Source organism: Zingiber officinale, chromosome 1B, assembly GCF_018446385.1.
Source record: "Zingiber officinale cultivar Zhangliang chromosome 1B, Zo_v1.1, whole genome shotgun sequence".
Taxonomy (NCBI): Eukaryota; Viridiplantae; Streptophyta; class Magnoliopsida; order Zingiberales; family Zingiberaceae; genus Zingiber; species Zingiber officinale.
In genome coordinates, this window is record NC_055986.1 from 36,949,033 (window position 1) to 37,093,211 (window position 144,179).

At 37.5% G+C, this 144,179-nt stretch overlaps 2 protein-coding genes, 1 non-coding gene and 1 pseudogene across 3 annotated transcripts; 2 read left to right on the top strand and 2 right to left on the bottom strand.

The window, feature by feature from the left end:
• Positions 1-24,978: 24,978 nt before the first annotated feature.
• Positions 24,979-31,450, top strand: LOC122055060 (vesicle-associated protein 1-3-like). Its single transcript, XM_042616461.1, has 8 exons — positions 24,979-25,041; positions 25,301-25,371; positions 26,752-26,833; positions 26,951-27,066; positions 27,168-27,329; positions 27,808-27,849; positions 29,398-29,475; positions 31,112-31,450. Exons 1-8 carry the CDS (start codon positions 24,990-24,992, stop codon positions 31,220-31,222), a joined length of 714 nt encoding a protein of 237 aa, XP_042472395.1. The 5' UTR covers positions 24,979-24,989; the 3' UTR covers positions 31,223-31,450.
• Positions 31,451-43,736: 12,286 nt separating this feature from the next.
• LOC122037880 lies at positions 43,737-55,002 on the bottom strand (annotated as a pseudogene).
• Positions 55,003-56,070: 1,068 nt separating this feature from the next.
• Positions 56,071-87,389, top strand: LOC122037889 (histone-lysine N-methyltransferase SUVR4-like). Its single transcript, XM_042597352.1, has 7 exons — positions 56,071-57,321; positions 57,496-57,761; positions 57,866-57,932; positions 58,030-58,080; positions 59,647-59,740; positions 86,765-86,818; positions 87,097-87,389. The coding sequence occupies exons 1-7, from the start codon at positions 56,125-56,127 to the stop codon at positions 87,387-87,389; spliced, it is 2,022 nt and encodes a 673-aa protein (XP_042453286.1). The 5' UTR covers positions 56,071-56,124.
• Positions 87,390-123,334: 35,945 nt separating this feature from the next.
• LOC121994210 lies at positions 123,335-123,440 on the bottom strand. Its single transcript, XR_006115639.1, has one exon. It is a non-coding gene; the product is annotated as a small nucleolar RNA R71 (small nucleolar RNA).
• Positions 123,441-144,179: the final 20,739 nt, after the last annotated feature.

Here is a 144,179-nt window from a genome sequence, read left to right on the forward strand (position 1 = left end):
AAGACCGGCCTTCCTCAGCCACAGCAGATTCAGTATGCAGGCCAGCCAGCTCAGTTATATCAGATGCAGGCCGCTCTAGAAGGTCCACTTATCAGCCAGGGCAGATTAGAAGCCCCTCCAGCTATGGCGAATGCGAGGATCTACTCACTCACCAGAGAGGACGTAGCCAATGTCTCGACAGTTGTCACAGGTCAGATTAGCATTTTACAGTATAGTGCTACTGTTCTATTTGATACTGGGGCAACCCATTCATATATAGCCAGGATGTTCTCCGAAAAATTAGAAAGACCCTCAGAGGTACTCAGTGGTCAGTTTTTGACGGCACTACCTTCAGGAGAGATCATGGCATCCACGCACTGGCTCAGAGCAGTGCCGGTCATTATAGCAGACAGAGAGCTCTTTTGTGATCTGATAGTGCTAGAGATGACCGACTATGACGTTATCTTTGGAATGGACTTTCTGATCAGATACGGTGCTACCATAGAGTGCCGTAAACAGAAAGTCATCTTCCAACCTGAAGTGGCAGTGCAGTTTGAATATAGCGGAGAATCAAAGAGATAGGCCAAGAAGTTTCTCTCAGCTATGAAAGCACAGAAGCTACTGGATTCAAGATGTACAGGATTCCTAGCACACATAGTCAACGCCAGCCAGGACAAGAACCAACAGCTAGCAGAGGTTCGAGTCGTATGTGACTACCCAGCAGTCTTCCCTGAAGAGTTACTAGGCTTAGCACCAGACAGGGAGATTGACTTTGAGATAGAGCTCATTCCCGGTACAAATCATATCTCCAAAGCGCCTTATCGCATGGCTCCAGCAGAACTGAAGGAACTTCAGGAGCAACTACAGGAGCTGCTTGACAAGGGTTTCATACGCCCGAGTCACTCACCATGGGGAGCGCCTGTATTGTTCGTGAAGAAAAAGGATGGAAGCATGCGACTATGCATAGACTACAGATCACTGAACCAAGTCACGATCAAGAACAGTCCTGGAATCGATGACCTATTCGACCAACTGAAGGGAGCAGCAGTGTTCTCTAAGATAGATCTCGATCAGGTTATCAGGTGAAGGTTAAAGAATGGGATATACCCAAGACGAGATTCAGAACCAGACACGGACACTACGAGTTCGTAGTCATGCCCTTTCGTGACCAATGCTCCAGCTACATTCATGGATCTCATGAATAGTATTCGGGAGTATTTAGATAAGTTTGTTATTGTGTTTATCGATGACATCCTTATCTACTTAGGAACTCAGGAAGAACACTCGAGCACCGAAACTAGTATTGCAGACCCTTCAGCAGAACCGACTATACGCCAAGTTCACGAAATGTGAATTTTGGCTAGATCAGTGTCCTTCCGGGTCACATCATCTCAAAGGATGGTATTATGGTAGATCCCAGCAAGATAGAAGCGTAAGTAATTGGAAGAGACCTAAGAACGCCAGCGAAGCTTTCTGGGATTAGCAGGATATTACGTAAAGTTTGTAGAGGACTTCTCCAGATAGCCTCCCAATCTTACCGTAAAGAACAGAAATTTCAGTGATGAGGATCGTGAGAACTTCAACGAGCTAAAAGGAGATTGACCAAGGTTCCCATTTTGGCTCTACCGCACAACCCCAGCAGTTTGACATCTATAGTGATGCTCTAAGTTGGGACTAGGAGCGAGATTGATGCAAAACGGCAAGGTGATCGCCATGCCTCCGGACAACTCAAGGATTATGAGAAGAATTACCCTACTCATGACCTTGAGCTTGCAGCAGTAGTGTTCACTCTCAAAATTTGGAGACATTACTTATATGGAGCTCAGTGCAGAGTGTATACAGACCATCGAGTCTCAAGTACTTCTCATAAGGATCTGAACATGCGACAAGCAGATGACTTGAGCTGGTCAAAGACTACGATATAGACATCCTCTACCATCCAGGGAAAGCCAATAAGGTAGCCGACGCACTTAGCAGAAAATCCAGTGCTACCTTATTATCTCTTACAGCCATATCACCGCCCCTACAGAAGGAGATCGTAGATTTCGGTCTCAAACTCATCGTTGGACAGCTCTCTACTATGACCTTAGAGTCTACCTTGCTTGGTGATATTCAGCCAGCTCAGGAGACCCTGAAATTCGGAAAATCAAGCAAGGGCTAGCAGAATCGAAAGTAGAGAATTGAGTGTCCAATAGCGGGTGTTGTATTTTGGTGACAGACTGTGTTCCAGATCGGGAGGAGCTACGGAGAAGATTTTAGATGAGGCTCACAAGACTCCCTATGCGATCCATGTTCCACCAAAATGTATCAAGACCAAGACCCATTTTGGTGGCCCGGGATGAAGCGAGACATCGCCAGATATGTTAGCATCTCCCCACCTGTCAGAGGGTCAAGGCTGAACATCAGTGACCGGGAGGAGTTCTGCAACCTATACAGATTCCAGAATGGAAGTGGGAGGATATCTCTATGGATTTCATAGTGGAACTGCCCGGAACCACGAATGGTTTTGACGCCATCCGGGTAATAGTAGACAAGTTGACTAAATCAGCCCACTTCTTAGCTATCAAGATATCCTACTCCATGGAGAAGCTAGCTCATTGTATTTCCGAGATCGTCGGACTACATGGAGTCCCACGAACCATCATTTCGCATGAGACAAGAGATTCACATCACACTGGGAGTGTGTACAATAAGGCACTAAGTTAAAGTTCAAGACAAGATTCCATTCTCGCATGGATGGTCGACTGAGCGAGTAAATCGTGCACTCAAGATATGCTCGGCGTGCCCTAGACTTCAAGGAAGTTGGTGCAAATATCCGAGCTTAGCAGAATTTGCATAACAGCTATCGTGCCACTATCGGCATGACACCTTACGAGGCTCTATATGGGCGGAGGTGTAGATCTCCAATCTGCGGTATAAGAGTGGTGAACAGAAAGAACTAGAACTTCAGACAAATCTAGTAGCAGATACCACAACAACTATACAGCAGATCCGCCAGAGGATAGAGACAACCTGAGCCGGAAAAGCTATCTTTGATACAGACCCTTAGAGTTTTCAACTGGGATACAGTGTTCCTTAGAGTAGCTCCCATGAAGGGAGTGATGCGTTTTGGGAAGAAGGCAAACTTAGTCCCAGATATGTGGGACCATACCTTATCGCAGAAGAGTGGGCAAGGTAGCATATGAGCTAGAGCTACCCAGAAATGTCACCGTCCACAACGTATTTCATGTCTCTATGTGAAGAAGCATACCCAGATGCCACCCAGTGATTGAGCCCACGGTACAAGTTCGCGAAGACCTCAGTTATGATAGTCGGCCTATTCGAGACCGAGCAGTTAAGAAATTACGGAACAAGGAAGTAACATTAGTCAAAGTTATTTGGCACAATCACACAGCAGAAGAGGCAACTTGGGAGACAGAAGCCAGCATGAGACAGAAGTACCCAGAATTATTCTAAGTTCGAGGACGAACTTTTTATAAGGTATGGGGGATTGTAACGCCCGAAAATTCTCAAAACTATTTTAGGAATATTCTATGATTTTTCTGGAATTATTAGATATTTTTCTGGAATTTTTGGAGTATCGGAAGTAGCAAAAATAAATAGAAAAATAAAATGGTTTAAGCGGGAATCGAACCCGGGACCTCTCGGGTCCGCTAAACCTTTAGTTAGCCTTAGTAACCGGTGAACCCAGCAGGGCCGTGATGAAAGAGAAGGGAAACATTTATATTTATATTTGAGTTGGGCCTAGTTACCTACTTAATATAAATTAAAAACTTAAGTTGGTTTGGGTTATTTTTAGTTTGGTTCGGCAACATCTCTTTCTCAAAAACCCTCACCGCCGAACACCCTCTCCTTCTCCTCTTCCTTCTCTCGGCGCCCAAACAAGCCAAAGCCAACCCTAGGGTTCCCTCCCTAGGGCCCTAAGAGCACCTTCCGGCAGCGATTCCAACACAAGAACGTTCCCCTCCGCGGGAAGAACGCGTTGGAGCGAGGAGATTATCGAAAGGATCGTCTCCACCGGAATTCTAGCGAATATAGTTGTAAGAAAATTAGCGTACGAGGTAAGAAACCCCGCACCTGCAGTATAAGTAGCTCTCGCGTGTTTTCTTTTGTGCATTAGATTAGTTTTATTGAATTTTGTCAGCATATAGTGTGTATTTTAACTCTTCTCACAGATTTAGGGATTAGTGAGCATCTCTAGATGGGCCGAGCACGTGTATCCTCTGTAGATAGGGGTTTAGACGCTGCTGGGTGCCTAGAGGTGGTCTCCCTGATCGAGAGGAGAGTTAGAGAGCGCCAAATGCTCGACAAAATGCCTAGCACAGCCTTATGATACAGTGGGCATTTAGTTAAATGCCATAGAACATGTTAATTAGCATGATCAGTTTTTATTTCAGCTTTTATGAGACTAGATGTCCAAATGGGTGGGCTCTCATAGGTTCGCCTAGTTCTAGGTTCAGATAACCTAGATTCAGCAAAATAGTATTAGCTATTTCAGTATTTTACTTTTCAGTGGCACTGTACTGGATTAGATATCCATTGGGTTGGGCTCCCATAGTCGTCCCTAGGTTTAGCTAACCTAGTAAACCCTACTAGATTCGGAACTTGCAATCCCGGGTCTAGTTAGGGATGCGCGCACAGCAAGTACAGTTGTCAGGGCCCATCAGCAGCATGTTTAGTATTTTTACTTACTATATGTATATAGTTTTCAACCTTTCACAAATTAGTTCGTGAATTCAGTACAGTCCTAGCAGTAGCTCAGTATTAGCTTAGCTCAGTTTTTAGTATCAGCTTAGTTCTTCATTGATACCATGTGATTGATATCATGTTCAGCTTTAGATATGCCATGATTGTATGCTTATATGCCATGCCATGTTTAGTTTATTCAGTATACTTAGCATATCCTTTCAAACAGCATGATTTAAAATCATATTTGCATCGTATGCATATTTTAGTGAGGTAGATGGTTTCTTACTAAGCTTTTTAGCTTACAGATATTATTTTCCTTATACTGCAGATACAGGTAAAAGGAAAATGGACTAGCAATGGAGGCTGGAGGTCAATGCAGATCAAGATGTGTGTGGAAGGAACTGGAATAAAGATCCTAGGGATCTAGTTTTATTTTATTATGCATTAGAACGTGTTTAGTATGCATTAGTACTTATAGCAAGCGTTACCTTATGTTTCTGTTAGTTAGCAAGAGAACAGTTTAAAACCTTGTTAGTTTTGGTTTCCATATGTTTACATGCCATGAATTAGTATTCTATGCCTTAATCATGTTTAGTATGTTAGCCATTACCTAGTAGAATGTTTCTCTTAGCTTTTATAGTGTTGTGTAATGACTTTGGCACGCATCAGTGCTGATATCAGGGGCCTGATACGAAATCAGAAACCCCTGATCGGTCAGCAGACCGATCAGGGAGTCTCTGATCGGTCGGTAGACCGACCAGGGACCAGCTGGATCGATCGGCAGACCGATCAGTAAGCCACTGATCGGTCAGCAGACCGATCAGTAAGCCACTGATCGGTCTCATTGACCGATCAGGGACCAGCTGGATCGGTCGGCAGACCGATCCAGCAGCGTACAGGATTGCAGTGTAGTTTATGGATCGGTCGGTTGAACGATCCGGAGTTTCCTACCGTGCCAGTATCAGTAGATCGGTCTGTGGATCGATCCGAAGTTTATTATCAGTTGTAGACACCTCCCCTAGCATGTGTACAACTCCTAGGTACACCCAGAACACTAAGTTAAACTTTACAGCATTTAGTTCAGTAAAATTTTAAATTAGCCAGTTTTCATTCCGCATTAATAGTCCAGCACAGCATAATGTAGCGATCGGCTTCGCAGCCTAGCTAGTAGGAGGCGGGTCGTTACACGCCATAGGCTCCGAACGAAGTAAAACACCTGCGTCTCTGTGTGTTTGATTTTACTTTCCGCTGCGTTTCTATTCTGTGTTTGAAATCGTTAAAAATAGCCACGAGCGCTATTCACCCCCCCCCCCCCTTCTAGCGCTTTCGATCCATCACCTTTAAGCTCAGTCGGGCTTTATCCAGTCGAGCACATATAAAACACATTGGTGCTTGCTCGGCCTTCGCTCGGCCAATAATATACTAAAGGCTCTATAAGGCTAAGTGCCTTTAAGCTCAGGCAACCTTTGTCCGGCCAAGTGCATATAAGCACATTGGTACTCGCTCGGCCTTCACTCGGCCGGTAATATACTATAAGCTCTATAAGGCTAAGTGCCTTTAAGCTTGGTCAGGCTTTGTCCGACCGAGCACATATAAGCATATTAGTGCTCACTCGGCCTTTGCTCGGTCGATAATATACTATAGACTCTATAAGGATAAGTGCCTTTAAGCTCGATCGGGCTTTGTCCGACCGGGCGCATATAAGCACATTGGTGCTCGTTCGACCTTCGTTTTGGCTAGTAATATACTATAAGCTCTATAAGGCTAAGTGCCTTTAAGCTCGATCGGACTTTGTCCGATCGAGCGCATATAAGCATATTAGTACTCGCTTGGCCTTCGCTCGACCTATAATATACTAAAGGCTTTATAAGACTAAGTGCCTTTAAGCTCGATCGGGCTTTACCCGACCGAACACCTATAAAAAATCTTTTATTTGGTCAATCATTATCCTATTAATCATACATTTACCTAGCTATGGGTTTCTTCTTTCTCTCTCGACCTTGACCTCCACGTCATATGACAAGTCGACATATCATAACCCATATTATTACTGATGATGATTCTGATGAAATTTTTTCCTTGAAGTCTGAGTTGACTTATTATTTTGCTATGAAAGACTTGGATATACTATACTACTTTCTGGGCATTGAGGTCACATATTCCCCAAAATGTTATCTTTTATCACAATCAAAGTATATATTTGATCTATTTGAGTGTGCACATCTTACTAATAATAGAGTCCTTTACACCCTTATTAAGACTAATGCTCGATATTCTCCATTTGATGACTCACCTTTGTCATATCCTAGTTTGTATCGAACTATTGTTAGAAGCTTGGTTTATCTCACCGTGCTCATCTAGATATTGTGTATGTTGTTCATGTTGTTAGTCAATTTGTCACTACATCAACTATAATTCATTAGGCTGTTGTTCTTTATATTCTTAGGTATCTTTGGGGCACTCAATTTTAAAGCCTTTTATTTCCTTATACTTCATCTCTGGAGCCGCGTAGATACTGTTAGTACCCCCAAAGTAGTTTTGATGTGATCAACCAACTTAGGTTAGGTTCTGTCGCTTTAATCCCTGTGTCTAAGTGTGCGGGAACTTAGGAGCACAGGAAGTCGAGCAAAAGACGTAGCTAACGAGAAGGATGGAATGGAAGAGAGCCGACAGGCTCAGTGTGTCTGAGATATGAGGTGTTGCGGAAGAGTATGCGGGCGGACGAGAAGGAGGCACACAACGTTTCTGAGAGACGAGAAGCTGGAGCAGAAGATTGCTCGAAGGCCAGAAATTGGGTTCAGTTAAGCTCTATTCCAGATGACTGAGATCACCCAAGCGAGCAGAGCCGGAGCAGAAGACCAAGGCCAAGGCGAGTGAAACCGAAGAGGAAGATCGAGATTGAAAGTCAACAGGATGTTGACTTTCTTGGTCCGGGCGCCCGGGCTCGCTGGACTCCGGGTGCTCGGACCAGGATTTTTATCCGGAATGCATCAAATGTGATCCGTTGTGACGGGGATAAAGTTTTATCCCCTTTCAGGCGCCTGGAACCCTTTCGGGCGTCCCGACCAGGGCTATAAATATAGCCCTGGTCCTAGAAGCTAAAGTCAACACTTGTAATCAATTACTTTTGAGTTTAGCTTTCTAGTTGTGAGATTTAATTGCTATAAGAGACTTTTCCACCCAGAAGAGATTTTCATTGAGCTTTTATCTTCCTTGGATTAACAATCTCCCCGGTTGTAACCAAGTAATTCTTTCTGAGCCTCTTCCTTTTTTTTAGTCTTTTAATACTTTTTATGCGAGTATTTATTTTGATAAAGTTATAAGTCGAGGAAGGTCTTTTCGTTTTATTATGCAGGTTATTCACCCTCCCTCTAACCGGTCGCCATGGGACCAACAAGTGGTATCAGAGCCCAACAGCTTCAGGAGGACTAATCGCTGAATGAAGCACTCGAGATGGCTGGATTGAGCATCTTCCCACCAAAGTTCGAGGGGGAATTCATGAGCTGGAAGAAAAGGATGGAGATATTCTTTAAGATAGATTTTGATTTACTCTTAATAATGGAATTTGGTTTTATAGCACTCGAAGGCAAAGAAAAATACAAATGGTCTAAGAAGGAGCAAGCCGACATTGTGGCAAACGGCAAAACAGAGTTCCATCTGGTAAACATTTTACCTAGGGGTGCAATCGAGCCGAGCCGAGCCAAACTCTTTGATGTTTGAGTTTGGCTCATTTATAATCGAGCCGAGCTCGAACTTTATTTAACGAATATATTCATGGCTCACGAGCTTATTCGAGCTTTTATCGAACCTAAACGAGCTTAATAAATATAAATTATAAATTTAAATATTCATTAAAAACTAAATTATATCTTTTAAAAAAATTATAATATTCTTGTTAAATTTTATAATTTTATTCTAATAAATAAATTTAATATATTTGTCTATGTTTTTCATAAGTAAAGTGTAAAATCTATAAATTCAATATCAAAACTATTATCTTTTTTATTTAAAAGTTGATTCATGAGCTTAACGAACATGTTCACGAGCTAACGAGCCGAATATTGTGAAGCTTGAGCTTGATTTGTTTATCTTAATGAGTTTCATTAAAGGAGCTCAAACGAACTTTTATCGAATCGAGCTTCGAATAGCTCACGAGCGGCTTGGCTCATTTACACTCCTATTTATCGCCATAAGAAGTCAACCAGATCGGAGCCTACAAGTCTACAAGGAGTTCTGGGAGAAATTCCTGGAACTACACTAAGGAACCTCGGAGGCGAAACTCGTGAGACAGGATCTGCTCAGAAACTATAGATAAGCAACAACAAGCTAGAAGAAGGTGAAATCATTGCACACATTCACTCAAGGATCAAGGAGCTCATCATTGGATTCACGAATCTCGGAGAAAAGGTAAGCAACCGAGATTCGCTAAGGTACGTGCTTAACGCATTTCCTAGAAATACTGAATGAACATCGTTAGTATATGCTTATTATATATCTAAGGAGTCCCCAGGGCGTAGCACAGATGGGGAGTGCATGGTTCTGTGGCTAAAAGGTCCAGGGGTCGATCCCCGGGGTGTCACTGCCTGGGGTTAACGTCTCCGCCATGCACTTTCCACCTGTGTACCTACATTTACCTCCCTCTATATCCGTGGGACCGGCTCTAGGGGGGCCGCTGATGTGGCGGTTCCACATTTTTTTTATTATATATCTAAGGATCTAGAATTACCTACTTTAGAAGAATTATTTTCAATATTTGAAGTCCATGAAACAAGATGTTCAAATCTGAAGAAGGAACCAAAACACAACATTGCCTTAAAGGCAAAGATGGATGAACGAGATTCGGAATCGTCTTTCGATGACGATGAAACAACGCTCATGGTAAGAAAATTTTAAAAATTATTTAAATCTAATAAATTTAATCAAGTGCAGGGTACAAAAAGAAAAAGGAAAGTAAGATGCTACCACTGCAATGAAGAAGGACATGTCAAAGATAACTATCCAAAGTTGAAGAGCAAGGACAAGGACAAGAAAAAGAACAAGAAGTCTGTCCGAACCAAGTATAATCTAAAAGCGACATGGGATGACACGTCATCCGAATCGGAGATAGAAGCCCTCGTCGGACTTGCGCTAGTAGCAAGTTACCAAGAAGACGATGACGAAGCAAGCTCGTCCGAAATGAGTATCGATGAAGGGGGAGTGATATCGAAAGAAAGTAATACTTCAGGGGAGCTTCAGATTACGAAATTGACAAGGTAACTTAGGTACGATCTCTACCTCCAAATAAAATGTTTACATTTATAAAACTATTATCAAAAAATTGTTATAAATTAGAGAAAGAAAATAAGGATTTAAAAACAACCTTAACTGGTTTTTGTCGATTAGAAGATTTCGACAAAGTAAACTTAGAAAATGAAAAATTGAAAAAGGAAATAGAAAATTTAAAAAGTCATACATGCTCAAAATTATTCCTTCTAATTTTAGAAATTATTCAGGACTTAACTGGTATCTCAAAAATCATAAGGACCAAATTAAAAAATTATCTAGAAAATATATTCCTAAAAAAATTTTAATTAACCAGTAGGAGGGAACCCATATTGGGTGCCAAAAATGTGTTTAAGTTGATTGTTTTTGGACTTAGGGCTTTTAGAGAGCAAATTAAATATCCAATTTTTTTAAAAGACTTTCTCTAGAAAGTTGTCGTTATTCCAATATCCAAGAAGGTCTAGTATCTCGTCACAATCTGGAAGTCAATTATTGAAATAAGTATTTAATTGACTAACTGTTAAGCATTTAGTAGTTATAAAAATGCTTTAAATTGTCTGTTAAAATTTCTGATCATTAAAAATTTATTAAATAAAAATCATATTTGTTAGAGTTACTTTAGAAAATTTATTTTTCTATGAAATCTTATCTAAAACATTTTTGTTCTTTTAAAATTTTTCCGTTAGAAAACATTTTCAAAATTCTTGAAATTTTACTAAAACTTCCAATTTTACTTAAGAGTTTTTGATTTCCCTTAGACTTTAAACTTAGATTTTCCAAAATAATTTTAAAAGTACCCTATTTAATGTGATCAAAGGGGGAGAAGGGAAGATTAAATCTAGGGGGAGGATAATTTAATTTTTTACAAATTCTTAAGTTGCAAATTTATTACCTTCTTATTTCTTTATTTGCCCTAACTTAACTTAGGTTTGATCACATCAAAAAGAAGGAGATTGTTAGTACCCCAAGGTAGTTTTGATGTGATCAACCAAGTCAGGTTAGGTCCTGTTGGTTTTTAACCCCTGTGTCTAAGTGTGCAGGAACTTAGGAGCAAAAAAAGTCGAGCAAAAGACGCAGCTAGCGAGAAAGATGACATGGAAGAGAGCAGACGGGCTCGGTGCGTCTGAGGAACAAGGTGCTACGAAAGAGTACGCGGGCGGATGAGAAGGAGGCGTACGACGTTTCCGAGTGACGAGAAGCCGGAGCTGAAGATTGCTCAAAGGCCGAAAGTTGGGCTCGGGTGAGACCTATTTTGGATGGACAAGATCACCCAAGTGAGCAGAGCCGGAGCGGAAGACCTGGGCCAAGGCGAGCGGAACCGGAGCGGAAGACCGAGACTGAAAGTCAATAGGATGTTGACTTTCTGGGTCCGGGCGCCCGGAGTCCCCGGATTTCGAGCACTCGAAACCCTTCCGAGTGTCCAGACTAGGATTTGTATCCAGACGCGTCAAACATGATCCGTTGAGACGAGGATAAAGTTTTATCCCCCTCCAGGCACTTAGAACCCTTCCAGGCGCCCCCGACCAGGCCTATAAATACAGCCCTGGTCCTAGGAGCTAAAGACAACACTTGTAATCAATTACTTTTGAGTTTAGCTTTCTAGTTGTGAGATTTAATTGCTGTAAGACGAGGCTTCTTCGTCTAGAGGAGATTTTCAATGAGCTTTTTATCTTCCTTGGATTTACAACCTCCCCGGTTATAACCAAGTAATTCTTTCTGAGGTTCTTCCTTTTTTTAGTCTTTTAATACTTTTTATGTGAGTCTTTATTTTGATAAAGCTATAAGTTGAGAAAGGTCTTTTCATTTTATTGTGCAAGCTATTCACCTTCCCTCTAGCCGATCGCTAAGGGACCAACAGATACTCTGATGTTGATTGGGTTGGTGATTTTACAGATCGCAAATCTACCATTGGTTTCTATATTTTTCTTGGTGATTCTCTGTAACGACCACCCTTCTTACTACTACTCTCTAAGGGTGACCGTTACTTATCTATTACTCTATTTACTAGTGTTACTTATGCTATTATTAGCAACACTTAAATTTATCACGGCCCCAAAGAAATCCCTACCGAAAAATTTCGGCAGAATCTCCCCTGTACCGGTGACAATAATCATCAATACATGCAAAATAAACCATCAGCCATATGCGACTGGTATATATATACTTCACAACCACGTAGTAATAAGACACAACAACTTAAAGAAAACTATTCTAGCAATAGTAAATGAATAAAGCTCCAACAATGGAAACAACCAAACTAACAATACGCAATAGACTCATTTAGCAACATCAGAAAAATAAGAAACAACTCTTTAACAAACTCAATTGACATAAAGCATAAAGTACGACTCAATTCCCCAGATCTCTCCATAATCTTGGCATCACACACATTCGTCACGCATCCTCCTTGTCGCCTTCCTCTTTACACTTTAACTTTTCCTTTATCTACAGTAGGAGGAAAATAAATCTATAAGCGAAACGCTTAGTAAATACTAAACTATCTCACAAAAACCCGAAAGTGCATAAGATGCAAAGGATGCTAAAACTGAAGTACTAAAAAGAAAAGCTAAACATGCTCATCTAATAGCAAAGCACTAAAATAATCTGCATACTCATGATATACAAGAATAAATTTGCATACTGGAAATAAAACTAATCATGCTCAATAAACTCATAAAGAAGCGAATGAAAATCAATACTGTATGCTTAGAATTATAAGAGCTAAACTTTGCTAGTTCTAAACATAGGTGATACTTGTTTCATTTACTTATAGCCTTATACTTGAAATTAATATTTAACTTTCTTCTTCTCTTTCTTGGGCCCAGGCTTAGTACCAAATGCGCGCTCTCTAATAGAGACTGAGGTAGCGAGCCTCCAGTCCTATGAGGGTAAAGACTTCGGTCTTACCAGGGCCAAGACCTCGGAATTGGTCACCTGGATTTGTTTAACGACAACCTCGGAAGTCGGGTACTAGCCTCTTACTTTAAATTACTTGTTATCTTTTCTAATTAGACCTTGGTCTTTTCTCTACTCATAACTTCTCATAATCCCCTAAGAGAGCTTACTAGAACACTGTAAGTATATCTAACAAGTAGGGAATTGCAACTAATTGAGCATGCTATAAAAATAAAGCAAAGGAAAGCAAATATGACTTCTTTAAGCATGCTACAATAAACATAAATTAAAGGAAAGCAAATCTGCACTCTCTAAGCATGCTACAATAAACATAAATCTAAGGAAAGCAAATATGAACTCTCTAAGCATGCTACAATAAACATAAATCAAAGGAAAGCAAATCTGAACTCTCTAAGCATACTACAATAAACATAAATCTAAGAGGACTGCTCATGCTCAGCTAAAGAAAAATGAACACAAACCATGCTCAGCTAAGGGTAAAATGTCAACAAAACAAAGGAATCGATGTTGCACAGCTAAAGGGCCAGCTGGTTATACCTATCAACTAGCAGGGAAATCAAAACAACCTAGGATGCATAGTAGGGAAATATCTAAATCTACAATACTTAGAAAGAATCTGTTCATGTTCAAGAAACCAATAAACTAACACTACATGCTTTAAATAAAGGTTGTTCTTGCCTTTTTGAGTAGCAAGGAAAATGCTAAACTCATTCTAACTAAATAAAGGGCTGTTCTTGGATAAGGAACTACTCATGCTTATTTAAGAAACTTTCCTGCTTAAAGCAAATCCGTGAAATTCTGAAACTGAATTGCATGTTGAAAAGCAAAGGAAACTAAGCAACTGAAATGCAAAGAAATCAAACACTGGAATGCTAGATAAGGTAGCAAAATAAGCTAACTTAGAATTGTTATAACAAGGTTGTTCATGCTAACCAAGGAAAACAAGGAACTCAGAACTGAAATACTGGAAATTAGGACTGATCGGGCTTATTGAGTTAGCACAGAAAGGTCCAAACAGTAAGCTCAAGGAGGGCTGTTGGTTCTGCTACAAATTATCTAATTTATGCTAGCACAATTTGGAGAGCATTAGCAACCAAAGATGAAGCATCAAATCCGAATTCTGCTGAAACCAACAAAACGCCTCAAAAGAAATGGGTTATCAACTTCCAAATCCGTTCATAATTCATTCTATAAGAAGCAAGCAAGCACAGCTCTAAAACTTCAACCGAACTCTTGGGAATTACTCTTAAACTTCCAGAAATCAATTCTTAACATAAGCTACTGCCACATTAAAAAAAAAAGTAAGCGAATCTCATATAAAATTCTATAAGCATGCTATAGAATGCTACGGCAGAGATAACAAGAAGAAAACAAAATCTCATAAGTTTCCCTAAATCCCTAAATTCTGCACACATAATCCAAACAAGAGAAACTATATCCCTAGCACCATAAATTCGGCATAGCAAACCTAACCTTAGCAATTCGGCTAGATAAATAGAGCATGGAAAGAAAAGCCCTAACATATAGTTCTACCCGGCACAGTAAAATCCGAAAGTAAGGAAAACGAAAACCGAAAGTTCGAAGCAACTCCTACCACAAGTGAGTAGTACTTACAACGGATTGCTTGGACTTACAACCGAAGAGGGAGAGATCTAGGGTTCGGGTGAAGCTTCAAATCTCGGCGGCTTCTTTGTGTTTCCGAGCTCCCCTCGTCGAGGTGGTCACGCACGGTGAAGACCAGCCGGAAAAATCCTTTCGCCGCCGCTGGAGAGGAACCCTAGCGCTGTCACCTCGTGCTGTGTTTTCCGCCCGCACAGCCGTCGCACGCGAAGGAGAGGAGAAACGGGATTAGGGTTCGGGAAAAAGAAAACCTAAACCTTTTCTTATAACTAGGGTTTTTATTAATTACTATACCTTAAATATTATTCCCTCTTTCCTTAATTAACACCGCCCGTTTGTTCACTTGGTCAGCCGGGTTTTGACCGAAGCCACAGATCGCAGGTTCGATTCCCTCATTCGCCCCTTTTTATTTCAATTTATTTCCTATTCCTTAACTACTGCTTAAATGTATTTCGTTCCATATTTATTCACAAAACGTTTGCGGAACAGTTGGCTAGTTGGATTCAGTTAAGGCTCGGTTCAGGTTCGAGGTCCATGGTTCGAATTTCGGCTTGGACATTTTTTTGTCAAAACTTCTTTCGTTTAGTAAAAATACCAAATGACCTCAAAAAATTGTATAAAAATACTCTAAAAATTTCTAAAAATCCCTAGAATATTTTGAAAGTATTTCCAAATATTTTTTAGGACATTTAGAACTCGAAATAGGGAAAATTGGGTCATTACAATCCCCCATACCTTATAAAAAGTTCGTCCTCGAACTTAGAATAGTTCTGGATATTTCTGTCTCATACTGTCCTCACGCTCCCAATTGACTTCCTCGTGCTTCTGGTTCTTCCAGATGATCTTCACTAGTGACACTTCTTTATTCCTTAGTCTCTTAACTTCTCTGTCCACTATCTGTGTAGGTCTGCTCTCATAGCTAAGATCCTCCTGAATCTGCACTGACTGAGGCTCGATCACTTGGCAAGGGTCATGGAGACACTTTTTTAGCATGGAGACATGAAATACATTATTTATTGCTGACATGTCTTGTGGTAAGTCCAGCTTGTAAGCTACTTTCCCAATCCTCTCTATGATCAGGTAAGGTCCTACGTAGTGAGGACTTAATTTGCCCTTCTTGCCAAATCTCATCACTCCCTTCATAGGAGCAACCTTGAGAAAGACTGAATCCCCTACTTGGAATTCAAGTGGCCTACGGCGTGTGTCGGCATAACTCTTCTGTCTACTCTGGGCAGTCTCAATCCTCTGTTTGATCATTTGGATAGCCTGAGTAGTCTCATCTATCAGCTCTGTCTGAATGCCCAGTTCTACTTCCATTTCTTTTCTTTCACCTGCTTCTTGCCAGTAAATGGGTGATCTGCACTTCCTGCCATACAACACCCCGTATGGTGCCATCTTGATGGTGGCCTAATAGCTGTTGTTGTAGGTAAATTCAGCTAAGCACAGATACTTGCACCAACTTCCCTTGAAATCTAGTGCACAAGCTCTGAGCATATCTTCTAAGATCTGATTTACTCGCTCTGTCTGTCCATCAGTCTGAGGATGAAAGGCTGTGCTGAACTTGAGTTTGGTGCCTAGTGCAGTCTGAACACACTCCCAAAAGTGAGAGGTGAAATGCCCATCTCTATTAGAAACAATAGATTTAGGAACTCCGTGAAGTCCGATCACCTCCTTAACATATAGCTGTGTCAACTGCTCTATAGAGTGAGACACCTTGATGGCTAGGAAATGAGCGGATTTGGTCAATCTGTCCACTATTACCCATATCGCATCATATCCATTTGTGGTTCTTGGAAGACCTGTTATGAAGTCCATGGATATGTCTTCCCACTTCCACTCTAGTATTGAGAGAGGCTGTAGAACTCCTCCTGGTCTCTGGTGTTCTGCTTTGACCCTCTGACATGTCAGGCAGGTACTGACATATTTAGCTACATATCTTTTGAGTCCAGACCACCAGAACTTCTGTTTCACGTCTTGGTACATCTTGGTAGAACCAGGATGCATGGAGTAGGGTGTACTATGAGCTTCCTCTAAAATTTTCTTTCTCAGCTCTTCATCATTAGGGACACAAAGGCGGCTCCCCTGATAAAGAATTCCACTGTCTGATACTCGAAACTCCGAATTTTCTTCTTTCTGTATCCCTTGCTTGATCTTCTGGATATCTAGATCTTCACTTTGCTTTCTTTGTATATCCTCAAGAAAGGTAGACTCTAAGGTCAATGCAGAGAGTTGCTCATAAATAATTTCCATTCCAAAGTCTGACAACTCCTTCTGTAGTGGTAGGGCTAATGATGACAAAGACATCAGGGATGCACTGGATTTTTTGCTTAGTACATTTGCCACTTTATTAGCTTTGCCTGGGTGGTAGAGGATTTCACAGTCATAGTCTTTGACCAACTCTAGCCACCTGCTCTGTCTCATGTTTAAGTCCTTCTGGGTGAAGAAGTACTTAAGACTCTGATGGTCTGTGAAGATTCTGCATTGAACGTCATACAAATAATGTCGCTAGAGTTTTAGTGCAAAGACCACAGCTGCCAGCTCAAGATCATGAGTGGGGTAGTTCTTCTCGTAGTTTTTGAGTTGCCTGGAAGCATAAGCTATAACTTTTCCTTCTTGCATGAGTACAGCTCCTAGGCCCATCTTGGAAGCATCATTGTAGATGCCAAAACTCTTGTCACTAGCTGGAACAGTCAGAATGGGAGCACTGGTTAGTCTCTTCTTTAGCTCTTGGAAACTCTGCTCACATTTGTCTGACCATTCAAACTTCTTGTTCTTCCTGATAGGGTCGTTAGTGGAGAAGCTATCCTGGAAAAATCCTCCATGAATTTCTTGTAGTACCCGGCCAACCCAAGGAAGGTTCTGATCTCCCTGGCATTCTTGGGTCTACTCCAGTTGTTGACTGCTTTTATTTTGGCAGGGTCCACTTGAATACCTTCTTTAGAAATGATGTGGCCTAGAAATGACACCTGATTTAACCAGAACTCGCACTTTGAGAATTTAGCATAAAGCTGCTTTTGCTGAAGGGTCTGCAGTACTATCCTCAAGTGCGTGTCATGCTCCTCTGGGGTTCTGGAATAGACTAGAATGTCGTCGATGAATACGATGACAAATTTGTCGAGGTATTCTCTGAACACTCTGTTCATTAAGTCCATGAAGACCGCTGGTGCATTAGTCACACCAAACGGCATGACTACAAACTCGTAGTGTCCGTATCTGGTCCTGAATGTCGTACTGGGTATATCACTTTCTTTCACTTTCAGCTGATGGTACCTAGAGTGCAGGTCTATCTTTGAAAACACTGTTGCCCCTCTCAATTGATCAAATAAGTCGTCGATCCTGGGAATGGGGTACTTGTTCTTGATTGTCACTTGATTTAGAGCTCTATAATCTATGCACATCCGCATAGATCCGTCCTTCTTCTTGACAAACAACACAGGAGCTCCCCAAGGTGAGTGACTAGGGCGGATGAAGCCTTTGTCAAGTAGCTCCTGAAGTTGCTCTTGCAACTCTTTCATCTCTGCTGGAGACATACGATACAGAGCTTTTGAAATTGGACCGGTACCAGGAACCAATTCAATCTCAAACTCCACTTCTCTGTTGGGAAACAGTTCAGGCAGCTCTTCTGGAAATACTTCTGGATACTCGCATACTACCTGAACATCCTCCTGCTTGGGTCCTTTCTGTTCTTCTGCATTTACTATGTATGCAAGAAAACCAGCACACCCTTTAGCTAACATCTGGTGAGCTGTGAGGGAAGAGAGGAATTTCCGGGTCTTCCTCTTTGGTACTCCCATGAACTCAAAGGATGGTTCACCTTCTGAATTCTATAAACTCTTCATAATGTTTATTGGTGATCCGTTGGCGGAAGAATTCTTCGTGAAACTCTGTCTCGGAGTCAGTCCAGCTCATCTGATTGACTACTCTCTTGCTCTTAACTCTCTCTCCTACCACATTCGAGCATTTCCTGATAGGCAGAAAGAGGCACACTTGACCTTCTCGACGACTTCTGGCCAGTCAAGAAGCTCCATGGTGCTCTCCAGTCTCTTGAACCAAGCCTGAGCATTCTAAGGCTCAGTCGTGCCTGAGAAACTTTCTGGCTTCAGCTTCAGCCACTGTATCAGGTATGCTTCTTGTCTTCTAGGTGCTGTGGCGACTTCCAGGGCGGCTGGTGGAACCTCAGTCACCACTGGAGTCTCCACATTGATTGTTGGAGGAGTGGGAGGGACTGGCTGCTGATTCGCCATCAAATTGACGATCACTTGTTGCTGCTCTACTACTTGTCTCTGGAGTTGAGCAACAACTTCAGAAAGATTGGGCTCAGTTGATCTAAGCTCTTCGTTCTCCTGATCTTGGTTCTCAGTACGAATGGTACGGGGATGTTCTCTTCTTGACATCTAATTATGCAAAGAAAAAGACTTGGTATCTTCTCTATCCTTTCTAAACATACTTATGTATATGAATAAAAGAAAAAACAAAACTTCTATCTTACTAAAGCGCATATAAGCAATTATTTCATACTGCAAATAATAAAGAAAGCATAAAAGGAAAAACTTAAATACTTTCTTACTTGAAGACAGCAAGGTTGATGCTGATGTGTGTGTGATGCTGGAGAATGAGAACTGTTCTAATACCAACTGTAATGACTGTTGGTGCAATCGACCTAGGTTTTGATCGGTACAATCATAGTTTTGATGTGTGTGTCAAAGAGTTTAAGTTAGGTTCATCCTTGTATTTGATATGTGTATTTGAGTTGTGCAGGTTCGTAAGATACACATGCGACTCAGGTTGATGGCTTCGGGTCCGGTGAAGGATGATGCATCCGAGGGACCGTGGACAAGGCAGCGAGGACAAAGGCCGAGGGAAGCAATTTCGAGGCATACGCGAAGGATGGCATTGGGGACGAGCCGCAGGCTTGAATGCATCCGAGGGACGAGAGCCAAAGAAAGTATGCTTGAAGGTTCTGTTAAAGCTGCAAAGGAAGCGTCAAAAGAGTCGTAAGGGTGAGGGTATGAGTGCACGAGAGATTGTACTCGGAGTAAAAACATAAGTTTCAGGGTTTACTGTAGCAGTACTGTAGCGTTACTGTAGCAATACTGTAGCAGTCGACTGCATGTTTTGGCAGTCGACTGGTGCTGTCGACTGCGCAGTCGACTGGGCGCGAACAGAATGGTTCTGTTCGTTCGATCGGTGTAGATCAGTCGACTGCAAGTTTTAGCAGTCGACTGCACCAGTCGACTGCTAGTTTTAGCAGTCGACTGGTAAATGACCGTTGGTGCTGGAAAGTAGCCATTGGCTACCTCCAACGGTAACACCAGTCGACTGTATGTTTTAGCAGTCGACTGGTGTCGAGATGAGTTGATATGATGATCAACTCTCTCCTCTTATTTATAGAGAAGCTTTGGGGCTTGAAGGAGGTTACTAATGCTTATTGAATAACTCCTTGTCATTGCCCAAAAGCTTCCAAGCCTACTCTCTTCCTCCTAAACCTAAGTTCATCATTGTAAAGAGGAAGAGATCCTTTGTGAGAGGTTTGCTCCACCGAGAAGGAGAAAGCTCTAGCCGGAGATTGCCGGGGACTGATCCACCGAAGGATCAAGGGCTCGTCCACCTCAAGGACACGCCGTGGAGTAGGAGCAAGCAATCTCCGAACCACGTAAAAGAATCGTGTTAGCGTTTGTGTTCTTACTCATTGCTTTCTTGTTTTAGTTTCATTTCCGCTTGCGCAAACTAACCGTGTAGAGAAGAAATCGAACTTGGGGGTGACCTAGCTATCCAACCCCCCTTCTAGCCGGCCACCGATCACCTACAATGACCACCCTTCTTACTATACTATACTACTCTCTAGGATGACTGTTACTTAACTATTAACTCTACTTAACCGGTATGATCGAAACCACGAGGAGTCCTTACCGAAAAATTTCAACAGAGTCTCCCCTGTACCGGTGACAATAATCATCAATACATGCAAAATAAATCATCAGCCACATGCGGCTGATATATATATACTTCACAACCACGCAGTAATAAGACACAACGACTTAAAGAAAACTATTCTAGCAATAGTAAATAAATAAAGCTCCAACAATGGAAACAACCAAACTAACAATACGGAATAAACTCATTTAGCAACATCAGAAAAATAAGAAACAACTCTTTAACAAACTCAATTGACATAAAGCATAAAGTACGACTCAATTCCCCAGATCTCTCCATAGTCCTGGCATCACACACATCCGTCACGCATCCTCCTTGTCGCCTTCCTCTTTACACTTTAACTTTTCCTTTATCTGCAGTAGGAGGAAAATAAATCTATAAGCGAAACGCTTAGTAAGTACTAAACTATCTCACAAAAACTCGAAAGTGCATAAGATGCAAAGGATGCTAAAACTGAAGTACTAAAAAGAAAAGCTAAACATGTTCATCTAATAGCAAAGCACTAAAATAATCTGCATACTCATGATATACAAGAATAAATCTGCATACTGGAAATAAAGCTAATCATGCTCAATAAACTCATAAAGAAACGAATGAAAATCAATACTGTATGCTTAGAATTATAAGAGCTAAACTTTGCTAGTTCTAAACATAGGTGATACTTGTTTCATTTACTTATAGCCTTATACTTGAAATTAATATTTAACTTTCTTCTTCTCTTTCTTGGGCCCAGGCTTAGTACCAAATGCGCGCTCTCTAATAGAGACTGAGGTAGCGAGCATCCAGTCCTATGAGGTAAAGACCTCGGTCTTACCAGGGTCAAGACCTCGGAATTGATCACCTAGATTTGTTTAACGACAATCTCGGAAGTCGGGTACTAGCCTCTTACTTTAAATTACTTGTTATCTTTTCTAATTAGACCTTGGTCTTTTCTCTACTCATAACTTCTCATAATCTCCTAAGAGAGCTTACTAGAACACTGTAAGTATATCTAACAAGTAGGGAATTGCAACTAATTGAGTATGCTATAAAAATAAAGCAAAGGAAAGCAAATCTGTCTTCTTTAAGCATGCTACAATAAACATAAATTAAAAGAAAGTAAATCTGCACTCTCTAAGCATGCTACAATAAACATAAATCAAAGGAAAGCAAATCAGAACTCTCTAAGCATGCTACAATAAACATAAATCAAAGGAAAGCAAATCTGAACTCTCTAAGCATGCTACAATAAACATAAATCTAAGAGGACTGTTCATACTCAGCTAAAGAAAAATGAACACAAACCATGCTCAGCTAAGGGTAAAATGTCAACAAAACAAAGGAATCGATGTTGCACAGCTAAAGGGTCGGCTGGTTATACCTATCAACTAGCAGGGCAATCAAAACAACCTAGGATGCATAGTAGGGAAATATCTAAATCTACAATACTTAGAAAGAATCTGTTCATGTTCAAGAAACCAAGAAACTAACACTACATGCTTTAAATAAAGGTTGTTCTTGCCTTTTTGAGTAGCAAGGAAAATGCTAAACCCATTCTAACTAAATAAAGGGTTATTCTTGGATAAGGAACTACTCATGCTTATTTAAGAAACTTTCCTGCTTAAAGCAAAGCCGTGAAATTCTGAAACTGAATTGCATGTTGAAAAGCAAAGGAAACTAAGCAACTGAAATGCAAAGAAACTAAACACTGGAATGCTAGATAAGGTAGCAAAATAAGCTAACTCCGAATTGTTATAACAAGGTTGTTCATGCTAATCAAGGAAAACAAGGAACTCAGAACTGAAATGCTGGAAATTAGGACTGATCGGGCTTATTGAGTTAGCACAGAAAGGTCCAAACAGTAAGCTCAAGGAGGGCTGTTGGTTCTGCTACAAATTATCTAATTTATGCTAGCACAATTTGGAGAGCATTAGCAACCAAAGATAAAGCATCAAATCCGAATTCTGCTGAAACCAACAAGACGCCTCAAAAGAAATGGGTTACCAACTTCCAAATCCGTTCATAATTCATTCTACAAGAAGCAAGCAAGCACAGCTCTAAAACTTCAACCGAACTCTTGGGAATTACTCTTAAACTTCCAGAAATCAATTCTTAACATAAGCTACTGCCACATTAAAAAAAAAAGTAAGCAAATCTCATATAAAATTCTCTAAGCATGCTATAGAATGCTACGACAGAGATAACAGGAAGAAAACAAAATCTCAGAAGTTTCCCTAAATCCCTAAATTCTGCACACATAATCCAAACAAGAGAAACTATATCCCTAGCACCATAAATTCGGCATAGCAAACCTAACCTTAGCAATTCGGCTAGATAAACAGAGCATGGAAAGAAAAGCCCTAGCATATAGTTCTACCCGACACAGTAAAATCCGAAAGCAAGGAAAACGAAAACCGAAAGTTCGAAGCAACTCCTATCACAGGTGAGTAGTACTTACAATGGATTGCTTGGACTTACAACCGAAGAGGGAGAGATCTAGGGTTCGGGTGAATCTTCAAATCACAGCGGCTTCTTTGTGTTTCCGAGCTCCCCTCGTCGAGGTGGTCATGCACGGTGAAGACCAGCCGGAAAAATCCTTTTGCCGGCGGCGGAGAGGAACCCTAGCGCAGTCGCCTCGTGCTGTGTTTTCTGCTCGCACAGTCGTCGCACGCGAAGGAGAGGAGAAACGGGATTAGGGTTCTGGAAAAAGAAAACCTAAACCTTTTCTTATAACTAGGGTTTTTATTAACTAATATACCTTAAATATTATTCCCTCTTTCCTTAATTAACACCTTTCGTTTGCACACTTGGTCAACCGGGTTTTGACCGAAGCCACAGATCGCAGGTTCGATTCCCTCATCCACCTCTTTTTATTTCAATTTATTTCCTATTCCTTAACTACTGCTTAAATATATTTCGTTCCATATTCATTCACAAAACGTTTGTGGAACAGTTGGCTAGCTGGATTTGGATAAGTCTCGGTCTGAGGTCTATTGTTCGAATTTCAGCTTGGACGTTTTTTGTCAAAACTTCTTTCGTTTAGTAAAAATATCAAACGACCTCCAAAAATAACATAAAAATACTTAAAAATCCCTAGAATATTTTAAAAGTATTTTCAAATATTTTTGAGGACATTTAGAACTCGAAATAGGAAAAATTGGGTCGTTAGAGCATCTACATCAGATACCCTATTCAAAGATTTTACCTTAAATTTTAGATAGGGTAGCTAAAAAATCTCTGCATCAGTTACCCTATCCATTCCCTAAATTATGCATTTATGAATAGTACTTCTCTAAATTTAGGGAATGGATTCCATTCCCTAAACATTATAGAGGAGAGAGAAGAAATAGGGAAGCTGATATATGATGTTTTGAAAAGTGGATATCCAAATTTAATAAAGTAACTTTTTTACCCTAAATTATGCATTTTGGATAGGGAAGCTGGTGTGGATACTCTTACATTCTCTCATTTCTTGGAAGAGTAAGAAATAATATATTATTTCTAGATCTTTCACAGAAGCTGAGTACCATGTCATGACCTCAACTACTTTATGAGATAGTTTGGTTGTGGATATGAGTATATCTCTTTATCAACCTACTTCGTTATATTGTGATAATCAAAGTTCTATTCAAATTATGCGTAATTCAAATTTCATGAGCGGATGAAGCATATTGAAATTGATTGTCACATTATTCGTCATCGTTATCAGATTGACATCATCACATTGTCTTTTGTTCCTTCAAATCTACAGAATGCTAATATGTTTATTAAGACATATTCCACTTCATGTTTTCGTTTCTTGTTTGACAAACTCTCAATATTTCTAGTGGTAACATTGTAAATTTGAGAGGATTGTTATATATATATATATATATATATATATATTATTCCTTCTCTATTTAGGGTTTAAGGTTTTTTAACTGTTATACTCTGTATTTCTAATATGATTGTTAGATTTAATAATATAATTAATTTTTTTTCTTTTCTTAATTTCTATACTAAACTATTAAACTGTTGTTTTAAACCATCAAACTATCAATTTGGAACCAGGATAACATACCTTAGGATGAATAAAAATAAAATTTAAAAATAACTTAGCACAATCCTGTATCATATAACAATATATTTAAAAATATAATAAATTAAATATTATTTTATTAGATAATTTTTAAAATGTCATCAAACTTTAAAAGTTTCTAAAGAGAAGAGATTATTTTCTAAGTGAAATATAAATATTATGTGATATTTAATTGTAATAAAACTTTAAGAATTTTTTTTATAAAAAAAGTTGACAAAGTTTAGATCATTTTTAAAATTACCTATTATATATATATATAATTAAAGTAGGGTTTGATTATATTTAAATTTATTTATTTCTCTTATTAAATTTGTTCAAATTTTAGGTATTAAATTTTTTTATTGAGCTCATATATATTTTTTAAAACGACTATTATTAGGACAACTAGGCGACAGAGGAGGAGAGAAAGACGGGGAGAGAGATCTGCGCTCCTCTAGAATCGTTCCTTTCCTCTCTGAGATCCCATCCGAGTTCCTATCCCACATCCAATCTGGGAGGAGGCAACTGAAATCGCAAACAGACGCGAGGCGAAATGAACGAGGGAGGGTTCCTCGACATCGATCCCAAGGAGCTCAAGTTCGTTTGTAAGTCCTTCGTATCCCTTTTTTTCCTCCTCGGTTCTGATCCATGATTTCTGTGTGTTTTCCGCCGTGTGAGGTTGTGTTGCCTGCGATCTCAAACTTGATTAATGGTTTGCTTTATTTTTTGATCCTCGAAAGTTCATTTTTTTGGTGATTCTGCCCAATGTTTGTGGGTTGTTTGGTTTTGCTTCTTGTTTGGCTTCTTTGATCGCAAATGCAGTTATTTTGCTAATAAATTTTCGGCTGGTTATGGATCGAGCAGTTGAGTTGAAGAAGCAGAGCTCATCTTCCCTGCAACTAATTAACAAAACAGATCAGTATGTCGCGTTTAAGGTATTTCCTTTCTCCCTTTTTATTTCATTATTATATCTGGGATATTTTAACATGCATGATAAGAAAAGAGCATTTTAACTGAATTATTGTCTCTGCCTCACTTTTTCCTGCATGGCTGGGAAAAGAGCATTTTAACTGAATTATTATCTCTGCCTCACTTTTTCCTGCATGGTTTAGAAAAGAGCATTTTAACACGTCCTGGTATTCACTTTTGAATAAAAATGCTTCCCTATTGATTTTTCACCATATCATGCTCCAACCTATTTTCTTCCTCCAAATATTGATCTTGTTACTCAAACCAGTTTGCGGCACGATCTATGGATTAAAGTAGGTTTTTTCTTATCATCTTTCAACATAAGATGGTTACATTGGGATCTCTCGTATCTTATTGCGTACGCTTTAGTGTTGACCCTGAAAGCTGATTTGCACAACAACTTGGATTGTTAAACTCTGCAGGAAAGAGTTCACACGCAAATCACCTTGTGGTATACTTGAGTCCCTTCCAACCTAAGGCAATCAAATAATCCTGAAAGAGTTTCTAATGGCTTAATTATGTATAGTTTTGGATTTTGAGCTTGCAGGATGATTTGCAAATCAACTCGCTGGTGAAAAATGACACAAAATGGCATGCCATCTGATTTGTGAATAGCTTGTGACATGATTACGGAGAAGAATAGATTTTTAAGTACCTTTCCATTTAATACTATCAATTTTTGTTTCTCATACCTTAATTCTACATCATTTAGGATTTTGACCCTGCAAGATGATTTCTATATTAACTTGCATTGGGAAAACTAGCAACCTATAACATGTTTTTTTGAGTTTAATTAACCATAAAAAATTAGGTGGCTGAAATACAGACCACCCGATCATTGGTTATCATCTAAATAAACATCACGACGAAAAATTATTCATATTGAAGTCATCGCATACCTTGTGTGTTGCATCCATATATGTGGGTTCATTATTCATTTCTTGATCACATGTAATCTATAAACTTGTGGGGTGTTTTGTGCCATTTTTCAACTTGTAAGCTGATTTGCAGATCAATTGTTATGTTAAATCATCAAATTTAAGTTAAATTATGACGTGAGAGATCCCAATTTGGGTTGGTACTTGGTAGGTGCTCAACAAAATCTATTTTTTCTCCCTTAATTATGATGCTAGCTGATTTGCTAGTCACATGCAGTTTAATTTAGGGGAGAGAAGTTGATAACCAATATTAATCTTGAAAAAAAAAGTTGGGGCATGATATAATAAAAAAAACAACACAAGGACATGTTGCTCAATAATGGGTACTATCAGTGCAGTTTAGTAAAGTGCCCTCCAAATTGGATTGGATGATAGATATTGCTTGTTGTTTTACCTTCTGCATTTCAGGTCAAAACAACCAACCCAAAGAAATATTGTGTTCGCCCCAACACAGGGATCGTCTTACCGAGTGCCACCTGTGATGTCACTGGTACACTTCTAATGAATAAAAAACAAGTTCTTTTTTATTTGATTGGGAAATTTAGATAACTGATTTTGCATTCATCATTCAATCTTAATGCTTGCTTCTTTCATGGTGACACTTTAGTCACAATGCAAGCACAAAAGGAAGCCCCACCTGACATGCAATGCAAAGACAAGTTCCTACTTCAGAGTGTTATCGTGGAGCATGGTGCAATGACCAAAGATATAACCTCTGAAATGGTTTCTATCTACTGGCTTTTCGTTACCATATAAATAGTTTTCTGCTTATTTTATTTTACTTTACAACAGTAACTTGAACTGATTATAAGTTAAATCATCAGTTCAATAAAGAATCTGGAAAGGTTGTTGATGAGTTCAAGTTGCGGGTTGTTTATGTTCCTTTTAGTCCACCCTCCCCTGTACCGGAGGAAGCGGAGGAAGGATCCTCTCCAAGGTCATCAATATTTGAAAATGGGGCTCAAAGTTTACAAACACATGATTCTGTAAGTGCAATTATTCCAATCCCTCATTGAGCTGCATCACACAATGTTTCTTTCTTTAGGGCCTCTTTATCTGGTGGGGGAGGAGGGGAGCAGAGCGGAGTCACTATTCACTGTTTACTGGCATGGTTTGAATAGTGGAGGACCAGAGTACAAACACACAATGCATTTTTTGGGTGCCAACCTTAATTTCTGAGTGGCAAAGAGGAGAGAGAGGATGAGGAAAATACAGCGACGTGATCATTTATCGTTTTTCAACTTTGCCTAATAATATTATGTAGTTATGGATATTTTAATCTGTTCCACCTAACTCTCCTCTCTGCACTCCGCTCGAGTAAACAAGATTGGAAATCAAATTCTCTGCTCTGCTTTCCTCTCTCTTTCTAGGATGTAAATACTAAATAGGTCTTTAATAATGCATACTCGAGGTGTTATTTTTTTATTCTTTGCTTAGCTCATTGGGTTCCTACACAAATTTCAGGTAACTAGATCACATGAACTACAAAAGGAGAAGTCACCAGAGGTAACTTCTGACTCCCTTTACTTTATTTGTTCTTAGCATCAAAATGATAGAAAATAGGCAAAGATTTGTGTTATTACAATACAGATGCCTCTTTGTATAAAGGTTTGCAAATACTTTCTTATAAAAAAAATTGAAAAATAGGGGACCTGATGTATTATTGAAATTAAAATAGGAATCTTGAACTTTTCCTTTGGATGGATTGCCTCATCCCGTATTATCTGTTTGGTCTTTTTTTATTTGTGTTATTACAATACAGATGCCTTTTTGTATAAAGGTTTGCAAATACTTTCTTATAAAAAAATTGAAAAAATAAGCGGCCTGATGTACTCTAGTGAAATTAAAATAGGAATCTTGAACTTTTCCTTTGGATGGATTGCCTCATCCAGTATTATCTGTTTGGTCTTTTTTGATTTGTGTTATTACAATACAGATGCCTTTTTGTATAAAGGTTTGCAAATACTTTCTTATAAAAAAATTGAAAAAATAGGGGACCAGATGTACTCTATTGAAATTAAAATAGGAATCTTGAACTTTTCCTTTGGATGGATTGCCTCATCCAGTATTATCTGTTTGGTCTTTTTTGATTTGTGTTATTACAATACAGATGCCTTTTGTATAAAGGTTTGCAAATACTTTCTTATAAAAAAATTGAAAAAATAGGGGACCTGATGTACTCTATTTATTGAAATTAAAATAGGAATCTTGAACTTTTCCTTTGGATGGATTGCCTCATCCAGTATTATCTGTTTGGTCTTTTTTGATCCTTTAACACAAGGTGTCCCAAAACTGGCTTCCCTGTAATGCGTCACAATATAAAGAATGAACAAGTTTGACTTGTAAAAAGGCAGTAGCCCAAATCTTCCTTGGGCTTGAATTTGCATTTTTTTAGTGTTTTTTGAACTGAAATGTTGAAGAGTATTAGGACTATCAGAAACAATCCTAATTATTTTACAGATCCTATGTACTCTAAATCACTTAGTTGTTTGATCCACGACATCAGGTATATTTCGCTTGATGATGGCATGGTTGCATCTTGATGTTCATCTACTTCTTTGAGTTAGTTTTTACCATGTCAGCTTTCTTATATGTAGACAAATTAGTGCGCCATTTTGTAGATTTAAGTGGAACTCGACTTCCAAGATTTGGACTATGTTTTAGTTTTTCATAGACTTAGCGTCAAACACATGTTTCTCAGTTCTGTCTTCTTTTTGCTCGACTGCGCTTTCTAAATATTGCTTGCATTTGTCATTCTTTTATACGTCTGTTTCAAAACTTAAATGGTTAGCTTGTGATGGCTTGGCTCTCAACAATCTGGGAGCTATTCTGTTTTGTTAGGTACTTATATAGAGTATGATAAAGGCAAAAATTGTAAGCTTGTCCACCAAGTGTAAGCACCTTGGTTTATGAAATGGAAGTTTTTACTGCAACTGACATTGTTATTCAGTGTGTTATTATTAGTATAAATCTTAAACATGATTTTTGATTTGGTTTTATCATCTACTAGCCTTGTAGCGGCAATAGATTTTTTTTTTTGTTTACCACATGCAGACATTGGCTATGATCTCAAAGTTGACTGAAGAGAAAAATACTGCCATTCAGTTTAACCAGAAGCTCAGACAGGAACTGGTATGTATTTTTGTTACATGCACATGTGTTTTACTGTTTGCTGTTAATTTGTGCAGATTAACATGTAAGTTCAATAACAATAGGATACTATTCTGGTGACTGCAAACGTTTGATTGTTCTGTTTCTGTTGTGGGTTTTCGATATATGTTTCCATTTCAATGTTCATTGGATACCTAATTCCTTTCATCAGAAAGGCGAAAGGGGAAAGGGGGCATGTATTATTGTCAATTTCTAATGACGCCTTTGGTTTGCAGGAAGGACTATTTTATTCCCTATGAATTCTTATAGAATAAACTTGGATGAACATTTCCATGGAATTGTAATTTTCTAATTATAAAGAATGGCTTTTCCTTACTCTATTTGAGGAACAAATATTCTTCATCTATATAATCCCTCCAAAATATATATTGTTACTTTATTCAACCTTCAAAGCATATATATACATATGCATATACACATATAGACGGAGCTGGTCAGGGTGGGCCTATGGCAAATTAGTTTAATCCTGCACAGTATGTTGTGTGGAAGTAAAGAAATTTTATAAGTTTAGTAAGTTAGTATTGATTTGGCTTAAGCATTTTGAACTAGCAAATGGATCTAGACTCTGACAAGTTAATGGGTTTTTTTTTTTTTATTTAGCGAATCATGACAATTAGTATTAGGCTGAACCTAATCTTAGGCCTGGAGTGGTTGTGAATAAGGATGCTGTTGTGATAGGCCTCATATGTCACGGATTAGGTAATGATTAAAGTTATTAGTTGGAGTTTAAATCTTGATGGGGGCATCAAATTGTAAGTAGGAGGGATTATGACAGCTGAGGTTAGTGTCACATCGTAAACTGAATGGGTAAGTTCTCATCTAAGAAATGTAGGTTAGCTGAGGTCTCAATCAACGCCAACTGAAAAGGAACCAAGATAGGAAAATTTTCTTTTTGTTACTCATTCTTTGATTGTGTGTGTTGGTCATTGGGAGGAAATGAAAGGCCACAATGAAAAGAGGGAAAGGTAAAAGGGAAAACACCAAATGGAGCATTAATGTTTGTAAAGAACATGAATGATGACATCAGAGTTAGAAAAATTGAGATGTATCCAACTCTTGTACTAGTGCCTATATTCTGGTTTTGGTAGTCGAGATATATGTATGAATAAACATGCGGAGAAACCAATTCGAATACCAAATGTCATAATAGTATATTAATCTGGGTATTGAAAATTATGAGGTTAGTTTATGCTTATTATCCAATGTAAGAAACATATTTCCATTAATAAAGCATAATAACTAATAGTTGAGATGCTTATTATATTTTCTGGACTTGTTATAGTAAAATTTGATTCAATTGACTTTATTTATATTTGAAAAAACCAAGATAATTGGCAACAAATTATACGATTGCCACCATTTTAGTTTATCACAGCATACTTGTTAAGTGTAGTAACTTTTGTGCTGAGTGTCAGCTAGGTTCAGTTTCAAATCCCACCGTTCTGGCGGGAGAGATCGAAATGCCAGCACGGAATGATACTTTTCTTGATCCAACTCAAATGCTTTTACTACATCTTGCCGTTTCTTACTTCCCTTTGATCATTGCAGACATTTCTTAACATTTATAGCATTGTCTTGATGCTCTTTATAATAACAGGATCTACTAAGGAAAGAAAGCAGCATGCACCAAGGTGGCTTCAGCATTACATTTGTGGTGCTGGTGGGATTACTTGGTGCTCTTATTGGCTACATAATCAAGAAGTCATAAGACACTTCTTCGACTTTCACCAACTGAACGGTATATTTTCTTTTTTCTTTTTTGTTCTTCTGATCAGACCATGGACTACTATCTCAGTCATAAATTACCTAGTAACCTTATGTTGTAGTCATTTATTTGGATTTATGTTTCTCATTGTCTTCCAGACTGAAAATGTCTCTAATGGGAGGTAAAGACCTCAAAATATATAGTTTCTGGGACTTGTTTAGGTTTATTTTACGGAGGCACGCCTGCTCTGTGTTCTTCCCCTTTTGTGTGAAAACGAATGAGTTAAATAAAACTCCTAGTAGCAAATTTGCTTCTATTGGGTTTTAAAATGTTTTTATGTTTTCTAGAGTTCCAACATGACGGTACACAAAATCACTCTCATAGATTTACTTCTAACTTTGAAACCTATTGTTGTTCTTCTTTAAATATGTTCATACTACAGTTTACTTTTTAAATTTTTTAGAATTTATATATTTCTAGATTAACTTAGTTTTTTTAATTGCATAAGAATTTTGAATATGAAGTAGCTAAATAAGTAATACATTTATCAACAAATATTTTAAATATAATAAATTTATTTTGCGTATAATTATCTTTTGATTGCAGAATTTGATTGTATTTTGAAATTAATGTCATTAGTTTAAAAATATACAAACATTTTAAGTGAAGTTCTAAATTTAAAGTGATCAAGAAATAGTGCTACTTGCATTTACTATTTTCATTATTTTTTCAGATTTACTGTAATTTTATATTATTTTGTTATCTATTTTTTTTAATTATTTTCAGGAAAATCATAAATACCTTTAAAATTTTAATCGCTTTAAAGGTTAGCCTCGGAGATTTTATTAAAATTAAAAGATGTTCAAGGATTTTAAATCTTTTATTGTCAAAATGGATATTTTAATTTCATATTTTGATAAAAATAAATTTGAAAATGACATTTTTTAAAAAAAAATTTAAACTTAAGATTAGATTAATCATTATTACAAGTGAAATTGACATTGTTATCATAATTATATTTTTAGCCAATTTTCTCAATATTTTCTTTTCTTTTACGTTTTTTAATAAAAAAAAAAAGGAAGAAAGTTAGATCATTTTGCCATTTTATTTTCCATGGAGATGAAGAAAAAAAAAGAAAGAAGAAAAGAAGCTCGTTTGGGTTTAAGATCGAGATTGGCATTGTATGTGAAATCATCTTGGCGAATGCGTCCATTAGTAGCGATAACATATTGTCATTCACTCCAACTGCTAGGTTGGCCGGGATCCATTGGAATTTTTTCAAATTTATCCTGATAATTGATAGAAAATTTTTATAGTATCAAACTGTCGGTAGAAAAGTTGAATGCTTATATTAACAAAAGAAAAATATAGTCATTCATATTGAACAAGCCACTGAAATGGAATGACAAAACATAAACTAATTTACATGTTTCCATTAGATTTTTCAGCAAAACCAATCTAATACAAGTTATTCAACAAGGACAGATCAAGTGAGATCCAACAATCGAGCTGCAGACTCACCGATAGGTAGTTTTATGTTAGGGAATGAACAGAACATGTTGGATCAATACTCATTATGATCCTAAGCAACAGGGTTCAAAGAAAAAGAATAAAAAGGACTGGATGAACAAACTTTAGGTTGACTACTGCAGTTATAATTCTGGCAATTCTTGTTCAAGCAACTTGACCAAGGCCATCTCGCGATGTCCTTGCAGAATTCATAATCTTCCTTCAATATCGACTCCGTTCGCTCCCTTCCTGTAACCTCATCTTTCACTAAAATATCTACCATTGCATCGATACTCATGGAATCATGTGGCACGCACTTCTGGCCCGACGACTTGCTTCTCAGAATTGCCCGTATCTCTTCAGATACTGATACATTGGTCACAAAGCAGCTCTGAGGCCCATGGCAAGTAGCAATTGCAGACTGGTTGACCGTTCGCTTGGTTTCCTCATCATCCATGTGCAATGAGCAGCTTGTGAATAGCATGTTCCAAGCATCATGTTAACACCTGGACTGAAACATATTGTTCATCATCTTTGTCTGCGTCGGAGAAACCTCTCACGGAAGGTTTTAAAGGTTCTAATGACGCTGTGTTCAAATAGGAGCTGCTTCTTGATGAGGATCGCTCAATTGGCTCTATTGGTGGAGATCTGGACAGTGCAGCATGTGCCAGGGGGGTTTCATTAGAAGATTGTAATAAATCATCACTTCGTTTACTACTAATGTTGGAACTTTGGGATCGTACTCTCTATCTTCATCCTTTGTGGGAGGTCGGATGGAGTTTTCTCTTCTTGGTTTCTCTCTTTCAGAGAAGAAAAAACTAGAAAAAATATCCTTAAATGATGGCATGCCACTATTCGACGTAGGAATCCCAACCTGAACGATGGGGTTGCCAATCAGGGGACCAGAGTTTTCTACACCCAATCCATCAACTTGACAAGCTGATGAAGAAAGTGAAACCGGCTTTGATTTTGACAAACTGCCATGTGAATATTCCCCAGGAAACTCATCCTCAGATCTAGATGAAAATATGCTAGGTGATTAGCTAAACAAAAATGGACTAGTAGGAACTCCAAAGATATATCAGCAAACAATTAGGAAGTAAGGATGGCTTGTAAAGGATAAATGTGAAACACATACATTAATGCTGGTTGCAAGGCGCTTAAACAAGATGGGAGATGAAGAAACAGCAAATCTCGTGTGCTCAGACAAGTTAGAGAAGACCTCATACTTCAATGTGATCAGAGAAGTACCATCTATATGAGGTCTCTGGGTGAGCATATTTGTCCTGGTCATGCCTGTACTAAGGTCAAAAAAGTTAATCAATCTCCCCATGCATCCTGGAAAAGAATCCTGCAAGTCCATCTCCCTTGCTACGCTAGAAACCGGTCATGAAACTTGCCTGAGAAGGAAGAAGAAGGAGCTCCATGCATGGTATAATAATCACTTACCAATGTTAAGAACAAGACATTTATCGAATCGTAGGTATGAACCAGAAAGCCCCTTCAAAAAAATAATAATCCCAGTCAGTCTTTTTGACTATTTCTTAGAGTGACTGGTTCGGTTTCACAAAAATTTTTCATCGGTCATCAGGATAAATCTAAAAGTACGCGCAGCGGGCAATCCAAGTGCCCAACATATGTTGATTGCGACTCTTATTTGGAAGAAATTTTTTACAAATACGTTATAACTAGGGATAAACTATAGATATCTGAATAATAATCTAAATTCTTTATCACGACATCATAATGAGGATGACAAGAACAAGCATTTAAAGCAATGCAACGGATGGATCATGGAAGCTAAGATTTTTGATAGAGGAGACCGCATGAGAAACACGTCATTTATGAAAAGAAGGACAATTATTAAGTTGAAAGGCAATCCCCACGACTTCGGCAACAGATCACCAGAATTCATCTTCAATGGGGGAATAAACAAAATCCATCGAACACAAATGGTAAAAGTAAGCATCATAAAATGCTAAAAATTGAAAAGCAATCAGGAAATAGAGCATCATATGAACCAAGAGTTACGCTTTCATAAAAAAAAAGAATAGAAAGACAGACAAATGTTATGAACTGATGAAAATGAGGAAAATGATTCATAGAGCTTTCTTTTGGTTTAAGCATAAGAACATGCAATATAATTGCAGGAGCAGTTGTCTAGTCCTGAAATGACCAATTCGAATCAATAAAATTTTGTTATCGGTGGTAAATAATATTCAGGGTGGACGGTCAACAAGTCCAACATCCTTTTGTTGCACACTCCATTTAAAAAAAAATTATACAAATTTATCATAATTGGGGATTGAACCGCAGTGCTTAGGTGATAACTTAGATACCCTATTGTTGCACCATAACTCGGGGGTAGGAGTAGAAGAATTTTGTGTGGCGAAAGATGATTCGTTCGTTCTTAACGCCCCCGTCGATCCGTTTCTAGGTCAATACGGAGAAGTAAATTACGAATGACTAATAGTCATTAATATAAGTAGTCAAGACACATAGCAACAAGTAAAAAAATCTTGCTTTTAGATGATGTCGAGCGGTACATTATTATGACGAACCATGGCAAGCAATCAAGTTGAAATGAATGCATTTTGCATCATTAAGATGGACAATTTGCAATCTTTTCAAGTGAGCGCAACAACTAAACAAGCAATAGCCCACATTTGAGGCAAAGAACCAAAACCCGCCACGCAGGGGCTGCATCCCGAACTCCCGAAAGGAACAGGAGGATTAAGAAGTGATCGGTTTGATTCTACGAAAATTTTTCACCGATTCTCAGGATAAATTAAAAAATACTTACGATGGACGATTTAGAAGTCCAGCATCCCTTAATTATAAGTTTGGAAATATATACCATTCTTGTAATACTTCATTTCACTCCTTTAAAATTTACTTATCTGTAAACTTTTCCTTTTATGCCCCGTTTAAATGTATTTTTTATTTTTTTAATTGCCAAAATTTTATTTTAAAAAAAATCAGAAAAATATTTTTAGATTGAAATGCATTTGTTTCTAGAATTAAAATGTCTCTAATGCAATTTTATGATAGGTAAATGAACATGTTTATTTACCAATCCAACCTCTCTCTCTACACCAAACTTCACCCCTCAAACAAGCAATTATTCCTAGCCACCCACAACCCACACATGATGAATCAGGGATGAAATTGCAAGATGTTGAGCCTTTACTAAGCTATGACTTCCTTTATAATGTCCCTCCTAGACTTTGAGCATCCTCCCATAATTGGAATGCATGTAAAGTCATTGATTCTCCTCCATAGTTGTAGCACAACTTTGCATTTGAAAAATATGTGCTCCTACATCTACCCCCTTGTTGGCGTATGAAACATGTATCGTCGCCAAAATAAGGATGGTCTCTCGTAGGTAATCTCCGATGCGTTGATATCTATAGTGTAAATGTATGGATCGGTTGTAGATAACTCTTCTACACTGTACTAACCCATAACTTTTTGGGACTCGATCTTTTGAAAAGGTCATACATCTTTAGTTCGGATTCTCTGTCCCAAACATCTCGTGTCCCCGTGTCTCCTTCTCGATCAGGCGGTCATAGCATCCTCGAGATGTGGGTGATATCCTCATGATGTGCATTGCATTCTTGAGATATGATTTTACCCGTCCGATCGACAAAGGGACACGGAGATAACATATTTGAGGTAGAGGATCCGAACTCATACGCCTTAGCCACTTGACTATCCCTTTGACTAAACCAACTTGCTTACGACTGTTGTGCACCCTCTGTAGTCCTAGTAGCTAAGAGAATATCCTCTTGTATTTGCAAGAGCTTTTTGATTAGAGGAGAGTCCACATGCTTAGCACGTTGGGTTCAAAGGTCAAAATTTGCTTAGGTAGGCATGATGAATACACTTAATCTAAAGTGCGTCGTGTTTATCCTGTATCCACCACAAGACTTTAGCTAGCAAAGCTAAATTTCATGCCTTAAAATATCTAAATCTCAAATCTCGTTCATCCTTCGACCTGCACATCTCAATCCATGACATCAGAGGGCGCTTTGACGTTCACATAAAGGCTCGACATATGCTATAAATATAGTCAATAACACCATGTCGTATTGACAAGATGGAAAGTCAGAAACACTCCATAACCTGAAGTACTGAGGTGATAAGCTATGTCTTCCCAACATAGGGCAGTGCCTTTCGTGATCATGATTTAATCATCCTGATTAGAGAGTCCAATAGTGGGCTGTAATTATAGATCCGAAGCTTCTCTTAACTCAAAGGAATTCCAAGATAACTGAAGACATAGTACCCTCTTGGTAACCTGTGAAGGTAGTAGTTCCTACCGGGCTCGCTCATCAATTCTAGCCATATACAAATTGGATTTCAGTTGATTCACTTGAAGGTCGGTCATATCTCCAAATTCCTACAAGCACATAGTCAACGTCATCACTGATGATACTTCTCCTTTGGCAAATAAGAGTAAGTCATTTGCATAGGCCAAATGTGTGAGCCTTTGATGACCGCATTTATAATGAAACTTGAAATTTGAGCAAGATGTGTGAGTGTAACTCTCAGCTAAGAACCTCAACCCATATGCCGAATAAGGTGATAAAAGATCTTTTTGCTGTAATCTCGAGCTCTATTGAAATATCCATACATGTCTCCATGACTCCATTAATTTCCAAGGAGATGATATAATGGTAATGCATTCCATAATCCAAGAGATTAATTCGATATGGAACTGAAGTCCTGTGAGCACCTCTCTCAAGAAATCTTAATTTATAGAGTCAACAGTCTTTTGTAGATCTACTTTCAGGATACATCCAGGTGATAGCTACTTTCTATTATAGTTTCTCATGAGCTCTTGAGTAAGATGAATATTGTTTGCAATGAGTCGATCTTTCACAAATACCGCATGTGTCAGATTCAAGATGTGACCAAAAACTTTTGCTAGTCGGCTAGCTAACTAATTAGAGATCACATTGTAGAAAATTGTACAGTGAGAGATGGATCTATAATCTATTACGTTACTGACATGAGTGGACCTAGACACAAGCTATCAAGGAATGATTCAATTGCCTAAGAAGTTTGTCCATTTGAAAAAAATCTTTAATAGCATCAATGAAATCTGTTTTTAGTACTGTTCATGCTTGTTTGAAGATCTCTAATCCTAGCACACTCTTTTTTTTAATAAATATCTAGATCTTCCGACCCAATTAATGTTCAATATAAAACAAGCTGCTTTGATAAGTTAGAAGAAAAAATATTTTAATTTAGAGGTGTTTATTTGAAATTTCCTTCTTTACTATGGAACATAGTTTGTAGAATTATGATTCTAGATCTTAGGATTGTGCCATCTTAGATCATAGGACCGTGCGATCCAATCCAGAAGTAGAAATTCATCATGAATCGTGTAGAATAGATTTTTGCAGTAGTATCGATAGGATTGATAGGATCGAAATATGATCAGTATAGAATCGAAACAAGATTGGTAGAGTTTTGAGAGATCATAACTTTTATCTTGAATTAAATCACGAGATCTATAATATATTAAATTGAAGTTCATTTAAAGATCTAGAGTTATAAGGTTAATCTTTAACTATCCGATTTAAGATAAAAAAAAAAAATCTTTTAAAGTACTTTGGAGGCTCGAAAGATTATCTTATTATTATTATTATTATTATTATTATTATTTATCTTTTACGGCATTAGGGTTATGATTTTAAACTTATTTAAATTTTTTTTTTATTATTTTTAGTTAATTTTTAATCAATAATATCTTACTATTTTCTTGTCCTCAAATGATGTTTTTTAAAGCCTATTGTTTGGTGTTTTACGGAATACTTTATATGAGATTATTTTCTACATTTATATTTAAAACAAATGATTTAATAACTTCTACTATGCCAACCATAGTTTGCAAAATCGCGATCCGGATCGTAGGATCGTACGATTCTACGATCCGGAAACCTAAAATCGATCTAGGATCGTGCAAAATCGAGTTTTGCAGTAGGATCGCAGCAGGATCGGTAGGATCGGAACAGAATCGGTAGGATCGGAGCAGAATCGGAGCAGGATCGGTGGAAGCTTTAAGAGGTCATAACTTTTGACTCGGATTGAACCATGGGGCCTATAATGTATCAAATTAAAGTTCGTTCAGAGATCTTTAATAAATTTCAAGGTTTATCCTTAACCACCTTATTTCAAATCCAAAAAATATCATTTAAATCCTTTTCAGATGTCTAGAAGATTTTATCTTTTTTTTTATTATCTTTTTTTCATCTTATTAGGGTTTTAAATTATTTAAATATATGTTTAATTATTTTTGAGTTAGTTTTTTATCAATAATATTCTGTCATTTTTTTTCCCAAAATAATGAGTTTTTGGATACCTATTATCTAGTATTGTGTGAAATCAACCAGTCTTTAGAAGATTATTTCCGATATTCATATTTGAATAAAGGATTCAATAGCTTCTTAGGTGCTTTGTTGCCTGTAAATTGAATTATCTTATAAGCCAAGGAAATATTTATTACATTGAATGTGTTATTATTATTGTATTAATAGAACTTTTATATTTTTTATTTTATGATATGAAAATATAAATATTATTACTATAAGAGAATGATAGTTGAATTACAAATTAATTTAAATTTGTACATGTAGTAATGTAATTTGAGGTATTGAGTGTAAATGATTGCATATATATACAAAATTAGTTATTTATTTATATGTAAATTAGTTTTTTAGGTATTTTTTCTAATTATTAATCATGTATGATAAGATTTTAAGGGTTTTTGGTAGGATCGTACGATTCTACGATCCGATCATGATCGATCCGATCCTGACCCTAAATCGATCCTGCGTAGAATCGCGATTCTACAAACTATGATGCCAACTACATCTTATAAATCAAGAGACATTCTTAAGATTAAATAACATTATTATTATAATTATTAATAGAAATTTTTTACTCTTTTATTTTATAATATAAAAATATCAATATTATTAGGAGTTGAATAAATAATATTTTTAGATGTTTTTTATGATAATTATCTAGAAAATTCATCTAGAAAATTCTTAAGGATAGACACATAAAGATGGGACCCATCATTTCACTTTTTGTGGGTCCCATTATTTATGTGTTTATTTTTAAGAATTTTCTAGATGAATATCATTTTCCTTATTATTATAACTTTTTTTTAGAATTTTTAATAGGATCGTACGATTATAAAAACTAAAGCCTCTAACCGACGTTTGGGTGAAGTGTATGCGGAGGAAGAAGAAGCGATGAAGCAGCCCCCGGCGTCATCGTATCTGTACCACTGGCAGGAACAGCAGGACGAGGAGATCGAGCAGGCGGCGGGCATCACCATCGGCATGGAGGTCGACGACTCCGAACCCATCGACATCCTCGCTGGCTTCGATCGCCAGCAGCAACCCGTCGACGCCGACTTCTTCAACTCCTTCGAGGACGACTTCGACGATCAGGACCTCGCCTGACCACACCTCGCTCTTCCTCCTCTGGTACCGCCTTCCTGTTTCTCGATTTCGTAACCTGTTTGTCTGCTTGGTAGGGTTTATGGAGCTAATAATTATGCTATGGGATTTGATGCGCTGCGTGAATTTTTTTTTTTTTTTTCTGTTTTTATTATTCTCAGTGAATCTTAATTCATGATTGCGAGCATTTAATTACTTCATAGGGAACTTTTGTTTGGGTGTCTGGGTGTTTGGGTTAGCAAAAGCAATCATTCATATGAGACTGAATAGTAAAATTTGGATTCCTTGTGTACTTCTCAAAATGAGGATCATTGCTCATATTTGTTTGGTTTTTTAGGCTTTGTGGGTGTTAGAAATCATATCCACCTATCTTTTAGTGGGGAAATTCTAGTTCCTTTTGGAATTGCATAATTTCTTACATGTAATTGCTGCACGGAAGATCTGATCGCCTAGCTGTTTATGTTTTTGTGGAAGTTAGTAAGCATGTTGTGAAACGAACATAGTAGTGATGAAATTTTGGCTTGTTTTCGATTTAATGTTGAGAAGATGTTCTCTTCCTATCTCATGACCAATGAACATATACTTGCTTCATGGATATCTGTTGATATTGTTGTCATTGTGCATGGAAATGAAATTTGTATTGGGAGTTTATTTTGCTATGAAATTTGAATTTCTTTCATTTGGAGTAGTAGCTGATGCGATCTTGTTGCATGATTGCAAACGTACAATTGTGCCACAGGAATTTGTTTGCTAGATTATTTATGGTTTTCCCCTAATAATTAGGAAAGTTTGTAGTTTTTGTCTATCTAGTGATGATGATGCACTCTCATTGCATGATTCAGAAAACATCTTTATTGTATAGGTTTGGTAGGATTGAATTTTTTGCCACTTATATGAAGACTGGGTATTCAGCTTATGAAAAGCTAGCTGCCTTGGTTTACTGACTCGGGAGATACAAATGACAATAAAAAAAATCTTTTACCCATGTTAGAGATTCATTTCTTCTTTATAAGGTGCCCTTGCTGCACTTGGTCCTTGTCCTATTGCCCATCCGAGTGGGACTTCATTACTAATCTCTTGTTTGGGAGCACTAATTTCATATTTAGACACTGGATCCTGTAAAGCTGATGCCCCTCAGTTGATTTTGCTCTTCCAGGAGAAAGAGTTAAAGGAGTAGCGTAAGGACTTCATTTGCTTAAACCAGTCTTGGGCTCGTTCTGCACACGTATATTAAATAACTTTTTCTGCATTCAATACATTTATACGAAAATCAGACATTTGCTAAATTTGAAAAAGAGAAAGGATCTTTTGAGACTAATGACCTTCCTATTAATATTGTTCTGCTATGACTATTGGATTGATACAACTAGTTTTCTTTGGATTCCTATGTCTAGGACTGAGCAAACCACACACTCAACACAACTGGGAGAGAAAATTATATAAACCTTTGGGGAGAGAGAGAGAGAGAGATAATTTCCTATTTTATCCTGTTTGCCCAAGATACTTGGGATATGGTAATAACGGTTTATGCACCTTGTATTTCCTTGCATATAGTTTATTTTTTTGATCGAAGAAAGAAGGGGAGAAACATATTCATGCCTGCCCAAGCTCCCCTTACGTCTGAGGCATCTATTGTGAGGCACAATACTAGGAGATCCTATAAGTTTGATAATCGATACTATTAGGTTTACGTCTATGCAATGTAATTATATACCTGTAAGGTATATTCGAGTTGGGTCTTGTAGAAGTATATATTGATATTGTAAAATGTAACATTTCAAAAAACACATATGCCAACCTACTGCAATGCACATATGCAGTATTTGAGAGCATATATGCTCGATATCAAAATATTAAAAAATGATATCGAAATTGTATTGATACCACTTGCAAAATAACTATTTGAGGTAACACTCAGCCAACAATGAACCAAGTAAGAATTTTAACTACATACGTACATTTATGAGATATGTGGCTGTTATACAGTCCCCTTCAAAATTTTGCCTAGGCGTCTGTTTCTGAGGCTCCAGTGGGTTTTTTTTAGAACCATGATAAGAGTTATTTTTCCCTGTCTTTTCTTTTTCGTAATAGAAGTAGATCGTTCGAATGCTTTTGTCTTTACTTTCTTGAATTTTGCTGTGTGCACAATCTTTGCAATTGTTGATGATGGTACAAATTGCAATCTGTATTTCTTTATATCAAAATTGTTTTAACCATAAATGAATATGGATCATAGAGAGATAATGCGTAGATTGTGCTTTATTTTCAGTTGGCATTTTATGATCAGGATCTGATTCTTCTGCTCTTGATTATTGCTGTCGATATGATTGTGGTGCCTCAGCTCTTTGTGACCCTGCTGCAAGCATCGTAGAGAAGCCATGGAATCCTTCAGCAGTTTGTTTCTTGTGGGGTTTTCCTCTTGTGGGGTTTTCCTTTAATTACGAGTCTATTCAGTTGTCATATTCAGTGTATTGAACTCACTGTGAATCGTATGGAGAATGCGGAATGGAATCCTGTGACCATCATGAATAATTTTTAAAGTTAATTAATTTTTTTTTAGTATTTCGTTCAAGGCTTGATTCGCGTTTAAAAGTTAATTCCGAACTTAATTTTCATTTTATAAATCAAGTATTCATGGGTAATCAGCGTTACGAAACATTAATTTACGTTTTTTTAAAAATCTTATATTCTTATCCTGTTAAAAAAAAACTGCGGGTCTTGGATCATCCGATTTATTAAGAAATATGTATTTTCATTGACATTTATTTATCTGTATTAATTTAAAAATTGACTTTTTAATTTATTTTTTACAGTTTTAGATGTGGTACTATGATAGGAGAATATTCATGCTTTAACTGAACTAAGACAATTTTAATTCATTTGTAAAACTTTAAAACTAACCCAAAACATAATATTAGTTTTAATATCTACCGAGTCAATTCACATATATTTTATAAAAAAGTTTAACTAAAATTGACAAAAATAATGAGTTTTTTTAAAACAATTAAAATGCAAAACAGTAGAATAGATAAGTCTGTATCGATTCAGTGATTGCCTCATGTGTGACTGTTGTCGAGTAAAATACCTCATAATTTAGTTTTTCTTTTAAAAAGTATAAAACCACCAAATATAACCCGGTTAAAGGTAGATTTTCTTTTAAAAAATATTAAAAAAAAAAAAGAGAAAAAAGCTTCAAAAATTGAACACAACTTAAGAGCATAAGTGTTATAATGATCAAAATTGTACTCCTTTTTACATAAATTTGCCATGCTCTAATTTACCTAATAGATGAACCTCAAGAAAAAATCATCTACCTCCAAAATCTAATCAAGCAACACTAACCGAATTACATAAAAAATTGTATACTCCTTTAATCATTTTGCAAAAAGAAAAAAAAAAAAAAGACGTCATTTTCGTTTATGCAACACTCAACTTCCTAGATTTTTCCAAATAGAATACAAGCTTCTTTTATCTTCTTACCTATTTAATACAGTGGACCATCAGGGTTCAACGTTACATAAAACATTTACTCATACAATCGGGAACGGAAAATCTTCCATAAACCTCACATATGATAAAACATTACATAAAACTTCGATATCTCTACCAGTATAATGGCCTAAACTGTTGTCCAAGAACACGAACGTCTTCCCTATACCTGTTTTCTCCTTCCACAGCCAGCTCAATATATAACGCCCAGAGTCGTAGAGGTCCCTATTATTCTACAGTAAGAATTATAACTGATCATCCACAAAGGGAGCTGTAGGGCTCGGCAATCACACAGAAAAGCTGGATTATCCAAGGATGGAGTTTCTTTAGCTGAAAAGAACAAGAGCACAGAATGATTTCATTTCTTCTTTTGATCTTTGATGGGCATCTGTTCCTTGGTGAGCATCCTCGGTGCAATGGCCATGGCCATCAGTTCTTGGAATACAAGCTTGCATGTGTATGGTATGTGTACCTATATGTTAACAGAAGATCAAAATGTACATCACCCTTAATTTTACCAAAAGATGTTTATTGTTTACAAAAACAGCATGAGATATGATCTTTCATGTTAAGGGAAATGATTCAGAAACTACTCGTAGTCCAATAATGCTGAAGAAACAGAGGAAAAAATGATATAATAAAAAGAGAAATTTTCGTTTGCCTCTAAAATTTACCTCCTTTTCAAAATGGACCAAAATATGCCACACGTATACACACCATGTTATCATAAAGTAACAATGTAAATGATTAGAGGTGAAATGATAACAGTGAAAACGATTAGAGGTGAAATTTTTAACTATTTTGAAACTCCGAAGAGGTCAGCTTTGAGGAGCACAAAGAAATCTTGCCTAATAAAAAAACAATGATTCTGCTCCTACCTCGCCCTAGATGTTTTTTTTCAAGCTACCCTATAATTTCACTATTGTCATTTTATTTCATATTTTCATAGATCATCTCTACCGTTAACAGTAACGGAAGGTGAATTCATTGTGACATTTCTACCAAAGGCACAGGGGAAGAACCGACAATACCTATGAAAGTTAGAATAAAAGAGCAATGGTAAAGTTGAAAAGGGATTTCAAAGAAATAATAAAAGTCCAAGGGTAAATAGAATTTTTCTAGATACTATAACAAAAACCTAAAAGGCCAGTATATAATAAGAGGAACAACTAGAAAATCTGAAGTACTAACATAGTGTTTTTCCTGTTTGGCGGTCCGAAATCCTCCTTAATCAGAGTTCCTATTTTTTTTTCCTCATCCCTGTTACAGTGAAATAATCATCAACACAATTCATACTGTTGTACATAATAAACAATTCAAGTTCAACCCATAAAGATTAAATATAACAGATCTGTAGGAACGGAAGAATAAAGATATGAAGAACCCACGATCAATTGAAGATTGGTTCATGATAACAGAATCTTCTTGGTTATACCCAGAATAACAAGCAATAGCGACAATTGCATTCTAAATAAAGATGGCAAACATGAAATCAACACTCAAAATAATAAGCAGCATGCCTCTTTCAGAAAAAATCATTAATTCTTACTAATCTTGCAGAAAGAACGGGGCCCCCTTTGAGGGAAGTCAATGATACGTAGAGGTCAAAAGTTCAAGGGCAAGATGAGGTTCGGCCGGTCGGGTAAGGGTCGGATCAACCGACCGGACCGGTCAGAACAGAATCAAAGATAACCTGGCGGAGAGTCGGGTTTCCGACGCTCATGAGGAACAAGGTCGCCGGGCCAAGCGGATGGCCCGCTCGGCCGAGACACAAGGCAGCGATGCCGTGAACAGTCTTAGCCTAGCACATGACCGGGAATCTCCCGAGCGGATCCGTACATATGTCCGGTCGGACGCGAGGGGACTGCCGAGCGGCCGGACGCTCGGCGCGGGAACAGAAGAGACAAGAAGACAAGGGAAACATCTTCTGACAGCAGACATGTTCTATAACCAAACCATACGCAAAATCTTATGACAGAAGGTTCCGCCGTCCCATCAGAGAGGTGCTCAGACTGTAGCGGTATGGTGTCAGGCAAGCTCATCTGACAAGCCCATACTGAGGTATGGTTAGAGGACACGTATTCGCCTCGGTATGTGTGCATGAGCCTCTCCACAGCTCTATATAAGGGTCTTCATACTTCGCCGTAGGTACGCATTCTCTCATATCCGAAGCCACTTCTGCATTTCCTCTTGCCTGACTTGAGCGTCGGAGGGTCATCGTCGGGAACCCCCTCCCGGCCCGACTTCCTTGTAGGTTCGTCGGAGGTCCATACGACCGGTCGGAGATCTACGTCAACAATTCGGAGAGCGCCACGTGCCCAGCGTTCATTGATTCAGCGTTCGGACAGGATCACTTCAATGCCAGCTGGGAGTTGCCTAAAATGCAAATGCTCCATAGCACGAGTTGTAACAAGTGGCTTCTGAGGGTAGTACAGAACATAAGCTAATGTATCCTGCATGCAAACCCCAACAAATTATGATATGCACCTAGACAATTCTGCAATCTAGAGACAAGTACAATAATGGAAATATACAAACCATTCTTAATTGATAATTCGTGACATAAATTCTCATCGCTTGCTTACCCATAGCTGATTGATATGTATTACGGGGAGACTGAAACAATTACAACAGCATTATAAATAAGATATGTTATATTACCAAGCAATACAGATAACTGACCTAGTTGTGGTCGGAAAAAGGAATGATAGATGCATAAACACCCAATATCAAAGATGGATGCATCTCACAATGTGTATAAGTATCACAATAAGCCTCCTCAGGATTCTGCCTTGCATTCACAAGATCTTGAAGTAACAACAATACCAGTTCATAATTGAAACACCCACAAGCATGTACAACTTTAGAAGCACTTTAGCAGGTTGAGAAATTAAATGCAAATTTTTATCGAGATATTTATATAACTATCATCAGTATGTTTAAACAGAACAATTAAGAATCATCTAGAGAGTAGAAAAATTACAACTTAAAAGGAAACCAGTTTCTTAAAGAGTTTGTGCATGAGAAAAGGTGGTGCACTGTTACCAATTACTATAAGCTAAGATTAACTCTTCAACAACAACAACAACAAATATATCATCAAAAGACATGTTTAACAAATAATCTAGGTACTTACATTAATTGTCATTGAAATCATGGTAGTTTCTTCTTCCTCAGTATCTATCTATTCATTGAATCCTTTAGCAACAAGATGATGCCAACCTTCCTCAGGAGTTTCCTATAAAGTGACACAGTTGCATACAAAAGTTAACGGAATGAATCCAAACTAAAAAGGTTTACCTGATATTCTTTTACTCTAAAAATAATATTACCCTCTATTGCAGTGCTTGAATGTCCTTTTTCTTGATCAAAAGCCTTTGCTTTTCAACAATAAAAAGTGGACGACTGAAGCGACCATAATCAGTGTAAAGATGTAATTCTTTGAGAGGAATATCCCGTATAACCCACACCTCATTGTTAACATCAGCCTGTGAGAATGAGCCCTATTAAAGGGATTCAGCTTTATAAAAAGAACGCCTATACATAGGATGGAATAAAAGATGAAACTTAAAGTAACTTGCATGTAATCATTATGTTTGACTACAATAATTGGAAGATTCCAACAAAAAGGGATAGAGACTTTATGTGTGTCTACTTGAGGGGAAATTAAGAAGCCAGAGTAGAGGAAAGAAGAGGGAAGAGAAACAGATACCCTTGTCTACTTGGATAGATGAAGAAAAAACAGAAGGGAACCAATTTGGAACTATTTTATCGACATATAGTTGCATTTACAAGTATACAAAAGATTAGAAATACAGGGGGAAATTGGAAAAAATGACTGTTTAATCCTGCATGTCTGGGGAATGACAAAATCAAAGAGCAAGATTTTCTTTTTTCTTCTCATTTTCCATTAATTTCTCTTTTTTTTCAGATAGATCAAAAGAAGGAAACCCCTCCCCTCTGCCTTCCTTCACCTCCTCCCTCACTATTATTCCTTATATTCCCTCCTTCGCTAAATCCACTCAAGTAAAAATGCCATTAGACTAATAATATAGTGAAAACACTACAAACAACAACAACGGGAAAAAAAATTTGTTAAAAGAACCACAGCTGACCAACATCAACTATAGAATTTTTATATGCATAAACAAGTTATCTATGACATAGCTGGAAAAAGACAAAGCTATTGAACCTGTCCTCTCAATTGTCTCAAGGACTTAACCAACATCTCTGGGTTTTCGTGAATCCAACCAAAGAGTTGTTGACATTTTTTTTTTTTTGAAGATTGTGGAAGAACGGTTGGGGAAAAATGGTAAAAAAACTGATTTAACCCTGCATGTCTGGGGAATGACAAAATCACCCCCAGCCTCCCTCGCAAAATCCACTTCAGTAGAAATGTCCTTAGATTAATGATATAGTGAAAACAATACAAACATCACACACACACACATTGTTAAAAGAACCACAGCTAACCAACATCAACAGCTATAGAATTAAGTTTTATATGCATAAGTTAATGATCTATGAAATGGCTGGAAAAAGACAAAGCTATCAAACCTGTATTTTCAATTGTCTTAAGGTCTTAACCAACATGCTGCTTGCTGGCCTATTTTGATTCTCAGCCATAGACCTAACTTCAGCTACATAAGCATACTTGTTTGGCTGCCTTTTCTTAAATACATATACATGATTGGTGCTCATCTTTTCATGCGCAATTAACACCTTTTTACTTCCATTGATGATAAAATATCCTGCTTGATCATAAGGGCACTCCCCAAGTTCTGTGAGATCCTTCTCTGAGATCTGATACAAAGTACAATAACTTAACCGGAGCATTATAGGCACCTGCAAGATAAATAAAATATCTGCTTAATAAATTAATCACTACAAGATAATCAAAATGACTGGTCAAAGAACAGTTTGTACCTTTCCAATAAATACTTTTGCAAACTCTTGAGTCTCTGTTACTTCTTCACAATCATGCCCCTTCTTAATAATTCTTTTAGTGATGTCAACATATAATGGAGCTGCATAAGTCAAATTCCTCAATCTTGCAGCTTTTGGGAATAGTGTCGCAGTTTCGCCATCAGACTCTGTCATCATAGGCCTGCTCAAGTATATCTGCTCAAAGCTTATCTTATATATAGTCTACAAAATGGCATAGGAATATAGGTCAGCAAAGCAAAGAATCTGCCTTAAAAATTTCAGTAATTTACAGAGAAAGCTTAATTATCCCAGACCAGATACCACAGATAACAATCTAGAAGGGAAAAAAATCCAATTGCAACTTGTTTAAAGAAATTTAGTTGCCTATGATTTTAAACTGAGATACTAATCCCAAGCATATTCAAGATAAACATCTGTTGTATGTTATTGGCTCATGATATTCAGCTATTTGATGAAGGTGTAAATAGATTAAATTTGAAGCTTGAATTGTAAGAAAAGCTTTAAAAACTAAAGGTTTTATATTAAATAAACTAAACCTGAATATATATGCAATATTGCAATGTATTTCCAATGATAAGAAAAGAATATTTAAAATGGATATGGATTTTGTCTGAAACTGCAGAGATGATGTGCTGGGCACAGTGGTTCGAGGGTTGACTGATAGAAGACCTTTTACTCCACGGAAAAGCCTCCTCTCGATCCTGCGCACACGGACATGAGCCAACAAAATGTCAGCGCCAAGAAACCAGGGGGCATCCTTGGCAAAGACCCTCTGACGCCCAAGTCAATACAAGTTCAGATAGGTAAATGAAGAACAATAGAGAACGTACACGCGAGAGTAAGTTGCAGATGTTCAGAGAATGTCCACCATGGAGAAGACTCCCCCTTTATATACCACCTCACATAACCTCCACAATCCTGAGGTGGAGAAGTGTGTCAAGTTTGTTAGGTAAAAGGATGTGTACAACCTAGGCAACCTAGGTGATATGCAATAATTATTCGAGGAATCTTCCTTTTATTGGAACCGAATTCAAAATTCGGATATCGTGTTTCTACACTCCTATGTGCAACGGAAATTTAAAATTTTATTTATGATTTAACAATTAAATCAAAGGCATGTTCGTATGAATTTTTTTAAACAGACATAAGCATGATCTTTATCTAAGCATGCATTACAATCTAACTATTTAAGTAAGATCCTATAAGCATAACAAAGATAAACTATCATGTGATTGATTAATATAATACTAATTTAATTATTTTATTTAAACATGTTAAACTATCTAAAATAAATATGTTAGATCATTTAAGCATAACCTAGATAAAACTATTAGCATATGCATTAATATACATATAAATCATAGTACAAGTGTAACATACCTTCCAAACAACTTGTGTTTGGGGATGGCTGTAACTATTCTGGTTGTAGCGAAATAATTCTTCGTTGATTATTATCACGAGCTTGTATTTCCTTCGTCTAATCCGATCCACGATCAGAGTCCTTTCCAACACCTGATCACACTAGAGATCAAGTGTCATTTTTCCTTGAGACGGTTGAAATGTTTTCCTCAAAGATGAGAAAAGGGCTGCCCAATTACCCCTTCACAGGGAGATGTCTAATAACCCTCAACAAGGGGCTACGCCTTCCAAAATTATACAAGAAGGTGGGCGGCAACAATGCTTCTCGAAAAGGAGAAGCAACAAGAAGGAGATAGGACTTTTCGATGGAAGAGAGGGAGAAGATCTCTATCTTCCAAATTATCCAAAAAAAAACAAAAAAGTGTTGGTAGCACAACTCTCTTCAAAATGGATGAAGTGGTGGCAGTGGGGTTAATGGCTTTCATCACCTCCAAAAGGAAAAAACGTGGTGGGAAGGTGGAGGATAAGGGGAAAAGAAAAAAAAAAATCAAAATTAATTGTTTTTTTCTTTTCTTTTCTTGATCTTGTCGCGTTGAAAATGAAATTCCCTTTTTCCTTTTTTTTATTGTTATTTTTTCATGTCACAAAATTTAATGTGATTGTATTTCCTCTTGGGCTTTAACTTTCAAGGCTCATTGTCTCTTCCATTTTGGTCTATTGGGTTTTTAGAATTTTTCTAGAACCCAATAATACGAGTCCATTGTAATCATATCAACGATCTAATATCGTTGACGCGGCAAACATACTTGCTCACTATTACAATAATATAAATATAATTTATAGACTTTGTGTGGAACTCTTCCACTCTCCTTGTTTCCATTGACTGAAAATTACTCTAACATTTGATCATATCAAACTTTATTCGCCAAATTCAACTACTTGAATTTGATTTTCTCAACGAGAAATAGGGAAAACAATACTTATATGTCCTCAATGATTCAAGGATACAGCTAGTCGTGGGTTCATAACTCTTTGTGATTCAGGACTATACTTGTCCTTTATTCGGGTATACCCTTAATAGCTCCATCCTATGATTAACTCTTTAATTATAGGGCGTCAGAACTAATTATGATTAACACTCAACGAATCATGGTAAGAGCGTCTAGCAGCACCGCCCCATGATTCCCTAGGTGTCACTGAATAGTGCCTGTAAGAATCAGTCAATTATGATTAATGTACAATCCCTTCATCTTATATATCCCGATCGAATCTACAACCATTGGTACATTGAGGATTGTATATTGATTCGACAACCATGTGATATATCTTATAGTGATATCACATGTGTAACTAGGAAACTCCTTTCCTAAAGTACATCTTACAACTCTGATTAAAGACTTCATACATTATAAAACAATATATTACATAGGATATCCACACGGCCTGTGGTGAATCCCCGACTACAATGCACTAACTCCTATATGTTTTGTTACTACACCTAATCTCACCACCTAATGACCGTAATAGAGTTGATAAATGAGTCAAAGTGCAACCCCAACATATAGAGTCTCAATGTTGTCATGAGTTATAAGGACTACTAATGTACAACCACAACCAAAGACTTATCCACTCGATAAATGATAACCACTTGGAAAGTCTATGTGAGGGATGCACTATATGTTTGAACATCTTTATGTCCTTACCAACGAAACATGGTACACTACATCATAGATGTTAATCTCTAGCTCAAGCAGCCTTTTATCCTTGTTTATTAAGCGAACCAATTGACTAGGAACAAATTTAAAATATAAAGTGAATATTGATGTATTTCATGATGACCATCATATGTACCACCACGTCTCACTATAGTATATTCAATAACTTTATCTATACATCTTGCATGGGTATAAAGATGAAGTAAATGTCAACTGAATTGAATTATATTAAAATAAAGGTTGCTTATTTACAAGAGTCAATAAAACCCTAGCTAACGGTTGACTTTGTGGGGTACCTACTTAACACCCTTTACCCACATGGATATCTCTTTTGTCGTTTATAGCTTCTGTTATTTGTGAGCTTGTTGAAGAAATATGCTGTTATAAATGGTCTGCTGATGGGAGACACGATGGTCCCTGAAGAAATTTTCGTAAGAATATTCCCTAACATATAATTCTTATTTTGACAAGTTGTTAGGATTCTTCGCTTATGTTGTCGGCTGAGTATATACCGGTCGGTCTATAAGGCCGACCGTCTTTATGCATGCCCTCACATTAAGATGCTTTGCTATGTATTGAAGGCTATGTAAAAATCCGTTCAGGATATAATATGGTACCCCGAATGTACTGGAAATCCATCTGGGAAGCAATATGATAACCTATGCGTTCTGGAAATCCATCTAATAACCCGTGCGTGTTATAGATCCGTCCGAGCATCAATACGAAGATAAGCGTCTTAGGCCCAGTCGGTCTTTTGTTTGGTCGGGCGTGTAATGGGCTTTTGGAGAAATAAAATTATGCTCTGAGAGGTCTGGTCGGTATTTTAAGCCAAAGTGCCTTAGCCCCGATCGACCCCTTATCCGACCGGTGTATAAGAACTTGTAGGTAAAGCACACTTAGAGTTCTGACCGGATCTATAAAACTATCTTACACTCATGCATATGAGAGACAGGTATAGAGCCATATAAACTCGTTCGGCTCTATTATTGAACGGATACTCATAGGGTTGACCGGTGATTAGGTCATTCGGGCATATGTAAAGAGGCTCATACATAGTAAGGAGTTTAATCCTCTCTTCGATCAGGTCTATGGCTGGTCGAATGTGAGCTGGGTTGATCATTCCAGCCGCCCTATAAAGGCAGCCATCCTTAAACTCGATCGGGAATTGGGTGACCGACACACTGTCTTTTTAGTTCAAGGGTAAAACACTGAACCCTTTATGTTCGACCAGCTTAAGGGTCGGTCGACTTTTTTCCGCACGGCTTGGAATCCAACCAGGCCGATTAGGTGAGACTTAGCGCTGGCAGCCAATCAGAGCCAGATGGGGAGATGTTCTCCTTTATTGACTTTGATCGCCATGTTACCTTAATTTTAACTGCCATGTCATTTCCTAGGTCCGTTCATTATAACCCATATCAGATATGATGAATGAACATGAAATTCTTAGAAGTGCAAGATATCTTACACCCATTTTTGATAAGATATGTCAATGAAGATCTCATTAGAGGATAAAAACTAGATTGTATAAACTGTTGAGTCGTGTGATTGGCATGCCGTGCAACTTATTCTAAAATGAAAATTTACAAAATTGTAATATGTCGTGTCATACTTTATGGAACGGAGTGTTGATCTAGGAAGCAACATGTTAAATCTGATTAAGCTCCTAAAAAACTAGCTTTTTAATCCAACCCACTTCTCCCGTTAAATGGGCTTCTCGAAAGAGCTAAGAAGAAATCAGATAGCCAAAATAATAGGGCAGACCTTGAAAAAGTCGGATTGGCGGCCCGGATTATGCTGAGACTCATGGAGGATCTCGATGTCCGCTGACTCATCGACGATCTCCTGCATAGTGTTCTGGATGAACTCGTCAAAGGAGTCCAGCTGCTGGCGCACAAGGCCCTTATCCTCAAAGTAGGCGCTGATGACTGCCCAAGCGTCCTCCTCGTGATATCCTCGTCCTCGTCGTTGTCCATCGTTGCATAGTCGTCCACCATCGCCTCGCCGTCGTAGGCGGAGAAGTTTGCAACCCTAGTAAAGGTTGAAGGAAATGGTTCTAGGATCGAAGAAGCAACTCGAAGACGTATTGTCAGTCTGTCTTATATATAAAGCGTTATCCGGACCCGTTTGGCCAGGCGATCGGATAAACATTCCGTGGCCCCGGTCAGCTTGATCGACTCATATTGAAGATTTTAAAAAAAATTAAAAAATATTTATAAAGTAAAAAAAACACAATTCGACAAACCACACTTAAAATTAAGACACACTTTCAGATTTAGCATATTTATTTATATTTTATCCCTCTCATTAATTACTATTGCTGTATTCAAAAAATAATATCAAATTCAAAAGAAAAATACTATAGTGATATTAATTTTATTTTTAAAAATAATATTATTTTGGTGTTGTATACATTTTAAAATGAATATTAATATTACGATGATGTTAATTTTTGAAATTTAAAATTTTTGACATTCCGAATATGAGAATAAAATCACAATATTATTCTTCCGTGCCCAGAAACGTTTGAACTAGTGAGACAGCTGAGCTGTCGTATCGGGAATAGCTGTGCTTTTGAATTTATAGATGAGCGAACTAAGGAGTAGGCCGTCATTAACCGGGCTGAAGGTGTCGATTCCTCTGATTTTTTTGTTTCTTTCTTAAAATAACAAGGATGAATTTGCTGAGTTCACTCATATTTTTATTATGCGGACATTTCCTTTTTAATATTTACGACTTCGAAAAAAAATGGCTTGGTGACGTTGGAGTGGTACCATCCAACGTACGTGGACGAACCATCGAGCGCGAATCTCAAAGCATAGCCTTCCTGATTCGGGTCGGTTTCAGGAGCGAGAATTCTGTGAAGCAGTAGGCCATTGAATTACTCATCGAGGACTATTCATAACCGTAGATTCTTAAGTACCAAAATCTCTTCCGTTAATTGTTTCTCTTTATTAAACGTTATCTGGCTGAATTGAACGGTGTTAAAGATGCCTCCGCTGAAATTCTTTTAAGGGATGTTCTATAGGATCCGTCCAACTGTTCTCGCATGCGAACTCACCTCTCTCGTTCCGCTTGCTACTACTTCAAAGCGTACGCAAGGAAGCAGGCGTTCTCGTCATATATTGCCCGTTGCATAGCTAAAAATGGCGACTCCTTTCGCCTCTCCAAAACCCTAACCGTGCCGTCATGACCTAACCTCCCTCTCCGCTTCCATGCTCCCCCAAACTTCGACGTGTTCCTTTTCCGTCCAAGGTTTTCTCCAAAGTTCGCCGGGGGTTCGCCGCATCGCCTCCTCTCATTAACCCCAGGTGATCCTCGATGATCTCAAAGTGCTGTTTTCTTGTTATTACTGTAGTTTTCTTCGCTGCCTACTCGGTGCTTAAATCTAGGGCTTTGAACATTTCGTTTTCGATATGGGTTTTGTTCTGATGATTAGAAGGTTAAGGTGATATGGGTTCGGGAACGACGAAGCAAAAGGCCACAGCCGCACTGAACGCGATGAGAACCATCGGCATATCCATGAACACTACCAAGCCCGTGCTGAAGAACCTTCTCAAAATATACGATAATAACTGGGAGTACATTGAAGCAGAGAACTATCGGGTTCTCGCCGATGCTATATTTGATATGCAAGAGCCGAAGGCGAGTTCGCCATTTTTCTTATATAGGCTTGTCATTGGTCGTTCATGATTTTATTTTTCTTTGATGATAACTGTTTTTTCAAAATTTTCTTATTGTTTCAGGACGGTGGGAAGAAGATAGGGGACGACGATGTACGTTAACCTCTCGTAGTTTTGTTTGATAGTTATTCTTTCCTCGTTTTTTTTCTTCTTTGAATCTGTTGATTATTTTTAAGTAACGAATAATTGTATAGGAAAACGGCGAAGGGAAGGATGCAGCTTCTAGTGATGGACTTGAGTCTTGTAGGGAAAGTGACATCCGTGTTACACCATCAAAATTAAGCTCTGATTGGGCTCGTGAAAGGATAACTAAAAGGGCAAGACTTGAAGAGGACAAATCATCATCTGGTCATAAAAGAGGCGAGGCAACTTCATCTTCTAGGAGCCGCAATACCAAAGTAGTCGAGCCAATATTGCCTCATCAATCTTCCTCTAGGGAAGTAGAAATTCGGAACTGCTCACCGCAGTCACTCTCTGAAAATAGGACAACAGGCTTTGTTTCACCTCAGGTTGGTTATAATTCTGAAAGAGTTGTACAGAGTTCAATTCCTGTAAATTACAAAGGAACAACAATCTTGAACGAAGCAAATGTATTTGCTTCTCTAGCACCAGTTCAGGGGTGTCCACCGATTGCATGTAAAACAGATAAAAATGCACTTCAAGGGAAAATGGGGAATCCTGTCCTTGTTGGAAGGCCAAACGTTAAGGTTGGCACTGAGTACTTTGGAATGCGTAACACTAACTTTTCTTCTAATCCAATCAGGGAAATGGACCGGCCATTTGATAGCGATTCACCAGTTTTTGAAACTCCCATTGCAATGATCCCTCCCTCAAATCCAATACTTTCTTCTGAAGGTATGACACTGGATGGGAGAAAGAGTTGGAAAGAAAAATCCTCTCTCGAGGCACACCAGAGAAATCCAGAATCTTTATCAATTGATGATCGTTCTTCTTGTACGGTTGACATAGCTTCTTCAGAGCTTGGAGAGGTGAAACTTTCATTTAGTTGTAGCTCCATGCAACCAGATTTCCGCATGCCTAGCTTGGAGTCTGTCTTGAAATGTGTTGAGGATAGATGCTTGAATTCATATAGGATCCTACACCCGGACTTTTCTCTCATGAATCTCATGAAAGAAATGTGCTCATGTTTTATGGAGTTAGGCACTAAAACCACTGATGATAAGCATGAAAATCCTATCCAGACAGTTCCAGCTGTGGATTCCTCAAAGAATAATTCCGCTTCAGCAGTACCAAGTGATTCAAGTGTGATTCTAATGTCTGATCCTTCTAGTACAAAAAGTGGAGGCAGCAGTCAAGTTAGAAGAGTTCAGAAGTTGAAGGAACCTCAACTTCCAGTATGCGCACGTGACACATCACTTAGCTTGATGATGGTTCAGTCGCAGAATTCTTTTAGTGTAGCAACAGTTCGATATAATGCAGCTGACATTTCTAAAGGAGAAGAAAAAGTCAGAATATCGGTTATAAATGAAATCAGTGATGAGATCTACCCGCCACATTTTAACTACCTACCAAGAAACATTGTCTACCAAAATGCATACGTCAATGTTTCTCTTGCTCGTATTGGGGATGAAGATTGTTGTCCGGATTGTTATGATGATTGCTTGGCTGCACCACTACCTTGTGCCTGCGCGCGGGAGACTGGAGGAGAGTTTGCATATACATCAGATGGGCTGATCAGAAGAGAAATTCTTGATGAATACATCTCTATGCTTAATGAACCAAACAAACACCATCATTATTACTGTAAAGAATGCCCTATTGAAAGAATAAAGAATGCAATTTCACCTGAGCCATGTAAAGGACACTTAATGAGGAAGTTTGTCAAGGAATGCTGGAGCAAGTGTGGATGCAGCATGCATTGTGGAAATCGTTTGGTACAAAGAGGCATAACGTGCAATCTGCAGGTTAGTTGCAATTCCCAAGCAATATTTGCCGTTCATTCTTGAATTAACTTGCTATTTAAAAATTTCTTTTATACAATCAGGCCTTTTGTTTACCTTATTTAAACACTCAAGTTATCTGTTTTCTCAATTAAATGAACTTCCTTTTCTAATAGATCCATAATGTGTCTGCTTCAGGTATTTCTTACTTCTAAAGAGAAAGGGTGGGGAGTAAGAACTCTTGACAAGTTGCCAAGAGGTGCTTTTGTATGCGAATATGTTGGAGAAATATTGACAAACATGGAGCTGTATGATAGGACAATCATGACAACTGGCAATGCAAGACATACTTATCCAGTGCTATTGGATGCTGATTGGGGGTCAGAAGGTGTACTGAAAGATGAAGAAGCCCTTTGTCTGGATGCAACTTTTTATGGTAACGTGGCCAGGTTCATTAACCATAGGTATGAATGTTCTTGTTCACAGTTTAAGAACTCTCTCTCTCCTCTCTATTTTTGATAGTTTAAAGCAGAGTGCATTGAATTCACCTTTAATCTTGCGGTTATAGATGCTTCGATGCAAATCTGATTGGAATTCCTGTTGAAATTGAGACACCAGATCATCATTACTATCATGTACGTACGAATTCCCATAATCAATGTTTTAGCTTTTGAATTGTCATAATCTACCAGTCTATTACATTTTGGCCTCATATTTGTCTATTGTCTGCAGCTTGCTTTTTTCACAAGAAGAAAAATAGAAGCTTATGAAGAACTAACATGGGTAAGAAGTTGACCACCCCATTCTTGTGAAAAATGCATATTGCAATCAATGTTCTTATGGTTATAATTTGCTAGAGCATACACCAAGGCTGGGTTTAGGGTTTAGGGTTTAGGCTACTTTTAGTTTCTCTAAGTTCAACTATATGCAGCGTTAAGGCCTCTGGGGAAATAGCAGGTAAAATAATCGAAGGCTTTTATAAAGGTTTTGGAATGAAAAAAAGTAAGTGGTAGCCAAATAATGGACAAAAAACTAAAGGGCTTGAAAGTAGGAACATGAATAAAAATGAAATAAAGTAACAATGGAAAAATACTCAACATACTCTTTAAGGTGCATTATGTAGAAAATAGAAGCATTGTTTTGACTGAACTAATAAATAAAAAAAAGTTTAGTGCTCACCAAAAAAAAGCGAGAGCTTGTTTATTTTAATAAGATAAAAGTTTCTTGATATCATTTCCCTTTTTACCTCTTTTATTGGAGCAAGAGATGAAGCCGTCACCTTAGGGGCCCCTTTAGGATGACCCTACACTCTTTGGAAGGGGGTAAATCATGATGGGCATTTGTCCTAGTGCAATGACCCTTCGTATGAAGGAGGTCAAGTACTTAGCGAGACAGTTTGCACCTATTGGGAATTGACCCCAAGACCTATTGGAGCAATCACCCATGTAGGTACCAACCGCGTCAACCCGTGGGGGCCTTTTTGCCTCTTTCATGCTTACATGCTGTAGTTATTTAGAAGGTAGTCGAGGTGCTGTATGAGTGTTTGATTACAGGAATTAATCTAATCTCCATGGTGAGTTAGTATAAAAAATCAAGGTTGATAATAACACTTTATTACATGATATAGGGAGGCATGGCATTCTAGTTTGGTATGTCATAATTGTTAGCTTTGGTTCTTGCTGCCATTTCGATTAGTAACCCATGTTACAAAGACAATATTGGAATCATTCTCTCGTACACAGACTGGTTTATTTTTAAATCACGCTTAAGACCACATCCTAGCTTTTCACTCAACTCCATTGCTTTATAATTGACAATCATGCAAAACTTATTCACCATCTGAGCGCCTTATTCCTTCTCAAGGATAAGATTTGTTCTTTTATCAATATAGTTAACAAGAGACAGATCGAAATATCATATATTTTGGTTTTCACCATTGCAAATTCTGTAACAGTTACTTATATCCATTGACACATTTAAAATTTTTTTGGGTAGATTTGTAGAAAATCTCTTGTATTCACATTGTTTCCGTTAAGGTCTTAATTCATTTTGATTGAAAATGTTTCTTTCTTGTTTTAACAAGTTTAACCTTTTATGGCTGCAATTTGCTACTTCTTCTACTCTGTATTTTTTGACAAACAAACATATATATATTTTTTAGTTTTTGAAATGTTCAATAGACAAAAAGTCTGTCTGATTATATTAAATATTTATTGGGAATTTACAATGTCGCTAATGCTGCTCCTGTTTAGATACTGAAATGTATACAGTCTGCCCCAATAAATAAAAGAATTAAGTACTAGTTTACCCTTTGATAAATGGATATTTCGCAAACATGTTCAATTGCAGGATTATTGCATTGATTTTGATGATGATAGCCATCCAGTCAAGGCATTCAGATGTAGGTGTGGCAGCAGATTCTGCCGAGACACCAGGAGCCACAGTATGTCTACTCTTGAAAAGCCATATAAAAATAACCTTTTATTACTTATTCTACTTTGTCCTGTCTCTCTATTGAAAATCAAGAAGTTGTTGGTTAATCCTTGCTTTTCTAGGACTGAATAGGAATGCTCAATAACTTGAAAATTACTGCAATTTTTTTTTTTGCCTCGTCTCTAATTCTATAGTGTAGAAAATTTGTTAGTTAATTTTCTACCTTTTCTTTCTCCACAAAACTTTTCAAATCAAGAACCTTTTGTTGGGTAATCCATGCTTTTCTAGGACTGAATAGGAATGTTCAATGCCGGTTAGAAATTACAGCAAATTATTTTTGCCTCATTATCTCTAATTCTATACCTTAGAAAAAATTAATCGTTAATTTCCCACTTTTTCTTTATCCATGACACTTTTCAAATCTTACACAAGACTCAGTAAGTTCACTTTCCATTCATCTTAGATTTCCCAATACTACAACAACAACAATCAAGTTTTTATCCCACTAAATGGGATTGACTAATAAATCCTTTTATACTGTTAGACTCGATCCCCTATCTTTTGTATCCTAATATTGTTTGAAAACAAGTATATAATGTGAACCGCAATGGTTCGCCTATAAAATTGGCAAGAACTAGAATAGTTATTTTATCATCATCATCATCATACCGCTACCAAGTTGTCGTTGTCTCAATTATTTTTGGTGAATTTTCCATTGAACTATATATGACAATATTTTCAGTAATATTTTAACTTATAATTATTTGTTTAGTCCACTGACAAATTGGCAAATGTGTTTTTTTTTTGCCTGTGTACTTGTTACACATTTTTCACTCTCATATTCTTGTCTTCTAACAATAGAATTTATTCTCATCTCTGAACATGTCCATTCCCTCATGATAAATTTTATGGAATGGAATTGACAAATAATAATATTAATTCCTGAGTTTACTTTATAGAAATACTTGATTTGGATTTCTATAATTGTATATGAATGTTACAAGTAATTATTAAATTTACATATCTTGCTGGTCTAGTTTGTGAGATTGCCTTCGCTCTTCCGCCCTGTCTAGCCTACTTGGAAATAACCACTCCTGATTAGGTAATTATAATTCCATGGCAATTGGTATTTAAATTCAATTTTGTAATCAATCACAAATGTTTATTTCATGAAAATTCATAAGGGATATAATAATTATTCCTACAAAACAAACACACCATTAGAGAATAAAATAAACAGAAATTTAGATTGGTTAGCATAACAATTCCAACATTCTAGAAAAAGTATTCTTGGGGTTGAGGATTTGCATTCTAGCGCAGGAATAACTAATGCGTCCAAAATTATCAAGAACGCAACAGTTATTCCTGCAAAACTTTCCTTATCCCTGCCCACGCTTTCATATCCTAAACAGCCCTTTATTCACAGGGACGAAACAAAAAGGACCAGCTTACTGAATCTACAGGATGTTGCCAGGATTTTGAAGGAGGCATTTGATTCAAAGGTTTTTCTTGGAGCTATATGTTCGTCTGGAGAACACGGTATACAGGACTACTAGAAAACAACTTAGTCTTATGTTTTGAATCAGTGAATGATAGTAAAGACCGTTAACAACTGTTAACCCGGAAAACACGTTTTTTTGGATGCGTAATGGTGGTGGAACCTATATAACTTGGGCAGGAAAATTTTATGCGCTCTGACGTGACTTGGCTTTCACTCCTCGCTTCAAAGTAAACATGGTGGTAAACTTAATCTATTTATTCACTATTATCTGCTTAATCTATTTTACATATAAGAAATTTTTGTTGTGTTACCTATACATTTTCTATTGTTTTAAAGATACCCTTAATTTTTTTTTTGGATCCCTAATTTTGTTATTAACAATTAGTGCTGTAAATAAAAAAATATTCGTTCATAAACAAGTTCAGTTTTTTATTCGATAAGAATTTTAATATTTATATATAACACTTGTGAATAATTTGTAAATAAATTTATTTACCATCTAAATATTTATTATTTCTTTATTTTATATTTTAAAAAATATTTTAAATATAGTAATTTATATATTTTTTATTTTATATCTTAAAAATAAAAAAGAATACAAGGTCTATGTATTGGAGCAATATATATTAAGATGCCCTTATCCAGTATGGTGCTTGACTGCTTGCTGACAGATAGGCCTAGTATGTCTCCCTCGCCCTTGTCACCGTGGTAATGCTCAAACTCGCCTCCTATCTATGCTATTTCTACCCTTACAATAGAAATCATTTTCACTGCTAAAAATAATATTTTACTAAATCATATGCTTCACTTTCTTTAATTTCAAACTATATTTTTATATTTATTAATTAACCCATCCACTTCTTTTTAGAAATATCACTTTATTTGTATATGCATTTGTCTGATCTACTCGAGTCATTTAAATTCATAACGAGTTAAATTGAAAGTATGGTTACATTAAAAAACGTTTTAAGAATATATTAATCCTAATTTGGACTGAATCTGACCATTTCTAAATTCATTATAAGCAAATAGTCCCCTCTCTCATTCTGAACAACAATTTCTTGAAATTTTAATGCGTCCATTGATATCACTATCCTTTTGCTCCAGAATCATCCTCGGTTTATAGCACCTGTTTAAAAAAGAAAAATCTATAAATATAATCTAGAGCCGTCTCAACTATTCTTGAGACCCTAAGCTAAAAAAAAAAAAATTAAAATCTTAATATTTAAAAAAATATATTAAAAATATTATTAGAGACATTTAATTTTATTAGTAAACTTTAAAAAAGTAGTTTTATACATTGCTATTATTTATGCAATTGGAAGGAGTGATCAACTAGGTGACATAGTAATAACTTTATCTTATGTCAAACCTCATTTTTTTATTAGTAAAATTTATAAAAAAATAAAAAATATTTCATGTCAACTAATTTTACAATGATTAATAAATTATTATAATATTATTAATATACATTTTAATTATTATTATTTTTTTAAAAAATTATCAATTAATTTTAATTTCGATGGAGGTAAGTGATGATGCAACGGTAAAAATTATTATTGTGTGACCTACATGCAATATATTCGAGTAATTGTCTAGTAGATATAGACACTACGTACAATAGACTTTTTCTTAGAATCCCATCTTGATCGGATCTTCGTGAACCAAGCTATCTTTTATCAATTTTAACTTAGATAAATCATCAATTAAATTTATTTAGTCAAAAATACCGATGACAAATTATTAACAGAGAAAGAAAAATAAAATTTAGAGAGAAATAATAGTAAACATTAAATATGCTTTTGAAAGACTTTAAAGTATTTCTATAAAAAAATAATAATTAAGTATAACCAATAAATATTTATAATTTATTAACGAGATTTAATTTTAATTATTAAATTAAATTTTTAACAGTGAAAAAATTAAAAATTATGAGTCAAATTTTAATAAAAAAACAAATTACCAACCAAATATAACTTTAATATTAAAAAATTAAAATTATCAATCAAATCTAATACAAGTAAAAAATAAAAACGATCAAATTTAACTTTAATCTATAAAAAATAAAAAATTATTGGTTAAATGTAAAAATTAAAAATTATTGACCAAATATAATTTAACTAGTAAAAAATTAAAATTATCAATGACAATAAATCTTGACTAAAATTTATTTTAACTATAATTTTAAATATTTAATATTTAAATTAATATATATATATATATATATATATATATATATATATATATATATATATATATAATTTGATGAACCCCAATATAATAGTGGCCCTCGGTATAGGTCTTAATGGCCTATGTCTTGAGGCGGTCCTGATATAATCTCAATAAAAAAACACTAACCTAAATTCTAGAAATATCAAAAAACAGGTAAAAAAAAAAAACTTGGTTCAGAAGTTCAATTTGCTCATCATAGCTGAGATTACTGTTCGAATCTATAAAAGAGGAGCTAGTGATTTCTTGTAAAAATAAACTTGCTTATTTACTAGGTGTAGACATAAGAATTCCCTCAACCCTCGGAAGCACACTGATAATTAAAATAGAATTCAAAATCAATCTAGATGGAAGTACTAATTTCAATAAAATATCTTCTCTTATATTGTTTTGAGATAGATTGTCGTCTTTGGTATCATGATAGGATATTTAAGTTATCATAAAAATATCTGCAGTTTAAATATCAATTATGACATATTTATAAGAATCATTTCGTGGGACCAAACCGATATAATTTTGTATTTTTGTTGAGTGAAATGATCAGCAGCATTAGCAGTAACCGCCATGTTTGTTTCATAAATCAGCAGCTGTTGTGAAAGAGGCAGACTTTTCTTCTTTAATTATTATTTCTAAAAAAAAGAGTGCAGTTGAAGTAAAAGAAGACTTTTGGAAAGACGTCAGTTTAAGAAATAACAGACAAATGTGAAATTTATTCTATCTTAGACAAGATTAAAAAAAACATGATTGACACATGGAACTAAAATTTCTATCAAATAACAAGAAATATATCATATGGAACTAAAATTTCTATCAAATAACAAGAAATATATCATATGCAGATATCTCAATACAATAAATGCATTAAATCAATTAAATATATCAATAAAAGAAATAAATGAATATCAATCATAGATAATTAACAACATCTTATTACATGTTGTTAGAACCTACAATAATAAATACAATTATTAACTTCATTTTCTCAATGAACCATTATAAATTAATCTATTAAAATTTTAATAATACCAGCTATAGATGTCAAATCTAGTTCATACGTGTCGTCAATAATGTTATAATTATTATCTTCAGTTGATCTGATAATTGACACATTGTCATAATAACAAAATGTAATGAAATAAATTATGTTTACAAGTAAAATTATAATAAAAATGCATAATTAATCGATACATACTCCCCTTGCTGTAAATTTGGACAATTGCGCTTGTCATGTGACACACCTCGATATCTACATCCATGGCATAGCCTGAAATTTGAGGTTGATTTCTCCTTTGATGATTTCAATCTCTTCCCACATCCCTTTGTTCTTATTGAAGAAAGATTAATAATACCAAGGCCCTCATTCATAGATTTTTTCTTTTGACTTCTATCATTGCATGCTCTACTAATATTCATCTCTTGAATTTTACTGTAGATACAATCAAATTGTTCATTCAAAAAGGTTGTCCCTTCATTAGTCAAAGATGCATCATCAATTAATATTGAAGCTTTATAGGATAACCTCGAGTGTCTCGACATCAAACACCTTTCTGGATCTGGATTATCGATGAAATTTTACTTCCCCAAAGCATATATTGCTCTAACTTTTGCATCTCGTGTTCATCGTTTGAGTATATATGTATCAGGCAAATGAAAGACTTGGTTGATACGAAAAAAAGTTAACATATGTCTGCATGGAATGCCCTTAAACTCAAATTTCGTGCAGCTACATAATATGTAGTTTCTTTGTTTGTCATGCGTGACTACCCTTAGTTTGGAGGAAGAAGAACTTTGAAATTTTATCACATGGTAAATCACTGAGTCAACTCCTGTAAATGCTTATTACACATAATAACCATGACTCTTGCTCATTTCACTTTGAAAATCCAGTCATTTCTTTTTTGTGTACAATTTAACCATTTGAGTTTTCATTGGTCAGTTTGTCTTAAATTTGGAATGCTCATTCATATCAATATGGTATATAACTAACTTATTGTGTCTTTGGTATCTCAGTGCGCTATTAAAATGGGTGATAAAATCCATCAATAAATTCTTATTTGAGACATATCTCTTGAAAAATGCATGTCAACCTTCAGATCTTTGACTACTTGACATTCCAACACAAAATAAATGGCTAAAATATACTAGCACCCATCTGTGTCACAATTCATACATCAACGATAGCCAATCATTATTCTCTAAGTTAGCACATTTGATAGCCTCTTCCCATGACTTTTCAAAATCATCAGGTGTTGTAGAATTTGCAATGACATTTTTTAAGCTTTGATAGTGGTTTTGAAAAGTCAAAGGGTTTCATTTTTCTGGGAATTTGTTCAGTACGTGCCACAAATAATATCGATGCACTGTTTGAGGGAAAACTTGTGCAATTACTTTTGTCATAGCAGGATCCTAATCAGTGATGATAACATTTGGTGGACCTTTAGGCATGACTTCTATGAACTTCTTAAGCAACCAAACAAAAGATTCAATTTTCTCATCACTTAGAAACCCACAACCAAAAATAATTGTTTGATGATAATGATTAACTCCTACAAAAGGTGCCAAAATCAAGACATATTTGTTGGTGTTATATGTCGTATCAAATACAATTGCATCACCAAATACACTATATGCCCGCCTAGATATATGATCAACCCAAAAATATCTACTAAATCTATTATCTGAACCAGTCTCATAATCAAAGAAAAAAGCTAAATTCTTCTTTTGCTCAAATGTAAAAAACTCGATTAGTGTTTCAGCATCAATACTCTTTTGTTCATCTCTTAGATTTCTCTCAAAATTTCTAATATCTTTTTCTGTACAACCTACCCTCTTAGGCCCTCCATACTCTCTCCAATATTCACATTTGTTGATTAGTTGGTACATTGACCTCTAAAAACTATTTTGTCAATGTTTTCTTTGCTGCTGAAACATTACGATGTGAGCATAGCAAATACTCCTTTGATGGAGTCGAGAGTGGATGATTATGAGTTTCTATAAAGTTACTAACAACCCAATTAGGTCCATTTTATTTTATTGACAAATGTAATATTTGATTTACAGCCCGTTCTAACTGCGCCATGTGCTCTTTCTTTTGTCAATTAATCAGCTTTTGTATGATTATTCTACTGCATTAGATCTGTATGCCCTTCTTTAAAGCATACAATTTGTTTCCACGTTACTTCATTTGTCATCTTATTTTTCTTGCTCGTGTGCATCCTTGAACTAAACCCAGCTTCTCGTGCATATTGGTTATAGAATGAATATGTCTCATTTAGTGGTGAGAATTCCATTCCAATTTTTGACTTTCGATCATCTACAACTTGGGGAATATATTCTTTATCATCAACTCTATTTTCTTCTATTTCTAGACACCCTCACATTATAATTGACAATAGATAATTAGATAAATAAATAAAACATACAACTTATTGTAGATAATGTAAAACAGAAACAATATTGTAACAATAAAACTATTGTAACAATATTATGAAAATTGCAACAGAACTAGAAATAAATCTGATTGTAAACACTATTGTAAATAATATGATGAAATTTGCAATAAAAACAAAAATAAATTTGATCGTAAACACTATTGTAAACAATATGATGAAATTTGCAACAGAAATAGAAACAAATTTGATTGTAAGTTAATTTTTAAAACTGAGTAATAATTACACAAAACTAGCTCCAGCAGTCAATTCGGTTGGCTTTTGATCAAACAATTGGGATTAGTGTAGATAATGCGAAAAAAAGAGGTCTGGATTCAAATCATGGGAATAATTAATAGGCATTCAACAAAATCTTGCAATTTATCAAGAAATGAGAGAGGGAATTTTAGCATCCTTTGATATCTAAAGAAATCTATCAATCAACAATAAAGAAATTTTGTACTGAGATCTATCCCATTCATCACTACACAGGTCCAAATAGAAGGCGGAAAAATACATTTCTTGATAAATTGAAAACAAATATTCAGACTTTATTCTGCTGGTATAACACAGATGCTAAATCAATTTATAAAAATAATCTTTTATCGGCAATGAAGGGACGAGGGCGATTGTGGAAAACCTAGCTTCGCACGAAGAGGAGTCCAACGAGCTAGTGAAGACGGCTATGGAGAGGAGGACCGCGAGTTAGGGCTTTAGATCGGAGAGATTCTGTAGGGGTTCCACTCCTTGTCGTGCCTGTGAGAGCTTGTCTCGGTGAGGGGGCGATGAGTTTCGCGAGTGAGGACGACTGTAACGAGGAGAATCGCGAGTGAGGCGAGGGATAGGGCTTCAGATCAAAGAGCTTCTATAGGGGGTTCCACTCTTCGCCACGCCTGTGTGAGATTGCTCGGCGAGGGGGTCTCTGCGGAGAAGGAGTCGAACGAGTGAGGACGGCTACAGTGAGGGAGGATCGCGAGATAACAAAGGCACCTCTGTTATCCTGTCGCCGTTAGTCTGGGCAGCGTCAGGAGGACCACGATCGAGGGAGTGCGCAACGAGGAGAATCATGAGTGCGTTGCTGTGGTGAAGAGAGCTAGGGCACAGGGAGGGTGGGAGGAGGAGAATCGTAGGGATCGCTAGGGCATAGGGAGGAGTGTTAGTTAGAGCCCTAGAGTCAATCATTTGATGATTGTATTATGGACTTGTTGTATCATATTCTTATATAAATAAAGACATTTGTTTTTGGTTATTATACTTACTTGTATTAGTGCCAAATAAACTAAGTATAATAGCGTCCTTGAGTAGAAGGTTCTCACCTATATCAATCAGTTAGTTGAACCGATAGTGAGATGATATATGGAACACTACTCTTAATAATTCCTAGTCGAGTATTAACATTCAGGGACAATGTTAATACAATAAGACTAGCATGTAGGTCAACTCGATGACTTGATCTCACAAGTCATGGATATAGAGATATCAAGTTGACACATGGGTATGCATTGGAGAATGTATACTGAATGACCCGTCATGAGAAAGTATCATGGATCGTTATATGAGTGTCATATACTTTCTCATGTGGCTATTAGTATGACTACTAGTCCTTAGACCTGAAGTCACCATGGATCCCTACATAAGGAGTTATGTACTTTGGTTTCGTCAAACGTCACCCGTAACTGGGTGGACTATAAAGGTGATTACTGGGTATGTAACGAATTATACAGAGGGATGTGAGTGATGTAGATGAGATCTATCTCTCCTATATGACGGGAGCGACATCGATATTCTTGATAGAGTGGGACCACGAAGTGCATGGCCATGCCCAAATGAGTCAATATGAGATATTGAGCTCATTCGATTTAGTGAGTCTACTTGGAGTTCAAGATTTAGATTGGTCAGAGGATGACACGGTCTATGCCTCACATTGATCAATCTAGATGTCTAGGATAGAAGGACACTTGTCATATTTTGTGAGGAGTCACAATTAGTAGTCACAAGGTGATGTTGGATCTCAACATTCTTGTAACTTGGGTAGTAATGATGTGTTGCTAGATACCGCTCATTACTTATGCTCCTAAATGGGTTTAGGGGCATTGCCAACGTTACAAGAACCTATAGGGTCACACACAAAGGACAATTAGATGGAGATTAGGTTCATATGATGAACCAAGAGGATTAGATTCATGTGATGAATCAAATTAGATTAAGAGTAATCCTAATTGGGGTAATTGAGTTAGACTCAAGTTGATTCATGTGTTCAATGAGTCTAATTTAGATTATGACTCATTGAATCAATTTAATTAAATGAATTAGATTCATTATATTAAATTAGCTTGAATTAAATGGTTGGATTAGATCAACCATGAGAGAGATTAAGTCAAGTTTGACTTGACTTGAGAGGAAGAGGAAGAGTCAAGTTTGACTTGACTTTATGCCACATCATTTGTGACTTGGCATTAAGTGGCCAATGATGATGTGCCACATCATCATGTTTAGCATATGTGTGTGCCACCTAATGGGGGTTACAAATTCCCTTTCAATTTAATGTGGCTCTCCACATTTAATGAAAAAAAAGGAGTTACACTCCATGAAGGTGGCCGACCACTTTTGATTGTGAATGAAATTCATTTTTCATTCAAGAGGCATTCACTTCATCTTCTTCCTCCTAGAGCTCTCTCTTCTTGCTCTTCCTCCTCTCTTGGCCGAACACCCTAGGTGCTAGCACACCTTTGTTTGGTTCCCTCCACCTAGTTTTGTTCGTGTGGATACTTCTAGAGGGTTGTCTACTTTGACAATCTTGAGATCCGGCAAACCGTTGGACTAGCGGGATAGCGAAGGGCATCGCATCGAGGGTAACACTCTTATCTAGTGTAGATCTAGACTTTAGAAACTCGTACTCGTATTTTGTTTTATTTTTCTTCGCACGGATCCGGTGGCGGGGGTTTCGGGGTTTCCGCGACGCGAAAAAACGGTTTTCGCGACCCGAAAAACCCAACAAGGAGGAGAATCACGGGGATCTCGCTAGGGCACAAGGAAGGAGGAGGAGGAGAATCACGGGGATCTCGCTAGGGCACAAGGAAGGAGGAGGAGAGTTTTGGTCATTCGTGGCGAGAAGTAAATCAAAAAAAGGTGTGACGTGGATTGCCACAAAGGTGGTCCGTAGTAGTCCCGTAGCTTTTCTGTATATCATAGCAAACTAAAGAGTGTGAAATCAAAATTGGAGGACATGATTATTTCAAACTAAGACCAATGCATTCATAGAAGTTCTCTAATAAGCATGCCTTCCAATTCTGAGTTTCACACTCTATTTAGTTTGTTGTGATTTACAAAAAAAAAAAATCCAATTTTATATAATGTTATCAAAATGTCACTAATAGAGATAAATTTATCATATTCATTTAACAATGTAAGACTTTTGTGAGTTTGACCATATTTAAAATATCTAGATTTAGATAATGCACGTAGAGTGAATTTTGATTAAAATTTATTGATGAATCTAGGATTATTAGATTCTGTTGGTGCGGGAAGCATCCGACGATCGAACTCAAGTTTTGATAATGGCAAAGGGATTCAAAGTTAAGTTTAATTGTTATCTAATGTGGATGATTGAGTGTTTCAGGAAAGTCCTAACTGAGGTTAGGCAAAGAGAAAATCCTAGGGGGAGGTAACCCTAGGTCATAGGGGGTGGTAACCCTATGCGGAAAGTCTTGGCGGGTCGGAGCTTCGAGCAAAAATCCTAGGGGGTGGTAACCCTAGGTTGAAATCCTAGTGTCGCGAACCGGGTGGAAGACTGGACGGGTCAAGGACCGGACGTCCAACATGAAGACCGGAAGCATCTGACCAGACGCTGAGCAAAGGTAAACTCTCCTGAGTGGAGTAGGTGAGGACGCTTTCCCCGGAAGAGGGAACAGTAGGCGTCGGTTCGACCTACGGTTTTCGGTTGGAAATCCGAAATCAGAACCGGACAGTCTAGAGACTGTCAAATTTATTTCTAGATATTATCGTTTGTGTTCTAACTCTGTTTTGCAGGAAACTAATATTTTCATGCAGGGTTAGGACTGACCGGGATCGGTCGACCGAACAATGGGATCGGTCGAGTGAACCCCTAAGCCAGCAGATCAAATCTTCAGAGGTTGGACCAGGCTCGACCAGGGGGTCGGTAGACCGAACCTGGGTTGGGTGTCGACTGGATCAGGCTGACTGGGCTGAGTCAGAACAGCTTATCGGTCGACCGAACCTTTTTATCGGTCGACCGAACCTCGGATAGAGTTTGACTGGATCGAAGTGGAGTGAGAAGATTGGGCGGATCAGATAGGAGGGATCGCCTGATCGGTCGACCGAACCTTGGGATCTGTCGACCGATCCGCCTCGGGTCAAACTTGATCCAGAAGCTTAGGGATCTTGATTAGACTTTGCAGAGCTATAAAAGGAGGCCTCGAGGTGTAGCTTGAACATATATCTCGAACAGAATAACCTGCGCTCTTCCGTATGCTGCTCCAAACACTTTTGCGACACTCTGCTACTCCGACAGTCAGCGACTACGTCTACATCTCTTGTACTGTCGGTATATTTTCATTAGTGCACTTATTGTAATAATCAATTGTAAACTTTGTGATATTATAGTTGTTGCCCATCGAAAGTGATCAACGATCGCGGACCTTGGAGTAGGAGTCGCCCTAAACTCCGAACCAAGTAAATCTTGGCTCTTCTCTGTTTGTGTTATTTCTTTTCTTTTCCGCTGCATTTACTCGAACGATTTCCGAATACGAGAATTGTGAAAGCCACGAGCGCTATTCACCCCCCCTCTAGCGCTTTCGATCCAACAATTGGTATCAGAGCGGAGTCGCTTCGATTTGGTGCAACCACCAGTCAAGCAAATTTTTCGTGGTGTTTTCAAATTTTTCGGAGTCGATCGGAATTAGTATAATTACTATATTTCGATCTAGTTTTTCGTTCGAAATGATTTTTGCTCGAAGTCGGTGCAACACCACTCGAGCTCGCTTTCCTTTTTAATTCCATACCGCACTGCTAATCCAGGATCAAGTCCTGGGATAGTCTGTTTTCGTATTCTCTGTGTGCAAGGTTTAAAATGGCCCTCCAAGAAGGCTTTAGCACAGTCTGCCCGCCACTCTTCTCCGACGAGGATTTTGCTTATTGGAAGAATCGGATGGAATATCACCTCAAGACGCAAGTCGAGATGTGGATTATCATCCAGACCGGTCTCGAACTTCCACGTGACGGCGCGGGAGAACTAGTCTCATGCATCAACTAGGACGCTAGTATAAAGAAGAAGGTTGAAGTCGATGCTAAAGCAACCTGCATGCTACAATGCGGGCTGACAAAGGAGGAAATCAACAGAGTAGGACCCTTCTCAAGCGCCAAAGAGCTATGGGAGAAGCTAATCGAACTACACGAGAGCACCTCCGACGCTAAGGTAAGTAAGAGGGACTTAATTTTCAATAAATTATATAATATTAAAATGCAGGAAGGTGAGTCGGCCAACCAGCTTCATGCCCGGATACAAGACCTACTCAACGGTCTACATGCAATCGGACAAAAAGTTGAGAACCGGGACATCGTGAGGTATGCTTTAAACGCCTTCCCTAGGAATACCTTGTGGGCATCCATGGTAGATGCGTACAAGGTATCCAAGGACTTATCTTCAATTAAGTTAGATGAATTATTTGCAGAGTTTGAGTTACACGAACAGGTTAACTCACGTCCGGCCGAGAAAGGTGTTGCGTTGGTTGCAGGTACCAGCAGAACGCACGAACCGACGTCCAGGCACAAAACCAAACTCAAGTCCAAAGATGAATCAGACGCAGAAGACGACGACGAGGTTATTTCCGAACTAGTAAAGCTTGTGCGGAAGATATGCAAATTGAAAAAGGCGACTCAAATAACCAAGGAGGACAAGATTGGAGTCACCTGCAACGGCTGTAACCAGAAGGGGAACTACAAGCCAGATTGTCCAAACAAGAAGAAAAGAAGAAAGGTATTGAAGGCAACTTGGTCCGAGCCATCAGATGAATCCGAGAGTGACGAAGAAGAACCGATGAGCTTCCTGACGTTACCAGTGCAAGCGAACATTGTCGACACAGGTTCTGAGTTCGAATCCGAAATGGAGAGCGAGTCAGAAACTGAGTCCGAGCGAAGCCACGAATCCGTATTCGTTTCTGATGGACCAAACCCCACTATAAGTGCCTTACTTGCCGAAACTCATTTAGATGATTTGCAAAAGTTAATTCCTTACTTGCTTAAGAAATTAGCAAAATCCAATGTTCGGGTTAAGTCACTCCAAAAGGAGATAACAACCCTTAAGGAAGTGACGGACTTGAGTTCTTTAACTGAGCCTATTCAAAGTGGAAGTTCAACTCAAGTCCAACAACTTGAGGAAGAAAATTCCAATTTGAAAACTCAAATTAAAGAACTCAAGGACATGTTGGAACGGTTCACCATGGGTTCCAAAAATCTGGATCTGATTCTTGGAAAACAGCGAGCCGTTTACAACAAGTCCGGACTTGGATTCAAAACCAAGAGTAAGTATAAATCATATCTATCTCTAGTAAATAGAAATAAAAGAAGCATAATTCAAGCATGAGTCCCCAAGTCAAACCTGGTTAATCAGGTTGGACCTGGTCACTATTGGGTTCCCAAGGATCAGATCCATTACCTTGATAGACCATATCGAGGCTATGATCCAGGGGGAGCCAATAGAAAGATCATCTTTACCAATAGATAGAACTGATTGATGCTTGTTTATTTATTTTCCTTACAATATACATGCTTAGACTAGGATAGCTTAAGGATCTAGGCGTAATTTACACTTGCTAGTTAAATTTAGAAGTTTCAAAAAGAAAATTAAATATATATTTCTTTAAGCGATTCTGTCTAGGAAGGGGTGGATGATCCCATACCCAAGAAGGCCTAGAGCCTCGCCCTGACCTGGGAATCAATCATAGAAAGACATATTTAATTGATTAATTGGAAAACCTAAGTTTAACTCAAATATAAATTAATCCTTAGAAATAACCTAAATTAAAGATAACCATCTCACAAAATTACTTAAGATTACCTGATTGATAATTTAGAATCGGGTGAGATGGATCTAGGTTCAAATAAGTTCAAATTGTTCAAAATTTAATCGAAATCAACTAAACCCAATCAACCAAAATTCTTTAAAAATCTTTTAAAAATTATTTTAAAAATCCTTTGAAAAATTTATGTAAAAATCCTTTGAAAATTATTTAATTTTTTTTTGAAAATTATTTTAAAAATATTTTGAAAATTATTTAAAAATCCTTTGAAAATTATTTAAAAATCTTTTGAAAATTATTTAAAAATCTTTTGAAAATTATTTTAAAATTATTTTGAAAATTATTTAAAAATCTTTTGAAAATTATTTAAAAATCCTTTGAAAATTATTTTAAAAATATTTTGAAAATTATTTAAAAATCTTTTGAAAATTATTTAAAAATCCTTTGAAAAATTATTTCAAAAACTTATTTAAAAATTACATTTAAATCTTTTAAAATGCCTTGAAAAATCATTTGAAAAATCTTTTAAAATGCATACTTTGGAAATTATTTGAAAATTTTAAAAATTACTTCTCAAACTTAAATTTTAAATTCCTTGAAAAAATTATGGTTCCAAACTTATGGCAAATTTTCTAACTTAGCTAAACACTTACAAGAAAACTAATTTTAAAAGAGCTAAGTGTTTATGTCTATACTCATTTTACTCTCTTATTTATTTTGATATATGGCAAAGGGGAAGAGTATAAGGAAATTCAAAAGAAATTAAATAGTATAAGGAAATTCAAAAGAAATTAAAGAAAATTTAAAATAAAAAGATATTATTTTAAGGGGGAGCTTTAATATGCTTATATTTTATTTATGCTTGTACTAATTTATGTTGATCTTTATTGCATCTTTTTCCTTAACTTTGAATTTCGGTTGCCATAATCAAAAAGGGGGAGATTGTTGGTGCGGGAAGCATCCGACGATCGAACTCAAGTTTTGATAATGACAAAGGGATTCAAAGTTAAGTTTAATTGTTATCTAGTGGATGATTGAGTGTTTCAGGAAAGTCCTAGCTGAGGTTGGGCAAAGGGAAAATCCTAGGGGGTGGTAACCCTAGGTCATAGGGGGTGGTAACCCTATGCAGAAAGTCTTGATGGGTCGGAGCTTCGGGCAAAAATCCTAGGGGGCGGTAACCCTAGGTTAAAATCCTAGTGTCGCGAACCGGGTGGAAGACTGGACGGGTCAAGGACCGGACGTCCAGCATGAAGACCGGAAGCATCTGACCGGACATTGAGCAAAGATAAACTCTCCTGAGTGGAGTAGGTGAGGACGCGTTCCCCGGAAGAGGGAACAGTAGGCGTTGGTTCGACCTAGGGTTTCCGGTTGGAAATCCGAAGTCAGAACCGGACAGTCTGGAGACTGTCAAATTTATTTCTAGATATTATCGTTTGTATTCTAACTCTGTTTTGCAGGAAACAAATATTTTCATGCAGGGTTAAGACTGACCGAGATCGGTCGACCGAACAATGGGATCGGTCGATCGAACCCCCAAGCCAGCAGATCAGATCTTCAGAGGTTAGACCAGGCTCGACCAGGGGATCGGTCGACCGAACCTGGGTTGGGTGTCGACTGGATCAGGCTGACTGGGCTAAGTCAGAACAGCTTATCGGTCGACCGAACCTCGGATAGAGTTTGACTGGATCGAAGTGGAGTGAGAAGATGGGGCGGATCAGATAGGAGGGATCGCCTGATCGGTCGACCGAACCTTAGGATCGGTCGACCGATCCGCTTCGGGTCAAACTTGATCCCGAAGCTTGGGGATCTGGATCAGACTTTGCAGAGCTATAAAAGGAGGCCTCGAGGTGCATCTTGAACATATATTTCGAACAGAATAACCTGCGCTCTTCCGTGTGCCGCTCCAAACACTTCTGCGACGCTCTGCTACTCCGACAGTCAGCGACTACGTCTACATCTCTTGTACTGTCGGTATATTTTCATTAGTGCACTTATTGTAATAATCAATTGTAAACTTTGCGATATTATAGTTGTTGTCCACCGAAAACGATCAACGATCGCGGGCCTTGGAGTAGGAGTCGCCCTAGGCTCCGAACTAAGTAAATCTTGGCTCTTCTCTATTTGTGTTATTTTTTTTCTTTTCTGTTGCATTTACTCGAACGATTTCCGAATACGAGAATTGTGAAAATCATAAGTACTATTCACCCCCCCTCTAGCGCTTTCGATCCAACAGATTCAATACCAATGTAACCATATCATTTAATTTTAATTCACACCCTATTTATCTTGCTGTGAATTTTTAAAAACATTTTAACTTTTTTTTTCCAAGAAGAAAAATAGTAGTTTCAAAATCATATAAAAAACAGGGTCTATTTTTTAAGATTTTAAATGTGCTCTCATCGTCGGGTGAGTTAGACAAGTATATGTAGGGACTAAGGGGTACTTTAAAATAGAGGTGCATTTGACAAATATAAAAGTGTCATATATGATTGAGATATTAGTGAGTGTATGGTGTAATAGAACAAACCTTCTAGCAGGATCATTCTGTCGTAATAAATATGAAAAAACTAGATAAATTATACAACCAGATGCAGAAAATTTTATATTAGAATTAAATCATACCTAAGTTTAGAGATATTTTCTTTATGCTATCCCCAAAAAAAGTCGAAGTTGAAGCACGATCTTCCATAGTGGTTAGGACTTCGACGCCATATATCCTCATCTAATGGAAAGCAAGGAATAATCTCTCGATCGATCCCTAATCGTGTTAGGATTACATCCTATATATAGTTTGATATCTACTATCCATTATCAACCCATTAATGATAACGGATGCTGAATTTAAAGTAAATGAGTCTACACATATAATATCCACATTCAAAAGCAAACCCAATAACACATCAATTAGATCACTTTAATAGGTTTGAACTTAAGTGACAAAATAGTAGGTTATGAATTCACTGTAAGCCCGCTAATGAGTTATTAGATGTATATAAAATATTCAACAATCTTCCATTTGAGCTACATGTGAAGATAATATAATACACAATATATTCCTTAGTACATGTAATAATGTCAATCTTTATGGATAAAAATATTCTCTTAAACAATCCGATCCATTAATTTTATCAGCAAGGATTAAAGAAATCATATCTACTACAACTGTAACAAGTCTCACAGTAATTATAATACCAATTCATTAATGATATAGATCAAAGGTAGATGTGTAACATGAAAATTGCATGAAAAATAATATGCACATATACATTCTCAATTGATCCTCTTAATGACCCAAAGGGTCCAAGTCATGTTTACAAATTACCTTATACTAAACTGTATGTGTAAATCATGACCTATTTTTTATGATTCAAACTAGAGTTCATATCATATTTACTATACTAAATGCTAAAGTATATTAGCAAATTATGATATCTTTATTTCAGAGTGATAATTAAAATCCTTACTATTGCAACAAAACAAGAAACTGTATAAAATAACAAAAGTGTTTATTATATAGAATGACAAAATGATAAATATAAATATAGACTCCCACTAAATAGGTACTTCACCCAATAGAAGCACATACATATGTGCAATATGAACATGAAATACTTTGGGTTGCAAACCCTTTGTGAGTGGATTTGTAATCATAAAGTTTGTATTAATGTGCTCTATTCACACCTGACCATTCTGAACTTTTTCTTTGACCACTAGAAACTTGTTATCGATGTGTTTAAACTTCGACGAGCTACAATTGTTCTTTGAATATAGTTCTGTGACTTTATTATCACAGTTAATTCTCAAGTGTCTATCAATACTGCTAATAATATGTAATTTTGTGATAAGATTCTATACCCATATCATGTGGTTGGAAACTTCATAACAAGGTTATAAAGTCTATGTTCATAGTGGAAGTGACTATTAACGTCTATTTAATATTTTTCCATGATATAGCCCCCCTTAGCATGAAAATATAACTTGAGGTGGACCTCTTGCTATCTAACTGATATTGAGTATTTTGATGCATTATTTTGACTTCTATACATAGTATTTTTACCTTCTCGTATGCTTAATTTCGCGTTTATATTATGTTTTGTGAGCAGGAATTTATTTTAGACTTAATTATTATAATTTTTCTACAATTATGATATAATTTCTTATATTTTAAATTTGATTTGTAGAAAATTCAAAGAGCCATGAATCTGAGTCGAGTCAAGTTCGGCTTGATTTGAAGGGAAAAAGGAAGAGATCAAATTTGGAGAATTTAGATCATTGATCGAGATCAAGGCAACTAAGAGTTCATTTAAGAAGTGGAGCTCCAATTCAATTTGAATACAAGGAAAAGAGGAGCCCAATCCTAAAACCAATTTTATATGGATCCAGATATAAACCTCTTACTCCTCTCATAAACCCAAAATCTTAAACCCGTTAAGAAACTCTTCCATTCCCCTCACCTCTTCCTCATGCACGGGATGCTGCCCTATGCCATCTGAAGACCTCCCTTCTCCCTCTTCATCCTCAAGAGCTTCGACCATCCTCTCCATCATCGTCGGCTGAAGTTCACTCCTCCATCTCCTCCCATTAGGCTGACCATCCTCTCATCCTCTTCTCACTCGGACACACTCCCAATGCTAAGCACCCAATGTCCGACCTCCTTCCTCTTCCACCATCTGTCGAGGGCACCATCTCCACTGTCACCACCGCTAGCCGGACTCCATATCTATCATCATCTTCACCTCTTCGGGTTAGAAGAGGAGAAGCCCCTTCATCTCCTTATCACAACAGTCATCTCCTTCATCTTCTCCTTCTTCCACCCATCGCCAACACCACCGAAGCTCCTCATCTCCTCTTCGAGTTAGAAGAGGAGTAGAGCTTCTTCCTTCCTCTTCATTCATCTAGCCACTATCTACACCTCCGTCAATCCCTCCCTCACCATCAGACCACCTCCTCTTTGTAAATACTTAGGTTGGTTTTGAGGTGATTAACTGAGTTAAATTAGGTCTTATGTCTTTGGATGCCTTGTGTTTAAGTGTACAGGAACTTAGAAATACAAGAAGTCGAGAGAAAGATGCGATGAGAGAGAATAATTGCACAAGAAATGAGTCAAAGGGCTTGGTGCATTTGACGGATGAAAAATTATAGAAGAGTACACAAGTGGACTGTTGGTGCAATTCCCCTAGGTCAAGGTTGACCAGGTTGACTAACCTTGAATTGGCTCAAGCTTGAGTTTTAATATGTGAGTTTCGATATTTGACAATATATAAAAATTATTTTGACAATGTTTGGAGATTGCAGGAGCAATTGTCTGTTTGAGAGATTGATCAAGGTTGACCAGGTTGACAAGAAGAAGAGTCAAGTATGTCAAGGTTGACCGGATACTTGATCGGGAAAGTCCTAATTGGAGGTTAGACAAGGATAAGTCTAACAGGAAGGTTGGTAGAAGAGAAAAATCCAAGTGGGTCATTGTTGACTTGACACTTGGTGTTAAAAGTTCTGGTGAGTGAAGCTAGGCAGAAGGAAAATTCTAGTGAGTGAAGCTAGGTAAAAACCTTGGTGAGTGAAGCCAGGCAGAAGGAAAGTCCTGGTGAGTGAAGCTAGGTAGTGAGAAAATCCCGGTGAGTGAAGCCAGGTGAAAGACCTAGTGAGTGAAGCTAGGCAGATGGAAATCTTGGTGAGTAAAGACAGATGAAAGCCCTAGTGAGTAAAGCTAGGCATTAAGAATATCTTGGTGAGTGAAGCCAAGCAATGGAAATCCAGGTGGGTCAAGGATGACCGAACATCTAGTGATTGGAAGTCCAAGTAGGTCAAAGGATCGACTGGATACTTGACACAAGGAGAAAAGTCCAAGTGGATTAAGGGATTGACCGAACACTTGGTGAAGAAGTCTCAGCAGGTCAAGGTTAAACGAATGTTAGGTAATGAGGAATCCCAACAGGTTAAAGTTGACTGGATGTTGGGTTTGGGAACCCTAGACTTGAGTTAGGCAAGTTAGGGTTGGTCAATCGATCAAGTGATCGATTGAACCAGAGCTCAATTGATCAGCCGATCGATTAGGAGTGTGTTGCGAGTGAAAGTAGCACCAAGCTAGTTTTAGGTGAGCTCAATTTTGGACGATCGAAGCATCACCCAAAGAAGCGCGAGGAGTTAACCATTTAGAGGTTAATTGGACGGCTGAAGGCAGCTCCAAGCTGGTTGGAGGTAACCTCGTGCCTTTTGATGGAGGCGCCTTGATGGAGGTTGGAGGGGCCCTCGTGCCTCTTGATGGAGGCGCCCTGATGAAGGCTGAAGGCACCCTCGTGCCTCTCTTGGAGGTGTCCTGGAGCTTCCATAGAGACACCTCCAATCAATAGTAGTTGTTAGGATACCATTGAGAAGAGGATAATCTCTATCCTCTTAGAGGCGCCTTGGATCCCTTTGGAGGTGCCTCCAATCGACGTGAACCAATGATAACTTTTTCTCATGAGGCTATAAAAAATCCCCTGAAGTTAAGAATTAAATAACAATCAATGTACTACTTTCTTATTCATTCCTAAGCTTTCCAAAGTTTGTAAGAGGCTACTTTACCTTCAACAAATGAGTCTTTTCTATTGGAGTTTTTTTTATTGTTTTGAATTAATAACCATCCCGATTGTAACTAAATAAATCCTTTTATCCTTTTACTTATTTTATGTTATTATTTTTAATATTAATTAATGAATTATGCTTAATTAATATTGTGTCCTTGCCAAGTTCAAAGCAAGAGATTAACTGCCTACCTGGACCTACAATTGGTATCAAAGTCAGATAGCTTTAGAAGGACTAACTGCCGACTAAAGTAAAAATGACGATGGTCGGATCAAGCATTCATCGTCAAAGTTCAAGGGGGAGTTCGTACTTTGGAAGCGCTATATGGAGGTATTCTTCAAGATTGACTTTGAAATTCTTCTTACTATCAAATATGATTTTATAGCTTCTAGATATCATCACAGAGAGGAAAAAGAAGAACATCTTTGGAGCAAAAAAGTGCAGAATGACATCACGGCGAATGACAAAGTAGAGTTTCATCTACTGAGCATTCTTCCACCCCAAGAGGTTAATCAGATCAAAAACTACAACTCAGCTAAAGAACTTTGGGAAAAGTTCCAAGAGTTGCATGAAGGGGCCTCGAAGGCTAAACTCGTAAGATGGGACATGGTGCGGAACCAACTTAGCAACCTCCGGATGGAAAAGGAAGAGACAGTAGCTCATCTACATGCAAGATCAAGGAATTGATCACCAGACTCACGAATCTTGAAGAAATGATAATAAATCGAGATTTGCAAGGTATGCGTTAAATGATTTTCTAAAAACTTCCGAGTAGACATCTATAGTGGACTCATTTTACATATTCAAAGATCTCGAGGTAAGTACTTAGAAAATCTATTTTCCACTTTTGAATTACATGAGTCAAGATGTGAAGGTTTAAGAAATAAAGAAGAAAAGTCAACTCAGAACCTGACACTCAAAGCCAAGAAGATCGAGCCGGAGTCAGAATTATCGCTGGACGAAAATGAAGAAGCCTACATGGTAAGAAAGTTTAGTAAGTTTTTTTAAAACTAATAATTTTGATAAGAAGTAGGCAACAAAGCTACTATGAAGCAAAAGGAAGGTTTGTTGCTACAACTGTCAAGAAGAAGGACACATCAAGAATAACTACCCGAAGCTGAAGAAAAGGGAGAAAGAAAAAAAATATAGGGCCAAAATGGACGAAGCACAAGAATCTAAAAGCCATATGAGATGAGTTGTCGTCAGAGTCCGAGATCTAGACCTATGTCGGACTTGCACTTATGATAAGTCATTAAGAAGATAAAGACAAAAAAAACTTATCTGACATGAGTATTGTGAGTAACGATGAATGGAGAGCGTCGAACTATGAGTTCGACATGGTAAGTGAGATACATCTCTTATCTCCTGAACAATTATACAATGATATTAAAATGCTATCTAGATCTCTTTGCAAAAATAGGAATAAATATTTAAAATAAAAAAAGACTATGCATGTTTGTTAAAATTTTTTAACAAAATTAAAATTAAAAATACAAAATTAAAAGAAGAAATGGAAACATTGAAAGTAAAGAATTATGTATGCCTCTAATATTTTTCGAACCTCAAATTTTAGAGATTATAAAGGACTTAATTGATATTTAGAAAATTATAAGGGCTAAATTGCAAAATTTACTAGAAATAATATTTCTAAAAAATACTTGATAAATTAAGTAGGTAAGAACTTAGTTTGGATATCAAAATCGGTACTAGATTATTAAATTAATTTATTGTGTATGCTAGAAATTTAAATTGTTTTAATTTATTAACACTTTTAGAAAAATGAAATTCGTAGATCTTCTATTCATATTTTCTATCTATTTTTTTATTAAAAATAAAAATATTATTTACTAATAGAAAATTTTTAAATTTTTTTTAAAGCTACATTATTTTTTATTAATTTTTTTAACCAAAATCAGATTTTTAAGATTAAAATTATTTCTAAAATTAATATTTGAAAATTTTAATTTTTATGTGATAAAACATTATGTTTTATATTATTATAAAATATTTCTAAAATTTTCAACTATTATATTAATTATTATGATTTTTTTACAAAAAATCATATTTTTATAATTAAAAATTCTCATAAATTTATTTTTCAAAAATTAAATAAAAATTATATTTTATATGCTCAAAAAAATTAGTAAGATTTTTCAAAGCCAACAACTATTCTTAATTATTAAGTTTCAAAAATGCATATCTCAGTCCTAAAATATTTATTCCGGCAATGAAAAAAAATAATATTTTTTTGAAATTTTTTATTCTGATCCAAACAGTTTTATGAAATGTTGATAAAAATTTTAGACTTTTTCAAAATTGGAAAATAAATTTTAAAATAATTTTTATCAAAAATAATTTTAAAAATAATTTTTATCAAAAATAGTTTTTAAAATAATTTTTATCAAAAAAAATTTTAAAATTATTTTTATAAAAAATAAGCAATATTTCTTAAAAATTATTTTCTATGATAAAATATTTTGATAAAAATACAAGAGTTTAGATATTTTACAACCAGACCCTTAAAATTTTCTTGTATTTTTCTACTACTATTTTCTATTTTTTTTTTTTTCAAATTTTGTATATGATGAAAGGAGGAGAATAATTAGATATTAAGTTTAGGAGAAGGTTCTATTTTAAATTTCCATATTTATTTGAAATTAGAATAAATATGTTTAATTGTCATATTTAAGTTATAATTGGTTTTTACTTGTTTGTTTAACTCTAATCTTAACTTGGATTGATGCACATTAAAAAGGGGGAGATTATACCTATCCCAGGTTGATTTTGAGGTGATCAACTGAGTTAAGTTAGGTCTTGTGTCTTTTGATGTCTTGTGTCTAAGTGTGAAAGAACTTAGGAACACAAAAAGTCGAGCGGAAGATGCGGCGAGCGAGAAGGATGGAAGGGGAAATGAGTTGACTGGCTCGGTGCATCTGAGGGACGAAAAGCTGTGGAAGAGTACACCAGTGGACGAGAAAAATGTGTACGAAGCGTTCAAGGGACGAGAAGACGGGGAGGAAGCCTGCTCAAGGAGAATATCGGAGTTAGGTTCGAGTGAGCTCAATTTCGAACGGTTGGAGCATCACCCAAAGAAGCGCGGGAAAAGTTAACCATTGAGATTAACTGGACGGCTGAAGGCAACTCCAAAATGGTTGAACGCACCTCTAAGATAGTTGGAGGCGCCCTCACACCTCTTGATAGAGGTGCCCTGATGGAGGTTGGAGGCGACCTCGTGCCTCTTGATGGAAGTGCCTTGATGAAGGTTGGAGGCATCTTCACACCCTTCTTAAAGGCACCCTAAAGCTTCCATAGAGGCGCCTCCAATAAACAGTAGCCATTAGATTAATGTTGAGAAGAAGGTAATCTCTATCCTCTTAGAGACACCTTGGATCCCTTCGGAGGTGCCTCCAACCGACGTGAACCAGCGGTAACTTTTTCTCAGGAGGATATAAAAAAACCCTAAAGGTAGGAATTAAATAAGAATCAATGTACTACTTTCTTATCCATTCCTGAGCTTTTCAAAGTCTATAATAGGTTACTCTACCTTTAACGAAGGAGTCTTTTCTAGTGGAGTTTTTTCATTACCATAAATTAATAACCATCCTGGTTGTAACCAAGTAAATCTTTTTGTTATCTTACTTATTTTATATTATTGTTTTTAATGTTAATTAATTATACTTAATTAATATTGTGTCCTTGCTAAGTCTAAGCAAGAGATTTTTATATTTTTTTTTCAGGGCTATTTACCCACCTTTAGTTGGCCTACTTGGACTACACTCTTTAGGTTAGAAGAGGAGGAGCCGAATCCCTTCTCCCCTTTGGGTTATAAGAGAGGAAGCCTTCGTCATCATCCCCAACAATCCTTCTTCATCTTCCGACATCCCTCTTCTCTTCGGGTTAGAAGAGAAGAGGTCCACTTCATTCGTGCTTCGATCAGTTCGCTTCCGAAGCTCTATCTGTAGCCATCGTCATCCATTCAGATCAAGGGAGAAGATTTGTCTGCAAGCTTGGGTTTAAGTCTTTAATGTGTTGGGTTGTTTCTTACTTTATATTATTGATTGTGGATTGAATGTTTGTACCAAATTGAACTCCCATGTTTAAATTGCTCACACTTTGCTTAATTTAATCCATGCTCACCAAGTGTTCGTTGAAATGCCCCAAACAATTGCTTTACTTTAATCCATCTTCGACATAAGCTACATCCACCTCACTGTTCAACTTCAACTCCTGTGTACGCGGTTGCAAAACAGAAGTATATCCAATGAATTCAGTGTGTGCTCAATTCTAGCAGCAAGCTCAACCTCCGTTCATCAATTCCGGTAGAGATTGAACAAGTTTGTTGTTTTCATTGTGCTAGAATCCTGAGTTGGTGCCCTTGATGTTATAATTCTGTATTGGTTTTTACTGTTCATCTAAGTTGTTCTATTTAGTGGGGTTCGTGCTGTTGGGAGCAGTCTATCAGAGGTCAATTGTGTGTGTTGGTGTCCACCAGGGTTGGTGGTTCCAAATTCAGGTCCTTTGTGTGACAGCGGAGGGTAGTCAACTTAGAGTTGATCGTGGGAGAGAGGTTTGGTTAATTTAGTTTCTTTTCTTGTTTGATTTATGTGTTATGTTCTTATCCATGTTAGATTGTTTAATCTTGCACTTTGTTAGGTTTTGTTAACTTTGTTTGGTTTTATTTATGCATGATTGCTAAACTTGTAACATAGGGTGACAATGTGGTGTAGGTTTACTAATTATGCATAGTTATATTTTGTTTAATCGATGTTAAGTTTGTTTAGTTCAACTGCATTTGTTTTACTATTATTTTTCCCTTATACATATTTGTGCTATTTGTTATATTTTTATGTTATGCTTTGATAGATGTTCTTATGTCATAGGGTGACAATGTCGTGCAAGTTTGTCTTCGATAGTTAGATAGAATTTTAGTTTCATTTATGCATGTTTATTCTATAGAAGGTGATGCATGTAGCGTAGAGTAACACTGTGCTATAAGTTTATCGTTGTTGGTTAGATAGTTGAAAACAAATTATTAATTTGGGAGCTACACTTGTGACAATCTTAAGAGCTCCTCAAATTTTCTCGACGTTATCGGGGAACTTAGTGGTGTTCATTTGTTTTTAGACGATAGATTAGTTTTATCTTTATCTTATTCTTATTTTTCTGCTTTGTTATTTTATTTTTCTTTTGATGTAATTGTTAGTTTCTCCTTTTGCTATTGAACTTTGCAGGTTAAAGGAAAGGGGTGAGAGGAGTAATACTCACAGTTATACAATGAATACAGATTTATTTTGGCCAAGTTTGATCATTTAGACCACCTTTTCAATTTTTTAATATTTTCCATTTCATTTTTTTTAATTTTATTCTCTCTTATTTCTATTTATTTGATGGTCACAAAATTTTTAAATATTGTTAGGACTTAATTATTTCATCTCATGTATGCATGTATTTTATCATGTATATTTTTTTTGTCTTTTGATTTTATTTACATAAGTGTTTCAGGTGAGACTAGGAAATTTCTGTGTGTCATTAGCAGTTCCAGTGTTTCAGTGTGATCATGACCTCATATTTGATAAGCATCATAGAGGACAATACTGAAAAGACTCTTGGAGAGCTTTGGGAACCAGACTTGTTAGATGAGTCATTCTACATCCGTTATTTTGATTTGGATACAAACTTCGAGTTATGACAAATTATTCATTTATTACCGAAGTTTCATGGAGTTTCTGGTGAAGATCCCAATAGACATTTATAAGAATTTCATATGGTATGATCTACATTGAAATCACATTGTATAATCAAAAGATGATGTTAGCCTTCGAGTATTTCTATTCTCACTGGCGGGTTCAATAAAAGATTGGTTGTACTGTCGTCCACCTAATTCTATCACTAGCTAGTTCAATATAATGAAGAAATTATATTTGGTTAGGTTCTTCCTTGCTTTTAGGACCACATTTATTCAGAGGTATATTTATGGAGTTCAACAATTCACAGGAGAACTATTACAAGAATATTGGAAGAGATTTAAATGACTTGTTGCTAATTGCCCTCAACACTAGATTAGTGATCACCTATTTGATTCAGTACTTCTATAAGGGATTACTTCCCATAGACAGGAGTATGGTTGATGTAGCTAGTGGAGGGGCTATAGTTAACAAGACATCTGTTCAGACTAGAGAACTTATTGAGATTATGATTACAAATTATCAGCGGTTTGAGACTAGACTGATGATTGCTAAAGATGTTTATTCCTTTGTTAATGTATTTCTAAGCAGGATCTAGTATCATCAGTCTGATTCTCAGTATTATCAGCTATATCAGTAATACAGGTATAATTCATTGTCAAGATTCCGGTATAGGAACACACAACAAGGGATTTCTAAGTGGCCCCAATATTATCAGTCTTATTTTCAGTACTATCAGCCTGAGCAGAATCTTGAGGAGTAGTTGCAACAATTCTGGCAACATCAAGAAACACAATTCTAGGAAAGGACACATCCATCAACACAGTTATAGTTGCTATCAGATTAACATACCACATCAATTTTTAAGGAGATGGATTATAGAGTTTGTGATAATCCTGACCTTAATTCTACTACTCTACCAGGCTCTTCTAGTTTTTTATATCATGATGTTGTAGTTTATCCTGATAATGTTGTTGATGATGATAATATTATTGTTCCAAATCTTCTTGATGTTGTAGGTGCTATTGATAATGATGGAAGTGTAAGGATTTGTGTTGTAGAGACAAAATCTCAAGAATCACTTCCTTTGATTACACTACCTTCTGAGCCAATTAAGCATGTGGTTGCACTTAGTGATGATGGAAGTGTAGGGATGACTCAAGAATCACTTCCTTTGATTGTACGACTACTAGAGCTAGATCCTTTACTGGTTTAAGAGAATGCCACATTCACTATTCTAGATCCTCCAGATACCTTTCAGTATGGTCAGATTAATATTTCTTCTGAATTTTTAGGAAATTTCATGAAGGTAATTAGGTTTGATTTTAGTGGATGTGACACATCTCTTAATTCATACTCTGTTAACATTGATATTATTTTTAATCCATCTCACACAGCATGTGTGCAGGAATTGCATCCTCTTTTTATGTACAAGATTTCTACACGTCTTTCATTTGCAGTCAATGATGTAAGGATGCATTTTACCAATTGAAGAAAGTCCTAACTTTCTATATAATAATTAAGCTTTTGGAGTGAATACTCTAATTGAACCATCTTCGACCATCAGAGAAAATTAAAGGAGGCGATGGTGATGGGAGCGGTCCTCACTTCACATACAATCATTCCACGGTTAGATTGACTTTTGAAACTGAATCATTTGCTTTTATTTGGTAGTTCGTTTTTATTTTGTTCTGTCAGTTTTCATAATAAATTCCCTATACATTCTTTTTATCATTTTAGAAATTATGAAAGGTAGTTAAATTTGATTGTCGAGTTTGAAGATTTATTATCATGATTGGATTCTTAGATTGCATATGGTTATAACTTGGTGATGGATTATATGTTAGTAGATTAAGATGATAATTTTTGTATACCTAGTGAGGATTTTTAAGCCTATTATTCTCATTTAGTGTAATGTACTTATGGTTAATGTTATTCTAGAACTTACCTTAATTCTTTTGATACCACATTATTATAGGGTTGCATGATTTTTATGAAGGCTATCTCACTTGCTTTTATTCATTCCTTTTGTTATCACATGTTTCTTGAATACATTTCATATCATCCGTCAAATCATTTTTTTCTCTCTTCCATTTATTCCACTTTATTCTTTCTTGGGATGTGGATATTTTTGGATGTTACATGATGAGTGTTTTATTCAGGACGGACAAAAGTTTAAGTGTGTGAGAGAGAAATTGCTTACTAGAATTTAAGGGAAACATAGGTAAGTCATGCTTGATTATCGTAGGTGAGTCATGCTATTTCTCTTTTTATTTGAGTTATTGATGATCATGCATAGAAAAGATGCACAACATGTTTAACATGTTGAAAAACACATGAAACAAGAAAAAAAAGTGAACAGAAGAAAAAAATAGAAAAAGGGAAAAGAAAAAAATATTTTGACATGTCGTGCATTCTATATTCAATTGTGGTAGAATTTTTTTTGGGTGACAATCTTTATTGTAACAACATTAAGATGTGATTGTATATTATGAGTAGATTTTTTATTGAAAATGTATAATAGAGGTTATTGACATGTTCATTGAGTTGTGAAACGATAGCTTGGAAGTTTGGATGTACTATTTTTGGGGCATTATTGTTAGGATGTATACTAAAAGCCTAGCTTTTGGTATAAACATTTATCTAGAAATAAAGAATCACATTGGTCAAATGTCTACATTTATGATAAATATAGTTATTCAATTAATTTAAATTGTAGATAACATGGTGTGTGGTGTCACACACAGAGGATCATGTTATCAGTACCTTATAAATAATAAACAGTAGCTCACAACCAAGATGGAAAGGAACAAACCATTGGAAGGTCGTAGTATAATTATGTATTAGTTTATCTTAACTATATAATTACACTAGTACACTTAGAGTGTATTGAGTAGGACCATTAGAGGTCGTTTCTTTTATACTGCCTTTATAAAGGAACAAAGACCTCAGTTATTATGGAAGTGTGTGCTCTTAATCCTAATATAATAACAAGTACATATATTTGATATTTATTTCTTTAATTTATCATTGGGTGAGATTTAGTTCGATAAATCAATAAGCCTGATAAGTTGGGAAATGATATCACTTATAGTGTGTGTTGTTGATTATAAAAGGAAACTGTGTCTTAGTGATCTAGGTTGAAAATGTCCCCAAGAGGAGCTCATAAGGATTATCATGTTAAACCCTGCAGGTGGACTTAGTCCGACATGATGAGAAGGTTGAGTGGTACTACTCTTGGACTAAGATATTAATTAAATGAGTTGTCAGTAACTCACTTAATTAGTGGACATTCGACATCTTAAACACAGGGAGATTAACACACTCATAATAAGAAGGAGCCCAAAATGTAATTTGGGATTGGTGCGGTAGTTCAATAATAGTTCTTTAGTGGAATGAATTATTATTGATGAAATTAAGTTGTGTGTTCGGGGCGAACACGGGAAGCTTAATTTCATCGGGAGACCAAAACCAATTTCTCCTCTCGGTCCCTATCGTAGCATCTTGTATATAGAGATTTATACCCACCACATACCTACCTTCTTACCCATCAAATAGGGTCGACCAAGCTAGCTTGAAACCCAAGCTAGGGCCGGCCAAGACCAAATGGATGAGCCAAGTGTTGGTTGCTACTCGGAAAACCTAATGGTTCCACTGTACAAAAATTTTGTACAAAGGTCCGAACCTTTTTCCTAGCTACCATGTGTTCTTTTAAATTAAACTTGGATTGCCTGCGGAACTTAACACGTTTGATCCAAATTTAATCTATTTGTTCTTTTAGGTTTTGACTTGGATCTCCTGCGGAACTTAACACGTTCGATCCAAATCACCTAAGTTACTAATTCCATTAAATATTAATTTCCATAATTGGTTCCTAGTACTGACGTGGCGAGGCACATGACCTTCTTGGATATAGGAGCAACCACCACCGACTAGACAAAACCTTTTAAGGAAAGCTAATATTTAATTTCCTAAAATAACTTTAGGTCAACCAAAAAGAACAATCAAATCACAAGGAAAAGAACAAACAAAAGAACACTACATCGAAAGCAAATTCGAAATACTAAAATAGTATGCCTCTTGTATTTGGTATTATTTCCTAAAATAACTAGTATGATGTGGAAAGGAAAAATACTAGTTATACCTTTTAGAAAAACCTCTTGATCTTCTACCGTATTCCTCTTCTAACCTCGGACGTTGTGTGGGCAACGATCTTCCGAGATGAGAAACCACCAAAACACCTTCTTCTCCTCCTTGTAAGATTCGGCCAACTCAAGTGCACCTCCAAGGATGAAGAAAAAACACCACCAATGCTCCAAGGGATATAAGCTTTCTCTCCTTCTTCTCCAAGCTTGTATCCGGCCACAACTTGATCTCCAAAAGGAAGAAGAGGTTCGGCCACAACAAGGAGAAGAGAAAGCTTGAAGGGGCCGGCCACACCAAGGAAGAAAAGAGGGAGAAGAATAATAGAAGTTGTGTCTTGTGAAGGCACCCCAACCCCCTCTTTTATATTCCTTAGCTTTGGCAAATAAGGAAATTTAATTATAATAAAATTTCCTTAACTTTCCTTGACATGAATTAATTGGGAAGAATTAAATAAAACTTCCTCTTTATCCATACAATGGCCGGCCACAATCAAAAGGACAAATTAGGAGAGTTTCAATCAACAAAATAAAACTTCCTAATTTGTTTCCGGAAATTTAAAAAAATAAAATTTCTCTTCAAAAATCCCTTCATGGTTAATAAAAAGAATTTTCTATAATTTTAATTTTTCAACATGTGAATAATTTTCAGAGAAAAAATAAAATATCTTTCCTATCTACAAATAAGGAAAGAGATCTAATCTCTTTTTTTAATCTTTTATAGAAGAGATATTTTAATTTTAATTCTCTCCAATAAATTATATCTTCCACATAAGAAAAATAAAAATAAAAATAAAAATTCTTTTTTAATTTCATTAGGGCCGGCCCCCTTTAGCTTGGGTTCAAGCTAGGGTCGGCCACCCATAAACCATGCTTAGGCCGGCCCTAGCTTGATCCCCAAGCTAGTTTGGCCGGCCCCCTTTAGGTGGGTATAGAAGGTGGGTATAGTACTCTATAATTAAGAGGTTACGATAGAGACCGAGAGGAGGAATTGGTTTTAGTCTCCCGATAAAATTAAGCATTCCATGTTCGCCCCGAACACACAACTTAATTTTATCAATAATAATTCATTCCACTAGAGAACTATTATTGAACTACCGCACCAATCCCAAATTACATTTTTGGGCTCCTTCTTATTATGAGTGTGTTAGTCTCCCTGTGTTTAAGATGTCGAATGTCCACTAATTAAGTGAGTTACTGACAACTCATTTAATTAATATCTTAATCTAAGAATTGTACCACTCAACCTTATCGTCATGTCGGACTAAGTCCACCTGCAGGGTTTAACATGACAATCTTTATGAGCTCATCTTGGGGACATTATCAACCTAGATTACTAGGACACAGTTTCCTTCTATAATCAACAATACACACTATAAGTAATATTATTTCCTAACTTATCGAGCTTATTGATTTATCGAACTAAATCTCACCCATTGATAAATTAAAGAAATAAATATCAAATATATGTGCTTGTTATTATATTAGGATTAAGAGTACACACTTCCATAATAACTAAGGTCTTTGTTCCTTTATAAAGTCAGTATAAAACAAATGACCTCTAATGGTCCTACTCAATACACTCTAAGTGTACTAGTGTAATTATATAGTCAAGATAAACTTATACCTAATTACACTACGACCTTCTAATGGTTTGTTCCTTTCCATTTTGGTCGTGAGCTACTGTTTATAATTTATAAGGTACTGATAACATCCTCTTCTGTATGTGACACCACATACTATGTTATCTACAATATAAACTAATTGAACAACTACAACTAAATGTAGACAATTTAACCAAATGTGATTCTTTATTCAAAATAAATGTTTACAAAAGCTTAGGCTTTCAGTATACATTCCAACAATCACCCACTTATACTAATGACTAAGCTGTCATATCTTCTGCCATACATCTGATTCCCATTCCCTCCACATGCCGATCGAAAGCTTTCGCCGGAAGGGCCTTAGTGAAAAGATCTGCCAGGTTATCTGCTGATGCAATTTTGGCGATGACAACTTCTCCTCGCTTCACGATATCTCGTATCAGGTGGTACTTGCGCTCTATATGTTTACTTGCCTTATGGGCTCGTGGTTCCTTCGAGTTTGCAACTGCACCGCTATTATCACAATAAATTGTGATGATTTTGGGCAAACCAGGAATCACATCTAAGTCCATTAGAAAGTTCCTGAGTCATACTGCTTCTTTAGCCGCCTCAGAGGCTGCTACATACTCAGCTTCCATGGTTGAGTCTGAAACGCATTTCTGCTTAACACTCCTCCATGCAATGGCTCCACCTCCCAAAGTAAACACATAGCCTGATGTAGACTTACTGTTGTCCCTATCTGATTGGAAATCTGAATCCGTGTAACCCACAGGGAGCAAATCATCTGCTTGGTAAACTAGCATATAATCTCTAGTCCTTCTCAGGTACTTTAATATATGCTTTACTGCAGTCCAATGTCCTTGTCCAGGGTTACTCTGATATCTGCTAACTATGCCCACGGCAAAACAGATATCAGGTCTCATATATAACATTGCATACATTAGGCTTCCTACAGCCGAAGCATAAGGAACTGCTTTCATGTCCTCTATCTCCTTTGATGTCTTCGAAGACATCTCTTTAGATAGAGCTACTCCATGCTTAAAAGGTAAGAAACCTTTCTTGGAATCTTGCATGCTAAAACGAGCAAGGATTGTATCTATGTATGAAGCTTGGGACAGACACAACATTCTTTTCTTGCGATCCCTTATAACTTTGATCCCAAGAATGTGTGCACAATCTCCTAAGTCCTTCATATCAAATTGTTTTGACAACCATACCCTTACGTCCGATAATACCTTGACATTGTTGCCAATTAACAAAATATCATCTACGTATAGTACAAGAAATACCATCACGTTTCCGTTACACTTCTTGTATACACAAGACTCATCCGGACACTGAATAAATCCATATGACTGGATTACTTCATTAAACCGGATGTTCCAAGACCTTGAAGCTTGCTTTAGTCCATAAATGGACCGATTGAGATTGCACACTAGATGCTCTTTGCCTTTTTCAATAAACCCTTCTAGTTGCTTCATATGGATGTTCTCTTCAAGACTTCCATTAAGGAAAGCTGTCTTGACATTCATTTGCCAAATCTCATAATCCATATGAGCAGCAATGGATAAAAGTATCCGGATATACTTAAGCATGGCTACCGGTGAAAAGGTTTCCTCATAGTCGATTCCCTCTTTCTGAGTGTACCCTTTCGCAACAAGCCTAGCTTTGAAGGTTTCTACCTTCCCGTCTGTCCCTCTTTTCCTTTTGTAGATCCACTTGCATCCAACGGCTTTTACACCATCAGGTGGTTCTACAAGCTCCCAGACCTTATTAGAGTACATAGACTCTATTTCAGAATTCATTGCCTTTTGCCAAGATGCTGCATCTATATCTTGGAGTGCTTCGTCATATGTTCGGGGATCAGGTTCATGTTTACCCGGGATCAAGTCCGAAGACTCTCCCAAAAACATGAATCTTTCAGGCTGCCTTACAACCCTTCCACTACGACGAGGCACTGTCTGTGGTTGTGTATCATGTGTGACACGTGTTGCAGTCTCTTGTGGTACTTCATCTTGTACTGTTGGTACTGAAGTAGACGTATCCTCTCTAAGTTCTTCTAAAATAACTTTGCTACTGGGCTTGTGATCCATTATATAGTCTTCTTCTAAAAACTGGGCATTGGTGCTAACAATGACCTTTTGGTCTTTAGGACTATAAAATAAACCACCTTTCGTTCCTTTGGGATACCCCACAAACACGCGAACTTCTGTATGAGATTCTAACTTATCAGCATCTGGTTTCAGCACATGTGCTGGACTACCCCAAATCCGAATATGTCTTAGACTGGGCTTTCGCCCATTCCATAATTCTGTGGGAGTAGAAGAAACTGATTTAGAAGGTACTAAGTTCAGAATGTACACTGCTGTTTCCAGAGTGTATCCCCAAAACGAATTTGGTAATTCTGAATAACTCATCATCGATCTAACCATCTCCATAAGAGTCCAATTCCTTCGTTCTGCCACACCATTCTGTTGGGGTGTACCAGGTGCAGACAGTTGGGATTGAATCTCGACCTCTGATAAGTAATTCCTAAACTCTCCTAAGAGGTATTCGCCACCACGATCAGACCGTAGTGTCTTGATACTTTTACCTAGTCGTTTCTCCACATCAGCCTTGTATTCTTTGAACTTATCAAAGCACTCGGACTTGCGGAGCATTAGGTAAATGTATCCGTATCTTGAATAATCATCTATGAAAGAGACAAAATATTCAAAACCACCTCTTGTCTGGACAGACATAGGACCACACAAATCAGAATGAACCAATTCTAACACTTCTTTGGCTCTATACCCCTTGCCCTTGAAAGGCCTTTTGGTCATTTTACCTTCCAAGCAAGATTCACAAGTTGGGAAATTTTCCAACTCTAATGAACTCAAAAGTTCATCGGCTATAAGCCTCTGAATCCTACTTAAGTTAATATGACCAAGCCTTAGATGCCAAAGATATGCTTGGTTCATTTCCGAAGGTTCTTTTCTCTTATTAGAGTTAGAAGATGAGTTATAAATTTCCATGTTTTGCTTTGTGGGAGAAATTGGATTTAAAGTATACAAATTGCCAACTAATGCACCAGAACAGATAATCACTTTATTTCTCTTAATAACTACATTGTTACTAAAGGACACTGAATATCCATCTAGAAACAGTTTAGAAACTGAAATTAAATTTTTTCTAAAACTGGGTACATAAAGACAATTTCTTAAAACAAAATTTCTATATCTATTAAAAGATAAGTAGACGTCTCCCACTGCAACAGCCGCCACCTTAGTAACATTGCCCATGTAGACGGTAATCTCTCCTTCAGATAGTCGTCGGGTTTCTTGGAACCCCTACAAGGAATTGCAGACATGATCAGTGGCTCCCGTATCTACACACCAGGTGCTGGTAGATAACACCGCTAAACATGTTTCAACAACTAGAGCATGAGATATACCTTTGTTGTTCTGATTCCTACGAGGACAATCCGCCTTCCAATGCCCTGACTGCTTGCAAATGAAGCACTTGCCCTTCGGCTTCTTCATTCCAGCTTTAGGTCCTGTACTCTGAGATTTATTCACTTTCTTTACTGAACCAACTTGTTTCTTCTTCTTCTTTCCTTTCGATTTAGAAGTAGAACCATTTTCAGCATAGTGAATATGAGAATTGTGACGAAACAAACCTTCTGCTGCCTGAAGTTCTGTCAGTAGTTCTGCCAATGAATATACCCTTTTGTTCATATTGTAATTCAGGCAGAATTGCTCAAAACTTCTAGGTAGTGTTTGGAGGATCATATCGATCTGGGTTTTCCCATCAATTTCTCCTCCAAGGATGCCATCATCTTTAGGATATGATCCCTCACAGGAGTACCCTCTTGCATGGTGGCTGTCATTATCTTTCTCATGGCTTCTTGTCTAGAAGCCCGATCCTGATGACCAAAGAGTTCCTTGAGATTGTTCATAATATCATAAGCTGTTGGTAAATCTTGATGCTGATGTTGTAATACATTTGACATTGAAGCCAAAATGTAACACCGCGCCATCTCATCTGCCTTTACCCATTTCCTATGATATTCAATCTCCTCTTGGGTAGATTCACCAGTGAGTGCATCAGGACAAGGCTCAGTCAGTACAAACTTATAGCTTTCAGCAATAAGAACGATGTCCAGGTTCCTTTTCCAATCTATGTAGTTAGGACCAGTAAGTCTATTCTATTGTAGTATGATGGACAGTGGGTTGAAAGTCATCCTAAGAATCACAAATAACTTTTGGTCAGAACTCTAAATTTAGAATAATATTGATTCCTCAAACAATACTATTTTAAATTAACTAACACCTCAAAACACCGCGAATATTGTATGCCACGATAGTGTGGACGTATACAAATTTAGCATTTGTAAAAGGAGGGTTTTAACCCATTAATTTTATTATCTTGTCAACCTAACTTTTTGACAAATAAAATTAATAGTTGGTATCCTTTGGTCACACAAATAATAGCAGTGACTCCGATGGGGAGGATACTATTAGACGTGCCTAAGTGTATACCATTACTTGACACTAAGTCCATTAATAAGATTGTGCCCCTTCCGATGGGGAAGATCACACGCTCTTAATTAATTTCCTATAGTCATCCTAAATGGAAGTTTGTTCTAGTGATCCACAAACAAGCTCATCCGATATGGAGGAAGGCACTCAGAGCCAACGCGCAAGCTTGTTTGCATCACTTACAAACCAGTAATGGAGACCGTGGAATTTATTTAAAATCCCTCTCCCACTTAGTTATTTATAAATGAGGAATTTTAACTATGCTAGCCTACTAAACATGTATACTAACATGCACACACAGCACAATATAAAAGCAATAAATAGAAAATCTAATTTTTAACTATTATGCCTTTTATCTATGGTTGTCCTCCGTGTGTTGTCATCCCAAGCTGCTGCCATATTTGGCCACCGCCACCGGGTCTAGCTGTCGCATCCATCTTGCTCCTTGTTCCGCTGCGCCTCTGGTCCTCAAAAAGGTTCCACGCCTTGCAAGATTCGATTCGCGACATAAATAGAATTTTACATTTTTCGATCCTATATTCCTCGAAGGAATGTACATGTAAACTAGATCGAACATAAAATAAAAATTTACATCCATCGATCCTATATTCCATAAAAGGAATGTACATGTAACTAGATCAAAAATAAAATCCTAATAAAAACTAAATACAGCTCTTGCTGTATTTTATAATACAATCATGCACACACATATAAATGCCCTTGGCATGTCCAAGAGTTCAATCACACACATAATAACTAAAAGTCATACTAGTTGGATCCTGCATCCACAAAGTTAGCACATCCTACTAATAACCTGCCTAAATTATGTATGACATGTGCATAATTAAACTAATACCAAATACACAGAGGCAAAACCCTAGCTCTGATACCAATTGTTGGTTGCTACTCGGAAAACCTAATGGTTCCACTGTACAAAAATTTTGTACAAAGGTCCGAACCTTTTTCCTAGCTACCATGTGTTCTTTTAAATTAAATTTGGATCGCCTGCGGAACTTAACACGTTTGATCCAAATTTAATCTATTTGTTCTTTTAGGTTTTGACTTGGATCTCCTGCGGAACTTAACACGTTCGATCCAAATCACCTAAGTTAATAATTTCATTAAATATTAATTTCCATAATTGGTTCCCAGTACTGACGTGGCGAGGCACATGGCCTTCTTGGATATGGGAGCAACCACCACCGACTAGACAAAACCTTTTAAGGAAAGCTAATATTTAATTTCCTAAAATAACTTTAGGTCAACCAAAAAGAACAATCAAATCACAAGGAAAATAACAAACAAAAGAACACTACATCGAAAGCAAATTCGAAACACTAAAACCGTATGCCTCTTGTATTTGGTATTATTTCCTAAAATAACTAGTATGATGCGGAAAGGAAAAATACTAGTTATACCTTTTAGAAAAACCTCTTGATCTTCTACCGTATTCCTCTTCTAACCTCGGACGTTGTGTGAGCAACGATCTTCCTAGATGAGAAACCACCAAAACACCTTCTTCTCCTCCTTGTAAGATTCGGCCAACTCAAGTGCACCTCCAAGGATGAAGAAAAAACACCACCAATGCTCCAAGGGATATAAGCTTTCTCTCCTTCTTCTCCAAGCTTATATCCGGCCACAACTTGATCTCCAAAAGGAAGAAGAGGTTCGGCCACAACAAGGAGAAGAGAAAGCTTGAAGGGGTCGGCCACACCAAGGAAGAAAAGAGGGAGAAGAATAATAGAAGTTGTGTCTTGTGAAGGCACCCCAACCTCCTCTTTTATATTCCTTAGCTTTGGCAAATAAGGAAATTTAATTATAATAAAATTTCCTTAACTTTCCTTGACATGAATTAATTGGGAAGAATTAAATAAAACTTCCTCTTTATCCATACAATGGCTGGCCACAATCAAAAGGACAAATTAGGAGAGTTTCAATCAACAAAATAAAACTTCCTAATTTGTTTCCGAAAATTTAAAAAATAAAATTTCTCTTCAAAAATCCCTTCATGGTTAATAAAAAGAAATTTCTATAATTTTAATTTTTCAACATGTGAATAATTTTCAGAGAAAAAATAAAATATCTTTCCTATCTACAAATAAGGAAAGAGATCTAATCTATTTTCTTAATATTTTGTAGAAAAGATATTTTAATTTTAATTCTCTCCAATAAATTATATCTTCCACATAAGAAAAATAAAAATAAAAATTCTTTTTTAATTTCATTAGGGATGACCCCCTTTAGCTTGGGTTCAAGCTAGGGCCGACCACCCATAAACCATGCTTAGGCCGGCCCTAGCTTGATCCCCAAGCTAGCTTGGCCGACCCCCTTTAGGTGGGTATAGGTGGGTATAGTACTCTATAATTAAGAGGCTACGATAGGGACCAAGAGGAGGAATTGGTTTTGGTCTCCCGATAAAATTAAGCATCCCATGTTCGCCCCGAACACACAACTTAATTTTATCAATAATAATTCATTCCACTAGAGAACTATTATTGAACTACCGCACCAATCCCAAATTATATTTTTGGGCTCCTTCTTATTATGAGTGTGTTAGTCTCCCTGTGTTTAAGATATCGAATGTCCACTAATTAAGTGAGTTACTGACAACTCATTTAATTAATATCTTAATCTAAGAATAGTACCACTCAACCTTATCGTCATGTCGGACTAAGTCCACCTGCAGGGTTTAACATGACAATCTTTATGAGCTCATCTTGGGGACATTATCAACCTAGATTACTAGGACACAGTTTCCTTCTATAATCAACAACACACACTATAAGTAATATCATTTCCCAATTTATCGAGCTTATTGATTTATCGAACTAAATCTCACCCATTGATAAATTAAAGAAATAAATATCAAATATATGTGCTTGTTATTATATTAGGATTAAGAGTACACACTTCCATAATAACTGAGGTCTTTGTTCATTTATAAAGTCAGTATAAAAGAAACGACCTCTAATGGTCCTACTCAATACACTCTAAGTATACTAGTGTAATTATATAGTCAAGATAAACTTATACCTAATTACACTACGACCTTCTAATGGTTTGTTCCTTTCCATTTTGGTCGTGAGCTACTGTTTATAATTTATAAGGTACTGAGAACATCCTCTTCTGTATGTGGCACCACATACTATGTTATCTACAATATAAATTAATTGAACAACTACAACTAAATGTAGACAATTTGACCAAATGTGATTCTTTATTCAAAATAAATGTTTACAAAAGCTTAGGCTTTCAGTATACATTCCAACACCAAGTTGGTGGCCGGCCAAAGCTTGGGTCCCAAGGTTAGGTGGCCGACCACTAGAATATTAAAAAGGATTTTTATTAAAACTATTTCTTATGTGGATATCATGTTTTTAAAAGAGAGTTTAAAAAAATTAAAAATTTCCTTTTATAGCTTTCTACAAAAGATTAAGAGAAGAGATTAATCTCTTTCCTTATTTGTAGATTAAATGGATGGTTTTAATTTTTTGGTAAAAGCTTTCCTTATTTGTAAATCATCCACATGTTTAAAAGAGAATTTAAAATTTGAAATCTTTCCTTATTTGTTGAAAAGGTGGATTTTAAATTTTAAGAAAACTTTCCTTTTTTAACCATGTTCATGATTTAAAAGAGAGTTTAAAAAATTAAATATTCTCTTTTATAAGTTTCTACAAAAGATTAAGAAAAGATTTGATATCTTTCCTTATTTGTAGATTAAAAGAGATTTTAATTTTTAGAGATAACTTTCTTTTTATCCACATGTTAAAAATAAAGATTTTAATTTATAAAATTTCCTTTTTATTAACCAATCATGAAGGGATGAAAATTATTGGAGAAATTTTTTGGAGACAAATTAGGAAGTTTTAATTAATTAAAACTCTCCTTGTTTGTAGCTTTAATATGGCCGGCTATTATAATTGATGAGAAGAAAATTGTTTTTAATTAAATAAATTTTCCTTTTCAATGACAAAAGAATTAAAGAAGTTTTTATTAAATTTTCCTTATTTGCCAAGACCAAGGATTATAAAAGAGGGGGTAAAGGAGGCTTCATGGCTAACGACTCTATTCTATTTTCTCCCTCTTTTCTTCCTTGGTGTGGCCGACCCTTCTCCTTTTCTCTCTTCCTCTTGTGTGGCCGAAATCCTTTATCTCTTGGAGCTTGGAGGAGGTGGCCGGATCTAGCTTGAGGAAGAAGGAGAGAAAGCTTGCATCCCTTGGAGCTTGGTTGGTGAAAAAAAGTTCTTCATCCTTTAGAAGATATGCTTGGCTGAAACTTGAAGGAAGGAAGAAGAAGGTGCCTTGGTGGTTCTCGTCTCGGAAGATCGTTGCCCACACAACGTCCGGGATTAGAAGAGGAATATAGTAGAAGACTTAGAGGTTTTTGTTTGCAAAAGAAAGGTATACTAGTATTTAATTTCCGCATCATACTAGTTTTATTTCTTTGTAAAAATACCAAATACAAGAGGCATGCGATTCTAGTATTTCGAATTAGTTTTCGATGTTGTGTTCTTTTATTTTTCTTTTCCTTGTGATTTGATTGTTCTTTTTGGTTGACCTAAAGTTATTTAAGGAAATTAAATATTAGCTTTCCTTAAAAGGCTTTGTCTAGGCGGTGGTGGTTGTTCCCATATCCAAGAAGGCCATGTGCCTCGCCATGCAGTCCTGGAAGCCAATTTTGAAAATTAATATTTAATGGAATTAATAACCTAGGTGATTTGGATCGAACGTGTTAAGTTCCGCAGGAGATCCAATTCTAAACCCAAAAGAACAAATAAATTAACTTTGGATCAAACGTGTTAAGTTCCGCAGGCAATCCAAGTTTAATTTAAAAGAACACATGATAGCTAGTGTTGACGAGTGGCTCATATTTGGATGAAGGGATGTCATGGAAGAAAAATCTGTTAAGATTTTTCGTAATAAAATTCTGTTAAGATTTTATATAACAGAATTTTGTTATGTTTTTCATAACAAATTCTGTTACGTTTTTACCGGGTCTGGGGGGTTTAGCAGTATTTATAGGGATCATTGTAAACCCATTGTAGATAAGAAAACACAAGAATCATTAGATGTGATTCTCTTGTGTAGAAGAGAATTCTAATAAAGCTTCGGTCGTCAGGTGGAGTAGGCAAGTCGCCGAACCACGGTAACTCTTTTCTTTCTCTTCTTCTTCTCCTTCCTGGTGTTTGCTCTCTTTTGTGCGTCTTTGTCTTGTTGTTCCTGCTCTCTCAATTCTTCTTCCTCTTTTGTTTCTTCTTTGACGATTGTTCTCATTTATTGTGGCACCATCTCAATATATGGTATCAAAGTCAAGGCATCATGTCTAGTATCTCTATTCCCTTATGCGAAACTTGATATGGTGAAAAGTTCGACGGAACTGAAAATTTCAGGTTGTGATAGAGGAGGGTTAAAGATATGTTAGTGCGACGAAGCAAGGTGAAGGCCCTAGGCAAAAAGAAACCAAAAGCGATGGAAAGATTAGATTGTGAGGAGCTACAAGCGAAAGCGATGACAACGATCAGACTTTGTCTAACGGATGACGTGATGTATCATGTTATGGACGATGAATCACGAGTGACAATTTGGCAGAAATTAGAAAATCATTACATGTTCAAATCGTTGATGAACAAACTCTATCTTAAATATAAATTGTTCAGATTTAAAATGTCAGAGAGTATAATCTGAGTCAGTATATCAACGTTTTCAATTAGATTGTAAGTGATCTGAAGCGGATTGATGTGAAGATCGAAGACGAAGACAAGGCGCTGATGCTGTTGAATTCTCTACCTTCATCTCCTACGTACGAGAATTTGGTTACTACTTTGATGTGGGGTAAGGAAACTCTCAAATTGGAGGAGATCACAAGTGCGTTGTTAGGTTTTCACCAAAGGAAGAAAACAAGCGATGAAATTTCTCAAGGAGAAGGACTTGTGGTAAATAGCAACCAAGAGCGTGGTAGGAGCAAATCTCGATATGGATATGACAACAACAACAAGACTCGTTCTAAGTCGAGAAGGAAGAAGGTGATCACGTGCTACAAATGTGGAGGTAAAGGTCATATCAAGAGAAATTATCCAGAGATAAAGAAATATGTTGCAGAGAACAAAAGTAGTTCGGCAAAGTCTGCAAACATAGTTGAAGAAGAAAATTCAGAAAGCGGTGATGGAGATATGCTATCAGTTATGTCAAGTTCGGAGCAGCTGACGGATGCATGGATTTTAGACTCTGCATGTTCATATCACATGACTCCAAACAAGGATTGGTTTGACACCTATAGGGCAGTGGATTCTGGTTCAGTGTTGATGAGAAACGATGCATCATGCAAGGTTATCGGCATAGGGAATGTCAGAATCAAGATGTTTGATGGTGTGATCAGAACTTTATGTGATATCAGATATATACCAGAGCTAAGGAAGAACTTGATCTCACTAGGCACACTGGATGGTATTGGTTGTAATTACAAATCAGTGAGTGGGGTGATGAAAGTCAGCAAGGGAGCTCTGACGGTAATGAAAGGACAAAAGGTAGCAGGAAACATCTACAAGTTGATAGGGACTACAGTTGTAGGTGGAGTCGCCTCGGTGGAGTCTGAATCAGATAGTACTGTCTTGTGGCATATGCGGCTAGGGCATATGGGTGAACGTGGGATGCTAGAACTTCACAAGAGAGATTTGTTGAAGGATGTCAAAACGTGCAAGCTTGAATTCTGCAAATTCTGTGTTCTTGGGAAACAGAGCAAAGTGCAATTTAAGACGGCAACAAACAAGACGGAGGGGATTCTGGACTACGTACATACGGATCTCTGGGGACCGGCCAGTGTAGCATCACGTGGAGGGCACTTGTATTTTGTGAGTTTTACTGATGATTTCTCACGAAAGGTATGGGTATACTTTATGCGTCACAAGTCAGAAACTTTTGCAAAGTTTAAATTGTGGAAAACTGAAGTAGAGAACCAGACCGGAAGGAAGATCAAATGCCTTAGGTCAGATAATGGGACTGAGTACACAGATTCAAAGTTTCAGGAATTCTGTGAGCAGCATGGGATAATAAGGCACTTCTCGGTTCGCAGGACACCTCAGCAGAATGGGGTAGCGGAAAGGTTGAACAGGACAATCATTGAGAAGGCAGATGTCTCAAGCTGAATGCAGGGCTTGCAAAGAATTTCTGGGCGGAAGCAGTTAACATGGCATGTTATCTCATTAATAGATCACCAAGGGCAGCACTAGAAGGCAAAGTATCAGAGGAAGTATGGACAGGGAATCAAGTAGATTACTCTCATCTTCGAGTTTTTGGATGTCCAACCTATATGCATATATCTAGTGAGGAAAGATCAAAGCTGGATGCAAAGTCAAAGCAATGCATTTTTCTGGGCTATCAGAAAGGAGTTAAAGGCTTCAAGCTTTAGGATCCTAAGGCAAACAAGGTGGTGATCAACAAAGATGTGGTGTTTGACGAGAAAGCTATGTTACAACGTACTCAGGAAGAAGGAAAGGAAACACCACAAAACAACAAAGAGAAAGATATTGTGCAAGTGGAGCTAGAGACTCATGACTTCGATGATTCTAGCTCAGAGCACATGGAGCATCGCACTATAGCTAGTGGTAGAACGAGACGAGTCGTAAAACCACCCACTAGATATGGATTCGAAGACTTGATATCTTATGCACTTACCACTAGTAGCGGAGACCCTACATCTTTTCAGGAGGCAATACATAGCTCTGAGAAGGACAGGTGGACGGGTGCTATGGCAGAGGAGATGGAGTCGTTGCATAAGAACCAAACGTGGGATCTAGTGGAACTTCCTGAAGGAGAGAAAGCTATAGGGTGCAAGTGGATATTCAAGAAGAAAGAAGCAATGTCAGAGGGAGAAGAAGTGAAGTTTAAGGCTCGGTTGGTAGCAAAGGGGTATTCACAAAGAAAGGGGATTGACTATGAAGAAATTTTCTCTCCAGTGGTAAGACATACGTCAATTAGAGCGGTATTGGCTTTGGTGGCACATCACGATTTGTATTTGGAGCAAATGGATGTGAAGACGGCATTTCTTCATGGAAATTTGGAGGAGCAGATTTTTATGTCACAACTGGATTTAGTCAGTCCGGACAAGAGCAGTTGATTTGTAAGTTGAAGAAATCGCTCTATGGACTGAAACAATCTCCTAGGCAATGGTACAAACGTTTTGATTCATACATGATTCAAAACGGATATAGGAGATGCGAGTATGACTGCTGCATATATGTGAAGGGCCTTGAAGATGAATCACTGATTTTCTTACTACTATACGTAGATGACATGCTCATTGTTGCGAAGAAGATGAGAGAGGTTGACAAATTGAAGAGGCTACTGAGCAAGGAATTTGACATGAAAGATTTGGGAGAGGCCAAGAAGATTCTTGGGATGGAGATTCACAGGAATAGAGTTGCAAGGAGATTATGGTTGTCTCAACGTAGCTATGTGGAGAAGGTGTTGGATAGGTTCAACATGAAGAATGCAAAGTCGGTGAACACACCCCTGGCGTATCACTTCAAGTTATCCAGTACACAGTGTCCAAAGACGGATGACGAGATCCAAGAGATGTCAAAGGTTCCTTATGCCAGTGCAGTTGGTTGTCTGATGTATGCCATGGTTTGCACGAGACCAGATTTGGCGCAAGCAGTTAGTATGGTAAGCAAGTTTCTCTCAAATCCTGGTCGACCACATTAGGATGCAGTGAAATGGATTTTCAGATACTTGAGAAATACAACTAATTATGGCATCATGTTCAGTAGACAACCGGAAGATCCTTTAGTTGCTGGGTACGTAGATGCAGACTATGCAGGAGATTTAGATAACAGGAGGTCTACTACAGGATACGTATTCACTGTGGCAGGAGGACCTATTTGTTGGAAATCTATGATACAATCTATTGTTGCATTGTCTACTACGGAATCCGAGTACATGGCAGCAGCTGAAGCAGCGAAGGAAGCTTTATGGCTTACAGGGTTGGTCAGAGAACTGGGTGTTCAGCAAGGTGGAGTCAAGTTGTTATGCGATAGTCAGAGTGCTATCTATTTGGCGAAGAATCAGGTGTATCATGCGAGAACCAAACACATTGATGTGAGGTTTCACAAGATCAGAGAGTTGATTGCTTCCGGGGAAATTCAACTTGAGAAGGTTCACACTGCAGACAATGCTGCAGATATGCTGACAAAGCCAGTGACCACAGAGAAGTTTAAGCATTGCTTGAACTTGATCCATATCTCTAGATGCTAGAGGAAGGAAGCCCAGACCCAGAGATCCAGATGGAGTTTTGTCCAGATATTCGTATTCTTCGAAGGGGTGAATATTCGCCAAGGTGGAGATTGTTGACGAGTGGCTCATATTTGGATGAAGGGATGTCATGGAAGAAAAATCTGTTAAGATTTTTCGTAATAAAATTCTGTTAAGATTTTATATAACAGAATTTTGTTATGTTTTTCATAACAAATTCTGTTACGTTTTTACCGGGTCTGGGGGGTTTAGCAGTATTTATAGGGATCATTGTAAACCCATTGTAGATAAGAAAACACAAGAATCATTAGATGTGATTCTCTTGTGTAGAAGAGAATTCTAATAAAGCTTCGGTCGTCAGGTGGAGTAGGCAAGTCGCCGAACCACGGTAACTCTTTTCTTTCTCTTCTTCTTCTCCTTCCTGGTGTTTGCTCTCTTTTGTGCGTCTTTGTCTTGTTGTTCCGCGCGATCTCTTTTCTCTCTTCCTCTTCTTCCGCGGTTCAGAAAGGTTGAGAGGTATTGCCCCCTCTTTGCACAACAGCTAGGAAAAAGTTCAAACCTTTGTATAAAATTTTTGTACAGTGGAATCATTAGGTTTTCCGAGTAACAACCAACAATTATTTTCTTATACTCATCTTTCTAGCATTCTATTATGTCCATGTCTTCCTCCATTACCTTGCTTTATCTTCCTCATTTCTTTACTTACACACTATCATTTGCTTTGATTTATGTTTGCCTTATAAATAAGCCTTCATCGTTTTACTGTGCATTCTTATGTATATGATAGTCTTTAAGATTAGAAAAAAAGTAACCATATGGTAGTGCATGAATCATGAGTAATTTGAGTGAGCTCCACTATTACATGAATATGAGAGGAGAGTCATCATCACTTACCTTGTGAGGTTTAATCTGTTATCATTCTCAGTTATTCATTATGGATTAAAGTTATTTAAGGATCGAAAAAAATTTAGATATCTTTATAATGATATGATATTGTCCACTTTGGGCTTAAACCCTCATAGTTTTTCTCTTGGACATTATCCAAAAGGCCTCATTCTAATGGAGATAGTATTTGTCTTATAAACTCATGATCTTTCCCAAGTGTTTTCAATGTGAGACTATGTTTGCAACCTTGCAACCCCAACAATCCCCCCTCGAATAAAGGACCACAGGATTTTCCTCAAGCATAGGGTCACTCTTGACCTGCTCAAAGTTTCCCCTTGAGCATTAGGTCACCTTGACTTGCTCAGGACCTCCCCTACTTTGTTCAATGTTTCACCTACATGGTTCGATCTTGGATCATGGCTCTGGCTCGTGCTTCTTCAGGCGGTTAGTCCGGTGAAGAGCGACCTCGCTTTGATACCAATTGAAGGATAAAAAAGAATTTAGATATTTCCACAATGACATGATATTGTCCATTTTGGACTTAAGCCCTCATGATTTTGCTCTTGGGTTCTACCCAAAAGATCTCATTCCAATGGAGATATTATTTTTCTTATAAATCCATGATCTTTTTCATGTGTTTTCAATGTGAAACTATGTTTGCAACCTTGCAACCCTAACAGTAATCATGCTTGTTAATCAGTGTATGAATTGAATCCATGAATACTTGGGTCATTGGAATTTGATAATCCTAGATAACTTTTTTTCTAACTTTCTAAGTATGATTGAGAATTACTAAGGAAATACATCTTTAGTTATTTTTTTATTTTGTTTCCTTGCTCGAGACGAGAAAGAATAAGTATGGGAGATTTGATAATCATCATTTGGACGTATTATTTTAGTGTAATTTATTGATATTTCTATGCTCTTATATTTTAAAATCGATGCTTTTAGTGTGTTTCATGAGTTTGGATCTTTATTATTTTTTATTTAATTTTAATTCTGGTAAATTTTATGGATATTTTATATATTATTTGATTATATTACACTTTGTCGAAATTGAGAGAGATAATAATTAAGAGAAGGAACATTGAGTTGATCCAATCATGATTGTTTGTTTTATTCGCCACAAGTTTAGAGGAGAAGAAGGGATCTAATTTGAATATCCTTAAATCATAATTTAAGTTTAGGTCCGGTTCAATTGGTTCAATTCCCGTTCAACAGTACAATTGCGGTTCATTTTAGTCTTGAACAGTCCGGTTCAAGAGAGGAATAAAAGGGCTTTACCGATTGAAGGGTTCGCTGACCCGGGTTCTTTGCACTATTCGCGTCATCTTCTCCCCGCAGCCCCGACGCCTGCTTTCCTTTCTTCTCGCGATCTTCCCCAATCCGGCGACGGACGACGGCTTCTTCAACGGATCCTTTGAAGGTGACAACCTCAACTAGGGTTCACTTCCCGGTGGAGTGGTTCTGCTCCGATGCCGTTGTGAGTCCTCTCATCTCCGATTCTTGACAAAGTGTTGCGGCTCCGAATTAGGGCTTCCTTGCCGGAGTGGTTCTACTCCGGCAAGGCATCCCTTCCTCAGTGGAGATTCTTCCCGCAGACGTGGTTGCGAACGCAGATCATCTCAGCAGAGGAGAGCGCCGTCGGTGTTTATCTTCTTCTCCGACTAGTTGTTGGTGCTTCATCTTCTCCGACGAGTCTCTTCTTCTTCCATCACTGAGCATTGCTGTGGATTTCCTTCGGACGTGGTTGCGAAGGTGGGCATAACTCCAGCAACCTCAGTGGGTGTATCTATCTCCGGCAGAAGCTACATCCACCTCAGTGTTCAACTTTAACTCCTGTGTATACGGTTGCAAAACAGAAGTATATCCAATGAATTCAGTGTCTAGTAAATTCCAGCAGCAAGCTCAACCTTCGTTCATCAATTCCAGTAGAAATTGAACAAGTTTGTTGTTTTCATTTGTGGTGGAATCCTGAGTTGGTGCCCTTGATGCTATAATTCTGTATTGGCTCTTGCTGTTCATCTATGTTGTTCAATTTAGTGGGGTTCGCGTTGTTGGGAGCAGTCGACCAGAGGTCAGTTGTGTGTGTTGTTGCCCACCAGGGCTGGTGGTTCCAAATTCGGGTCATGATAATCTAGATTTGCATAAATCAAGTTTAATTAACAATTTAGAATTAAATACTAATTAATTTAATAATACTAATTGTACATCGAAAAATCAATTAAATATCTAAATAACTTAATTAATAAATTAGAAAACTTAATTAATAAATCAGAAAATTTAATTGATAATTCATAAAATAAAATTTTTAATTCTAAAAATTAAATTAATTTAGAAAAGTCAGATTTAATTCATTCAATAAATTTAAATATAAATATAAATAAATTATTTGATAAAAATTTTAAAATAATTAATAATTTAATTAATCCAAACATTAAGATAAATTTAAATTTAAAACTTTAAAATAATAAAATAGGTCTAAATAAAATTAATAAATATCTTAATAAAATATTTGATAATCTAGATAATGTAAATTTCTATCTAAAATAAAGATAATTTAATTAATAAAAATTTAAATATTAAGAATAATAATATAGATAAAACTAATCTAATAAATTCAACTAATAATATAAACTTAAAAATAAAGAAAATATGAATATAAGGATAAATTCAAATATTATGATAAAATCAAAAGTAAATTTTATAAATTCGAAATTAAAAATTAATAAAAGTTTAAATATTCAATATAATCTTTTAAACAAAGATAAGTCAAATAATTTAACAAATTTAAAATTAAAATTTAATAAAAAGTTAAATATTAAAGATAAATTTTTAAACAAAGATAATTCAAACAATTTAATAAATTTGAAATAAAAAATAAATAAAAATTTAAATATTAAATATAATCTTTTAAACAATGATAATTCAAACAATTTAACAAATATAAAATTAAAAAAATATAAATTTTAAATACACAAAGAAAGATAATTTAACTAATTTAAATAATGCAAAATTAAAATTTTAAATTAAATTTAAACTACAATTAGTTAAAATATTAATTGAAATTTAATTAAGCTTAATTAAACTTAATAAAACAAAGAATATATGATTAAGAGAGAGGCTCCAAATTAGTTGATACTTTAAAAACATAGCTTACCCGTTTGAGTAGTTAGGACTAGACTGAAAAAGATAATTTAACTCTTATCTAACATAGTATCAAGGTGGGGCGAAATGATAGTACATTAGAAAAACTTAATCTAGAGAGTCAAGTGAGGTAAGACTTATCCTTCTTGGTCTACTTAGGTAAGTGGAATTAATCGAAGCTATCTCACCACATCCTAGACTAGTTAGACCAAGACTTATTAATAGGAAAATTAAACGTCCAATTTAATATATATTTGATTAACTAACGATTAAATCTGAATCTAACATAAGGTCAAATTATTTTCAAATAAAATTCTAATTAACTCATCTCACAAAATAATAGAAATACCATTAGTTAAAAATATAGATCCAGTGAGATGAATAAAGATTAATTAAACTTTCAAATTTAATTAATCAACTAAACCTTAAAATTAAATTAATTAACCTTAACTTTAAAATTAAATAAATTAAACGTTTAAATTAAATTAATTGAAATATTTAAAATCATTAAAAAATATATTAAAAATTATGTTAAAAATCTTTTAGAAATTCTAATAAAAATTCTTTTAAATTTTTTAAAAAATTATTTTAAAATACTTTTAGAAATTCTTCTACATTCATTTTTAAAATCATTTAAACATTACTTTTAAAACCATTCTAAAATTATTTGAAAATTATTTTAAATTCATTTTTAAAATTATTTTAGAAAAACATTTTAAATATTAACCTTAATTAAAAACATTAATAAAAGTTTAGCTTAACCAAACTTGCAACCTAATTAACTCTAACTTATTACTAGCTTTCTAGAAATCTAGCTTTCTGTCTGTCCAACGTTCATGTGAGGTAGATAGAATTGACTTTGAAGGCACTTTGTTAAGTATATAGGTCGTAACTAATAATTCATCTCCCCAATAGAAGATTGGCAAATTAGCCTGCGCTATCATAGACCTAACTACTTCAAGAAGAGTCCTATTTCTTCTTTCAGCAACCCCATTTTACTGTGGAGTTCTAGGGATAGTTAGCTGTTTAATAATCTCTTTCTCATTACATATTGTCTTGAACTGATCAGACAAATATTCACCTCCACTGTAAGTGCGTAAGGTTTTAACCTTACGTTCCATTTGATTCTCAACTTCATTCAAGTAATGAATAAAGCAATCTAATGCTTCAGATTTGTGAGAAATCAAATACACATGATCAAAACGTGTGAAATCATCAATAAATGTAATGAAATAAGAACTCTCATTTCTAGCCTTCATATTCATTAGACCATAAATATCCGAATAAATTAATTACAATGGTGATTCAACCCTAATAGCCTTGCTAAAATGGTTTCCGAGTTGCCTTTCCAGCAAGACAATGCTCACATATAAACAAGTTAATCTTAGCATGAGTGCCTAAAAGGCCCTCCTTAGCTAATCTATTCATTCGTTCTTGTCCTATATGTCCTAATCTAGCATGACAAATTTCATCATTAATATCAGTATTACTAGTAAGAGCAATGTTTAAAAAATAACCATCATTATTATTTGGTTCTACATCAAGAACCATAAAATCATTTGTTACATAATCATACCCAATTAACACAGAGTTAATTCGAAGTTCCACACAGTGGCTATAAAAATTTACACAATAACCTAAATCAAGAAGACAAATGACGAAAATCAGATTTCGTCGAATCTCAGGAGCATACAAGACATCATGTAGAAACAAGGTACGCCAACCATGTAGGTTGAGCTTGTAAGTGTCAATTCCTTTGACTTCAATTCTTGTATTGTTTCCTACATATATCCATTTGTTGCCAGTTGGTACCCGACATACTCTACATATGTAGCTCGATCACGTGCTACGTGGTTCGTTGCTCCTAAATCTACAATCCATAAAGGATACGAATCAGCTAACAACACTGTACTTACAACATGATGCTCATGGAAAGAAGATAGAGAGATGAATCTATCTTTTTAGGCTCAGTACAATCCCGGGCAAAATGGCCCTTCTTGCCACACTTGAAGCAGGTCAACTTGCTCTTAGGTTTTTGTCCATATCTCTTTCCTTTCTTCTTGATTTGGCTTTTAACAACAACAATACTAGCCTCCTTTCCTTTCCCCTTTCCTTTCTTAAACCATCTTTTCTTATTCTTGGAACCAGAACCTTCAGCTATAAAAGCTTGACCAGAAATCCTTACGGATTCAATCCTCTCCGCTTCAAGTTCAACATGGCGTGAGACATCGATGAAAGTCTTGATACTCTCACTGTGGGTCAGATTCTGTTTCATCGTTTCCCAAGAATCAAGAAGGGAATGGATAACTGCTTGAACCTATTGTTCATCAGTTAACGCATGACCAGCAGTTTTAAGCTCTCGAATCATGTTACTCATCTCCCTGAGATGTTGGGCCATGGTAACATTCGAACGGTTTTTATAGCTATCAAACTTAATTGTTAGTTGACAGAGCTTACTGAGACTAACTCCACTGTACTTTTCTCTAAGGGCTACCCAGACAGCATTAGCCGATGGTAATGGCTCATACTCAAATACCAGGTCATCCACCATTGAAATAATCAATATTCCCTTAGCAATTGAGTCTTTCCTTTTCCATGCCTTATAGGCATCAAGGTCACATCTGTGCTGTGCTGTAGAACCATCAGCTGGTTCTTCCATGAATTGATTTACAACCTCTAGAACTTCTTGTTCCTGAAGAACGTATTGTATCTTGAGGTGCCAGATTTTGTAGTTATCCCCATATAATTTCTCTCCCTTATTGAGTTCAGCTATAATGTTTTTAGTTGTCATGATGTACATAAATAAACACATTATTTATTATTTCAGTGTAATTCATATATGTGCAATTATTTATTGACTCAGTGTAAATTAGAGTTAATTTACAAAATCAAGTGACAACATTGTTTCCACTCATCATTTTTATGTTCTAATCTAATCAACATTGATCAATCATATTACACGCATCTCATCTAATGAACGAATCATTATTAAAATAAACTAATCATTTTTCATATGAACTAATCATATGGATATATGAACTAATCATATTCACATGAATTAATCATGAGCAAGTTAGTTAACACATAACATAACTTTTCTTTATATAATTCTGGTCATACATAACGATAGAAATTACTATATGACTAAAAAACTAAATGAGCTAACACTATTCGTACATAACAACAGTAAACAGAACACTAGTAACATAGATAGGCTAGCAATACTCCCACTAGGATAAATGCTAGAGCAGTGGGCAATTGTATCCCGTTTATCCCGGACTCTATGATGGGTGGATCAACCTCAGACGTATCCATCAGATCCATTTTTGGATCTTCTACACACTCTTGAGGATCCTCCTCTGATTCTTCGGGATCCATCTCTATATCCTCCTCGGGATCCATCTCTGGATCCTCCTCAAAATCTTCAGGATCCATTTCTGGATCCTCCTCAGATTCTACGAGATTTGGATCCTCCTCAAAATCTTGAGGATCTATTTCCGGATCCTCCTCAGATTCTTCGAGGTCCATTTCTTTGGGATCTTGATCCTCTTCAGATTCTTCAGGACCCCATTCCAAATGAAGTAACTGTCTGCACATCTCTGAATATGAGATGTGCCCTTCAGAATCATCCCAAAGTTAGAATGCTATCTGCCTAAGATGTTCCGACAATGAATAAACCAGAGCCCATCTTCTTTCTTTGTCCTGGACTGGATACCCTTCGTGCTCTAGATTCCAGAACAACCAATCGAGCCGACCAATAAGCCTACCAACTCCGTGATCCGGGTCATATTCCATCTTCTTGATCTCCTCCCATAGCTCATGTTGTCGTTCATAGCGACCATTCATCGTGTATATTGTTCTGGAATTGAAAATCATGATATCGGTACAAAATCGACAGACCAGTAATAAAAATCGGTCATCTTCAATTCCCACATATAGAACAAATATATACAGAATACACAAGCAATTAAGAAAAATAAATTTTCTTTATTTGGGGAATCTCATGTGACTGATACATTGTATCGGTCGATCAGGAATCCGGATCTTAAGCTTAGTCTATCGTCCTCATTGGAACTAATCCAATTTGACATAGATTTCAAACTTATGTTCTATTATTGTTTAAGTTCATTTGAGTCATTCTCAGACTTATTGATCAAACTTAGGTCTGTTTGATTCATCCAATGCCCATTGGATTAAGTCTGCCCCATTAGAACAAATCTAATCTTTTTGATCAAATTTGACATAACATAACTAATCTGATCATATTTGATCATCCCGACTTAGTAATCAAAATCACCCCAATTAATTCAATAATAAACCAAGTTGGTTAAACTAACAAATAATTTGAACCAGATCTAAGTATTATTGAATCAATCTAGTCTGCTTAAATCAACTAATAATTTAGGCTAGACCTGGGTTTGATTGGACAAGTTGGTTTGGTTCAATTTTCAATAAATTGAGCCATAAATTAATTAAATATTTATTTATTAATTAATAATACATTTCCCTATGTATTCAATTAATTAATAAATATATTCAATTAAACTTTAAACATGTTTATAGACGTGAAGAAAGAGAAGAAACAAAACAAACATGCACGGTACATTTTGCCTTTTTTTTTAATTCACTATGCTTCGTCAAAATGAAGCACTGTTCATCCCGTTTCTTTTTCTCTTCAATTGATTGATGAATCGATTAAGTCACTGTGCCATGATCTTAATCGATTCATTTTCCTTCTCAATCGATTCAAAATGCATAAATCGATTGAGTAATCGATTGAAATAAAAAAACGTGCACTGTTCATCTTCTATCTCGCGACAAACGTGATTCTTCTCGCAGCCGACTTTCATCGGTATTAAAACACGGTCATCGGCATTCTTCTACCGCAACTCTATGCATGCCATCGAGGACTATGTGATTCCAGGTGGAAATCACAGAAACAGGATCTGGCAGAGATCCCAGAAATCGCAACTTCACGATTTCTCCATGAGCGATCGCGATTTCTCAACCGCGCAGGGATTTACATGATTTCAAAAATGGCTCTGATACCATTGTTGGTTTCTTTGAGAGCATGAAACAAAAATGGAATCATACTATAATCACTCATAGTGATCTCCCGAAGAAATCGATGAAGTTGTCGGACTTCGTTGCTGTCGGAAGCACGATCACAGGTAATCGGAAAGTGCTTCGTAGTTCATGAACCAAATCCCCACCTCTCAGATGTTCTTCTTTGCTTGACGCACACTGATCATCGTCACCTCTCTTCACCTTTTGCTCTCCTCACTTGCCCTCGATTGCTCTTGGACGCCATCATATATAGCAAGCAAAACATCGGTTACCAACCGATGCTTTGATGGTTGACTTTCAATAGAGGAAAATGAAGGTGAATGGACACCCCTTCATCTTCCTAACATTGCAACTGATGCAACGTCTAACAATATGCTCTTTCCATTGGGAAAAATTTGAGCCCGTGAGCACATGGATGTTATTAATGTTGATAGATATTTAATTCACTGAAAGGAAAAGAAAGAAAAATAAAACAAACTCACTTTAAATGCTAAAGTATACAAAATAACTTGTAAATGAGTTTCCTTTTATTAAGATAGTGTATACAACATTATTATTTATCTTTGGATTAACTTATAATTTGTTAATTGGTACCCAAAGATTATAGCTCATGATTATCCTTAGTTGATCACACACATGTCTTATTTTGTGCTAACATATGTGCACATAATATATAATTGTATAAGACCTATATTAATTAATCATTATGCTCACTACTTTAGTCAGTTACATAACATGTTTTCCTTGAGGTCAACATATTATACGGATGATAGAAACAACAATATGTGTCTTTATGTGTGAGATACCTTAAATATATATATGACATAATATAATTATCCTTTAGGTCAATTATTTTAGTATGGATACATCTATTTACATAAAATGTATTTAATTGTAATAATGATTCTCACTTTGACGATAACATTATTTCAATCATGCAACACCATATATATATATAAATAGATTCTTGAAATATGTTATGTTTTTCAAAAAAAAAAAATAATAGTCATCTATTACAAATGTAATAGTCGACTGAAAGGAATGCAAAGTCACTGTTCTTTGATTTTATGCATAATAGTTGACTATTCGTTATTTCAATCGATTGAACTAAATTAGGCAACTAAATGAATTGACTAGGAACTTACTATTTGTGCTTTATGAGCCACTAGTTGACTATACCTAAATAATCGACTAGGAACAACTATTGCAGTAGATTAGGTCTCAAGAATCACTTAATTGTTAATTTTAAAGTGGCAGTCGACTGAGCCAAAGCATCAGTTGATTGTGAAACCTTAACATGGCAGTCATTGGACCCAAGCATTATCAGTCGACTATAGTTAGGGTTTCGATACTTTTCGTGGATGAAAAATCTATCGAAACCTACACATAATCGTTGAAAACCACTATTCACCAATTGACTAGCGTGAATGTCAATCGAGGTCTGAACTTAGGGTTGAGTTTGGTTGACCGAACTTAGGATTCAGTCGATCGAACCTAGGATCCAGTCGACCGAACCTAGGATTTGGTCGACTGGACCTAGGGTTCTCCGAGTCGTATGTCAATCGTCGAAACCCTAATGTTTCGACAAAAAAATAGCCGCTATTTTTCAATGGAAAAGCTTGAAAAACATAAAAAAAAACTCAAAATAAAGATTTTTGATCATGGATTTCAATAAATACGCATTGTTTTGCAGTATTAAATCAAAATCTAACACAAAATGAACACTTTTCAGAACTCGACCACAATACTAAATTGGTTTCTCCATAAAATTGATGAAAATTTTTCGCTCTAATACCAATTGTAATAGAGCAAACATTCTAGTAGGATCATTTTGTTGATATAAAAATGGGAAAACTAGATAAATTATAGTGAGATGTGAAAAATCTTATGTTGTAACTAAACTATATCTGTATTCAAAGACATCGTCTGCTATCCTAAATTATGAAGTCGAAGTCGAAATAGGATCTTCCAAGGGGTTAGGAATTCGGTGTCGTATATCCTCACTAAATGGAAAGCAAGGAATAATCTCTTGATCGATCCTTTAACTCTTCGGGGATCATATATATAGCTTGATACTCATTATCTGTTATCAATTCATTAATGATAACAAATGGTGGATTTAAGGTAAATGAGTTTACATATATAATATTCACATCCAAAAGCAACTCCAATAATGCATCAATTAGATTAGGATTGTAAATGAGTCGAGCCGAGCTTGAGCCAACTTAGGCTAAAACTCGACTTGACTCGATTTATATTAGCTCGACTCGAGCTCAAGCCTATAGAGTTAAATTTGAGCTAAGTTCGATATTTAATTATGGGCTTGAGCTCGATTTTTTTTTATTTTTTTCTATTTTTTAATAAATAAATTAATATATTATATATTATAAAAATATATATTATTACGGGCTCGTTTGACTTAATGAGCCACGTATCTAGTTATAATTACGTTCGAGCTTGGCTCAATTTCTAATCAAGTCAGCTCAAGCTTGGCTCGAGGTCGATCAACTTCGAGTTCGAGTCGAAATTTGATCGAGCCGCTCTCAAGTGACTCATTAGCATCTCAACTCACGAGCGATTTTACTCATTTGCACCCCTAAATTAGATGACTTTAATATGTTTAAATTTAAGTGGCAAAATATTATATTATAAATTCATGGTAAGCCCCGTGAGGGACTGGATTATATATATACAACATAAGATGTGATAAAAAAAATTTAAAAAAAAGGTAAAACTATAGACATAATAATTTTTAAAAAGTAATCAATCAACGTAATAAAACCAAAAATTTTCCCATACAAATTAAAACAAACCTCATGAAATGGCAGTGGAAAAGAAACAAGATCTCAAAAAGAAAAACAAATGAAAGTCTTTAGCTACTTGACTAGTTGAAGTTTTTTTTTTTTAAGTTGGCACTAGGGCAAATTTTGCCCATGATATACATTTGGAAGCTGACACATTATCCGATCATATTCTTGCAATCTTAGTTCTTTGTCTCTGTTCACCCTTAGTGTCGAATAAGTGCTTAATTTGACCAAATCTTTAGCCGAGGAGTCAAGTTGAAGCTTTGGTTTGTCTTCATCATCCTCATTCGACTTTCAGAATCGTTTTCACTGTGATTCAAACTCTAATCCTCTTACTTATCCTCTGAATTTTTACTATATTAACTTTGTGCACTGGTTGATAATTTCTTGGCAATCAAATATAAAATATAAAGTGATTCTATCAAAGTCTTATAAAACTCTACTTCGAACCTAAAGTAGTCTCGCAAAGTATGACGACCACAAGTGTAAAGAACTTTGATTCGTAAAAGTGTAGAATCTTATTCGCACAACCATCATTCCTCTTTCGGCTCACGACTCCACCTATGATTTGTGGGGCATTATAAATTAGATGCCCATCCAAAGCAACTTTAAGTCCACACAAATCCTTCCTAAAGATCAATTGTAACTCCTCTTCGAAGGAAATGAATTTTCGGTTTGGTTATAAATAAGCCACCGATACGAGCAAGATTGATCCAACACAGAATGGTGAGATCTCGAAAAGGAGATCAGCTCATGAAGTTGATGAGGCAAGTAGTTGCGAAGTTGAAGAAGATGGCGACACCTTTCAAGCAGAATTCTCCGAGTTTCGCTTACGATATGAAGGGTTATTGGCAAAACTTTGATGATGATTTTGGCCATGATCGCCACTTTCTTTCTTGTGCTTTAGCTAGAGGTCTGAGCACTTCTTCTTTCAGACGCTAGTGATTAAGGATTTAGCATTTTTGTTATAAAAAGATAATTAGAAGTGAAAATTATATCTTTTGTGAGCATTTTTGTTATGAAAGACAACTGACTAGGTATGTGACTCTATGGTTGAATTCGTGAAGACTCTGTTCTATTCTGTAAAACTAAGAATGTCAGTGTCAGGTCAGGAAAGGGACCCCTAGCATTGGCCCTCCGATACTCAAGTCAGTCACTAGCAACAGTGAAGAGCAAAGAAAATTGTAGCAAGAAGAGCGTAATCACAAATAACGTAACCTCCTCCGGTGCATGGACCCCCTTTAGATAGTGCTCCAGTAGCGGATGTGCATGCTTTCCCAACTATCCTATGAAAAGACAAGTTAGAAAAGTGTCCCTAACACTTTTTCTTAATAGAACGTGCAAATCTCTGACATAACAATGGAAGTTTCCGCCATATAATTTATCCACTGACCATGTCATGCTGTCAGCAGTACTAACTTTAAAAGGATACTATTAGCTAAGTGAAGGGGTCCCACTATTTGGCTGAGCGGGGGAATCGCTCGACCGTGATTCCCCTTCCGGTCGATCTAGGTTGTTCTTCTCCATTGTCGCTCGGCTCGGTAGGTTGTCCCTCGTATGGTCGGACAGGCAGTCCGATTGGACTAGCCCTTATAGGGTCATCGCAATTGTGAACATCTATTCTCCTCTCTCTAGTCATCTAGGTATTGAGGCGGTCGAGCGAGAGAGCCGCTTTACTGGGATTCCCCGCTCCCTCGAACGAGCGATCCAGTTGACCCGTTGCCACCCACTCGGCCAACTTTGATGACATAGTGATTCCTTGCCTTTGACCGCCTTGATTTTGACTTTCACGTTGGCTGCTCGTCCCATCTTAACCCATCCTTGGTGGGCCCCCTCTGCCGTAGTATCACTGTAAAATACGACACTTAACTAATAATTAAATAATAAGCGTTATGGGAGAAATAACTTTATTGGATTTTTCAGGAATTTTTAGTAATTTTTCATGATTTAAACGGGATTCGTATGACATGTTTAAAGGGATGAATGGATTATTTAGAATATCCCTTATGAGGGAGTTGATTGAGGAGTTAACTTAGGTTTTAATTAATTAAACATAAGTTATATATTTATATAAAAACTTAATCTTGATTCTTCTCCCAATCCCTCTCCGTTTCCTCCTCACCGCCGAATCCCTCTCCCTCTCCCTCTCTTTCGCACAATCGACGTCGACGACCCTCTCATCGCTGATGCTGATCCGCCCTCTTCGGTCACGAGCGAGAAGTTGTCCCTCTCTGAGCTTCCTCGCACCGTCGCAGACGCTGCAGGACCCGATTCTGGCCTTCCCTCTGCCCTAGCTTCGATCCGCCGATTTTCCCTTTCTCCCCAACCCATCGTCGAGCTTCTTCCCTCTCGAGCCACAGCCGCCGGCTCTCCTCCCCTGCACGAGCTTACTTTCGACCAAGAGCAAGGATGCCTCGTCGCCCTCTTCCACCCTTCCGATGCCATTACCATTGGAGAGACCTGTTTCCCCGTCGCTCTCTTCGCGTTGCGATCCCGGCTAGTCGCCGCCACTACCTTGGCCTGGCCATCGCGAGCTCATTGTCGAAGCCGCTTTTCCCCTCTAGTATGCCCCACCACGGCCGATCCTCCTCCTTCTCTCAATTTCCTCCACCCCGATGCCCTAGTGCCACACCACCCTCTTCTGTTTTGGATTGACATCACGGTAGCCAGTTGATTTCGTTGGAGAGGAGTCTGTGAATCTGGATTTGGGTTGAGTCTTGCAAGTTCCAGCAGCGATCTTCTCCAGCAACTTCCACCTCACACGGTTTAAAGTAAACACAACGAAAATGATCGCAATATAGATATAACACCAACAAAATAATTGCAAGGTTGTTGTTTTGGTTGGTGTTGTTTTATTTTGTTGCTTTTCTTCAGTTTCTTTTTTGTGATTTGTTCATGATTATTACGGTTTGATCTCAACACGAACTCAGCACTCAATCAGTTGGAGCCTTCGATCACATTGAGGACTCATGGAAAACTAGAGGAGAGGAGGACCATAAGATTGAACGATTTGGAAGTGAGGCGCCTAGCCGGGATCACAACGCGAAGAGAGCGACGGGGAAACAGGTCTCTCCAATGGTAATGGCGTCAGAGGGGTGGAAGAGGGTGACGACGCATCCTTGCTATTGGTCGAAAGTAAGCTCGTGCAAGGGAGGAGAGACGGAGGTTGTGGCTCGAGAGGGAAGAAGCTCGGTGATGGGTTGGGGAGAAAGGGAAAATTGGCGGATCAAAGCTAGAGCAGAGGGAAGGCCAGAATTGGGTCCTGCGGCATCTGTGACAACGCGAGGAAGCTTGGAGAGGGACAACTTCTCGCTCGTGACCGAAGAGGGCGGATCGGCGTCAGCAATGAGAGGGTCGTCGACGTCGATCGTGTGAAGAGAGGGAGAGGGAGAGGGATTCAGCTGTGAGGAGGAAACAGAGAGGGATTGGGAGAAGAATCAAGATTAGGCTTTTATATAAATATATAACTTAGGTTTAATTAATTAAAACCTAAGTTAACTCTTCAATCAACTCCCTCATAAAGGATATTTGATGTGCGTAAATATTATGATTGTTTATGCATGTTTTAACGTACATTCACTTGTTTTATACGTATATATTCTTTGCATGATTATCTCTTTTATCATATACTCATCATAAATACTCTTTTGTTCGGATATCTGCTATTTGTTTGGTTTTTGTGTTGACAGAAACAACTTTCGGAGTAAAAACAGCGATTGTCGATGCACCAGAACGAGCCAGAGAACGCGACCATGCAAACTTGCACGGTCGTGTGGTCAAACAGAAGAAGAGCAGTGCACGGCCGTGCAACTCTTGCATGATCGTGCGGCCAACCAGAGTCAGATCCTTGCATAGTCGTGCAATCCTACACGGTCGTGCCCCCCACGACCGAAGCTAAGCAATGCACGGTCGTGTAATCCTACACGGCCGTGTCCCAGGAGCCGAGGCCCAGATCCACATGGTCGTGCCAATTAGCACGGCCGTGCAGCGTAGCCAGAAGCAGAAGAAGGCACGGCCGTGCCATATCTACACGGGCGTGCCGCGGCACCGTGACCTAGACTATAAAAGGGTTTTAACCCTCTCCACGGGGGAAGCGAGTCGTCAAAGGGAGAATCGCCTTGGTGTCGTTCCACGCCGTCTAGGACCTCCGTCCAGCAATCCTACATCCCCACATCGACTCCAAAAGCAAAGGATTGGATCCGAAGATCACTTGTCGTCATTGGATAAGCATCCTTTCTCTTTCTCTCTTCGTGTTACGAGAATTGTATGCTTAATTACATTATATCTTCGGATTTTTCTCCGGTGTCTATGGAATAGATTCCTTGTTCTAGGATTAGGGAGTAGTTGTGGATTGATTTTGATGTAAGACTCATATTCATGCCTCTATTCATTGAATGATTTCGCTTGCTTTGTTTCAACTACTATGCATGAGTCTTGTTGCGTATTAATGGATTATGTAGGAATTGCTTACCTCATAGAGAGAGTATCTTAGATCGTATACCCGAGGGGCCTTAGTGGCAAGGATACTCTGTTCACGGACATCTAGGGTACTTCCTTGAAAGGAGAGACAACTTCTCCACAAGGAAGTAAGAGACCAAACCATGCCCTTATTTCTATCCTTAAGGATACCAATTAGAGTTGTTTTCTTGTGATCTACCGAAGCGCTCTAGTGACAGGTGTTAACCGTAACAGGATTTCACAGGGATCTTCTCTATTTAGTACCTAAGGATAGTTGCTTTAACTTTCGGTGATTGCATGTTGATGGACAATAAGTAAAGGATAAAATGTGATACATCAATACCACCACAACGAAACCAAACTCCTAGAACTCTTAATAAACCAAGTTAATTACTCTATTTTCGCTAGTTCTTGTTTTCACTTCCCAATCTCTTTTCTTTAGATAACTTACAACCATCGGTAGTTTAGCTAATCCTAAGTTAATCATTGCTAGTGCTTATAACCAGTTCTCGTGAGATCGATAATCTTTATTACTGACGACGAATCCGTGCACTTGCGGAATCATAATAAGTTTTTGGCGCCGTTGCTAGGGACTGCGTCTATAACATTAGCAAAAATCATATTAGATTAGACTATACTTTGCTTTTGTTCTTTATCACTCCTTTTTCTAATATTCTACACTTCAGAGATAAATAGTTTTATTTTTATTTTCCTTTATTCTCTGCATTTTTATTAAAACGCCAAAAAAATATATTATTCCAATTCTTTTCTTTACTATATTCCATATCTTATTTTTGCATGCGAAGAGCTAATCTTTCAGGACAACTTCTACCGTTCGATCCAGAGATTGATAAGACTTTTTTGAGAAGAAGAAACCTACAAAAAGCATTTCAAGCAGCACAAGAATATTCAGAGATGGCTGACAAACTGTTGAAGGATTATGCAGCACCTTATGCGCGAGGGGTTCGGTCTAGCATCACTCGATCGCCAATCGAAGATAACAATTTTGAAATCAAGCCTGCAGTAATCCACATGGTTCAACAGAATCAATTTGGAGGAGGACCGCACGATGATCCAAACCATCACTTAAAGCTTTTCTACGAGATTTGCGATACTATGAAAGTGAACGAGGTCCCTCCAGAATCAGTAAGGTTACTTTTTTTTGGATTCTCCCTAAAAGATAGAGTCAAGAAGTGGCTAAATTCTCTTCCAGCAAACAGCATAACGTCTTGGGAGTAGTGCGAGTAGAAATTTCTGGACAAATTCTACTCGCCAAGCAAAGCTGCCCACATGAGGAATTTGATCGCAAGCTTCAAACAGATAGAGTTAGAATCATTATTTGAAGCCTGGGACAGATTCAAAAGTATGATGAGACAGTGCCCCCATCACGACCTTGAGAAATGGTTGGTTCAACACACATTCTACAATGGAATCAACTATCACACGAAGGTATCCCTCGATTCTGCAGTAGGAGGAGCATTAATGAATAAGAGCCTTGATGAAGCTGAAGAGATCATAGAGAATGTGGCACAGAACCATCATCAGTAGGCAACCTAAAGATCTGGTGGTTCTTTCTCAAGGAATCTAATAAAGGCGTCAGGAAAATTCGACGTAGATGCAATCACACTCATGTCTGCGAAGCTGGACGCTCTAACCAAGAAGTTTGAGGTCATGAGAAACAACATAGCCAATGCAATAGTATGTGTTTGTGAAACTTGTGGAAGTACGAATCATGCTCAAGATACTTACCCCTTAGGGCCAATACAAGAACAGATAAACCAGCTTGAGCAATGTGATGCGATAGTCAGTTACAACCAAAAGCAAAATAATCCGTACTCCAACACATATAACCCTGGATGGAGGAACCACCCAAATTTCTCATACAGGAATAATCAGGACCAAGGACCAGCAAAACAAAGCTATCAACCTGGGCAACAAAGCTACCCATCTGGACAATGGACTTATCAACAACAGCAACCCTCACAACTATCCAAAATCGAAAAGATGCTCGAAGAAGCTCTCTCAGATCAAAAAGAGATGAAGAATGAGATCAAGCAATTGACTCAAATACTAGAAAATTTCGAAAAACATTAGAAGAGGCAAGATAGTCAGATAGCCCAGTCTTTTTTAAGAGCACAGGGAACATTTCTAAGAAAGCTTGATATAAATCCAGTGGAATATTGCAACCGCATCGAACTGAGGAGCGGGCAAACTATGGGAGACCCCCAAATCACTACTCAGAAAGGACCTGACTCAGAGGAAGAGCCCTCTCCCCTAATGCCTAATCAGATCCAGAACAGGGATGGAGAGGAGATCACCAAGAAAGTTGAAGGAACTCTTCAAATTCCCCCACAAAGTCAGACAATTCCTTTCCCTCAGAAACTGATAACATCCCAAAAGGATGAAGAGTTCAATCGATTCCTGAAGAAGATTAAGAAAATTTGCGTAGAAATACCACTGATAGATGCACTACACCAAATCCTGAAGTATGCAAAATTTTTAAAGGGTATTTTATCTAACAGGAGGCAGAAGGGAGACTTCGAGACCGTAGCATTAACAGAAAATTGCAGCGCTCTACTTATGACAAATATTCCACCGAAACTTCAGGATCCAGGGAGTTTTTCCATACCTTGTAAAATTGAGTTTGAACTCATACAGAAAGCTTTTTGTGACTTGGGAGCCAGCGTTATCCTACTTCCGTACTCGTTATGTAAGAAGTTAGGGCTCCAGAACATTAAACTGACTACTATGGCATTGCAATTAGCTGACCATTCATGTAGATACCCAATGGGAATAGTGGAAGACATGTCAGTAGAAGTAGGCGGATGCATCATTCCCACAGATTTCATTATCCTGGATATGGAGGAGGATCCCAAGATATCGATCATTCTTGGAAGACCATTCCTTACCACAGCTGGAGCTCTCATTGATGTGAAAAGTCACAAGTTATCCTTGGAGATCGGCAAAGAAAGGTTAGAATTTGATTTATCTGATTCTTCTAACTACGACCCCTCTTCTCAGGGAAATTCTAGCAAAATGAACATACACAAAGTCGAGGAGTGCAGTTTCCAAGCGAGGTCCCCTTCAGCGAGCAATAAGAAGTACATTTACCCTGCACGAATGAAACTAAAGGTGCAGACTGGAGCATTAACCCTAGGAGGAGAGTCATTCTTCCATGGGTTTAGTCCACACTAACTGAAATGGGGTCGAGCTAAAGACCTAAAACAAGCGTTTCTTGGGAGGCAATCCAAGGGTTTTTCATTTTACTTCATCATTCCGTTTATCATTTTATTTCTCTAGTAAGTTCAAGTCGAGTACTTTTATTATTTCTTTATTTTTAGGTATTTATTTTCAGGATGTGCATAGCCTCCATGAGTTGGCCGTGAGCGTTTCACGGGCGTGGAGGCGTCATAGGAACCAAAATGGCGAAAGACGAGTCATCGTGCGCTTAAAGGAGTCGACTGTGTGACCCCACACGGTCGTGCGAAGTCGACAGAGGGACAAAGGCCATTGGTCGTGCAACCTTGCACAGCCGTGTGGCCTATGCATAGAGGATGAAGACACGAGCCGTGCCAATTGGCACGGCCGTGCAAGAAGACCAATGGAAAGGAGGCATAGGCCGTGCCAATTGGCACGGTCGTGCGATCAAAGCAGAGAGGAAGAAGGCGCGGGTCGTGCCAACCGGCACGGTCGTGTGACTTTGGTCGAGGGGAGAAGAGAGGGGGTGATGCCAATTGGCAAGGTTGTACAGAAAAACCTACCTACCCGACCGTGTCTATAAGACACGGTCGTGCCTCTACCCGTATGCGCCGCCCACCCCTCTAAAAAGCCCTATTTCCATCTCCTTCTCTGCCAACAATTTTCTCCTCCCCACTACACCTCATCAAGCCCCAATCCCCACCTCTAAAGTTCATCTTTACTTAGATCTACACCTAGATCTAACATTTCTTTAGGCCACAAATCCGGAAAGAGAGAAGAAACTCCCCTATTGTTCTTCCTCCTCTTCCATCCTCAAGATCCATCTCCACCTACAAAAATTCCTCAAAGTTCATACATCATGTCATAGATCTTAAAGAGACTTTGTCGACGAAGTGGTGGATTTGGCGAAGGAGATGCGCCGGGAGGCGACAAAGGCAAAGTGAAGGCTTCTTCTTCAAAAGGCAAAGGAAAAAGGGTGGCGCGCGACGAAGGTAATGAAAATGAGTTTAATATTATTTTTAGAAATCATGAACATAAAGCTAGATATGATATCCTTGTCTCTAGAAAAATTATATGCACTAGATATATGGATCCCACTACTTTGGATATGCTAGGAATTAGAGATGGTGTAGATTGGATGATTAGTTCTTTAGACTGAAATGATATTATGTACTCCCATTTACCGACTTACCCCCGCCTAGTCCTTGAATTTTTGAGCTCGATTAATGTTAAATTTTCGTCTGAGAATGACACCGTAGGGGTTATAACTTTTAAGTTGATGAATAAAGAAGTTCAGTGGACGTTTAGTGATTTTAATAATTGTTTTAGTTTACCTATTGGTGGCGCCCACAGATTTGATGATGAGATTAGATGGAATGAATTTTGGATGTCAATAATCGGATCAAAGGACCCTTATGAACCCTCTAGAGCTAAGGCATCCCGCATGTAAAACCCGACCTTTAGATACCTTCACCAAGTGATGAGCAAAACGATTTTTGGTCGAAGAGAGAGTGATGGGGTGGTTAGAAAGGTAGAGCTCTATTCTCTTTGGGCGATGTTGAATAAAGTGGATTTTGATTCCGAATTTCATTTCTTACAAAATTTGTTGAGAGCAGCTAAAGCATCTTCGGGGATGATAGTGTCTGGTGGATTGATCACCCAAATAACATTCAATCTTGGTTGTGAGCTTAATGGATTAGAGGTCATTCATGGTAATGACAAGATCGACATCGATTCTTATCTTGCAATGAAGATAATTTCGGGATGATAATGAGTATGCCTTCCCTAGGAACAATGGTTTTTCATCACCCCTTCCTTGCCCCGAGCGCACTTCGATTCGCAACCTCGTGAACTAGGTGATTACTGACTTAATCCCCGAAACTATTCCCTCCATTATAGAAGAAACCAAGTACCACCAAGAGCCCTCGTTATCCCGCAACCTTCCGGATATTTGAAACCTCTTAGACACTCTTTTGTCTATGGTACAGGACCTTCTAGATTTGATTTTTCTCACTTCCGTACCTCTTTAGACTCCCTTCATGAGAAGAAAATACCCAACAACGATTGTTGGAGGGTCATTTCAAGTTATCTAACGACCAGTTTAGGGAGGTACAGGATCATTTTCAGTTTACAAGGGATTTCCATAGTCAAGTGTCAGAATTCGTTCAGGACTATGAGGTTGACCAGGAAAGAATGAGGAATTTTATGGATGATATGGATATTACTAGACAACAAGTAGATGCCCTTTATCAATATCATCAACACCTTGGCCATCTTCCTGGTATGCCTAGATTTCCCTCCGGCACATATCGGGGACCTCCTTATCTCCCACCCCTGCCACTGCATTAATTTCATCGGGACGATGAAAAATTTAAGTCTAGGGGGTGCTGTGTCTGTACAACCTAAGTCGAGTCGAGTTTTTCTTTTCTTTCTGCATATTTTATTAGTCTGCTTTGTTTATTCGCATTTTATTAGTTTCATATTTCTATTTGCATCTCATTTGCACTTTCTTACTTAAAAAATATAAAAAAAAGGTTTTGAGGCATATTTGAGAACATCAAACCTTCTACTTTTTCTGCTACTTGTCCGATAGTAAAATGACTAGCATTTTCTTAGTTCATGTGTTGTCAAGATAGTGTTAGTATGTTTGGTGTATCTCTTTTGTCTATCTTTAGTGGCACGAAATAAGATAAGTATTGTATGGAGTTTGGTATAAGTCTTGACCTAACCTTAAGGATCTTATTTTCACTACACTTAAGTACTTAAGCTTGAATAGTAGAAATATTTTTGAAATAGTTATGATTCATCCAAATTATTTAGTACTTTTATTCTCATGGTGGTTTCTTATTTACATTTTAGTTACTGGATGACCTTGGATCATGAAATCTCATTTGGAAAAATCTAAATCCCAACATATGCATCTCGCATTTGTGATTAGTGCTTTAGCACAAAAAAAAAAATTGAATAAGGGATAAAAAATAGTTATCGTGAGTGGAAACTAACAATTCACCCCTTTGAGACCGAGTTAGGTTACTGAGGAATGAATGTTATGTTTCTCTTGATTCCGAGTAGTATCCTTTGAGACCTTGTGTAATTTAAGGAAAATGAACCAAGTGTGTGGCAGGTAAATGCCTATCACCGGGAACATTAGGATCAATTGTATGATGACTTAACTAGGACAGGGAATTGAAACTTGAAGAGTTTGAGTTACTTAATACACCGAGCACAAAGAAATTAAGATTAGGCCATACTTAGGTTACTCCACAATCGTGCTTATCAATGAAACTAGTTGATAGAGTTAGGCGAATGCACTAGGGATTATGAAACACTGCTAGGAGCTCATAAACATAGTTTGCAGTGTTTTGCTTGAGGACAAGCAAAGGTTCAAGTCTGGGGTGTGATGTGTGTAAATATTATGATTGTTTATGCATGTTTTAACATACATTCACTTGCTTTATACGTATATATTCTTTGCATGATCATCTCTTTTATCATATACTTATCATAAATATTCTTTTGTTCGGATATCTGCTCTTTGTTTGGTTTTTGTGTTGACAGGGACAACTTTCGGAGTAAAAACAGCTATTGTCGACGCACCGGAACGATCCAGAGAACACGATCGTGCAAACTTGCACGGCCGTGTGGCCAAACAGAAGAAGAGCAGTGCACGACCGTGCAACTCTTGCACAGTTGTGCGGCCAACCAGAGACGGATCCTTGCATAGCCATGCAATCCTCCACGGGGCCCCCCACGATCGAAGCTAAGCAATGCACGGCCGTGCAATCCTACATGACCGTGTCCCAGGAGCCGAGCCCCAGATCCACACGGTCGTGCCAATTGGCATGGCCATGCAGGGCAGCCAAAAGCAGAAGAAGGCACGGTCGTGCCATATCTACACGGTCGTGCCGCGGCGCCGTGCCCTGGCCTATAAATAGGGTTTTAACCCTTCTCCACGGGGGAAGCGAACCGTTAAAGGGAGAATCACCTTGGTCCCGTTCCACGCCATCCAGGACCTCCGTCCAACAATCCTACATCCCCACATTAACTCCAGAAGCAAAAGATTGGATCTGAAGATCACTCGTCGTCGTTGGATAAGCACCCTTTCTCTTTCTCTCTTCGTGTTTCGAGAATTGTATGCTTAATTACATTATGTCTTCGGGTTTTTCTCCGGCGTCTATGGAGTAGATTCCTTGTTCTAGGATTAGGGAGTAGTTGTGGATTGATTTTGATGTAAGACTCATATTCATGCCTCTATTCATTGGATGATTTCGCTTGCTTTGTTTCAACTACTATGCATGAGTCTTGTTGTGTATTAATTGATTGTGTATGAATTACTAACCTCGTAGAGAGAGTATCTTAGATCATATATACCCGAGGGGCCCTAGTGACAGGGGTAACCCATTCACGGACATCTAGGGTACTTCCTTGAAAGGAGAGGCAACTTCTCTACAAGGAAGTAAGAGACCAAACCAAGCCCTTATTTCTATCCTTAAGGACACCAATTAGAGTTGCGTTCTTGTGATCTACTGAGGTGCCCTTATGACAGGGGTTAACCGTAACAGGATTTCACAGGGATCTTCTCTATTTAGTACCTAAGGATAGTTGCTTTAGCTTCCGGCGAATGCATGTTGATGGACAATGAGTAAAGGATAGAATGTGATACATCAATACTACCACAATGAAACCGAACTCCTAGAACTCTTCATAAACCAAGTTAATTGCTCACTTTTCGCTAGCTCTCGTTTCCGCTTCCTAATATCTTTTCTTTAGATAACTTACAACCATCGGTAGTTTAGCTAATCCTAAGTGAACCATTGCTAGTGCTTATAACCAATCCTCGTGGGATCGATAATCTTTATTATTGACGACGAATCCGTGCACTTGCGGAATTGTAACAATATTCTAAACAGGTTTTTTCTTAGCCTAATCCATTCATCCCCTTAAACATGTCCTACAAATCCCATTTAAATCCTGACAAATTCCTAAAAATTCCTGAAAAATCCAATAAGGTTATTTCTCCCATAACGCTTATTATTTAATTATTAGTTAAGTGTCGTATTTTACATTCTCCCACACTTATAAAAAATTTGATCCCTAAATTTCCTGCTCAACTCAGGGATCCTCATCCTAGGGTAACAACCAACAACATACTCATATTCTAATTCACCTCAGTATCAAAATAAATCTCCAACCGTAAGGGATGAATCTATGGGTTATGAGCTCATCCCGCTTCCGCTACTCCCACCCTTCTATCTAGCCAACTGTGGGTAAATCAACTGCCTCCAAAATCCATAACACACACTATCAACAAACCTCTAACATCCATATAATGTGCTCCGACTTTCCATCTATCTGAGGGTGAAAACTGTAGGATCGAAAAGAATTTAGATATCTCCACAATGACATGATATTGTCCACTTTGGGCCTAAGTCCTCATGGTTTTGCTCTTGGGCTCTACCCAAAAGGTCTCATGCCAATGGAGATATCTTTTTCTTATAAACTCATGATCTTTTCCATGTGTTTTCAATATGGGACTATGTTTGCAACCTTGCAACCCCAACAATCCCCCCCCTCAAACAAAGGACCATGGACTTCCCACGTCCGATCCTCGACCCACCAGGTCTTCCTACCCCTCGGTCTACTCGACCTACTAGGACTTCCTGCCCCTCGGTCTACCCGACCTACTAGGTCTTCCTGCCCCTCGGTCTACCCGACCTACTAGGACTTCCTGACCCTCGGTCTACCCGACCTACTAGGACTTCCTTGCCTAGCCGCAACTAGGACTTCCTGCCCCTCGGTCCACCCGACCTACTAGGACTTCTTGCCTGGTGTCTGGTCCTCTTGATCCGAACATAGGAGCCCCCACTTTCTTTGTTCGAGGTCAATATTGTACTCACATGGTTCAATCAGACCATAGCTCTTGTGCACAGTCGGCGGTTAAACCTTCTGGCAGTCCGGGCTCTGATACCAATTGCAGGATCGAAAATAATTTAGATATCTCCACAATGACATGATATTGTCCACTTTGGGCCTAAACCCTCATGGTTTTGCTCTTGGGCTCTAACCCAAAAGGCCTCATGCCAATGGAGATATCTTTTTCTTATAAACCCATCATCTTTTCCATGTGTTTTCAATATGGGACTATGTTTACAACCTTGCAACCTCAACAAAAACCTCTACTACAACAAGATCTATACTCATGATCTGCTACAAACTCTGCTAGATACGTGAAATGAATCACGGATCTCAACCTGATACAATTCTCAGAGATATACCATAAAGTCTGATGATGTCATGATCATATAACTCTGCTAATCAATTCAAAGAATTCATCCTACAGTTCACTCGAAAAGGAGCAAATTAGTCAATCTATCAATGATTACCTAATATCGCAACATATCCTCTATAAGTCCTGGATAATCCCACGAATAGATCATCAACAATTAACCTATCGCCACTAATCTCTAGCAGTATTTGATGGATCTAACTAATAACTGACACAACACAAGTCATACATGGCTCTTCGATCTCGGCATAAACGGTACCATTAGTAGTTGAAGGATGACGGCCACTTGTCTGTCGATGTCTCCATTACATCCGTTCGGAAGAATGAGCTTGTGGCCTCACTCCCCGAGGACGATGTTGCTGATCTAGCATAGTTCTTTTCTACCAGTATTTTATAACGTGGAACATTCTTTGTAAATTTTTCTAAGTACTAATCCATGCATCCCCGTTTGGCGCTTTAAAATTTGCCTGCTTCGTATCCTCTTTATTCTTTCTATATAACTTAATCACCTCGTGTAATAGTTTGAATCTGCCATTAATTATGGCTGAGTGGTACCCCATTGTAGGAAATAAGAAAGGGTATTGGATTCAACCGTGTCGAGTATCTTCCCCACTCATCATTTTCATGTAAAGATTCCTCTCTGCTTAGTTATGATTCACCTAGTCGAGTGGGGAGTCTTTGACACTTGCATTTTTATTCGAAAATCTTGATGGCGGCCACAAGGTTTGATAATCGCCTCTCGGCTTTCAATACCTTCTTCGAACTTAGAGTTTAGGTTTAATAGTTGTCACTCAACTTTTGATTCCCCCTCGTGCTCAGGTTTATAGTTGTCGCTCGACTATTGTTGCGAAGTCACTCGATTTTTAGCCATCGTTCAGCTATTTATAGTTTAAAGTCCAAGGGTTTATAGTCACTGCTCGACGGTCGAATTGCTATCGTGCTCGAGTTTATAGTTGACGCTCGACTATTTGATTATCCATGTTCAAGAGTTTATAGCCGCCGCTCGACTTATGAAACTTTCTCCTTGAATCCAGGGTTTATAGTTGTCGCTCGATTGTTGACTTTCATTGCTCTCGGGTTTAAAACCGCTTCTCGGCTGTAATTCTTGCATGCTAGGGTTTATAGATGCCGCTCAGCTTTTTTTTTATATAAAAAGTAAATAAATGGAATGGAAGAATACATATACAAGCCAAAGGTACGGTCAATCCTGACACATCATGTCCAGATAAATACTAGATTAGTGTAGAGTCTCGCCATACCTTGTAGGCATGACATATGCATAGATACACCAACCTACATCATTGTCAAACAAAATCATACAATAGATAATCTCACAAACGCCGCTAATATACATTACATCACTGTTGCTAATGCGATGCCATCATCGTCGCCATGAAATCATCTGTCCATGGTTATTCCTCCACACCTCCACTATACCCGATCTTCCTCCATCATTGGTGGCCTCATCAGTGGCCCTCCAATAGCGGTAGAGGTAAGCATGACCATGTTTGGATCTTGACCCTTCCATGATCTCAACCAATCCAATAACTGAACAAAGCTCCCACCATCCTCCACTATGGCTGGAGCTCCGACCATCCTCTGATCACCGCCATAGGGACACTCCATAGGTAGGGATGATCCAAAAATAGAGTTCAACAAAGGTTAGAGCCAACGCATGGTGCTTCTTTCATCCATAAGTCATATTGTGGCAGCCCTCCGTTTGAGTCTTCCTCTTCCGACCGTGGACAGCCCCTCCTCCACCTACACTGTCACCTCACCAGACCGTCTACTGTGTCCGATTGCATCCGCTAGCCCCCTCCATATGTGCTCCCATGGCCAAGGGAGCGTATTGCATGAGAAGTTGAGCAGGGTAGCTCCTTCATCGGGGAGGTAGCTTCGGGGAGGATGGATTTGGCTGGTTGCCATCATTGGAGAAGAGAAGAGCCAATTCTGGTGGTTGGCCTAGAACCCATGGCCTACTTGGGCTTGAGCTTAATCTCATTGGCCCACAAGTCCACCATGTTTGAGTGTGATCTGTCACCAGAAATGAGAGGGAGCCCCAAAATGAGAGGGAGACTGAAACTGCCGCCCAAACTGTCCGTTCCCACGTCTTGCCCCAAATTCGAATTTTGAACTTTGGAATCTCCCTCTCTTTGCTCTTTGACCAGTTGACCACGTTCCCCAAGGTGACATCATCCTCCCTCCTTCCCAGTTCTCCGGAAACAAGCCAGAAGACTGCTGATGGCCGGAAAACAGCCAACTCCTCCAATCTGCAGATTTTGTGCAACTCTCTCGCAGCTGCTGGTCACCGCAGCACTTCATGTGGCCTTCTCCCTCTCGTTCCACCACTTCATCTAACAAGAGAGCCGGTGAGGTGAACTGAAGAGGTGCTTTCCTTGATCTATGGCCGGATGTTGCTGTTGACGGGCGGCGGCACAAATTCTGCTGCTGCTGGGGAAACTGTTGAACAGAGATCAGTTGGTGTACCTCATTGGACTTGGCTGCAGTTGCTCGTAGACATCTTAGCCACCAGAGTTGGAACGCCTCCTTCATTCCCATCTGACAGCCACTGAGTTTGCTTGACAATGATTCCCAAGGTGGTGGTGGAGTGGGGCGGCAGTGAGCTTGCTTGATCGAAGGAAACTACCCGCAAGCTCCTCCTCCTAGTGCACCGGTGAAGGAGATGGACAGTGGTCATCAAGCTCACCATTCCCTCCTTGTGTGGTCGGGCCGCCTCTTCCGCAGCCCTTCACCAGGGCCGATGGCTGCTGGCCACTGCCGGCGGAGGAGGGGAGAGTCCCCACCGACGCTAAGCTTTGGAATCTTTAACAGGAGATTATAGTCGCTGCTTGATTTTCAGTTATTTCATAACAAGAGTTTTTAGCCATCGCTCGACTTTGGAATCTTTAACAAGAGTTTATAATCATTGTTCAACTTATAATAATTTTGTAACGAGAGTTTATAGCCTTCGCTCGGCTTATGCTTTTCGTTGCCTCCCGATTTTATAGCCACCGCTAGCCTATTGATTTCTTGTTGGCCCAGGGTTTATAGTCATCATTTGACAATTGATTTCTATAAGGTTAGAGTTTATAGTCATCACTCGACGGTTGATTTTATGTTGGTCCTGGATTTATAGTCGCAGCTCGACTTCCAATAATTTCGTAATGAGAATTTATAGTCATCGCTCGACTTTGGTGTCCTTAATAAGAATTTATAGTCGTCGCTCAACTTTCAGTAATTTCATAACGAGAGTTTATAGTCGTCACTTGGCTTAGGCGTTTCGTCGCCTCCCGATTTTATAATCGTCGCTCGATAAAGTTGAAGATGGTTAATGTTCCAAGGCCACTCTAGATTCCATCCATTCTCATCTTGTAAATAATAGGATCAAGAGATGAGCTTCCGAATGACCTTATATGCGCCTCCTCGTGGTGCCTCTAATTTGGTAACATCACCAACCGGATTCACTCTCCTCTAAACTAGGTCTCCGACTTGGAACGGTCTGGGGATTACTTTCTGGTTGCAGCTTTTTACTTCATCCTTTGCCAATAGGCTATTAGTCGAATGGCGGGCTTATCTCTAACTTCGCCTATTAAGTCAAGCTTCATAAGCCGCCGATTGGCGTTTTCCTCATCGTAGAGCTGCACCCGGTCGAACTCTAGCCCTACTTTGATCGACACCACTGCTTCACCTTCGTACACCAAGTGAAATAGGGTTATGCCAGTTTCTTCTCTAGGCGTGTGTTGGATTGTATACTAAAAGCCTAGCTTTTTGTATAAACATTTACTTAGAAATAAGAATCATATTGGTCAAATATCTATATTTATAAGCTAAGTGTAGTTGTTCAATTAATTTATATTGTAGATAACATAGTGTGTGGTGTCAAACACAGAAGATAATGTTATCAATTCCTTATAAATTATAAACAGTAGCTCACGACTGAGATGGAAATGAACAAACTATTGAAATAGTCGTAGTGTAATTAGGTGTTAGTTTATCTTGACTGATAAATTATACTAGTACACTATGAGTGTATTGAGCAGGACCATTTAAGGTAAGTTCTTTTTATACTGACTTAATAAAAGAGCAAGACCTTTATTATTATGGAAGTGTGTGCTCTTAATCATGATATAATAACAAGCACGTATACTTAATATTTATTTCTTTGATTTATCAAAGGATGCGATTTAGTTCGATAAATCAATAGGCCGGATAAGTTGGGAAATGATATTATTTATATGATGTGTTGTTGATTATAGAATGAAACTGTGTCCTAGTAATCTAGGTTGAGAATGACCCCAAGAGGAGTTCATAAGAATTGTCATGTTAAATCCTGCAGGTGGACTCAATCCGACACGACAATAAGATTGAGTGGTATTACTCTTGGACTAAGATATTAATTAAAGTGAGTTGTCAGTAACTCATTTAATTAATGTGCATTTGACATTTTAAACATAGGGAGATTAACACACTTATGATAAGAAGGAGTCCAAAATGTAATTTGGGATTGGTGCGGTAATTCAATAATAATTCTTTAGTAGAATAAATTACTATTGATGAAATTAAGTTGGGTGTTCGGGGCGAACACGGGAAGCTTAATTTCATCGGGAGACCAAAATAAATTCCTCCTCTCGGTCTCTATCGTAGTCTCTTATTTATAAAGTATTATACCCACCTATACCCACCTTTATACCCATCCTAAGGTGGCCGGTCAAGCAAGCTTGAACCCGACCTTGGGCCGGCCAAGCAAATAGGATGAGCCAAGTTGTGTGGCCGACCCTAGCTTGAATCCAAGCTTGGTGTGGCTGGCCACATTAAATTAAAAAGGATTTTATTTTTTAAATCTTTCTTATGTGGATACCATGATTTTAAAAGAGAGTTTAAAATTTAAATCTTTCCTTTTATAGTTTTCTACAAAAGATAAAGTGCAAGGTTTTATATCTTTCCTTATTTGTAGTTAAAAGGAAGATTTTAATTTTTGATAAAACTTTCCTTTTATGAAACCATTCTCATGATTTTAAAAGAGAGTTTTAAAATTAAATCTTTCCTTTTATAGTTTCTACAAAAGATTAAGAAAAGATTTGATATCTTTCCTTATTTGTAAATTGAAAGGAAAATTTTAATTTTTGATAAAACTTTCCTTTTATGAAACCATGTTCATGATTTTAAAAGAGAGTTTTAAAATTAAATTTTTCCTATTATAGTTTCTACAAAAGATTAAGAAAAGATTTGATATCTTTCCTTATTTGTAGATTGAGAGGAAGGATTATAGGAAATTATTTAGGAGCATGTGATCTTTCCAACTGAATGTGCATAATCCTATTTAATGGACTAAATATCAAGTAATGATATACACTTAGACGCATTCAATAGTATCCTCCCCAACGGAGTCACTGCTATTGTTTTGTGTGACCAAAGGAATACCAACTATTAATTTATCATAAAGCTAGGTAAAACCCCTTCTTATAAATGCCTGAATTTGTATACGCCCACACTAACGTGGCATACATAATTCATGGTGTTTGAGGTAATTTTATTTGTCATAAAGTTAGGTTGACGAGATAATAAAATTAATGGGTAAAACCTCCTCTTACAAATATTTGATTTTGTATAAGTCCACACTAATGTGACATACAAAATTCATGGTGTTTGAGGTAATTTAAGATTGACAAGATAATTAATGGGTAAGACCCTCCTCTTACAAATGTTTGATTTTGTATACGTCCACACTAATGTGACATACAAAATTCACGGTGTTAGAGGTGTTGGTGAATTTAAATGATATTGTTTTGAGAAATCAATATTATTTTAAATTCTAAAGTTTTGATCAAATATTTAATCAAAGACAGATTAACTATTAATTTTATTTGTCATAAAGATAGGTTGACAAGACAATAAAATTAATGGATAAATTGTTAGGACCTTCGGATGGATAGAGAGGGGGGGTGTGAATAGCCTCCTCTAAAACTTAAACACTCTTCTTACAAAAGTTTGTTAGCACAGCAGAAATATGCAAAAGAAAAACTAATACAAGGAAAAGAAACAACCCACAACTAACACAAGTATGTACGAGGTTCGGGGATAACTTGCCCCTACTCCTCGGCGTGTCCGTAAGGTGGACAATCCCTTGATCTTTCGGTAGATCACACCCCGGATAGATTCCGGCTAAGAATTTCTCCTTCTCGGTGGAGTAACCTCTCCACAAAGTCACAGAAAATATTTGAATGAAGCACAAGACTTACAGGGATTAGTGGCTAAAGGGTATGAAAAATAAGCTTACAGCCACGATGAAAGCAGAGCGCAAACCAGAAGAAGTTCCTTAGCCAAGAGCTCAAAAACACACAGCACTCTTGCTTGATCGACCGAGAGATTTCCTTTTACTTTTTTTTTGGTTGCTATATCGAACATCTCATACTCCTTCTTATGCCTCTGCCTTTTCCATTGCGTTTGCCTGTATCGAATCACTGCAACCTGTACCGAATCGCTGCTGCCAACTCAGGCGTCGCCAATCACTTTTCCTCCTCATCTGGTTCTCTGAACTCACACCAATACCATCCATGGTCTTCACTGGTGTCTCTGAGCTCGAACCAATAGCCAGGAGTCAAGCTGATTGCAACCAGAACACAGCTAGATCGCCAGTAACCGTTGATGCTCCAATTGCACCATTTGCAGCCAAACACATTAGAAAAACCACTTTGTCTTATTCCTCTGATAGACCTTAATTTGAACTTAAGCACTGGCATGATACCTGCAACCTACAACGTAAAAAGCTCACACCAGATGGTTAAATCAGACGAATCAGAAGTTGCAGAGAAACAGACAGTGTTGTGGATCGGTCAGCAGACCGATCCATAGCCCTCTGGACCGTTCAGGACATATCCTGATCGGTCTGGGAGGCTTTTGATCGGTCTGTGAACCGATCAGCCTATAGGTGGATCGGTCCATAGACCGATCCCCTATTGTCCTCTGAATCCCATCGCTTCCTGATCGGTCTACAGACCGATCAGATAACTTACAGTGAACTACTGTTTGGTTACTGATCGGTCACCAGACCGATCAGATAACCACAGTATCACTGGATCGGTCTGTTGATCGATCAGATATCCATAGTATCACTGGATCGGTCAACAGACCGATCCAATGCCTATGTAAGGTAGGTTTGGCGCTTCCCAGCCCTTAAACCCTAAAGCCTTTCTAGTCTAGAGAACGAGCTACCGAGCCCTCTCTGACCTAGTCCGGAGAACGAGCTACCGAGCCCTCTCCGACTTCATCCGATCCAGAGAACGAGCTACCGAGCCCTCTCTGACCTAGTCCGGAGAACGAGCTACCGAGCCCTCTTCGACTTCGTCCGGTTCAGAGAACGAGCTACCGAGCCCTCTCTGACTTCGCGTGCCAAGTTTCCATACTTGGACTTTTCCCTTCCACCTAATCAACATTGATCAGTAATCAATCTGGTTTAATTAATATCTGATACAAACTTAAATCAGTGTCAACATCAAAACAGCAGCCAGGTCAGACCGTATCAACAATCTCCCCCTTTTTGTTGTTTGACAACACGATTTAAGTTTAGATCAGAAATGCTCATATTTCCCTAATTTTAGGGGAATCAAGATCCTCCCCCTAAGATGAATACAACACTAAGGAAGTCAATAATCCTCAAGGTTATCCTCTCCCCTAAAATCAAAACTTCATTCATCTCTAAACTTAGTTCCTCCCCTTGGAGACATCAATCTGTAGGGTCTCGAGCCAATCCGTAATTATATGCCCATAAGGCATATAAACTGTGAAGCTGTTAGACTCACTATAGGAGATGATAGAAGAGTAGATGCTCGACATGATGTCAAAATCGAGACGCCTACGCAATCCATAAAGCATCAGGCAGTGATATGGTCGGATCTCTGACAAGGGTTTAGATGTGATTGGCAGAAGACAATTCGTGACAATCTTAAAGAGAATGTAATCTGGGGCAGATAGTCTTAGGGCTGCAAAGGTAGGAAAATCAACATCTAACTCATCTAGTCCACCTGGTCTAGGATGTCCGAAGAAATACTCATAAATGGAGTCAGATGAGACATCAAAGGGAGAAGGTAAGGGGTCTGGTAAATCAGGATATATAGAAAAGACATTTCCTGAACACCTCCAGCAAGCTAGATAATCAAAGAAAGCCAAGAAACTGAAATCAATAGTTTGCTTAGCAACCTTAGTTTTATAATTAACATCATTAGTTTGATGAAGATTATTATAAAACTCAGATACTAAGTCGTAATTGATGTCCCGTTCTAAGTAGACTAGAGAATCAAGTTTGTAATAGGCAATTATTTCTGACACAGATGGACAGAATTCATCCATGAATTTTCGATCCACAGACCTACAAGGAAGCAGTTTGAAGGTTCTTTGTGTAAAGGCTTCTTCAAAGTGATGGTTTGGAAATCTTCCAGAAATAGATGGTTGAGGTCGGGAGGGAGCCTTAGGTTTAGATTTCTCATTTGATGACTTAGAAGTTCCCTCACCAACTTGTTTCTTTCTAAAGAAAAAAAATGGGACACAGACGGTGGTAAACAGATGAGCACGGAAGCCACCAACAACCAACTAAGAACCAAGCCAAAGTACACAGATATGGTGAGAAATGAAAATGAAGTGCCAAAATGAATAGAGCTTGGGGAGAATGGAGTTACCTTGGTGCCATTGAAGTATCTTTCAGCTAGGACTTTGGCTAGGGCTTCAGCGTGCAAAGAGAGGAAAAGAGTTGAGGTGTAGGAGGGTGTCGGCTAGGGCTTCAGCGTGAAATGAGAAGAGAAGGGATCGGGAAGAATTAAGAGAGATGGGTGTCCAGGTGTTGAAATGATCGGACGGCTGTCCGATCAGGAGATATCAGGAACCTCCTGATCGGTCCCTGGACAGATCCGGGAACCTCCTGATCGGTCTGTAGACCGATCAGAAGACGATCAGTAGCCCCTGCGTACCAGACTAACCTGATCGGTCCCTGGACCGATCAGGGAACCTCCTGATCGGTCTGTAGACCGATCATTAAGCTTCCTAGCGTAAAAAAGAACCTGATCGGTCCCTGGACCGATCAGATATCAAATCTGGAGAGTTTTTGGATCGGTCGACAGACCGATCCACCCTCTCCTGATCGGGCTGAAGACCGATCAGCGTCTGACACTGGGGTCTCTCCAGTAATTTCAATAACTGAAATTCGTAAATTCGTAAATTCGTAAATTCGTAGAAGTGTTCAATAATTCAGAACTCAAGAAGTCCAGAAACTTCCAAATTCAGTACCTAGAATCTGAAGAATCTACAGGCATAACTATTCCCTAAAGATGAACTCTTATGGTTTGAAATTGTCTATAGCCCGAAAGTTTCAGACGTTTAAAAGAACACAGACAACTCAAGGCTTCAAACACTGAAATTTCCGACCTTGTTATGTTCAGTTTCAAGTTTGTCAAAATATATCCAAATTGCTATCATTATTTCAACGACTTGTCCTAGTTTTAATCAAAAACATGAAAGGTATCGATCAAAGGTATCAAACAGTCCATCAACCAAAGTTACATAATTTCTAGGTAAAGGTCTAACCAAGTTTCCTTGGTTGGAATATATGAGTAAGATCTAGGAACCAAATGCACATGAATTATGTAATGGTCTTCCCCATACTCAATTTATGTCTCTTCAACCTAATTATTCAAGGGATGCATGATATATTTTGAATAATTTGGCTGATCCTAGCATCTCACCTCATTTCTAGCAAACAAAAATAATTTGTTAAACCTTATAGTTTGTGTGAGATGTCCCCAAGTTGCCCAAATTAATTTCCCAATTTCTCTTGTTGTTTGAATTGTCCTTATTGATCATGATGAGGTCCTAATAGCCTATTGAGCCAAACACATTCCCAATTCTCTCCTCAAATGACTAAATTCATTTTCCGGAAGAGGTTTGGTGAAAATATCGGCTAGGTTTGACTTTGACTCAACATATGTGAGCGCAATGTCTCCCCTAGCTACGTGATCTCTAATGAAGTGATGACGCACTTCAATGTGTTTGGTCCTTGAATGATGGACAGGATTTTTCGTTAGGTTAATTGTGCTGATGTTGTCACACAACACTTGCACTCCCTTATACGAAAGCCCATAATCTTCTAGGGTGTTGATCATCCACAACAATTGTGATTCACTCTCTCCCATGGCAATGTATTCAGCCTCGGTCGTGGAGAGAGCAACGTAATGTTGCTTCCGACTTGACCAACTAACCAATGATGAACCTAAAAATTGACAACCCCCACTAGTGCTTTTCCGATCCAACTTGCACCCAGCATAATCGGAGTCGGCATAACCTATTAAATCAAAAGACTCAGTACGAGGGTACTAGAGACCTACTCTAATTGTGCCCTTAAGGTATCTCAGAATTCTCTTAACTGCAATTAAATGAGATTCCTTGGCACAGACTTGATATCTAGCGCACATGCCCACAGCAAAAAGTATGTCCGGTCGACTAGCAGTGAGATATAGAAGACTACCGATCATGCTTCGATATTGCGTTAGATCAACTGGTTTTCCATTCTCATCATTGTCAAGGCGAGTGTTTGTCGCCATTGGAGTGGATACTTCCTTAGAATCACTCATTTTGAATTTCTTGATCATCTCTTGAGTGTATTTTGTCTGATGGACATAAATGTCATCTCGAGTTTGTTTGATTTCAAGTCCAAGGAAGAATGTCAATTCTCCCACCAGACTCATTTCAAACTCACTTTCCATGTGAGTGATAAATTCATTCAAATAGCCCTTGTTATTTGAGCCACAAATTATATCATCGACATACACCTGGGCTACAAATATGTTTTCACCATCTCTACGCAGAAATAGTGTTGGATCTATTTGACCTCTTACAAAACCCTTTTCTAGTAAGTAAGTTGACAACCTTTCGTACCAAGCTCGAGGTGCTTGTTTAAGTCCATAAAGAGCTTTCTTGAGCTTGTACACGTGGTTTGGAGCTTCGGTATTCACAAACCCCGGTGGTTGTTCAACATAGACCTCTTCTTTAATGAAACCATTTAAGAAGGCCGATTTAACGTCAATTTGATAGAGCTTGAAGCCTCTATGTGCAGCAAAAGCTAGCATCAAACAAATGGACTCTAATCGGGCCACGGGAGCATAAGTCTCATCATAATCGAACCTTCGACTTGACTATAGCCCTTGGCTACAAGTCTTGCCTTGTTTCTTACGACTTCTCCCTTTTGGTTTAACTTATTTTTGAAGACCCATTTGGTTCCAATAATGGTGGTCTTCTTAGGTCTAGGAACTAAGTCCCACACCTGGCTCCTTTCAAATTGACCTAACTCATCTTGCATAGCTATGACCCAGTCAGGATCGTGCAATGCCTCATCAACTAATTTTGGTTCGATTTCTGAGATCAAGGCGACCTCATTAGACTCATTTCTAAAGAATGATCTAGTCCTAACCCCTTGTTGGATGTCTCCCACAATCTGGTCTTGGGGATGACTAGAGACTATCCTTGATTGCCTTGGTGTTGGCGGTGTCTCATTAGTGGTCTCACTAGACACAGGCAAAGACTCAGTATTAGGCAAAGGATCAGACTGAGCCATCTCTTGCCTTTGCTCATCATCATCGGAGTCAATTTCGACCCTTTCTATGTTTTGATCATTCAAACTTAGCCTTCTAAGTTCAAATTAAATTTCTCCTACATCCCTCGATTGATCATTTGATTTAGGGATTTCTTCAAATGCTACATCCGAGGACTCTTCAATCAATTTAGTCCTATTGTTGTAGACTCGATAGGCTTTGCTGATGAGAGAGTACCTGACCAGTATTCCTTCATCAGCCTTAGCCGTGAACTTTCCAAGATGATCCTTGGTGTTCAAGATAAACACCTTACAACCAAACACCCTAAGATGTTTAATTGTAGGGGGTTTTCCAAACCAAAGTTCATGGGGAGTCTTTCCTAAAAACCTATGTATCAAGACTCGGTTTTGCACATAGCAAGCTGTATTTACAGCTTCGGCCCATAAGTAGCTCGGTAGTGAGTACTCATTGAGCATGCTTCGTGCAGCCTCTTGCAAGACTCGATTCTTTCTCTCCACAACCCCATTTTGTTGTGGGGTCCTTGGAGTAGAGAACTCATGCCTATATCCTTTTTCTTGACAAAATTCTAAAAATCTATGATTTTGAAATTCTCCACCATGATCACTTATAATTGTTTTAATTATTGTTGATTTTTCATTTTCAGTTCTTCTACAAAAGGAAACAAAAATATCTATGGTTTGATCCTTATTTTTCAAAAAGAAAGTCCATGTATATCTAGTAAAGTCATCAATGATCACTAAGCAATATCTACTTCCATTCAATGAAATGACATTACTACAATCAAATAAGTCCATATGCAATAAATTTAAAGCAGTAGAGGTACTTACAGCGCTTTTACCTTCATGAGACACTTTTGTTTGCTTACCCTTTTGACATGCATCACATAATTTTGTCTTTTGGTACTTGATGATTGGTAGACCTCGCACTAATCCTTTGTTGGCTAGCTTTCGAATATTCTTCATGTTCACATGGGCCAACCTCCTATGCCAAAGTCATGATTCTTCTTCTTTTGACATGAAACACTTAGCAGAGGCATTAGTAACACTTTTAAAAGA

What these genes read in the sequence shown, in the direction of transcription:
- LOC122037889 (XM_042597352.1), top strand. Translation starts at nt 56,125, where the DNA reads ATGCGTAACACTAACTTTTCTTCTAATCCAATCAGGGAAATGGACCGG. An exon ending in GCCAGGTTCATTAACCATAG is followed by an intron (nt 57,762 to 57,865) that starts GTATGAATGTTC and finishes TTGCGGTTATAG; the next exon opens with ATGCTTCGATGCAAATCTGA. An exon ending in CCGAGACACCAGGAGCCACA is followed by an intron (nt 59,741 to 86,764) that starts GTATGTCTACTC and finishes ATTTCTAAGCAG; the next exon opens with GATCTAGTATCATCAGTCTG.
- LOC122055060 (XM_042616461.1), top strand. Translation starts at nt 24,990, where the DNA reads ATGAACGAGGGAGGGTTCCTCGACATCGATCCCAAGGAGCTCAAGTTC. An exon ending in CAAGGAGCTCAAGTTCGTTT is followed by an intron (nt 25,042 to 25,300) that starts GTAAGTCCTTCG and finishes TGGATCGAGCAG; the next exon opens with TTGAGTTGAAGAAGCAGAGC. An exon ending in ATCAGTATGTCGCGTTTAAG is followed by an intron (nt 25,372 to 26,751) that starts GTATTTCCTTTC and finishes TCTGCATTTCAG; the next exon opens with GTCAAAACAACCAACCCAAA.